Source organism: Oncorhynchus kisutch, linkage group LG29 (assembly GCF_002021735.2).
Source record: "Oncorhynchus kisutch isolate 150728-3 linkage group LG29, Okis_V2, whole genome shotgun sequence".
Classification (NCBI taxonomy): domain Eukaryota; kingdom Metazoa; phylum Chordata; class Actinopteri; order Salmoniformes; family Salmonidae; genus Oncorhynchus; species Oncorhynchus kisutch.
In genome coordinates this window covers 29,403,325-29,547,503 of record NC_034202.2, presented here as the reverse complement: position 1 = coordinate 29,547,503, position 144,179 = coordinate 29,403,325, and the positions used below count along the sequence as shown (strand labels likewise).

The window sequence follows — 144,179 nt, the reverse complement described above, 5'->3', positions numbered from 1 at the left end:
ATCGGTCATCCAAAAGCCAATCACTACATTACTTAGGTCTGTAGTTGTGTCAGACACAGCTACAGTTCATCTTGTTGTTGTTATTTCAGGACCTCTTCTAAAGACAATGCTTATAAGTCCAAAATTATGGGCGGCGTTAGAATGTTGGCTGTATTACAATGTATTACAATGTAAATGTACATTTAATCCCTCTGTGCATATTTCAAGACATGGTGTATGAGAGTGCAATGAGATACCAGATGGGTTGGACGATACTTTCCTCGTCAATCAGCTTGAAAAAACGTTTACCTAAAAACTGGAAATCAACCAATCCTCTATCGTTTACACAATGGGAAGGTCAAATGCTTTATTATCTGAATGTTGAAAGTGCGTGGGTGATGGAGAGAAACAAAATGGTGCAGTTTGAGGCCATGTGGCAGAGAGTGATGCAGGAGGTGGGGGTGTGAACAGGTGTTGTCTGGGCAGGGGTGATGTTGTGGATATTTGTGTGTGTCTGTATGTTGTAGTTTGTGTGTGGATGTTTTGTATTGTAAAGAAAATCTTAAAAAGAAAAGAAAAAATATAAAAGGAAAGACAATAACATATTAGTTCACCATGAGAATTTCATGATATGTTGGCAAGAGACTTTAAATAAATGTATATAGTCAATATTGGCAAGCAACAACAACCTAAGCAGATACAAATACTATATTCCAAACATACTGAGCTTGTGGATGTTATATTTTTTTCCACATAGATAACAGTGGAGGTTTGCAGGATGAGAAAACAGAATTAGGTACATATAGAAATGTGAAAACAATGCAGAATGGGCCCAAATTAACATGGACAAACACACACACACACACACACACACACACACACACACACACACACACACACACACACACACACACACACACACACACACACAGAGAATCCATCCACACTTGTTCCGCATGCACACACATTCACACACACACACACACACACACACACACACACACACACACACACACACACACACATGCACACATGCAAGGACACAGAAACAGATTAATCCCAAATCAGGCTGTGGCTCGAATTTCACCCGGGGTTCTCGTTAAGGCCTGACGCAGGCGGCTGAGGCTCAGGGGAAGTGTTATTACCAGGGTGATGGTTGATAAGGCGCTCGTTCCTCCACGGTGCGTCCCGCGGGACAGATGCATCGTGCAGCCATGGTAACCGTAAGGCTAGGTGTTATGCTATAATTGGGCCAGCGCTTTTAACAGCACAGCCGCACAGCCAGGTACGCCAGCGTCTTCAAATGAGAAATGATGGTGCAGCGAGGGGAGAGAGAAAGCCTTGGACCTTCACCTCCTTTCCTGTTCCTGGGTAATTTGTTATGTTCACTAACATACAGACAGACAGGTGTAGTATATCTGGAGGATTCTACTGAACAATATCAGAAATGTACTTTACACGTTAAAAGGTGAAAGGTTAATGTCTACCTGCTTCAAAATATGATACAGAGAGATAACAGTCATACATATCTGTATTTTAATAATAACACCTGTGAACATACATGAGTAATAGTCATTAAAACAGTAATAATACTAGTTGGTGTGAATAAGAAATTAAAATGGATACACATACAAACACAATCTTATAGAACTCACACACCTTTCCACATCACAAGGTTTCTCCGTTGTTTACATTTCCTTTCAAATCAAAAGAAACATACATACAGTGCACTCTTAGAAAAAAAGGTGCTATCTATAGAACCTAAGAGTTCGTTGCCTGTCCCCACCGGTGAACACCTTGAAGAACCCCTTTTGGTTCTAGGTAGAACCATGTTGGGTTTCATATAGAACCATTTCTACAGAGAGTTCTACATGGAACCCAAAATGGTTCTACGTGGTACCAAAAGGGGTTCTCCCAGGAAACAAAAGGGTTCTCTTATATGGGGACAGCTGAAGAACCCTTTTGGAACCCCTTTTTCTAAGAGTGTATGGAGAGACTGGTAGAAGATTGTCATGACATTGGCCTGGGGATAGGTTTATGACAGTCATAAATACCTCGTCCCCCCTTTTTCCTCTCTCTACCTTACTGATGTTACATTTGCAAACCCCTTGGTTAACATAGAGATTCTGGGAACATCAGAAGGTGGGGGGAAATTAACTATATTCTGGTAATCCGACCAATTGAACATATGCGGTGGTACTTAATGAATATGATGTCAGTTCGGTTATCATCTGAGACATTCTCATCAATGATAAGATGACATAAACTCTACAGTGGAAAGTCTACACATCAGAGTTATCGGATTCACATGGAATTGTTGTTCAATTTAAATGTTTGAATATGAAATTATTTGTGATGAGATGAAAAGGTGATTTTAGCTTCTAAAATGTGAGATTTGGGTTTCATAAGGTTAGGGCTCTGCTCAATCAGTGGCCCGCCCCTGTGAAGAGATATGGGTTATAAAACTTTTCAGACACACCCTTCTCACTCCACTATATAAAGCCTTGACGGCAATGTAACCTCCTGTTCCGAGGATGTGAGGACGACGGCCCGATGTCAGAATGGTTCAGATAATAACTACAGAACGAAGCCAACATCAGGGTGAGCTTTGGTTGCGAATGCTATGAACTTTGAACTCTTATTCACTACAGAAGTGATACCTCCTAGCCGTTGAGTTAGCAACAGCAGCTGTAAACGAGGGTTAGGAAAGAACAGACAGAGTATCCCGTCTACCACACAACGACGTTACTACAACGTATCCAATTACCAGCAAGGACATTCTTCAAAGGACAAAGGACTCGGTTGGGCAACACGGCCTTCCATCTACCACCAACCTACCGAAGCGCAGCTCAGAGTAAATATTTATTGCATTTTCCTTTTCCAAATGGGCGGTAATTTAGAATGCATAAGATACTGTATTTACGATAGCACAGCTTCGCCCTTTATTCCTCAGTCTTCCAGCTCTTTCACTCAACCCAGCCCCTTTTCCTTTGTGAAACAAGCTGTCATATCTGTTCCGCCCACTAGGGATGTTTTCCTTTATGACGTAATTTGTAATCAAGTTATGATTAATTATGTGTATGTGTAATTCTGTGTGATTAGTTAGGTATTTAGTAAATAAATAATTAAACCCAATTTTGTATTGCTGATTCAACTTGTTAGCCAGGGTTCGTCTCAACTTTCAGATGAGACTGAATTAAGGTGACGATTAATATTGACTGCTATTGATGTAAAATATTACTAGGTCTTTAAGAGTTTATTCGGAAGATAACAGCTCTATAAATCTTCTTTCGTGGTGCCCCGACTCTCTAGTTAATTAGTTAATTTACATGATTAGCTCAATCAGGTAATATTAATTACGGAGAAATTATTTTATAGAATAGCATGTCATATCACTTAATCCGGCATAGCCAAAGACACGACAAGATGGAGGAGGAGAGAAGGAGAGGAGGAGAGGAGGGGATTGAGAGTCGGTGACTGTGCTATGCTCACTCTCTGCAACTCGCTTGATTACGATCAATTTCCCTGGTATTGACTGCCTCCCTGGCCGTGAGCTAAACTCCCTCCTGCATTTTCCATGGTACGTGCTTTGTGTACCATGACATATCTCCCAGACCATCCACCACCACCAATCCCTCACCAGCCAGGCAGCCCTCAGCTCTCCCCGTGGGACCCCACCTGCAGTCCAGTCCCCATTCACTTTCTGGTCTGTGGAAAACAACATGGAGGAACCTGGATGGCTCACCAACAAGGTGCTCTTCTAATATACAGAGTGAGAGTTTGACTGGCCTTGCTCAGCTGCTCTCCTCTAGTTTATACGTGTTTTCTAATATACTTTGATACAGTATGTTTGGTAGAACAGTTTTTTCCCCCTAATATAGCTTTGGATACATTTCAGTGGTGTTGGTGTAGTGGTGTTGATGTAAGTTTCTCTATGTGTTTGTGTGTGTGTGTGTGTTTACTGTGCAGAGAGGCTTCTCTCCTAGGACTGCTGTGTGTAGATCAAATGTATTGAGCTTGCTCTGCTCTGCTCCTCAGACACTGGGAGACTGGGGGAGATGCAGGCCTGGAATTAGAGAGAGGGGGAGAAAGAGAGAGAGGCGTTTGTGATGTCGTGAACCAGAGGAGATGGGGAGTCTGGTTCTGTGTCTGTGAGACCATACTCCCTCCTGCATGTGTGAGGGTGCACCCCACATCCCTCTATCTCTGCACTCTTGGCAGGCTCTATCCGAATTAATTGCATCTCAGAGAGGGACTGAGGGAGAGGAAAAGAGAGAGATGACTGAGAGAAAGTGTGAGATAGAGAGGGAAAGGGGTAGAGAGAGGGAGAAAGAAAGAAAGAGAGAGAGGGGGGAGAGAGAGAAAGAGATAGGTTTAGTCCAACTGCTGGGCTGGGTTGGTCTTGCTACGGGGGGAATCATTTAAAATTCTGCCTCCCATGTGGTTCTTGGTTTCCAGTTTAATGACCCCTCTCCTCTCCTCTCCTCTCCTCTCCTCTCCTCTCCTCTCCTCTCCTCTCCTCTCCTCTCCTCTCCTCTCCTCTCCTCTCCTCTCCTCTCCTCTCCTCTCCTCTCCTCTCCTCTCCTCTCCTCTCCTCTCCTCTCCTCTCCTCTCCTCTCCTCCTCTCCTCTCCTCTCCTCTCCTCTCCTCTCCTCTCCTCTCCTCTCCTCTCCTCTCCTCTCCTCTCCTCTCCTCTCCTCTCCTCCTCTCCTCTCCTCTCCTCTCCTCTCCTCTCCTCTCCTCTCCTCTCCTCTCCTCTCCTCTCCTCTCCTCTCCTCTCCTCTCCTCTCCTCTCCTCTCCTCTCCTCCTCTCCTCTCCTCTCCTCTCCTCTCCTCTCCTCTCCTCTCCTCTCCTCTCCTCTCCTCTCCTCTCCTCTCCTCTCTTCTCTTCTCCTCTCCTCTCCGCTCCGCTCCTCTCCTCTCCTCTCCGCTCCGCTCCTCTCCTGTTCTCCTGTTCTCCTGTTCTTGGAGCTCAGAGCTCAATTTCCTTGTTCTCTTGTCCCCATATCTCCATTCTCTTCACAATAGCCCTAAAACACACACACACACACACACACACACACACACACACACACACACACACACACACACACACACACACACACACACACACACACACACACACACACACACACACACACACACACACCACCACCACCACCAGCGCTACAACTCTCTGCTGCAGTTCCACTGTTGAGAAAGCTCCTCTGTAATTCCACTAATGATTAATTCTGATAATAATAGTAATAATAATTATAATAACGGTGTGCTCGCCAATCATAGTAGTTTCAACATCTCCCCCGGGAACACGCTGCTGCCACGAGGCTTGCTGAACGATCTCCAAACTAAAACCTGTTACAGGGCCAGACACTGATATGGGTCATGAAGTATTTGTCAACACTAGATATGAATAAAAAAAACTATGGTCTGTCTTTGGTTTATTGTTTTTTCTACATTGAGTGTACAAAACATTAGGAACACCTGACAAACAACCAGGAGGATATGTTGCATTATGACACACACTGACCAGGTGAATCCAGGTGAACGCTATGATCCCTTATTGATGTCACTTGTTAAATCCACTTCAATCAGTGTAGTTGAAGGGGAGGAGACAGGTTAAAGAAGGATTTTTAAGCCTTGAGACATTTGAGACATGGATTGTGTATGTATGCCATTCAGAAGGTGAGACAAAATAATTAAATGCCGGGTGAACGGGTATGGCAGTAGGTGTCAGGCGCACCGGTTTGACAGTGTCAAGATCTGCAAAGCTGCTGGGTTTCCCCGCTCAACAGGTTCCCGGGTGTATAAATGATCCACCACCTAAAGGACATCCAGCCAACTTGACACAACTGTGGGAGGCATTGGAGTCAACATGGGCCAGCATCCCTGTGGAACGCTTTCAACACCTTGTAGAGTCCATGCCCCGATGAATTGAGGCTGTTTTGAGGGCAAAAGGGGTGCAGCTCAATATTAGTAAGGTGTTCTTAATGTTTTGTACACTCAGTGTCTGTCTTTCTGTTTCTTTACTCCATGGAAGGGAATACTAAGGGACTTGCTGCCTCATGACTCACATTATCCAGGGGTTTTAATGATCGAGTGCAGTGAGAGGGAGGGAGAGAGAGAGAGACACAGAAAGAGAAAGGAAAGAGAGAAATAGAGGTCCCTTACCCTGGGCTTGAGCTGGCCCACCTTGACAATGTGAGGGGTCTGGGACCATCTGGTCTGTGTGTGTTTGCCCGGTCCATGCCAGTTCTCCTGTCACCTGCACCATTGGACCTGGGATCAGGCTGAGCGGACAGACAGGAAGCTGAGTGTTCCCCTCGCTATGCTCTCTAACGTCCACGCCAAGCTGAGAGGGGGAAGGAGGAGGAGTTTTTAGATATGTTGTCTTTGGTAAACACAGTCTCTGACCTGTATTGGCAGTCATGAGATGTTTTAGTAATTAGTTTTGTGTCTTAGCCTGAGGGCACAAGAAACAGTTGAGGCAGCACGCAGCCCTGTGTTGAGAGCACTGCTGCAGTTCTAGTTATGACCTGTAAAACTGTCTGTAGTTGTGTAGAGGAGACAGGGCAGGGAGCCTCTCACCAGTGCATGATGGGATATGCCCTCGGAAACCTGCGAGGGAGCCGAGCCCTCCCGCCAGCTCTCTGTAGGACACACACACACAGACACACAGACACACACACACACACACACACACACACACACACACACACACACACACACACACACACACACACACACACACACACTCTGAGAGAACAATTGTAGGACAGCAACTGTCCACAAGGTCAGAGTAGGCAGCAATATATATGGTTGCTTTTCTCTCAGTGTCTCTCTCTTTCTCACTATCTCTCAGTGGGGTGGTTGGACGCAGTGTGTTTCCTGCCTCCCCAGGTCTCTCCATATCTGGTCAATAGGAGACTCAGCTTCTGACCATCAATGTGGGGTCAATACCTCTCAGACGCCTGCCTCTTTGTATTCTCACTGATTTAGCTACCTCCAACCAATGCCTCTTTAACCCCAGCCCTCTTTTTTTCACGTTTTTTTCTATTCTCTCCTTTTTATGACCCGCGCTCTTAAATACGTCAGCGCCCTGAAATTAGAGACTCAGTAGTAAATCTGGTACGCAGAGCGCACACTCTTTTCGCCAAACGCCATAAACCCCCTACAGCCCCTCATCAGGGAAGCACACAGCTGTAATTCCGCTGTCTCTGCTGAAATGAACCCCCCCCCCCCACACACACACACACAGCCACACACACACACACACGCGCGCGCGCGCACACACACACACAGCCACACACACACACAGCCACACACACGCGCGTACCCATGCGCGCACACACACACACACTCATAGGTAGTTGTGTAAACATGGTCCTGTTGTGAATGACTCTGCTCATTATTATCCCTTGGTACTTCCTCAGGAAGGAACCATTAATCACACTTCTACATGAATCAATGACAGGTAAATACATCCAGTGATGTTCTGGTCATTGCCTATGACGATAGAGACTGATGTTTTGGCTCTCACTTCCTTCACCTGTAGGTGGGGCTAGATTAAGGGTCTAAATCCAAGCCACAGATATACACTGAGTGTACAAAACATTAAGGATAGCTTCCTAATATTGAGTTGCACTTAAACATGTTGTCTTGCCCAATCACACTCTGAATGGCACACATACACAGTCCATGTGTCATCACCAAGGTGGCATAGCAGTTCAGACGTCTTTTGTCCTCGTCTTGTCGTGTCCTGTATATATATATATTTACAACTTTTTCACATACATTTTATTTTTATTTTCCATCAACTCATCTTCAAAACACTCTCCTGCAACCCGCCTCACCAATGTATATTTATAAAAAAGTATTATTTACCTCAGATCTGTAATCCTCCAAGAAGCTAGCCAGAAACTCCAAGAAGCTAGCCTGAAACTAGCCAGAAGCTAGTTCAGAAGCTAGTTAGCTCCTTTACTGGCAAATCGTTAGTATTCAGCTAACCACGGTTTGTGGTCATCAGCTATCCTTTAGCTCGAAAATCTATCGCCAGTTCTGTACGGCGCAGCGCGGCTCGGAACGGAACATACCGGACCAATTTTTCTCTCCATGTCCCTGGATTTCGACTGCTCTCTGGACATTCATACCCGGATCTCACAGCTAGCTAGCTGCTATCCGTGTGACTATCGGCCTTCGTCGATTCCGGAGCAAACATCAATTATTCCGGAGCTAGCAAGCTCCGTCAATCACTCCTGAGTTCCATCAATCACACCTGGGCTGCAGTCACCTATCCGGACCCGTTTTACTGCCTTCGCGGAGCCCCACCGGGCCTTCACAACTGGACTGCCGACGTTATCTACCCGAAGGAGTTATTCGGCTGGCTCCTCCGTCGCGACGTTACCTGAACGCCCATCTGCGGCCTGCTAACCGTTAGCTGTCTTACCGGCTGCTATCTGAATAGACAATCGGACAATTTTTTTGTATATATATTTATTTTTATTTTTTATTATTATTATTATGTTTTCTTCTTGGGCCTCTATAACTATATCTATTGTTTTTATTTTTGTTGTTGTTGTGTGATTTGGATTAATCCCCTCTACCACACGGAACCCCACTAATCTACTGACGGAACGCAAGAGGTAGCTAACAACAGACCTCCATCCTATGCTAGCTTGCTACCGATGCCCTGGCTAGCTGTCTAAATCACCAACCAACCTCTCCACTCACCGGACCCTTTTGATCACTCGACTAAGCATGCCTCTCCTTAATGTCAATATGTCTTGTCCATTTCTGTTCTGGTTAGTGTTTATTGGCTTATTTCACTGTAGAGCCTCTAGTCCTGCTCACTATACCTTATCCAACCTATTAGTTCCACCACCCACACATGCAATGACATCTCCTGGTTTCAACGATGTTTCTAGAGACAATATCTCTCTCTTCATCACTCAATACCTAGGTTTACCTCCACTGTATTCACATCCTACCATACATTTGTCTGTACATTATACCTTGATGCTATTTTATCGCCCCCAGAAACCTCCTTTTACTCTATGTTCCAGACGTTCTAGACGACCAATTCTCATAGCTTTTAGCCGTACCCTTATTCTACTCCTCCTATGTTCCTCTGGCGATGTAGAGGTGAATCCAGGCCCTGCAGTGCCTGGCTCCACTCCTATTCCCCAGGCGCTCTCTTTTGACGACTTCTGTAACCGTAATAGCCTTGGTTTCATGCATGTTAACATTAGAAGCCTCCTCCCTAAGTTTGTTCTATTCACTGCTTTAGCACACTCTGCCAACCCGGATGTTCTAGCTGTGTCTGAATCCTGGCTTAGGAAGACCACCAAAAACTCAGACATTTTAATTCCAAACTACAACATTTTCAGACAAGATAGAACTGCCAAAGGGGGCGGTGTTGCAATCTACTGCAAAGATAGCCTGCAGAGTTCTGTCCTACTATCCAGGTCTGTACCCAAACAATTTGAACTTCTACTTTTAAAAATCCACCTCTCTAAAAACAAGTCTCTCACCGTTGCCGCCTGCTATAGACCACCCTCTGCCCCCAGCTGTGCTCTGGACACCATATGTGAACTGATTGCCCCCCATCTATCTTCAGAGTTCGTGCTGCTAGGCGACCTAAACTGGAACATGCTTAACACCCCAGCCATCCTACAATCTAAACTTGATGCCCTCAATCTCACACAAATTATCAATGAACCTACCAGGTACCTCCCCAAAACCTTAAACACGGGCACCCTCATAGATATCATCCTAACCAACTTCCCCTCTAAATACACCTCGGCTGTCTTCAACCAAGATCTCAGCGATCACTGCCTCATTGCCTGCATCCGTAATGGGTCAGCGGTCAAACGACCTCCACTCATCACTGTAAAACGCTCCCTGAAACACTTCTGCGAGCAGGCCTTTCTAATCGACCTGGCCGGGGTATCCTGGAAGGATATTGATCTCATCCCGTCAGTAGAGGATGCCTGGATATTTTTTAAAAATGCCTTCCTAACCATCCTAAATAAACATGCCCCATTCAAGAAATTTAGAACCAGGAACAGATATAGCCCTTGGTTCTCCCCAGACCTGACTGCCCTTAACCAACACAAAAACATCCTATGGCGTTCTGCATTAGCATCGAACAGCCCCCGTGATATGCAGCTGTTCAGGGAAGCTAGAAATCATTATACACAGGCAGTTAGAAAAGCCAAGGCTAGCTTTTTCAAGCAGAAATTTGCTTCCTGCAACACTAACTCAAAAAAGTTCTGGGACACTGTAAAGTCCATGGAGAATAAGAACACCTCCTCCCAGCTGCCCACTGCACTGAAGATAGGAAACACTGTCACCACTGATAAATCCACCATAATTGAGAATTTCAATAAGCATTTTTCTACGGCTGGCCATGCTTTCCACCTGGCTACTCCTACCCCGGACAACAGCACTGCACCCCCAACAGCAACTCGCCCAAGCCTTCCCCATTTCTCCTTCTCCCAAATCCATTCAGCTGATGTTCTGAAAGAGCTGCAAAATCTGGACCCCTACAAATCAGCCGGGCTAGACAATCTGGACCCTTTCTTTCTAAAATTATCTGCCGAAATTGTTGCCACCCCTATTACTAGCCTGTTCAACCTCTCGTGTCGTCTGAGATTCCCAAAGATTGGAAAGCAGCTGCGGTCATCCCCCTCTTCAAAGGGGGGGACACTCTTGACCCAAACTGCTACAGACCTATATCTATCCTACCGTGCCTTTCTAAGGTCTTCGAAAGCCAAGTCAACAAACAGATTACTGACCATTTCGAATCTCACCATACCTTCTCTGCTATGCAATCTGGTTTCAGAGCTGGTCATGGGTGCACCTCAGCCACGCTCAAGGTCCTAAACGATATCTTAACCGCCATCGATAAGAAACATTACTGTGCAGCCGTATTCATTGATCTGGCCAAGGCTTTCGACTCTGTCAATCACCATATCCTCATCGGCAGACTCGACAGCCTTGGTTTCTCAAATGATTGCCTCGCCTGGTTCACCAACTACTTCTCTGATAGAGTTCAGTGTGTCAAATCGGAGGGTCTGCTGTCCGGACCTCTGGCAGTCTCTATGGGGGTGCCACAGGGTTCAATTCTTGGACCGACTCTCTTCTCTGTATACATCAATGAGGTCGCTCTTGCTGCTGGTGAGTCCCTGATCCACCTCTACGCAGACGACACCATTCTGTATACTTCCGGCCCTTCTTTGGACACTGTGTTAACAACCCTCCAGGCAAGCTTCAATGCCATACAACTCTCCTTCCGTGGCCTCCAATTGCTCTTAAATACAAGTAAAACTAAATGCATGCTCTTCAACCGATCGCTACCTGCACCTACCCGCCTGTCCAACATCACTACTCTGGACGGCTCTGACTTAGAATACGTGGACAACTACAAATACTTAGGTGTCTGGTTAGATTGTAAACTCTCCTTCCAGACCCATATCAAACATCTCCAATCCAAAGTTAAATCTAGAATTGGCTTCCTATTTCGCAACAAAGCATCCTTCACTCATGCTGCCAAACATACCCTTGTAAAACTGACCATCCTACCAATCCTCGACTTTGGCGATGTCATTTACAAAATAGCCTCCAATACCCTACTCAACAAATTGGATGCAGTCTATCACAGTGCAATCCGTTTTATCACCAAAGCCCCATATACTACCCACCATTGCGACCTGTACGCTCTCGTTGGCTGGCCCTCGCTTCATACTCGTCGTCAAACCCACTGGCTCCATGTCATCTACAAGACCCTGCTAGGTAAAGTCCCCCCTTATCTCAGCTCGCTGGTCACCATAGCATCTCCCACCTGTAGCACACGCTCCAGCAGGTATATCTCTCTAGTCACCCCCAAAACCAATTCTTTCTTTGGCCGCCTCTCCTTCCAGTTCTCTGCTGCCAATGACTGGAACGAACTACAAAAATCTCTGAAACTGGAAACACTTATCTCCCTCACTAGCTTTAAGCACCAACTGTCAGAGCAGCTCACAGATTACTGCACCTGTACATAGCCCACCTATAATTTAGCCCAAACAACTACCTCTTTCCCAACTGTATTTAATTTTTATTTATTTATTTATTTTGCTCCTTTGCACCCCATTATTTTTTATTTCTACTTTGCTCATTCTTCCATTGCTAAACTACCATTCCAGTATTTTACTTGCTATATTGTATTTACTTTGCCATCATGGCCTTTTTTGCCTTTACCTCCCTTCTCACCTCATTTGCTCACATTGTATATAGACTTGTTTATACTGCATTATTGACTGTATGTTTGTTTTTACTCCATGTGTAACTCTGTGTCGTTTTATCTGTCGAACTGCTTTGCTTTATCTTGGCCAGGTCGCAATTGTAAATGAGAACTTGTTCTCAACTTGCCTACCTGGTTAAATAAAGGTAAAATAAATAAATAAATAAAAATGTCTCAATTATCTCAAGGCTTAAAAATCCTCCTCTTCATCTACACTGATTGAGGTGGATTTAACAAGTGACATCAATAAGGGATCATAGCTTTCACCTGGATTCACCTGGTCAGTTTATGTCAATGAAAGGGGTTCTTAAAGTTGTATCCACTCAGTGTATGTAGGCCTATTGCTACTCAGCTGCATAATGCTATATATCCTCCTGGTTGTTTGTCAGGCTTCATTGATGAATTGCAGGCAACATAAAAAAGGTGATGAATTAAAAATCCTCAGATACATGTATCCACTCCCAGACAGACAAAGGAGAGGTTACAGAGACTTGTCACTCATATTATCATGTAATTACTGCTTCGTATTCATTCATTCAAGTTGCTGAGGGTGTATTGAAGGGAGGCATTTATATTGATTGATATTATATTTTGTAAGAGTAAGTGGCCAGAGGTTTTGTTTGGGCCGTTGTATTGTTCCTAGGGACGTGTGAACATGTCAGATCCAGAAGGTCTGGGTTAGATGATTGAGGGCATGCTAGCACGTTAACAGGTTAGGTATCAGAGTATTAGGGACTTGTTGCGCAGTATGGACGTATTGGGTTCTAAAGATATTGATTGAAGAGGGATGGAATGTAATTTTGGAGAGCGTCTTGGTAAGCTTTAGCAGCCCTGGGTTTCCTTTACTTAACCTGTCCTGTACAATGGCATAGTCAGCGACAGCTCCGGTCCCAGTCCGACTCATAACCAAACCAAAATGACAAGTCGTTGCTCCTCATCTCCAGTGCGGCGTCTGACAAATGTCCCCTCTCCCCCAAAGTGACATGTGATTGAGAGGCCCCTGTGGAGCCCAGTGACATTATGATAATTGTCATTACCGGGGCTGGAGTGCGTGTGTGACTGACGCCATTAGAGCGAGTGCAATTACAGTAGGCTTTGGCGACCTTGCTGACTGGAGGAGGTCAGGGCTTCTCATTAGAGTGTGGTTGAAGGCAGCCTAGTGTCTCCACTGTGCCAATCAATAAGAGCGCAGCTCGACCCGCACTAATCACGGCTGCCGTCACGATGCAGCCCAGCAGCCCGACCCATCACCACCCCTCACCGCCCCCACCACCCTCACTCTACACCCCTAGCCCCCATCACTACCCATTCCCACCCTCTCCCTCACACACACACACCTCCTCTGACTCACCTTTCCCACATTACCTCAGTAAGAACACCAGACTGTGTATTTTTGTATTTTCTAAAGATGTGACCAGAATCAACTACTTCTATTGGAAGTATTTGAAAATATTTGAAAATACTTTTCTATGAGTAGCCAGCCTACTACAACTGTGGGATCTTAATTTGATCACTCTTTTGATGATGATATTTTCATCCAGAGCAGGAAATGGAATCTCGTAGTGTATTTAAGGTTTAAAAATGCATCTAGTGCCTCCCGGGTGGCGCAGTGGTTAAGGGCGCTGTACTGCAGCGCCAGCTGGGTTCGCGCCCAGGCTCTGTCGTAACTGGCTGTGACCGGAAGGTCCGTGGGGCGACGCACAATTGGCCTAGCGTCGCCCGGGTTAGGGAGGGTTTGGTAGGTAGGGAAATCCTTGTCTCATCGCGCACCAGCGACTCCTGTGGCGGGCCGGGCGCAGTGCGTGCTAACTAAGGTTGCCAGGTGCACGGTGTTTCCTCCGACACATTGGTGCGGCTGACTTCCGGGTTGGATGTGCGCTGTGTTAAGAAGCAGTGCGGCTTGGTTGGGTTGTGAATCGGAGGACGCATGACTTTCAACCTTCGTCTCTCCCGAGCCCGTACGGGAGTTGTAGCGATGAGACAAGATAGTAGCTACTAAACAATTGGATACCACGAAAATTGGGGAGAAAAAGGGGGTAAAAATTCACACACACAAAAAATGCGTCTAAAGTCTGTAATTTCCACTTTAAAGAGATTCTCCGGTACTTTTGCATACTTTTTAGCCAGTAGTTCTGAAAGTGGTCCCCGAAAATTGCGTACTATTACTTATATCTGCACCATGTCATTGCTCTCTCTTTCTCTCTCTGCCGTGTCCACTGAGCCATTAAGCCCACCCTACAACCTCATTGGATAGCGCTGGGCAGGCCTCTTGCTAGCTGTCACTCAAATGTGAGGGGCTGAAGCTCATATGCTAGAACTCAAATTACTAGGGGGCTGGCCCATGTGGAGGGAAATGTATAGGGAAAATGGTACGGCACAGCTTCAAGAAAACAATAGTTTCAAACCAGGGATTTCGTGGCAAATTGAGTATAACAGTAATTCTGCTCATTGATTATGCATGTATGAACTACACATTGACATATCTAGCCCAAACGAGAGGTAAAAAAAAAATATACTTTCTTACTTTCTTTAAGTCGCCAAAGTACCGAAACATGTCTTTAACATTTCAGAATTGATTTTCCCTAACTTCAAATGTATCAACCCCTGGAAAATATTTCCAGTGTATTTCCATTGTATTTCCATTGTATTTCATGTGTATTTCCATTGTATTTCCAGTGTATTTCCATTCTATTTCCATTGTATTTCCTGTGTATTTCCATTGTATTTCATGTGTATTTCCATTGTATTTCCTTGTGTATTTCCATTCTATTTCCATTGTATTTCCAGTGTTTTTTCCATTCTATTTCTATTGTATTTCCAGCGTATTTCCATTGTATTCCTATGTATTTCCTGTGTATTTCCATTGTATTTCCATTGTATTTCCAGTGTAATTCCATTGTATTTCTATTGTATTTCCAGTGTATTTCAATTGTATTTCCACAATTTTCACCTTCTCCTCCCTCCTTAATTCTCCAGCCCTCCCCCTTCCTCATCCCTCGCTATAGACAACTTTGTCAACCTCTTTGAAAAGAAGGTTGATGACATCCAAACACCCAAGCCTATTGAGTCTACTGGTCCCAGTCACACAGAACAACGCTACACCTTTTTCTCCCTGGACAACACTTTATCATTCTCTGCAAACATCAAAGCAGTGACTCGCTTCTGCAGGTTCATGCTCAACAACATCTGCAGAGTACGACCTTACCTCACACAAGAAGTGGCGCAGGTCCTAATCCAGGCACTTGTCATCTCCTATCTGGAATACTGCAACTCACTGTTGAGTGGGCTCCCTGCTTGTGCCATCAAACCCCTGCAACTGATCCAGACTGCCTTGTGTTCAACCTTCTCCCATGTCACCCCGCTCCTCCGCACACTCTACTGGCTTCCGGTCGAATCTTGCATCCATTACAAGACCATGGTACTTGCCTAGGGAGCAGCAAGAGGAACTGCCTCTCCCTACCATCAGGTTATGCTCAAACCCTACATCCAACCCAAGTACTCCGTTCTGCCAACTCTGGTCTTGGCCCTCCCACCAGTAGGGGAGGGCAACTCCCGCTCAGCCCAGTTAAAGCTCTTCTCTGTCCTGGCACCCAAATTATGGAACCAGCTTCCCCCTGAAGCTAGGACAGCAGAATCCCTGTCCTTCTTCCCCAATCATCTGAAACCCTACTTCTTCAAATATACTGAACAAAAATATGAACGCAACATATAAAGTGTTGGTCCCATTTTTCATGAGCTGAAATAAAAGATCCCAGAAATGTTCCATATGCACAAAAAGCTTATGTCTCTCAAATTTTGTGCACAATTTTGATTACATCCCTATAAGTGAGCATTTATGCTTTGCCAAGATAATCCATCCACCTAACAGGTGTAGCATATCAATAATCTGATTAAACGGCATGATAATTACACAGGTGCACCTTGTGCTGGGGACATTAAAAGGCCACTCTAAAATGTGCAGTTTTGTCACACAACACAATGCCACAGATGTTGAGGGAGCGTGCAATTGACATGCTGACTGCAGGAATGTCCACCAGAGCTGTTGCCAGAGAATTGAATGTTCATTTCTTTACCATAAACTGCCTCCAATTTTGTTTTAGAGAATTTGTTACTTCATCCAACCTGCCTCACAACTGCAGATCATGTCTAACCACACCAGCCAAGGACCCCCACATCTGGCTTCTTCACCTGAAGGATCGTCTGAGACCAGACAGCGGATGTGGGTTTGCGCAACCAAAGAATTTGTGCACAAACTGTCAGAAACCATCTCAGGGAAGCTCATCTGCGTGCTCGTCATCCTCACCAGGGTCTTGACCTGACTGCAGTTCGGCATCGTAACTGACTTCAGTGCGAAAATGTTCACCTTCGATAGCCACTGGCACACTGGAGAAATGTGCTCTTCATGGATGAATCCTGGTTTCAACTGTACCAGGCAGATGGCATTGTATGGGCGAGCGGTTTGCTGATGTCAACGTTGTGAACAGAGTGCCCCATGGTGGCGGTTTCGGTTATTGTATGGGCAAGCTACGGACAATGAACACAAATGTATTTTATTAATGACAATTTGAATGCACAGAGATACCGTGACCAGATCCAGAGGCCATTTGTTGTGCCATTCATCCACCGCCATCACTTCAAATCAAATACAATTGCATTGGTCACATACACATGGTTAGCAGATATTAATGTGAGTATATCGAAGTGCTTGTGCTTCTACTTGTTAGTAATATCTAACAAGTAATCTAACAATTTCACAACAACTACCTTATACACACAAATGTAAAGGGTTGAATAAGAATATGTACATATAAATATATGGATGAGCGATGGCTGAACGGCATAGGCAAGATGCAGTAGATGGTATAGAATACAGTATATACATGTGCGATGAGTAATGTAGGATATGTAAACAAGTGGCATTATTTAAAGTGACTAGTGATACCTTTATTAAGTCAATTTATTTAAGTGGCCAGAGATTTGAGTCTGAATGTTGGCAGCAGCCTCTCTATATTAGTGATGGCTGTTTACCAGCCTGATGGCCTTGAGATAGAAGCTGTTTTTCAGTCTCTCGGTCCCAGCTTTGATACACCTGTACTGACCTCGCCTTCTGGATGATAGTGGGATGAACAGGCAGTGGTTCGGATGGTTCTTACTAGCACTGACTTTGCTGATAGCTACTTTATTGAGGAAAAATGTACTTCTATGACAGATACAAATCAAATCAAATCAAATTTTATTTGTCACATACACATGGTTAGCAGATGTTAATGCGAGTGTAGCGAAATGCTTGTGCTTCTAGTTCCGACAATGCAGTAATAACGAACAAGTAATCTAACTAACAATTCCAAAAAAACTACTGTCTTATACACAGTGTAAGGGGATAAGGAATATGTACATAAGGATATATGAATGAGTGATGGTACAAAGCAGCATAGGCAAGATACAGTAGATGATATCGAGTACAGTATAACATATGAGATGAGTATGTAAACAAAGTGGCATAGTTAAAGTGGCTAGTGATACATGTATTACATAAGGATGCAGTCGATGATATAGAGTACAGTATATACATATGCATATGAGATGAATAATGTAGGGTAAGTAACATTATATAAGGTAGCATTGTTTAAAGTGGCTAGTGATATATTTACATAATTTCCCATCAATTCCCATTATTAAAGTGGCTAGAGTTGAGTCAGTGTCATTGACAGTGTGTTGGCAGCAGCCACTCAATGTTAGTGGTGGCTGTTTAACAGTCTGATGGCCTTGAGATAGAAGCTGTTTTTCAGTCTCTCGGTCCCAGCTTTGATGCACCTGTACTGACCTCGCCTTCTGGATGACAGCGGGGTGAACAGGCAGTGGCTCGGGTGGTTGATGTCCTTGATGATCTTTATGGCCTTCCTGTAGCATCGGGTGGTGTAGGTGTCCTGGAGGGCAGGTAGTTTGCCCCCGGTGATGCGTTGTGCAGACCTCACTACCCTCTGGATAGCCTTACGGTTGAGGGCGGTGCAGTTGCCATACCAGGCGGTGATACACCCCGCCAGGATGCTCTCGATTGTGCATCTGTAGAAGTTTGTGAGTGCTTTTGGTGACAAGCCGAATTTCTTCAGCCTCCTGAGGTTGAAGAGGCGCTGCTGCGCCTTCTTCACGATGCTGTCTGTGTGAGTGGACCAATTCAGTTTGTCTGTGATGTGTATGCCAAGGAACTTAAAACGTGCTACCCTCTCCACTACTGTTCCATCGATGTGGATAGGGGGGTGTTCCCTCTGCTGTTTCCTGAAGTCCACAATCATCTCCTTAGTTTTGTTGACGTTGAGTGTGAGGTTATTTTCCTGACACCACACTCCGAGGGCCCTCACCTCCTCCCTGTAGGCCGTCTCGTCGTTGTTGGTAATCAAGCCTACCACTGTTGTGTCGTCCGCAAACTTGATGATTGAGTTGGAGGCGTGCGTGGCCACGCAGTCGTGGGTAAACAGGGAGTACAGGAGAGGGCTCAGAACGCACCCTTGTGGGGCCCCAGTGTTGAGGATCAGAGGGGTGGAGATGTTGTTGCCTACCCTCACCACCTGGGGGCGGCCCGTCAGGAAGTCCAGTACCCAGTTGCACAGGGCGGGGTCGAGACCCAGGGTCTCGAGCTTGATGACGAGCTTGGAGGGTACTATGGTGTTGAATGCCGAGCTGTAGTCGATGAACAGCATTCTCACATAGGTATTCCTCTTGTCCAGATGGGTTAGGGCAGTGTGCAGTGTGGTTGAGATTGCATCGTCTGTGGACCTATTTGGGCGGTAAGCAAATTGGAGTGGGTCTAGGGTGTCAGGTAGGGTGGAGGTGATATGGTCCTTGACTAGTCTCTCAAAGCACTTCATGATGACGGATGTGAGTGCTACGTGGCGGTAGTCGTTTAGCTCAGTTACCTTAGCTTTCTTGGGAACAGGAACAATGGTGGCCCTCTTGAAGCATGTGGGAACAGCAGACTGGTATAGGGATTGATTGAATATGTCCGTAAACACACCGGCCAGCTGGTCTGCGCATGCTCTGAGGGCGCGGCTGGGGATGCCGTCTGGGCCTGCAGCCTTGCGAGGGTTAACACGTTTAAATGTCTTACTCACCTCGGCTGCAGTGAAGGAGAGACCGCATGTTTTCGTTGCAGGCCGTGTCAGTGGCACAGTATTGTCCTCAAAGCGGGCAAAAAAGTTATTTAGTCTGCCTGGGAGCAAGACATCCTGGTCCGTGACTGGGCTGGATTTCTTCCTGTAGTCCGTGATTGACTGTAGACCCTGCCACATGCCTCTTGTGTCTGAGCCGTTGAATTGAGATTCTACTTTGTCTCTGTACTGGCGCTTAGCTTGTTTGATAGCCTTGCGGAGGGAATAGCTGCACTGTTTGTATTCGGTCATGTTACCAGACACCTTGCCCTGATTAAAAGCAGTGGTTCGCGCTTTCAGTTTCACACGAATGCTGCCATCAATCCACGGTTTCTGGTTAGGGAATGTTTTAATCGTTGCTATGGGAACGACATCTTCAACGCACGTTCTAATGAACTCGCACACCGAATCAGCGTAGTCGTCAATGTTGTTATCTGACGCAATACGAAACATCTCCCAGTCCACGTGATGGAAGCAGTCTTGGAGTGTGGAGTCAGCTTGGTCGGACCAGCGTTGGACAGACCTCAGCGTGGGAGCCTCTTGTTTTAGTTTCTGTCTGTAGGCAGGGATCAACAAAATGGAGTCGTGGTCAGCTTTTCCGAAAGGGGGGCGGGGCAGGGCCTTATATGCGTCGCGGAAGTTAGAGTAACAATGATCCAAGGTCTTTCCACCCCTGGTTGTGCAATCGATATGCTGATAAAATTTAGGGAGTCTTGTTTTCAGATTAGCCTTGTTAAAATCCCCAGCTACAATGAATGCAGCCTCCGGATAAATTGTTTCCAGTTTGCAGAGAGTTAAATAAAGTTCGTTCAGAGCCATCGATGTGTCTGCTTGGGGGGGGATATATACGGCTGTGATTATAATCGAAGAGAATTCTCTTGGCAGATAATGCGGTCTACATTTGATTGTGAGGAATTCTAAATCAGGTGAACAGAAGGATTTGAGTTCCTGTATGTTTCTTTCATCACACCATGTCACGTTGGCCATAAGGCATACGCCCCCACCCCTCTTCTTACCAGAAAGATGTTTGTTTCTGTCGGCGCGATGCGTGGAGAAACCCGTTGGCTGCACCACTTCGGATAGCGTCTCTCCGGTGAGCCACGTTTCCGTGAAGCAAAGAACATTACAGTCTCTGATGTCCCTCTGGAATGCTACCCTTGCTCGGATTTCATCAACCTTGTTGTCAAGAGACTGGACATTGGCAAGAAGAATGCTAGGGAGTGGTGCACGGTGTGCCCGTCTCCGGAGTCTGACCAGAAGACCGCCTCGTTTCCCTCTCTTTCGGAGTAGTTTTTTTGGGTCGCTGCATAGGATCCGCTCCGTTGTACTGTTTGTAAGGCAGAACACAGGATCCGCGTCGCGAAAAACATATTCTTGGTCGTACTGATGGTGAGTTGACGCTGATCTTATATTCAGTAGTTCTTCTCGACTGTATGTAATGAAACCTAAGATGACCTGGGGTACTAATGTAAGAAATAACACGTAAAAAAACAAAAAACTGCATAGTTTCCTAGGAACGCGAAGCGAGGCGGCCATCTCTGTCGGCGCCGGAACTATACATACAAAAGTATTTCAGCCACACCTGTTGCTGACAGGTTTATAAAATTGAGCACACAACCATGCAATCTCCATAGACAAACATTGGAAGTAGAATGCACCATACCATATCGTCATAGGATGCCACCTTTCCAACAAGTCAGTTTGTCAAATTTCTGCCCTGCTGGAGCTGTCCCGGTCAACTGTAAGTGCTGTTATTGTGAAGTGGGAACATCTAGGAGCAACAATGGCTCAGCTGCGAAGTGATAGGCCACACAAGCTCACAGAACGGTACCGCTGAGTGCTGAAAATCGTAAAAATCTTTGTCCTCAGTTGCAACACTCACTATGGAGTTCCAAACTGTATCTGGAAGCAAATTCAGCACAATAACTGTTTGTCGTGAGTCTCATGAAATGGGTTTCGATGGCCGAGCAGCCGCACACAAGCCTAAGATCACCATGCGCAATGCCAAGTGTCGGCTAGAGTGGTGTAAAGCTCGCCACCATTGGACTCTGGAGCAGTGGAAAACCTCTGGAGTGATGAATCACTCTTCACCATTTGGCAGTCTGACGGACAAATCTGGGTTTGGAGGATGCCCGGAGAACGCTACCTGCCAGAAAGCATAGTGCCAACTGTAAAGTTTGGGGGAGGAGGAATAATGTTCTGGGGATATTTTTATGGTTCGGGCTAGACCCCTTAGTTCAGGTGAAGGGAAATGTTAACGCTACAACATACAAAGACGTTCTACATAGATGATTCCGTGCATCCAACTTTGTGGAAACAGTTTGGGGAATGCCCTTTCCTGTTTCAGCATGACAGTGCCCCCATGCACAAAGTGAGGTCCATACAGAAATGGTTCGTCGATATCAGTGTGGAAGAACTTGACTGGCCTGCATAGAGTCCTGACCTCAACCCCATTGAACACCTTTGGGATGAATTGGAACTCTGACTGCGAGCCAGACCTAATCGCCCAACATCAATGCTCGACCTCACTAATGCTCTTGTGGCTGAATGGAAGCAAGTCCCCGCAGCAATGTTCCAACATCTAGTGGAAAGCCTTCCCAGAAGAGTAGAAGCTGTTAAAGGGGGGACCAACTCCATATTAATGCCCATGATTTTGGAATGAGACGTTCGACGAGCAGGTGTCCACATACTTTTGTAGTGTATTTTAAGATTAACCAGAAGTAAATGACTCAAATGTCAAATGTAAATGTAAAATGCATTCCAATATTCAACTACTTGTGTTTTAAAATAAAAAAATTATCCAAACACATACTTCCAAATGTCTTTTGAAAGTAATTGAAATACCCTAAATAGCATTTGAACACAGGTCTGAGGACCACCACAGCCCTCATCACTAAGGCACTATGTAACACCAAATATAGCAATGGGCATTTAGAAATAGAGCAAGTGTGCAGTATGTACTGGAACATGTGTGAAAACACACTGGACATTGGACATTGTAATACCTGGAATGGTATAAATGGAGTGGTAACAAACAGATCAGACATATGCAGACATACGTTTGACTCTATTCCATTTATTACATACTAGCGATTACAATGAGCTGTCCCCTTTTAGCTCCTCCCACCAGCCTCCTCTGTTCTGTAGTGCTGTTAGAATCACATTGTTGACAGTGATACAAGTGTATCAGTGTGTGTTATAAGTGTCTTGTATGCCTGTGTGCTACGGTATGTTAGTGTGTAGCATAGTATTGTTCTCTAGGGCAGTGAGGCATGCGTTGTGACTGTGTGTGATGGTGTGTAAGACTGCTCTCTGCCTGAGTATAGTGGTCTGTGCTGTGTCTCCAGGGCGGTGTGATGTGTGCCATGTGTGTATATCTGTAGTATACACTAGTTTGCTGTGCTGAAACCAACACTCACACTTGTCTTTTCTTACTAGCTCTGACTTACTTATTGAGGGATAATGTCTTTGCTTACTTTAGTCTAATTTATACCTAGTGCTAACAAGTGTTGTTTGTCCTGATCTTATCTACATTATGATTGTAGCCGCTGCGTCTACAAATGGTAGTAAAATTGGTCTTTTATCCATCCACTGTGTCCGCCTCTTGAACAGATTTCCTGGTGCCTCCATGTATGCAAATTACTTGACAGATATTCTTTCAAAATAGAATGTATTCATTTATTTTATTGATGCCATAAGTCAATGGTGCTACCTGTCAACATCTGCTATCTGGATCGCTGCAGCTGTACATAGTCTATCGGTAAATAGCCCACCCATTTTTACCTACCTCATCCCCATACTGTTTTTATTTATTTACTTTTCTGCTCTTTTGCATACCAATATCTCTACCTGTACATGACCATCTGACCATTTATCACTCCAGTGTTAATCTGCTAAATTGTAATTATTCGCCTACATCCTCATGCCTTTTGCACACAATGTATATAGACTCTCTTTTTATTTCTACTGTGTTATTTACTTGTTAATTGTTTACTCCATGTGTAACTCTGTGTTGTCTGTTCACACTGCTATGCTTTATCTTGGCCAGGTTGCAGTTGCAAATGAGAACTTGTTCTCAACTAGCCTACCTGGTTAAATAAAGGTGAAAAAAAAAAATGATGTTAGAGACTGGTATAATAATGATTTAAATGGTTTGACCATCCTGTTCTGTTTACACTTAATTCATATCCAGATACACTTGGTCCCTGACTACTTCCTGAGGTGGTCAGAAAGATCACAATGCGTCTTTTAATCATCTACACCTGTCTAAATGTGGGCACAATCAGAATGTAGCCAAATCAAGGCAAAGGACGCATGTTAGAACCAGGTATAAACGGGGCCTATGACTGTGATATGCAGTTGTCTCTCTTAGCTCTGAATGCACTAACTGTAAGTCGCTCTGGATAAGAGTGTTTGCTAAATGAATAAAATGTCAAATGTAAATGTCCAGGCCGGTGAGGTGTGAGGTATGTGTGTGACTGTGTAGTATAGTTTGCTATGGGAGGGTACGAGTGGCTATAAGTGTGTAGTTTAGTGTGCTGTCTGTGTGAGTGAGGGTTCAGTATAGTGTGCAGTGCTGTGGTGTATGTCCATGGCTTTGCGGTGTGAGGTATGCAGTGTGGCTCGGGGGCAGGCAGTCAGGCTGTGAGTCAGCTGTCCTCAGAGACTGAGGGTGGAGGGACGGCCGGCCGGGGGGCTCCAGGCTCGGACACATTTCCGTGCTGTTCGCACTCCAGAGGTTCAGTCACCAGCCGGGCCTATTAAATCAAGGGCCCCTTTCCACAAAGACTGCCAATTATGCCCGGCCGAAACGCCATCCTACCTCGTCTCTCACTCTCTCTCTCCCTCCCAGTGTTGATCCCTCCCCTGCTTTCTCTGCCTCTCTCTCTTTTTTCCGTCCTTCTCTCAATTCTCGCTCGGTCTGCCTCACTCTCCCGGGCTACTGTCCAACGGGAAAACCTGATCTCATCTCTGCCAATCCCCTGGTTGCTGTGCAACTCAAACAGCCGTGTTAGAAAAGGGGGGGAAAGCCCCTGACGTGGGCTGATCTTTGCGGTGGCTGTGGCGGCTGTGACTATGGCTGCGGCCTAACGCTGGTGCCCCATGGCTGTTCTGGCTGGCTGCCGTTGTCCCCCCACCCCCTCTTTCTCTGCAGCCTGGCTCTCTCTCCCTCGCTCTCTCTCTGTCCTCCCCCTTTCTGGCCTTCTCTCTGCCTCACATGTCCCCTTGCTACGATGGCGCTTAGTCAATTTGGGGACAGTGCTCTAGCATCAGGAGGGACATTTACAGGCAGGACATGACTTGTAGTTGTACTTCGTATCGTGTGGTGTATCCTGTGCTGGGAATTACACCTCAGTGTTTATAAGATGTGATCAGCCTCTGCCTTGTGTCATTTTCCTTACCTGCTCAGTACGTTGATAGAGAAAACCTTAGGATGGGTTTTTGAAAAGATGTAGCTTTTGTTTTTCCCAACATGATACGAGGGCAAATGACATGGAAATGACTCTAGTGATATTTGAATCACTCAGCCTCTGTGTATCCAGGTCCACTGCATCAAGCCAGATAAGTGGAATGGCAGTGGAATGGGGATTCTGGAATGAGGTAGCCACTGTCTGTCCGTCCGTCTGTATATTTACTGTGTGTGTGTGTGTGTGTGTGTGTGTGTGTGTGTGTGTGTGTGTGAGAGAGAGAGAGAGAGAGAGAGAGAGAGAGGGAGGGGGCGTGAGGGGGGGGGGGATTGGCTCTGACAGAGATGCCACAGGGAGGTGACCTCAAGCTGGGCGCCGCTGTGTTTCGTCAACACTCCTTCCTTCTGCAGAAGACATGAGTCCCCTTGAGACTGCCCCAAGCTTTTCTCCCCCAGCTTTCACTCTCTTACTCTCCCCCTCTCTCTGTCCCCTTTTCCAACCTCTCTCGGTTTTTCTATTCCTCCACAATAATCTTTGACAGAGAGCGAAAGGACAGAGAAGACATTTTCAGCTTTGCTTTGTAGGTTTCTTTTGAACATGATTGAAAGAGTTGTATGTGACCATGCCACTCAATTCAGTCCTGTGTCAGATGCTACATGCCGTTGTCTTGGATACAGGCATTTTCCAGAGGATGGGTCGCCAATAATATCTTCCAGTTTGACCAGTTACTGATGTGTTCATTTGATATCAATGTACTGTGAACCATAACAATGTCTCAGTGACAGAGATGGTGGGAAAGAAAGAGAGAGAAAGATTGAGCGCGGAATTAAGAGAGAGAGGGAGAAGGAAAGGAAGAAGGAGAGAGTGGGTAATAAGGAGCAGTGTCTGGGTGAGTGCCATCCTCCCCTCCCCTCCCCTCCCCTCCAATCTCCTCTCCTCTCCTCTCCTCTCCTCTCCTCTCCTCTCCTCTCCTCTCCTCTCCTCTCCTCTCCTCTCCTCTCCTCTCCTCTCCTCTCCTCTCCTCTCCTCTCCTCTCCTCTCCTCTCCTCTCCTCTCCTCTCCTGTTCTCTCCTAATCTCCTGCCCTCTCCCCTCCTCTCCGGTCCTCTCCTGTCCTCTCCTCTTCTCTCCTGTCCTCTCCTGTCCTCTCCCCTCCTCTCCTGTCCTCTTCTTTCCTGTCCACTCCTGTCCTCTCCCCTCCTCTCCTGTCCTCTCCTCTTCTCTCCTGTCCTCTTCTCTCCTGTCCTCTCCTGTCCTCTCCTCTCTTCCTCGGTGGGGGTGACAGATGCTTGTTTACCGGCCTAATTATGTCAGCGGAGGGCTGGCTGTCCTCAGAGGCTGTGGCAGGTCACGCAATGGCGCTATGTCCGTCCGCTCCCCTCGCTACCTCCATCCACTGAGACCCTGCTAACCTGACCACTCTGCCCAGACACACTGCCCTTAGGACACAGTGAAGGAGAAGGTCTGTCTGTACCATATAGTAACATAATATACAGTACCTGCATACTGTTAATACTCCCATAGATGGCAGATTCTATTGTGAACTTTGCAAACATATGTGATCAGCTGAGGGTTTTGCGTCTAAGTTACACTTCCGCTTCATGATCAGTGGTCCAAGAGCTGAACAAGGTGAGTAGTCTTAGTTGAGGTTTGCTTTAGTGGCAATGGGATGCAATGGCAGATCAGGGATTCTTGAAAGACAGGACATTGAACTTTTTTCCCCCAAAAAATGTTTCTTAATATTAACAACATTTGAAATATATTTGATAAACCAAAGTATCAGCTATCACACCATGTAAAGGAACAACAACCTCTTAAATCTTTATTTAAAAAAAAATTATCTGGATTTATGTCAAAAGATTTAAGTGCCTTTAAATGGGGTATGGTCAATGGTGCCAGGCAAACCGTGTTTGTGTCAAGGACTGCAACACTGCTGGGTTTTTCACACTCAACCTCCAATGAATTGAAGCTGTTTGTCAAGGATTATAGCTGTGTTTATGGGGTCTCTAAGTCTCTAATCCAGTTTGCACACCTGGATTGTACAATATTTGCCTATTATAATTTTTTCAAATTCCTCAAGCTCTGTCAAGTTGATTGTTGATCATTGCTAGACAGCCATTTTCAAGTCTTGCCATAGATCTTCAAGCTGATTTAAGTAAAAACTTTAATTAGGCCATTCAGGAACATTCACTCACTCTCCTTGGTAAGCAATTCCAGTATACATTTGGTCTCATGTTTTAGGTTACTGTCTTGCTGAAAGGTGAATTTATCTGCCAGTGTCTGCTGGAAAGCATACTGAACCAGGCTTTCCTCTAGGATTTAAATTAAGTTCATTTTTATCCTAAAGAACTTGCGCTACCCATAACATGATGCAGCCACAAAGCTACCCATAACATGATGCAGCCACCAAGAGACCCATAACATGATGCAGCCACAAAGAGACCCATAACATGATGCAGCCACAAAGCTACCCATAACATGATGCAGCCACCAAGAGACCCATAACATGATGCAGCCACAAAGAGACCCATAACATGATGCAGCCACCAAGAGACCCATAACATGATGCAGCCACCAAGATACCCATAACATGATGCAGCCACCAAGAGACCCATAACATGATGCAGCCACAAAGAGACCCATATCATGATGCAGCCACAAAGAGACCCATAACATGATGCAGCCACAAAGAGACCCATAACATGATGCAGCCACAAAGCTACCCATAACATGATGCAGCCACAAAGAGACCCATAACATGATGCAGCCACAAAGAGACCCATAACATGATGCAGCCACAAAGAGACCCATAACATGATGCAGCCACAAAGCTACCCATAACATGATGCAGCCACAAAGCTACCCATAACATGATGCAGCCACCAAGAGACCCATAACATGATGCAGCCACAAAGAGACCCATAACATGATGCAGCCACCAAGATACCCATAACATGATGCAGCCACCAAGAGACCCATAACATGATGCAGCCACAAAGAGACCCATAACATGATGCAGCCACCAAGAGACCCATAACATGATGCAGCCACAAAGAAACCCATAACATGATGCAGCCACAAAGAGACCCATAACATGATGCAGCCACAAAGAGACCCATAACATGATGCAGCCACAAAGCTACCCATAACATGATGCAGCCACAAAGAGACCCATAACATGATGCAGCCACAAAGAGACCCATAACATGATGCAGCCACAAAGAGACCCATAACATGATGCAGCCACAAAGAGACCCATAACATGATGCAGCCACAAAGAGACCCATAACATGATAAAGCCACAAAGAGACCCATAACATGATGCAGCCACAAAGCTACCCATAACATGATGCAGCCACAAAGAGACCCATAACATGATGCAGCCACAAAGAGACCCATAACATGATGCAGCCACAAAGAGACCCATAACATGATGCAGCCACCAAGATACCCATAACATGATGCAGCCACAAAGAGACCCATAACATGATGCAGCCACAAAGAGACCCATAACATGATGCAGCCACCAAGAGACCCATAACATGATGCAGCCACAAAGAGACCCATAACATGATGCAGCCACAAAGAGACCCATAACATGATGCAGCCACCAAGAGACCCATAACATGATGCAGCCACCAAGATACCCATAACATGATGCAGCCACAAAGAGACACATAACATGATGCAGCCACAAAGATACCCATAACATGACGCAGCCACAAAGAGACCCATAACATGATGCAGCCACAAAGAGACCCATAACATGATGCAGCCACAAAGCTACCCATAACATGATGCAGCCACAAAGAGACCCATAACATGATGCAGCCACAAAGAGACCCATAACATGATGCAGCCACAAAGCTACCCATAACATGATGCAGCCACAAAGCTACCCATAACATGATGCAGCCACCAAGAGACCCATAACATGATGCAGCCACAAAGAGACCCATAACATGATGCAGCCACCAAGATACCCATAACATGATGCAGCCACCAAGAGACCCATAACATGATGCAGCCACAAAGAGACCCATAACATGATGCAGCCACCAAGAGACCCATAACATGATGCAGCCACAAAGAGACCCATAACATGATGCAGCCACAAAGAGACCCATAACATGATGCAGCCACAAAGAGACCCATAACATGATGCAGCCACAAAGCTACCCATAACATGATGCAGCCACAAAGAGACCCATAACATGATGCAGCCACAAAGAGACCCATAACATGATGCAGCCACAAAGAGACCCATAACATGATGCAGCCACAAAGAGACCCATAACATGATGCAGCCACAAAGAGACCCATAACATGATAAAGCCACAAAGAGACCCATAACATGATGCAGCCACCAAGCTACCCATAACATGATGCAGCCACAAAGAGACCCATAACATGATGCAGCCACAAAGAGACCCATAACATGATGCAGCCACAAAGAGACCCATAACATGATGCAGCCACCAAGATACCCATAACATGATGCAGCCACAAAGAGACCCATAACATGATGCAGCCACAAAGAGACCCATAACATGATGCAGCCACAAAGAGACCCATAACATGATGCAGCCACCAAGAGACGATGAGACATGATGCACCATCCAAAGTGTAATTGATAACTTTACCTTGCTGTATTTTGAAAGTGATACATTTTGAAATCTTGACTGCTGACATGCAAAACATTTTGGGATGATATCAAGAATGGACTAATGAAACAAATACCAAATATTGAGTTTTCCTTTAAGGGGGTTAGCCAACACTGACAGAGTTGACAACAAATTTTCAAAACAGATATATTTTTGCCTCTAAAAATAGAAGTTCAATACAAAAAATTGTAAAATATAGAAAATGATTCATTTGAAAAAGCACAAAACTATTGCCATTTTATCAGATCTTTGAGCACTCTGACAGTTGAAATTAGACAACGATCTGAGTTCATGTTTTGACAAAATGTGAATTTTTCTTCTTCATTTAAGTGGTATACATCGCAGCAATTTTGATTTTCCTCAGTTGTTTTATGACTCTAAAACCTAATCAAAATAAACATATTTGAACCAAAAGTCATATTCTATCAGGGAGATGGAGAAGACAGTTCACGGTTGTGACCATGGTGATTCCAATACTGTTTGTTTAAATATATCAAAAGTAGAGAACTTTACAGACCATTAGTGGTCTTGTTGCACTACAAGTAATGAGGACCTGAATAAGGGGTCCTGATGGTATAGCTGTACCTTCTCATTCCTGATTCATTTAGGATTTTAGACAAATCTGACGTAGTTGACCAAATCTCCGGACAAATTTTTAGGAATCCCAGTTTTAAGATAAATATTACATGAAGTCAGAGAGGGCTATTGCAAGAAATGTCATACGATTATATTTCAGTTAATATTCATGCAATGTTTTGGACACTTTCTTGGGAGAGTTTGAAACTGGGATAATTTGAAAACAGGGTAAAAAATTACGCTTGTGGCCATTACCACCCGGAACACGCCTGTTCAAGGTCCGGCATGGTTAGTACTGGGACGGGAGACCACCTGGGAATACCAGGTGCCGTAAGATCGCTCCCAAAAAATGTCATAAGAAACTGGAATCATTTGCTGTGGACAAGGGTCTTTCCAAACTTAGAGCCGACAAGTTAATGAATCATTTTGAAAATATTTTGAAGTCTTCCCCCTTATAAAATTCCCCTGAATGATATGCTCAAATAATGCACATTTGTTCAACTATAAAAAATAAAGTTTTCCTGCTGCACAAGGATTGTCCTGAATTTCTAAAATCCCTGAGATACATTAATAAAGTGTCATTATGGACTCAATAAATAATTGTCTGTAATGATTCTTCAGAATGTATTTATCTAATAGTCATTGTTTGTATAGTGACTAAATATGTGTATAAATGACTGCAATTTGTGAGTATCTATATCAGCATGGCAGTGTCTATATAAGCATGGCAGTATCTATATAAGCATGGCAGTATCTATATAAGCATGGCAGTATCTATATAAGCATGGCAGTATCTATATAAGCATGGCAGTATCTATATGAGCATGGCAGTGTCTATATAAGCATGGCAGTATCTATATAAGCATGGCAGTATCTATATAAGCATGGCAGTATCTATATAAGCATGGCAGTATCTATATGAGCATGGCAGTGTCTATATAAGCATGGCAGTATCTATATAAGCATGGCAGTGTCTATATAAGCATGGCAGTATCTATATAAGCATGGCAGTGTCTATATAAGCATGGCAGTATCTATATAAGCATGGCAGTATCTATATAAGCATGGCAGTATCTATATAAGCATGGCAGTATCTATATAAGCATGGCAGTGTCTATATAAGCATGGCAGTATCTATATAAGCATGGCAGTATCTATATAAGCATGGCAGTGTCTATATAAGCATGGCAGTATCTATATAAGCATGGCAGTATCTATATAAGCATGGCAGTGTCTATATAAGCATGGCAGTATCTATATAAGCATGGCAGTGTCTATATAAGCATGGCAGTATCTATATAAGCATGGCAGTGTCTATATAAGCATGGCAGTATCTATATAAGCATGGCAGTGTCTATATAAGCATGGCAGTATCTATATAAGCATGGCAGTATCTATATAAGCATGGCAGTGTCTATATAAGCATGGCAGTATCTATATAAGCATGGCAGTATCTATATAAGCATGGCAGTATCTATATAAGCATGGCAGTGTCTATATAAGCATGGCAGTATCTATATAAGCATGGCAGTATCTATATAAGCATGGCAGTGTCTATATAAGCATGGCAGTATCTATATAAGCATGGCAGTATCTAAATGAGCATGGCAGTATCTATATGAGCATGGCAGTATCTATATGAGCATGGCAGTATCTATATAAGCATGGCAGTTTCTATATGAGCATGGCAGTATCTAAATGAGCATGGCAGTATCTATATTAGCATGGAAGTATCTATACATTTCCAACTATGCCTGTGTGTGTGTGTGTTCTCGTGCTCTCTGCAGTCCCCACATCTATAATCCCTTTTATTGAAATCCGTGTCACCTGCCGCCCGCGCAGTCCAGTGCCCTGAAGCGCCAGCCGGCTGGCATAGTGACGGGCACTGCGGCGAGAGAGGGAATGAGGGAGAGAGAGAGAGATGGAGAGGGAGAGAGAGAGAGAGAGAGAGAGAAAGGGATAACTGAATTATACTGCAAACTGGTCACCACACGTATATGGAGACTTAGATGTAAAATGTGATTCAATATTCAGAGACTGAAGTCTCTGTATGTGTGTATGCATAAACATGTGTATTTGACTGATGTTAATATGCACCAGACAGATAAGAGGTCACAGACAAGAGCATGGTTGGAGTTGGTCAAGTGTGGGGCATGTGACTATCAGTCAACCAACTGTCAAGTAAATACCTCACTCTAATTAGGTAACACATTTTCATCGTGTTTTTTTATTTTTACAAGTTTGATAAAATAGTCTATCCAGCGTGTATGATTAACTGTCTCTGTGCCTTGGTCCTATGTAAAGAAATCTGTGTGTTCACATTCCCATTTTATTGTTTTGGTAGATTCCAATAGGCCATGTACCATTGAGGCTGTCCATAACACTGTCCACTCTGTGTTCATCCTGGTCTAGTAGGGCTGTAGAGTCAGGGCGGCCATCTTGGATGTGATAAAAGGCAGAGCTTGTTGTCCATCTGGTCTCTCCCCCGTGTTTTTTTTACCTCTGTGTTTCTGCTCTCCTCTCCAATACACCTGGGAGCCAAGCTGACTATATATTCTGTAGAGGGAAGGAGAGAGAGATGGAGGGATGGAGAGATAGAGATAGAGAGGGGGAAAAGGGTGGGTGGGGGAAAGAGAGCGCCAGGCAATCCTGCAAACCCGCGACACATTAATTATTAACAAACTCCAGACTAAATGCGTAAACTTCCCTCTCTCTGGTTCATTCTCTCCCCTCTCTCCTCTCTCCTCTCTTCCTCACACTCTCCTTCTTCCTCTAATTTACCCTACTCCCCCTCTCCATGGAAAACATTAACTTTTTTCTCCCTCCTATACCCCCCACACACACACATACACACACACGCGCGCACACACACGCGCACACACACGCGCAACACACACCCGCACATACATACACCAACCCCCCCTCCTAGGCTAGCCTCACTTTCTTTTTTTGTGGAGTTTTTCTTCTTTCTTCCTGCTCCTAAATGAAGTGGAGCATGTCGGGGGGGGGGGGGGGGGGGGGGGGGGGGCAACAGTGTCAGGCACAAGGCCCCTAGAGAGAGGGAGACTGCAGGGAGAGGGAGGCAGGACAGAGTGAGGGACAGAGGGGGGAGGTAGAGGTGGAGAGAGTGGGAGAGATAGAAAGAGGAGGTAATAGAGCAAGAAAGGGGTGTGAGAGAGTAGGGAGGTAAAAAAAAGGGATATGTTGGAGGGAGGAGGCTGAGAGAGAGTAGGGAGGTAAAAAAAAAGGGATAGGTTGGAGGGAGGGAGGCTGAGAGAGAGTAGGGAGGTAAAAAAAAGGGATATGTTGGAGGGAGGGAGGCTGAGAGAGGGTAGGGAGGTAAAAAAAGGGATAGGTTGGAGGGAGGGAGGCTGAGAGAGAGTAGTAGGGAGATAAAAAAAAGGGATAGGTTGGAGGGAGGGAGGCTGAGAGAGGGTAGGGAGGTAAAAAAAGGATAGGTTGGAGGGAGGGAGGCTGAGAGAGGGTAGGGAGGTAAAAAAAAGGGATAGGTTGGAGGGAGGGAGGCTGAGAGAGAGTAGGGAGGTAAAAAAAAAAGGGATAGGTTGGAGGGAGGGAGGCTGAGAGAGGGTAGGGAGGTAAAAAAAGGGATAGGTTGGAGGGAGGGAGGCTGAGAGAGAGAAGTGGTAATGCCAGTCAGGGAGAGTGTCAGGTGTTGCGTCTCAGGTGTGGATCTGTTCATTAGGGGTGCAGGGAAACTGGCCTTTGCAGCTCAACACAGACCTCACCCAGTCCTAAACGCCCAAGACATCCACACTCAAACACACCAATATAAACAAATAAGATTCCTGTTTTGACCTCTTCAGAATTCAGACATAGTTAGAAAAAAGACAGATTCATTTAGCATAAAGAAAATGGACAAGTAATGCTCTCACATAATCCCTTCTCTGATATTTAGAACTGTTAAACCATTGGACAATAGTTCAATTTGGTTTGACACAATACATTAAATTAACTCAACAAATTCCACACATTTCAGTTAGGTTTAACTGCTTGTTGCTAATCATTAACGGTAGTGAATCAAAACTGAATCTAGAATCAGTGGATGGTGTATGTGTGTGTGTGTTTTCATGAATGTGTGTATATGTGTGTGTTTCCTGTGGCAGGCACTGCCTGAGCGGTCACTCTGCCCCTCAGGCTATGGTGTGTGTTTGGCAGTGAAAGGATTCTCCCCCAGGAGGAGGAGGAGAAGGAGGAGGAGGAGGAGGAGGAGGAGGAGGAGGGATGTGACCCTCCAACACCGTGAATACAGACAGGCCTCTACTAACACGCCAGATCTGCATTCTCAACAGTTACACTGCTATGTTTAGCTAGCAGTAATCATCAGGTGCTGAATTAGGCACTATGATTAGTTATTTACCTGAAGATGGAAAGGATGAACACTCCATATTTGGAGGGGTTCTGCAACAAATGAGTATGAAACAATGAATTCACCAAAGCAATGGCCCTCAGTGGAGCGGACAGGTGAGGATTGTTGTCAATGTAATGTAATGTAACATAATATAATATAATGTAATATAATATAATATATCATAATAATATAATATATCATAATGTAATATAATATAACCCTAACGCAGGGTAGGTTGCCCAGGGTAGACTTATTATCTTACCCTTTCCCCTCAAATGTACAAATATGTGCTCCCTGGTGATGTCATAGCCTTTGTAATGTCTATCGTGTGTACACCCCCCCAGTACACTGTCACACATATAAGCTGCTCCTTCCATCCACAGCCTGTCACACATGGGCAACCATAATAGACACTTTGTACTTTGACACAGTGGGATACGGGTGTTGTCTCCATGGACACTATCTCCATGGACACTGTCTCCATGAACATGGTCTCCGTGAACAACAATGGCTCTGCGTTGCTGTTTCAGTGGGATGGGGCAGGAGCCTCCCCAAACACACACTGTTTGCTCTCCACCAGATATCCTTCCTCTGTCATTGGGCGGCCAGGGGCTTTTTGTGACAGGCAAAGTAAAGGACACGCACAAAGACCCCCACTCCCTTCTTCCTGTCGAGAGCAGAGAGGCCCAGCTCCACTCCTGCCACTGGGATAGGAAGTATGGGAGAGCAGGGACAAGGTCGTCCTACAGTCCCCTATGGTCATATGAGATCGATTGGCTGTATGGAGGGTTGAAGGACAGGACAGTGACACACCCCTCAGGACAGCTGGACTAGAACCTCAGGGCTGATGGGCATAGAGGACATGATATGTTATCATGTACACATGAGATGAAGCTACAGTAAACAAGGTGTGAGAGAATTCTCATCTTTATTTGTACTGATAATATCAGCTATTAATTAGATTGAGTGCAGCATTTAGATTTGTATATAAAGTGTGGATATGGTCCTGGGTGTGGGCATGAAGCTATTATTAGGGTTAAGGTTAGGGTTAGGGTTATGGCTAGGTTTAGGGTTGAGCCGCGGTGAGGACATGAACTTAGGGTTTGGGTTAAGGTTAGGTTTAGGGTTGAGCCGCGGTGAGGACATGAACTTAGGGTTAGGGTTATGGCTAGGTTTAGGGTTGAGCCGCGGTGAGGACATGAACTTAGGGTTTGGGTTAGGTTTAGGGTTGAGCCGCGGTGAGGACATGAACTTAGGGTTTGGGTTAAGGTTAGGTTTAGGGTTGAGCCGCGGTGAGGACATGAACTTAGGGTTTGGGTTAAGGTTAGGTTTAGGGTTGACTGGGGTGAGGACATGAACTTAGGGTTTGGGTTAAGGTTAGGTTTAGGGTTGAGCCGCGGTGAGGACATGAACTTAGGGTTTGGGTTAAGGTTAGGTTTAGGGTTGAGCCGCGGTGAGGACATGAACTTAGGGTTTGGGTTAGGTTTAGGGTTGAGCCGCGGTGAGGACATGAACTTAGGGTTTGGGTTAGGTTTAGGGTTGAGCCACGGTGAGGACATGAACTTAGGGTTTGGGTTAAGGTTAGGTTTAGGGTTGAGCCGCGGTGAGGACATGAACTTAGGGTTTGGGTTAAGGTTAGGTTTAGGGTTGAGCCGCGGTGAGGACATGAACTTAGGGTTTGGGTTAAGGTTAGGTTTAGGGTTGACTGGGGTGAGGACATGAACTTAGGGTTTGGGTTAAGGTTAGGTTTAGGGTTGACTGGGGTGAGGACATGAACTTAGGGTTTGGGGTAAGGTTAGGTTTAGGGTTGACTGGGGTGAGGAAATTAACTTAGGGTTTGGGTTAAGGTTAGGTTTAGGGTTGACTGGGGTGAGGAAATTAACTTAGGGTTTGGGTTAGGGTTAGGTTTAGGGTTGTTAGGTTTAGGGTTGTTCGGTTTAGGGTTGAGCCAGGGTGAGGAAATGAACTTAGGGTTTGGGTTAGGGTTAGGGATAACCAGGGGACTTTGGATTGGCCTCTATCTGTTTGTACGTTATTCACACACGATATCTCAGACAGCCCTGGTCAGATTCTGACGAAACTTGGGTGAATGATGCGTCTTTCTATAGAGATCCAACATTTACAAAATAAAACAGATTGATCTGAGGCGGGAGCTATAGTAATAAACTGAAATGTGTGAATCACACCAGAGAGGAAGAGGCGAAGTTAGAGGGATGTCTTGCTTCCCTTGTCTTCTCCACCATTTTTTCATTTATTTCCCCCTTACCAAGCAAGGAATTTTGTATGAAGGTGAGAGCGTAGTGAATTTGGTCAACAACAAAATGTAATGGCTTATTTGCTATGTGTGGCTTATCTGAGCAAATAAAAACGTGGTAATGATTAGGTTGTTACAAGTGCACTGATAAGTAGGACATGTTACATCCTGGACATTTGAAGAAAAAAACACTTTATATGAGAGGTGTGCCAGTTGTTCAAACACATATCTGCCCTCTAATTGGCCAGAATGGTCCTACCTGATCTTGCCTCAATGTAAATTGTACCGCTAGCAGAGCAAACAGTCTATAACTTGGGTGACTGGAGTCAGTATAACGGATAATCTATGCGGTCACACACGATAACTGACATTTGTTAGTCACACGCGATATCTCAATTGGCCAAGGGGGGGCGCTGCGTCATTCGTGGGGACGACATGTTTACTGTTGCCTTGTTTGCAATGGCTCCATACTTCAAGCACAATTATTGTCTTATTTTATTACGGATTTATAATGATAGGTTTAGTAGTAATTAAAAGTCTATAAATGGCTAATAAACCCCTTGCCCTTAACAAAGAGAGAGAGAGAGGGGGGGGGGGGAGAGAGAGTGAGAGGAGCGAGAGACAGAGAGGGGGAGAAGGAGAGAGAAAGAGAGAGAGAGAGAGAGAGAAGGAGAGAGAGGGCTGTTGTACCGTTGTGGAGAGTATTGTATGTATTATGCTAAAGACGCTTAGTGACACACTTAGTACTTAGTGACACACACTCACACGTTGATGATACATGTTGCAGGGACAGCTGCAGTGGGCCAGGGTCTCTCTGGCCCTGACAGTCTGCCTCACCATGGCAACATTTCCCACTGCGCAGGCCCTGCAGCTGTATCAGCCGCCTGCGCACTGCATGTTAACCAGGCCTGGAGCCACTCTCTCTCCCTCTCTCTTTCACACACACACACACACACACACACACACACACACACACACACACACACACACACACACACACACACACACACACACACACACACACACACACACACACACACACACACACACACACACACACACACACACACACACACACACACACACACACACACACACACACACACACACACTCTCCAGGAACTTACAGTAAGTTTGGTATGATGAGAATGCTGCAGAGCTCACACACTATCTACAGAGATACACCTTGTATCTTCCAGTAGGTCCTATACTCATACATGTAGACATTAGCTTGACGTTAGCATGATGAGTTGTACTCTGTGTGTGTTGGTGAACATGCTCGGTGTAAAGAGGAGAGAAGGGTAAAGCAGGTGCATAAATTGACTCAAAGATTCTTGGCCTGCTGTGGCGTGTATTCATGGAAGCCAAGGGAAGTCAGGCTTCCCCAGAAAAAAAACATATCAATCATGTATCTTCCATCTCTCTGTGTTTCAATTCTCAAGAGGCGGAATGTATCTTGCTCTGTCTCAGTATGTGTAGCCCATCTATCTGATGCTGTCTGGTCAAAAAAGAGTATGACATTGTTTGCCACCCATAGCATTGAATGCAAGGGAAGCAAGCAAGCATTTGTGTGCCAAGCTGTGACTTGTCCTGGCACACCCCAAAACAAAGTGTCAAGAGAAGCCAGTTTGGGTTTGGCTTCACTCCTATCATATCACATTGAGATAAATACATAATTGACAGAAACAACTTGAATTGTTGCATCTCATTGTGTTGTTATCCTCCGGTGGATAGCTAGCTAGCTAAAATCATCCCTAAATGAGCCATGGATGGAGACCGGGAGTTGGAATTGTGGTTTTACTTAATTCTCCGTATTGGTCAAAGATTTTAACGGTGATTCTGATCCAACCATAAAATGATTGTGCACCTGGCCTGAGAGGATGGAAGTTTAATATGTAGCCCATGAAAGGAAGTTAGGCAAGCATTTTAGCCAGGTAGCCTAGGACAACAAAACTAAAAGCGTGTACTGTATGACAGTGTCATAGACCATTTCGCCAACATGAAAGAAAGGAGGATGGCATTGGTGTTTCTCTACAAGTAGGATGAGTTAACGTGTTTTTTGTACTTGCACAGACAGACAGACAGACAGACAGACAGACAGACAGACAGACAGACAGACAGACAGACAGACAGACAGACAGACAGACAGACAGACAGACAGACAGACAGACAGACAGACAGACAGACAGACAGACAGACAGACAGACAGACAGACACAGACAGACAGACAGAAAGCAGTACCATGGACATCCACATAATTTTTAGCTGATAATTATTGGACTAAATAGTTTTTGGTATCTTTTAGTTGCTACTGTATTAGACTAGGTGTAGGTGTTTTAATGATGTTGAAATGTTGAAGTTGAAATGTTGCTGGAATAGTGGAGGGAGGCAGCTCCTGTCTTCTTTGCGACTTGTGGTAACTCTCTGTGGTTCTACATCAATAGTTGTTTAGTCGAGGTTGTTCTCTGGTTTTGTGATGAAACAAAGGTGTGGTCGAATTTATTCTGCTAAGTTTCCATCCAATTGGCAACAGATCTTGATGCGAATACACTAAATACACTAAGTATAACTTAAGTTTTCATGTACCGAGTTAAAATCTAAAGTTCATTGTGTTTCCATTGCATTTTCAACTCTACCGCGTTATAAAGCAAATGTGCCTACTTTGGTCTTGTCATGTGTACTCTAGCCAACAGCTTGCAGATACAGTCCGGGTAGGCTGTCGGGGTAGGCTGTCCGGGTTATATCAATATTTGCGCATAATTAATTTTACCGACACAAAAAGATCCCACCATGTCGAATGAGCAAATGATCTATCGGCATTTCTAAAATTGTTTCCAACACAACTGTTGTGATTTTTCTTTATATGGTATGACTTACTCGCATAAAAAGTGTGTATGGAAACGTGGTTGGTGTCTTCTTATTGTCTCGGCCTTAGGCCTTTATATCACAGTGGCAAGGCTTATGGACTAACAGGTTATAGAGCAATGCAATTATTACAACACATAGGTTGTAATATGGCTTTTTATTCTGGCTTGGCTTCCCCCAGCGACTGTTGGTATGTTGTTTTTTACCCATCAGTAAAATCTTTCCTTATCTTTTGGCACCTTTGTTAAGGTCACTATCAGAACATCTCATGGCTTTTCCAATTACAGTTTTTCTCAATCGCTTACAAGCAATTATTGGAAAAATGTTGTTGATGTAAAAACAGAGTCCAGAAGACACAGAACTCTGATCTTTTGCAAAACAGTAAATGTGTTTTCAGAATGTGGCTGGCTTCTCAAAACATAAAAACATTCATCAAAACTATGTTATACCTTAAAAATTGCAAAAGCATTCATCAAAAGAGCATGACTGCTGGCAACAAGATTAACGCAACCATACTTATCTCTTGAGTCCAAGCAGATAAAACAGAACGTTAGTAGATCCCAGTAGATCAATACATTATCTTTGCAGTCACTAAATGAAGAAGATCATCTAAGACCTCAGCCACCAGTCCCACAGTCTGTTGCCTCTGCTACCTTCTAGTAGACAAAGACGGCACAGGTGTATCAAAGCCGGGGCTGAGAGACTGAAACACAGCTTCTATATCCAGGCCATCAGACTGTTGAACAGCCATCACTATTGCATTCATTGTCTGTATATTAAGTTTATAAACTATCATTTCAAGTTAATCAAAGTTTCATATATTCAACTTCTCAGTTGCTTTCAGATTCAATTTTCAAATTCAGTTCTCTAAATTCAGATTCAAAACCAGAGACAACATCCTGGCACTTTTGCAGTCAGGAAAGGTAGAAGACAACAGATGTGCAAATGTGGCGTGTTTAATATATTTTCCAATGAAATTCATTCTTCCAATGAATTTGGCTGTAGCAATTGAACCGTTTTGGCTATGAGCTATTATGACCCCATTCCTAAAAGCTACGACTTTCTATGATGATCTCAGGCTGTTTTAGAAGGGAGTGTCACAAAAACACTTTGTCCCCCCATAAGAATATAGTTGAAAAGCCCTGTCATAGCCCTACTAAGGATAGCCTTTCCACTCCCTATTTAATCTTGCTCTTGTGACTGACTGTGTTCAAAACAAGTATTGCGCATGGCACAAGACCGTGTTAGCCCACTTAAAATGTGTTTCAGATTATTTTGTGCCCAATAGAAATGAATGGTAAATAATGTATTTTGTCATTTTGGAGTCATTTTTATTGAAAATAAGAATACAATATGTTTTAAACACTTCTACGTGAATGTGGTTGCTACCATGATTAAATATAATATTGAATGAATCCTGAATAATGATGAGTGAGAAAGTTACAGAGGCATAAATATAATACCCCCCCAAAAAACACAAACCTCCCCTATTATTGTAATGGTGAAAGGTTAGCATGTCTCGGGGGTATGATATTTGTGTGTCTAACTTTCTCACTCATAATAGCTGATAGCCAAAACAGTTCAAATATTAGAGACAAATTCATAGGAAGAAAATGTATTCAACATGCCACAATGGTTTCAGAAACAATGATTCAATCTGTTCGCCTTTTCTTTTCCTGGCTGGAAAAGTACCAGGATGTTGTCTCTGGTTTTGAATGTAAATTTAGAGAACTGAATTTGAAAGCATCTGAGAAGTCGAATACATGAAACTTTGATTAACTTGAAATTATAGTTTGTAGGCCTACTGCACCATCTAATTGCAGGACGAGAGTTCATTTAAATTCACCATGAGGTCCCTCAGGGGTGCGTGGTTATTCCCCTCCTGTACTCCCTGTTCACTCACGACTGCATGGCCATGCACGATTCCAACACCATCATTGCGGTGGTTGGCCTGATCACCAACAACGATGAGACAGCCTACAGGTAGGAGGTCAGAGACCTGGCAGTGTGATGCCAGAACAACAACCTCTCCCCAATGACAGCAAGACAAAGGAGCTGATAGTGGACTACAGGACACAGAGAGCCGAGCACGCCTCCATCCACATTGACGGAGCTGTAGTGGAGCGAGTCGAGAGCTTCAAGTTCCTTGGTGTCCACATCACTTTTTTTAACCTTTATTTAACTAGGCAAGTCAGTTAAGAACAAATTCTTATTTTCAATGACGGCCTAGGAACAGTGGGTTAACTGCCTATTCAGGGGCAGAACGACAGATTTGTACCTTGTTAGCTCAGGGATTTGAACTTGCAACCTTCTGGTTACTAGCCCAACACTCTAACCACTAGGCTACCCTGGTCCACTAAGGAATTATCATTGTCCACACACCAACACAGTTGTAAAGAAGGCACGACAACCCCTCTTTCTGCGTATTGAAGGTCCCCTAGAACACAGTGGCCTCCATTATTCTTAAATGGAAGAAGTTTGGAACCACCAAGACTCTTCCGAGAGCTGGTCACTCTGATAGAGCTCCAGAGTTCCTCTGTGGAGATGGGAGACCTTCCAGAAAGACAACCATCTCTGCAGCACTCCACCAATCAGGCCTTTATGGTAAAGTGGCCACTCGGAAACCACTCCTCAGTAAAGGCACATGACAGCCCGCTTGGAGTTTGCCGAAAGGCACCTAAAGGACTCTCAGACCATGAGAAACAAGATTCTCTGGTTTGATGAAACCAAGATTGAACTCTTCGGCCTGAATGTCAAGCATCACGTCTGGAGGAAACATGGCACCATCCCTACTGTGAAGCATGGTGGCGGCAGCATCATGCTGTGGTGATGTTTTTCCGGTGCAGGGACTGTGAGACTAGTCAGGAACGAGGGAAAGATGAATGGAGCAAAGTATAGAGAGATCCTTGATGAAAACCTGCTCCAGAGCACTCAGGACCTCAGACTGGGGCGAAGGTTCACCTTCCAACAGGACGATGACCCTAAGCACACAGCCAAGACAACGCAGAAGTGGCTTCGGGACAAGTCTCTGAATGTCCATGAGTGGCCCAGCCAGAGCCCGGACTTGAACCCAATATACCATCTCTGGAGAGACCTGAAAACAGCTGTGCAGCAACGCTCCCCATCCAACCTGACAGAGCTTGAGAGGATCTGCAAGAGAATAATAGGAGAAACTCCCCAAATACAGGTGTGGCAAGCTTGGAATGTCATACCCAAGAAGAGTCAATGCTGTAATCACTACCAAAGGTGCTTCAACAAAGTACTGAGTAAAGGGTCTGAATACTTATGTAAATGTGCTATTTCCGTTTTCTAATTTTTATACATTTGCACAAATATTTTAAAAATGGTTTTGCTTTGTCATTATGGGGTATTGTGTGTAGATTGATGAGGGAAAACATTAATTTAATCAATTTTAGAATAAGGCTGTAAAGTAACAAAATGTGGAAAAAGTGAAGGGGCTGAATACTTTCCGAATGCACTGTATATTGCCAGGTTATCGTTACTCTTTGTGTATTTATTCCTCATGTTATCTTTCTATTATTTTTCTCTCTGCATTGTTGGGAAGGGCCCGTAAGTAAGCATTTCACTATTAGTCTCTGCATTGTTGGGAAGGGCCCGTAAGTAAGCATTTCACTATTAGTCTCTGCATTGTTGGGAAGGGCCCGTAAGTAAGCATTTCAATATTAGTCTCTGCATTGTTGGGAAGGGCCCGTAAGTAAGCATTTCACTATTAGTCTCTGCATTGTTGGGAAGGGCCCGTAAGTAAGCATTTCACTATTAGTCTCTGCATTGTTGGGAAGGGCCCGTAAGTAAGCATTTCACTATTAGTCTCTGCATTGTTGGGAAGGGCCCGTAAGTAAACATTTCACTATTAGTTGTCTCTCTGCATTGTTGGGAAGGGCCCGTAAGTAAACATTTCACTATTAGTCTCTGCATTGTTGGGAAGGGCCCGTAAGTAAGCATTTCACTATTAGTCTCTGCATTGTTGGGAAGGGCCCGTAAGTAAGCATTTCACTATTAGTCTCTGCATTGTTGGGAAGGGCCCGTAAGTAAGCATTTCACTATTAGTCTCTGCATTGTTGGGAAGGGCCCGTAAGTAAACATTTCACTATTAGTTGTCTCTCTGCATTGTTGGGAAGGGCCCGTAAGTAAACATTTCACTATTAGTCTCTGCATTGTTGGGAAGGGTCCGTAAGTAAACATTTCACTATTAGTTTTCTCTCTGCATTGTTGGGAAGGGCCCGTAAGTAAACATTTCACTATTAGTTTTCTCTCTGCATTGTTGGGAAGGGCCCGTAAGTAAACATTTCACTATTAGTCTCTGCATTGTTGGGAAGGACCCGTAAGTAAACATTTCACTATTAGTCTCTGCATTGTTGGGAAGGGCCCGTAAGTAAACATTTCACTATTAGTCTCTGCATTGTTGGGAAGGACCCGTAAGTAAACATTTCACTATTAGTCTCTGCATTGTTGGGAAGGGCCCGTAAGTAAACATTTCACTATTAGTCTCTGCATTGTTGGGAAGGGCCCGTAAGTAAACATTTCCCTATTAGTCTCTGCATTGTTGGGAAGGGCTATTAGTCTCTGCATTGTTGGGAAGGACCCGTAAGTAAACATTTCACTATTAGTCTCTGCATTGTTGGGAAGGGCCCGTAAGTAAACATTTCACTATTAGTTTTCTCTCTGCATTGTTGGGAAGGACCCGTAAGTAAACATTTCACTATTAGTCTCTGCATTGTTGGGAAGGGCCCGTAAGTAAACATTTCACTATTAGTCTCTGAATTGTTGGGAAGGGCCCGTAAGTAAACATTTCACTATTAGTCTCTGCATTGTTGGGAAGGGCCCGTAAGTAAACATTTCACTATTAGTTTTCTCTCTGCATTGTTGGGAAGGACCCGTAAGTAAACATTTCACTATTAGTCTCTTCATTGTTGGGAAGGGCCCGTAAGTAAACATTTCACTATTAGTCTCTGCATTGTTGGGAAGGGCCCGTAAGTAAACATTTCACTATTAGTCTCTGCATTGTTGGGAAGGGCCCGTAAGTAAACATTTCACTATTAGTCTCTGCATTGTTGGGAAGGGCCCGTAAGTAAACATTTCACTATTAGTCTCTGCATTGTTGGGAAGGGCCCGTAAGTAAACATTTCACTATTAGTCTCTGCATTGTTGGGAAGGGCCCGTAAGTAAACATGTGACAAATACAATTGTATTTGATTTTGTTCAGCTTATCTTAATGGTTAAGTAATATATGAATAATGTTTACATACTGCTATATTCATCTCATATGTATATAATGTATTCTGTCCTACTGTATTTTAGTCAATGCCACTCAGACATTGCTCAATCTAATATATATATATTTCTTAATTCCATTCTCCTACTTTTAAATGTGTGTGTATTGTGTGTATTGTTGTGTATTGTTAGATACTACTGCACTGTTGGAGCTAGGAACACAAGCATTTCGCTACACCCACAATAACATCTGCTAAATATGTGCATGTGACCAATAACATTTTATTTTATTTTATTTATCCGTAGTTTGCTTGATGAAATGATAAAGTTGCGACAATGAAAGAATGAACCAGTCATGTGGACATTTTAGATGGATGTAGAGTAGATGGCTGGAATTAGAAGGTGCCAATCTCTCCCAGTCATTTGGGATGAAAACCTACCGAGTTCTCCTATTACATGTAACAGGATCTATAAACAGGTGGAGTGGAATTTGGCTTGACTATGGCACTTTCGAGGTACATGCATACGACTGTCAAACTTGGATTTGGGGGTGGACTATTCCTCTAAAACCCTCACCACTTCCACTGTCTCTATGAATACTGTAGTGGTAGTACTAATACCATAATTTCTACTCCTGCAAAAGCTGTTAGTAATGTGGTGACGTACTGTACTAGCACCACCATTTATTCTACCAATCATAACAGAGCATATAATGAATATACAGTACCAGCGATATAGATTTACTTTCAAATTAACACACGCACGCACGCACACACACACACACACACACACACACACACACACACACACACACACACACACACACACACACACACACACACACACACACACACACACACACACACACACACACACACACACACACACTGGGTCCCCTGGTTTGTCCCCCTGCCCACTTCCTCTGCAGCCTGTGGTGTTTCCGTTGGGGTGAGAGAGTGCCAGTCCCCCCCCCCCACCCCCCTCTGCTCCCTGGTGGGGTCCTGCCTCCCGGCATCTGTCAGGGCAGCTGTCTCCCTGCTCCGCTCTGCACCGCACCACACCGTGCCTCCACCGGCCTCCACGCAGCACCGTGCTCACACACATTGCGCACATACATACACGCATGAACACACACGGGCATGCCAGACACACATACACACACACACACACACATACCTGCCACACACACATACACAGACACACATGCCTGCCACCTGCACACACACACACACAAACACACACACAAATAAATGCATTATCCACCGCCCCAACCACCAACACTCATTCACTCACAGGTAACAACATTATTGCTCAGGAAAATGAAAATGGAGAATGAGAACTTGGTGAAATAAGAGCACCAACATCCAGGCACTCAGGGGACCACAGAGTAGAAGCGAAGGAAAAGTCGAGAGGAGAGATCAAAGGGGGTGGGGTAGCCTGAGTCCAGGTGTGGTAGGAGCTACGGGGGAGTAAACATAGAGGTGCTGAGCTATACAGGTGATCCTGTGCCCGGGGAGATAGAGAATCCCAGCAGGGAGCGAGAGAGGCAGGCTGATCCATCCTGGAACATAGAGAGGTCTCTGGAAGAGGAGGAGAGCAGCGGGCCAGAGGCCGCCCATGATTGTAGTTCTGACTGTGAGTCTGGAGTCAACCCAGCACTGACAACCCCCACCCCCTTCACACTCTCTCTTCCCCTCTCTCTTGCTCTTATCCTCTCTTCCCCTCTCCCTCTCTCTGTCTCTCTCCCTCGATCTCATACAAACACACCAACACACGCACATGCACATACACACCACACACACACATGCACATACACACCAAAACATACTCTCACCTCCGCACTCTTTCTTCTCTGACACCCCTCACACATGTACACATCAGCCCTGGCCCCCACCCCACCCCCGTCCTGGAGGTAGGGGTCCATCCAGAACGGATGCAGCTCTGATTAATTGGGCGCGACACAGGGAAGTGGGTCTGGAAACTACCTGGCAATTTCCTGCAGCCTGTCCCCCCACCCCATCCTACCCCCTCCGCTTTCAGCACGCAAGTCGGCAGGTGGGCTGCTGGGAGGAGGAGTGGCTGGCTTGCGGGCAGCGTTGATATTCTGCCTGCGTCCAGCTTGCCGGGCGCCCTACATTGCACTTGCTCCCTCTGGCAGTGCCTGGCTTCAGCTTGGCTTTGGGCTGAGCGCTGGAAACACTGAGGCTCTGACAGGATCCATGGACACACAATGGATCGGACTGCTGTCCACCACCGCAACACACACACACACACACACACACACACACACACACACAGATATTTCAGTGTGCAGTAATGATGCAGAGGAAGAAGCATGTACAGCTGGCTACTCTCACCTCTCTCTGCTCTGGCCCCTGCACTGTGAGAGGGAGAAAGAGAGATAAGGAGTGGAGGAGGAAGAGACCCAGAAGGAGAGACCAGGAAGAAAGAGAGACCAGGAGGAAAGAGAGACCAGGAGGAAAGAGAGACCAGGAAGAAAGAGAGACCAGGAGGAAAGAGAGACCAGGAGGAAAGAGAGACCAGGAGGAAAGAGAGACCAGGAGGAAAGAGAGACCAGGAGGAAAGAGAGACCAGGAGGAAAGAGGGAAGTGAGGGAGGAAAGAGAGACCAGGAGGAAAGAGAGACCAGGAGGAAAGAGAGACCAGGAGGAAAGAGAGACCAGGAGGAAAGAGAGACCAGGAGGAAAGAGAGACCCGGAGGAAAGAGAGACCAGGAGGATAGAGAGAAGTGAGGGAGGGGGCCAGAGGCGGACCCGGGAACGAAGTGAGATATACAGATATAGAGGGAGAAGGCTTTATTTTAAACTGGCTGGATTACCCAGAAGAGTGGGAGGGAGGCAGTTTTAATGAAAGCATAGGAAGGGGCCAGCAGCTGGTGGCGTGCGTTTGCCCTGGGAGGATAAGACCCTCTTGCTGGACTAGCCAGTCCCCCCCCAACACCCCCTGTATAGACTGAGTTCCATTGTCCACTCTGCTGCCACCCGTCCTGGAGCGGGACCGAAGCCGCGGGGGCCTGCCGGTGAGCCAGCACCAGAACCGGAGCATAACCAAGTTCCTCTCTCACAGTGCTAGCTGGAGCCTGTCTCTCTGGAGCCATGGAGCGGAGATGCCTGCCTGGCGCCAAACACCCTGTGCTTCTGTTGGGCGCTGTTCATTGTGTTGGATGGGGAAAAGAGAAACGAGGAACAAATAAAAGAGAGACGTCAACAGAATCGTTGGACAATACGAATGAGAGAGATAGAGAGAGAGAGAAAAACAGAGAGGGACAGGGCCAAAGCTACGGCAGAGAAAGGGGACCCGGCGTTCTCACAGAAAATGGCAGCCATTTTAAGAGGACAATGTGTAACCATACACATTCACAATATAAAATAAAGTCCAATACAAAATAATTAGACTTTAATAAGTCATCATTTCTAGCTGCACACCTCAAAATATGTTTTAGAACATCTGAATTATGGCGTTCAAACCAAATCAGAGAAACATCCAAGAAAAATGCATGATCCACATAGAGTGCATGCTGAACAGCAATATGAAGGGTGTGTTTAGAATTGTTTCCCAATCTTTGGGTCGATAACCTCCGGGTTGTGGGTAAAGACTGGATCCTGAAGTGTTGAGCAAAACAAAACTAAACGTTGGAGGAATCACAGGTTTGGCAACGGAGCCAGTTTTGTGTAACCTGGGTTCTCTCTGCCAACATAGAGGAGGCTCTTATAAAACCTTGACTCAAAAACCCCTGCTCAGGTAACTCATCCTATTCCCACCATTTCACAGCGTTATCATCGTACTGCTACAGTAATAATCTTTTGACATAAAGTTGAATTCCACTGTTAGCTCTATTACTGTTGGCCCAATAGTGAAGCCCACTGTGGTAAGCTTGCCCTGTGCTATTATTTCAAATATCACAAATATGGATACCCTTGCTGTCTTTAAATCATGAGGGCTTGGGCTGTTACATATCAACGAACAAAGTTTGATGTCAAATATGGACCATCTTGATATATGGGTGCATGACACAAGCCCCTCATTTGCATGCACTGTATATAGACTTTTTTTTTCTCTACTGTGCTATTGACTGTATGTTTGTTTATTCCATGTGTAACTCTGTGTTGTTGACTGTGTTGCACTGCTTTGCTTTATCTTGGCCAGGTCGTAGTTGTAAATGAGAACTTGCTCTCAACTGGCCTACCTGGCTTACCTACCTTTATGTGTGAAATCAACTCTTGTTGCATGATGTTCTCTAAATATCACTCCCCCCTCCCCCCCAACTGGTTTACCCATGGCCTCAGACCATTTTAAGAATATTTATCTAGACTTTAACCTGACCCAACTAATGCAAAACCCACATTGATTAATGTACTCCCTGATCCTCCCTAATTCTAACAAATAGCCCCCACAAGTCCAGTGGTATCTTTGCTAATGATCTTAGTGATCACTGTTCTATTGCCTGTATTAGAGCAGGGGTCTCCAACCTTTTCTAGCATGAGAACTACTTTTAAATTATGAAGCACATCGCAAGCTACTCATAATTTTTTTCCTAGCTTTTAAATAGACAACTTTTTGTATTTTCAACCAGTTAGCTAGTCGAAAATGTCAGAGTTTAGAGATTAGCACGTGGCAATACGTGGGCAATATTGCTGGAAATGAATTGGCTAATAATGCATTATGTTGGCCTTTTAACCTCTACATGCAGTGGTTCCCAGCCTTTTCATAGTCCCGTACCCCTTCAAACATTCAACCTCCAGCTGCGTACCCCCTCTAGCACCAGGGTCAGCGTACTCTCAAATGATGTTTTTTTGCCATCATTGTAAGCCTGCCACATTATACATTACACATTACACACTATACGATACATTTATTAAACATTAGATTGAATGTGAGTTTTTGTCACAAACCGGCTCGTGGGTAGTGACAAAGAGCTCTTGTAGGACCAGGAAACAAATAATATTATAATAATAATCAATAATTGTGCTCTTTATTTAACCATCTTACATATAAAACCGTATTTATCACCACAGGTTAATGAGAAGGATGTGCTTGAAAGGATGCACATAACTCTGCAGTGTTGGGTTGTATTGGAGAGAGTCTCAGTGTTAAATCATTTTCCACACACAGTCTGTGCCTGTATTTAGTTTTCATGCTAGTGAGGGCCGACAATTCACTCTCACATAGGTATGTGGTTGCAAAGGGCATCAGTGTCTTAACAGTGCCATTTTCCAAGGCAGGATACTCTGAGCGCAGCCCAATCCAGAAATCTGGCAGTGGCATCTGATTAAATTAAATTTTCACAGAACCGCTTGTTGCAATTCCGATGAGGCTCTCTTGTTCAGATATCGGTAAGTGGACTGGAGGCAGGGCATGAAAGGGATAACGAATCCAGTTGTTAGTATCATCCATTTCAGGAAAGTACCTGCGTAATTGCACACCCAACTCACTCAGGTACTTCACTATATCACATTTGACATTGTCCGTAAGCTTGAGTTCATTTGCACACAAAAAATCATACAATGATGGAAAGACCTGTGCGTTGTCCTTGATAATGCAGACAGAGAAGAGCTCCAACTTCTTAATCATAGCCTCAATTTTGTCCCTCACATTGAATATAGTTACAGAGAGTCCCTCTAATCCTAGATTCAGATCATTCAGGCGAGAAAAAACATCACCCAGATAGACCAGTCGTGTGAGAAACTGGTCATCATGCAAGCGGTCAGACAAGTGAAAATTATGGTCAGTAAAGAAAACTTTAAGCTTGTCTCTCAATTCAAAAAACCACATCAATACTTTGCCCCTTGATAACCAGCGCACTTCTGTATGTTGTAAATGCGTTACATGATCGCATAATGCAGAAAATACACGAGAGATCAGGGGCCCTGCTTTAACGTTTAAAGTTAACCATTTTCACTGTAGTGTCCAAAATATCTTTCAAGCTGTCAGGCATTCCCTTGGCAGTGAGAGCCTCTCGGTGGATGCTGCAGTGTACCCAAGTGGCATCGGGAGCAACTGCTTACATGCGCGTTACCTCTCCACTATGTCTCCCTGTCATGGCTTTTCAGTACAGATACCAACATGAGCAGCAGCTACGTTTGGCTCCATACGGACCGTTAGTGGAAGTCCCACAAGAGTAACGGTTAATGTGATTGGATGTTAATTATTTGACTGGGAAACCTCTATTTGACATTGTGTTGTTATTTTGCGGAACACTAAATGGTTTAATTTTATTTTTGGCAGTGAAACGAGGCTACTCAAGCGAGAAAAAAAAACTCACCCAAATGTATAGCCCCGTTGGAAAATATAAATGGGATTGTTTGAAAATGTGAAGAGATGTTTTTTTTAAATGCGAATCACATTTTTATTTGGCGTACCCCCGACGGCATTGCGTACCCCAGTTTGGGAATACCTGCCTTAGATTAAAAATTGAACAAATAATTGATTCTCTAAAGAACTCTCAGATCTTATGATGAGAAATCAGGCCTGGGCCAAGACTAGAAAAACTGACTGGCATAATTTCAGGCAATTGAGTAATAGATGCACATCCTCAACAAAGCTCAACCAACCAAGATCTATCTCAGACTGTTGGTGATACGTCTACATTTTGGAGAAACAATGAATGCACTGAAGCGTGGACATTCCTCTCCTTCCCTGCCTAAGCAAGTTGTGTCAGACTGGCATCATTACTGAGAAATATATATTATTATTATTATTACTTAGAATTATCATTGTTGGACATACAATAATATAGAAACACCAGGAAATCAGCTTCAGGTGATTTTAATTTAGGAAATCTGTTCCCAAGTATTCCCAAGCATAGTAGAGACACGTGATTGTATACCCATCCAAGGTTTGAAATGATTATGTAATGATTATGTTTATATATATATATATATATATATATATATATATATATATATATATAAAAACATAATCACACAGATATAATATATATATATATATATATATATATAAATATTATATCTGTTTGGGCTTTGAAAATGATTTAAAGGACAGAACACTGTATATTTACTGATCTTGTTAAATCAGGTTTTCTGGACAAAACAAAGGGTGTCCCACAGGGATGGGTTCTTGGTCGGGTTATTTTAACAATTTACATGAACAATATTAGTTTATCTGTAAAAAAAATAAAAAAATATCACCTGTATGCAGATGACATTATGGCGTATGCTTTTGCCCAGACAGCTGACCAGGCTCTGTCAGAGCTTCAATCTGTATTTTTTGCCCTGTAGACAGCCTTTGTTGAACTGAAATTGGTACAGGGTCCTTTCCTGCAGTCAAATGAACTAGTGGCCTCAAGGTTGGAAAGTTATTGCTATTTTTGTTAATTTCATAATTAAAAGATTATTATTAGTACCAAAACATTTCTGCAGCATTGAAGGTCCTAAAGAAAACAGTGGCCTCGAACATTCTTAAAAGAAAGAAGTTTGGAACCACCAAGACTCTTCCTAGAGCTGGCCGCCGGGCCAAACTGAGCAGTCAGGGGAGAAGGGCCTTGGCCAGGGAGGGGACCAAGAACCCAATGGTCACACTGACAGAGCTCTAAAGTTCCTCTGAGGAAACAGGAGAACCTTCCAGAAGGACAACCATGCCTGCAGCACTCCACCAATCAGGCCTTTATGATAGAGTGGCCAGACGGAGCCACTCCTCAGTTAAAGGCACATGATAGCCTGCTTGGAGTTTGCCGAAAGGCACCTAAAGACTCAGACCATGAGAAACAAGATTCTCATGTTTGATGAAACCAAGATTGAACTCTTTGGCCTGAATATCAAGCGTCTTGTTTGGAGTAAACCTGGCACCATCCCTACGGTGAAGCATGGTGGTGGCAGCATCATGCGTGGGGATGTTATTCAGAAGCAGGGACTGGGAGTTTAGTCAGGATTGAGATGAACGGAGCAAAGTACAGAGAGATCCTGGATGAAAACCTGTTCCACAGCGCTCAGGACCTCAAACTGGGGCGAAGGTTCACCTTCGAACAGGACCCTAAGCAGACAGTCAAAACAATGTAGGAGTGGCTTCAGGAGAAGTCTCCGAATGTCCTTGAGTGGACCAGCCAGAGCCCGGACTTGAACCTAATCGAATATCTCTGGAGAGACCTGAAAATAGCTGTGCAGCAACACTCCCCATCCAACCCGACAGACCTTGAGAGGATCTGCAGAGAAGAATGGGAGAAACTCCCCAAATACAGCTGTGCAAAGTTGTAGAGTCCTACCCAAGACGACTCAATGCTGTTATCGCTGCCAAAGGTGCTACAACAACGTACTGTGTACTCACAGTTGAAGTCGGAGTTTACATACACCTTAGCCAAATACATTTAAACTCAGTTTTTCAAAATTCCTGACATTTCATCCTAGTAAAAATTCCCTGTCATAGGTCAGTTAGGATCACCACTTTATTTTAAGAATGTGAAATGTAGAGAGAGTGATTTATTTCAGCTTTTATTTCTTTCACATTCCCAGTAGGTCAGAGGTTTACATACACTCAATTAGTATTTGGTAGCATTGCCTTTATATTGTTTATCTTGGGTCAAACTTTTTGGGTAGCCTTCCACAAGCTTCCCACAATAAGTTTTGTGGGCCCATTCCCCCTGACAGAGCTGGTGTAACTGAGTCAGGTTTGTAGGCCTCCTTGCTCGCACACGCTTCTTCAGTTCTGCCCACGCATTTTCTATAGGATTGAGGTCAGGGCTTTGTGATGGCCACTCCAATACCTTGACTTTGTTGTCCTTAAGCCATTTTGCCACAACTTTGGAAGTATGCTTGGGGTAATTGTCCATTGGAAAGACCCTTTTGCGACCAAGCTTTAGCTTTCTGACCGATGTCTTGAGATGTTGCTTCAATATTTCCACATCATTTTCCTGCCTCATGATGCCACCTATTTTCTCAAGTGCACCAGCCCCTCCTGCAGCAAAGCACCCCCACACCATGATGCTGCCACCCCCACAACATGATGCTGCCACCCCCGTGCTTCACGGTTAGGATGGTGTTCTTCGGCTTGCAAGCGTCCCCCCTTTTCCTCCAAACATAACGATGGTCATTATGGCCAAAGAGTTCTATTTTTGTTTCATCAGACCAGAGGACATTTCTCCAAAAAGTACAATCTTTGTCCCCATGTGCAGTTACAAACTGTAGTCGGCTTTTTTATGGTGGTTTTGGAGCAGTGGCTTCTTCCTTGCTGAGCGGCCTTTCAGGTTATGTCGATATAGGACTCGTTTTACTCTGGATATAGATACTTTGTACCTGTTTCCTCCAGCATTTTCACAAGGTTTTTTTTCGCACCAAAGTATGTTCATCTCTAGGAGACAGAACGCATCTCCTTCCTGAGCGGTATGTCTGCTGCTGGGTCCCACGGTATTTTTACTTGCGTATTATTGTTTATACAGATGAACGTGGTACATTCAGGTGTTGGGAAATCGCTCCCAAGGATGAACCAGACTTGTGGAGGTCTATATTTTTGGGGGGGGTCTTGGCTGATTTCTTTTGATTTTCCCATGATGTCAAGCAAAGAGTTTGAAGGTAGGCCTTGAAATACATCCACAGGTACACCTCCAATTGACTCAAATGATGTAAATTAGCCTATCAGAATCTTCTAAAGCCATGACATAATTTTCTGGATTCTTTTCAAGCTCATTAAAGGCACAGTCAATTTGGTGTATGTAAACTTCTGACCCACTGGAATTGTGATACAGTGAATTATAAGTGAAATAACCTGTCTGTAAACAATTTTTTGAAAAATTACTTGTGTCATGCACAAAGTAGATGTCCTAACCGACTTGTCAAATCTATAGTTTGTTAACAAGAAATTTGTGTGGTTGAAAAACAAGTTTCAATGAATCAAACGTTAGTGTATGAAAACTTCCAACTTCAACTGTTGATATCTGGGCATATGGATTGACGAAAAGCTATCTTTCAAAAAACATTTTGATGAGTTTGTTAACAAATTAAGAATTAAAATATGCTTCTTCTATAGGAACAGGTCCGGTCTTTCGTTAAATAGCAAATCATTGTCAACATTCAGTTATTGACTATGGCGATATCCTCTATGCAGTTGCCACTATATTGAAGCCATTGGGAACAGGTTATCATCATAGCACATTGCACTTTATTACGGCGAAAGGTTCAGTACACATCTTTGCATTTTGTATCAGAAAGTAGGTTGGCCTTTCTTGAAGTCTCGTAGTTTGATGCGTTTCAATGTTTCTGTCTATAAAGCCCTCTTGCATAAACTACTGCCATACTTGACCTCATTGTTAACCTTCAGACGTATAAATGACCATACCCGGACTCAGGGATGACTAACCCTGGGAGTCTCTTCATGCGCCACCGTGTTATGTAAATCTGTTTTTAGGTTTTTCTGCGCCTCTCATGTGGAATGATCTCCAAAAGTCTTTAAAGTTGGTGGAGTTGGTGCCTCTAGGGCATTCAAGAGGGCCTTTTGACTGAAAAATGTGTTTTCTTCAAATGATTGTGTTTTGCTTTTCATGTATTGTGTATTTGATGTATATATAGATATGTATTGTGTATTTGATGTATACAGTGCCTTGCGAAAGTATTCGGCCCCCTTGAACTTTGAGACCTTTTGCCACATTTCAGGCTTCAAACATAAAGATATAAAACTGTATTTTTTTGTGAAGAATCAACCACAAGTGGGACACAATCATGAAGTGGAACGACATTTATTGGATATTTCAAACTTTTTTAACAAATCAAAAACTGAAAAATTGGGCGTGCAAAATTATTCAGCCCCCTTAATTTAATACTTTGTAGCGCCACCTTTTGCTGCGATTACAGCTGTAAGTCGCTTGGGGTATGTCTCTATCAGTTTTGCACATCGAGAGACTGACATTTTTTCCCATTCCTCCTTGCAAAACAGCTCAGTGAGGTTGGATGGAGAGCATTTGTGAACAGCAGTTTTCAGTTCTTTCCACAGATTCTCGATTGGATTCAGGTCTGGACTTTGACTTGGCCATTCTAACACCTGGATATGTTTTATTTTTGAACCATTCCATTGTAGATTTTGCTTTATGTTTTGGATCATTGTCTTGTTGGAAGACAAATCTCCGTCCCAGTCTCAGGTCTTTTGCAGACTCCATCAGGTTTTCTTCCAGAATGGTCCTGTATTTGGCTCCATCCATCTTCCCATCATTTTTAACCATCTTCCCTGTCCCTGCTGAAGAAAAGCAGGCCCAAACCATGATGCTGCCACCACCATGTTTGACAGTGGGGATAGTGTGTTCAGGGTGATGAGCTGTGTTGCTTTTACGCCAAACATAACGTTTTGCATTGTTGCCAAAAAGTTCAATTTTGGTTTCATCTGACCAGAGCACCTTCTTCCACATGTTTGGTGTGTCTCCCAGGTGGCTTGTGGCAAACTTTAAACAACACTTTTTATGGATATCTTTAAGAAATGGCTTTCTTCTTGTCACTCTTCCATAAAGGCCAGATTTGTGCAATATACGACTGATTGTTGTCCTATGGACAGAGTCTCCCACCTCAGCTGTAGATCTCTGCAGTTCATCCAGAGTGATCATGGGCCTCTTGGCTGCATCTCTGATCAGTCTTCTCCTTGTATGAGCTGAAGGTTTAGAGGGACGGCCAGGTCTTGGTAGATTTGCAGTGGTCTGATACTCCTTCCATTTCAATATTATCGCTTGCACAGTGCTCCTTGGGATGTTTAAAGCTTGGGAAATCTTTTTGTATCCAAATCCGGCTTTAAACTTCTTCACAACAGTATCTCGGACCTGCCTGGTGTGTTCCTTGTTCTTCATGATGCTCTCTGCGCTTTTAACGGACCTCTGAGACTATCACAGTGCAGGTGCATTTATACGGAGACTTGATTACACACAGGTGGATTGTATTTATCATCATTAGTCATTTAGGTCAACATTGGATCCTTCAGAGATCCTCACTGAACTTCTGGAGAGAGTTTGCTGCACTGAAAGTAAAGGGGCTGAATAATTTTGCACGCCCAATTTTTCAGTTTTTGATTTGTTAAAAAAGTTTGAAATATCCAATAAATGTCGTTCCACTTCATGATTGTGTCCCACTTGTTGTTGATTCTTCACAAAAAAATACAGTTTTATATCTTTATGTTTGAAGCCTGAAATGTGGCAAAAGGTCGCAAAGTTCAAGGGGGCCGAATACTTTCGCAAGGCACTGTATATAGATATATATTGTATAATTTTTGTTTATTGATGTGTTCATGCAAGGCTCATTTGTAGAAGAGACCGTGATCTCAGTATGACTCCCTGCCTTCAATAAAGGTACAACAAATATATATAACTATAAATTATATTTCTCAAATTCGTTTTCAACTAAATAGTCTCCGGTTACGTTTTAAGTTAAACCTAATAAAGTACCCCTAAAGCTAGGAATAAGCATGACACAAACACATTTCCAATGATGATGCGGATCAAAGCAAATAAGGAAAACACTGATGCACAAAATTAGTTAGAGGGTGTTAATACTGAACTCATGATGCACAACCCCTCAGATATATTGTGTGTGTGATGTGATTGGTGTGGTGTTACATATGAAGGGGTTGTGTGTAGGGAGGAGGAGGAATAGGAGGAGGAAGGGGAGGAGGAGGAATAGGAGGAGGAGGGAACAGAGGAGGAGGAGGAGGATGGAGGGGAGGGGGAGGAGGAGGAGGAAACAGAGGAAGAGGAGGAGGAGGAGGAAGGGGAGGAGGAGGAAACAGAGGAGGAGGAGGAGGAGGGGGAGGAGGAGGAGGAGGGGTGGGTTAGGGTCTTGGGGGCACCAGGGTGGAGCAGATCCAATTACTGAAGAACACACAGGCCTTTGTGTCTGTACCTCCTGATAACCAGAGCCCCAAGCCTCCTATCTGCTCTGGCTTCTTAAGACTAGACACATAACTCACTAGACACACAGCTCAACTCCACTAGACTCACAGCTCAACTCCACTAGACACACAGCTCAACTCCACTAGACACACAGCTCAACTCCACTAGACACACAGCTCAACTCCACTAGACTCACAGCTCAACTCCACTAGACACAAAGCTCAACTCCACTAGACACACAGTTCAACTCCACTAGACACACAGCTCAACTCCACTAGACACACAGCTCAACTCCACTAGACTCACAGCTCAACTCCACTAGACACACAGCTCAACTCTACTAGACACACAGCTCAACTCCACTAGACACACAGCTCAACTCCACTAGACACACAGCTCAACTCCACTAGACTCACAGCTCAACTCCACTAGACACACAGCTCAACTCCACTAGACACACAGCTCAACTCCACTAGACTCACAGCTCAACTCCACTAGACTCACAGCTCAACTCCACTAGACACAATACACATACATCTACACTAAAGGAATGGAATTAAGAATATATAAATATTTGGACAAGAAATGTCGGAGTGGCATAAACTAAAATACAGTAGAATAGAATACAATCTATACAGTATGAGATGAGTAATGCAAAATATGTAAACATTATTAAAGTGACCAGTGTTCCATTAGTGGAGACTTTTATCTCCCTCACCAACTTCAAACATCTGCTATCTGAGCAGCTATCCGATCGCTGCAGCTGTACATAGTCTATCGGTAAATAGCCCACCCATTTTTACCTACCTCATCCCCATACTGTTTTTATTTATTTACTTTTCTGCTCTTTTGCACACCAATATCTCTACCTGTACATAACCATCTGATCATTTATCACTCCAGTGTTAATCTGCAAAATGTTAATTATTCTCCTACCTCCTCATGCCTTTTGCACACAATGTATATAGACTCCCCTTTTTTTCTACTGTGTTATTGACTTGTTAATTGTTTACTCCATGTGTAACTCTGTGTTGTCTGTTCACACTGCTATGCTTTATCTTGGCCAGGTCGCAGTTGCAAATGAGAACTTGTTCTCAACTAGCCTACCTGGTTAAATAAAGTTGAAATATATATTTTTTTAAAGTGCCCAGTGATTTCAAGTCTACGTACAGTATGTAGGACAGCAGCCTCTAAGATGCTAAACACCATAGCAGACGTACAGCTCAACTCCACTAGACACACAACAACACTAGCACACCCCATCAACACCAAGTAGATACCCCAACCCCAACATGTCCCACAATGAGTGGAGGCTCCTCGGAGGAGGAAGTGGAGGACCATCCTCCTCAATGAATTTCATACAAATAAAAATAGTGAAACATTAAAAAAGTTGTACGTTTTTGTCACGTTCTGACCTTAGTTCCTTTGTTTTGTCTTTGTTTTAGTATGGTCAGGGCGTGAGATGGGGTGGGTGATTGTCTATGTATTAGTTGCCTGTGTCTGCACTTATTCTATATAGCTTCATGTTCGTTTTGTTGTAAGTTTGTAAGTTTGTAAGTTTGTTGAAGTGTTCTTCGTTTCTTTAAAATAGAAGATGTATTTACATCACATTGTGCCTTGGTCTCATTGCTATAACGAACGTGACAGTATCACCGACAGAAAAAGGACCAAGCAGCGTGGTATCGGGCAGCAGCAGAAATCTCTGGACTCATGGACATGGGAGGAGATTCTGGACGGAGAAGGACCCTGGGCACAGGCTGGGGAATATCGCCACCCCAAGGCAGAGCTGGAGGCAGCGAAAGCTGAGCGGCGGTGGTATGAGGAGGCAGCACGGCAGCGCGGCTGGGACGAGAGGCAGCCCCAAAAATGTATTGGGGGGGACACACAGGAGTGTGGCTAAGTCAGGTAGGAGACCTGAGCCAACTCCCCGTGCTTACCGTGGAGAGAGGTGGACCGGGCAGGCACCGTGTTATGCCGTGAGGCGCACGGTGTCCCCGGTGCGCAGGCATAGCCAAGTGAGTTACATCGCAGCGCCTCGTATCGGCCGGGCTAGAGTGGGCATCGAGCCAGGTGCCATGATGCCGGCTCAGCGCATCTGGTCTCCAGTGCATCTCCTCGGTCCGGGGTACATGGCACCAGCCCTACGCACGGTGGCCCCGGTTCACCAGCACAACCCAGTGCGGTCTGTTCCACCTCGCGGCACTGGCCTGGCTACGGGGAGTATCCAGGCAGGTAGGGTTGTGCAGGCTCGTACGTCCAGTGCGTCTCCACGGTCCGGTCTATCCGGTGCCTCCTCCACACACCAGGCCTCTGGTGGAAGCCCCACGCACCAGGCTGTCTCTCCGTCTCTTTCCTCCAGGTGCTCCCGCTTGTCCACAGCTGCCAGAGTCGCCCGTCTGTCCTGAGCTGCCAGAGTCACCCGTCTGTCCTGAGCTGCCAGAGTCGCCCGTCTGTCCTGAACTGCCAGAGTCTCCCGTCTGTCCTGAGCTGCCAGAGTCGCCCGTCTGTCCTGAGCTGCCAGAGTTGCCCGTCTGTCCTGAGCTGCCAGAGCCGCCGGGCAGTCAGGAGCTGCCAGAGAAGTCCGTTACTCCGGTGCTGCCGGAATCGCCCTTCACTCCGGAGCTGCCGGAATCGCCCGTCACTCCGGCGCTGCCGGAATCGCCCTTCACTCCGGAGCTGCCGGAGTCTCCCGCCTGTCCGGTGCTGCCGGACAGGCGTATTGTTTTGCAATGTATGTCTACAGTAGCCTCAACAGCTAGGTTAGCACCATGGTGTAGCCGGAGGAGAACTAGTTTCTGTCTTTCTCTGCATACATTGCTTTCAATACAGAACTTGAGGCTCATGGTTCTCACACTCTTCCATAGACTTGCACAGTAATTATGAGGTCCTCCAACCTATCAGAGCTCTTGCAGCATGAACTGCAATCAAAGGATCAGAGAACAAATCTAGTACTGAAAGCATAAGCTACAGCTAGCTAGCGCTGCAGTGCATAAAATGTGGTGAGTAGTTAACTCAAAGAGAGAGAAAGACAACAGTTCAAACGTTTTGAACAAATTCATTTCTTTAAAAAGGAAGAAGACGCGAGAGAGAGAGCTAGCTATATTTTGTTACATTTTTTCTCACTTTCACTAAGCTAGCGAATGCAGCTAGATAGTTCAGCCTACTCAAACACCCAGCTCAAACAGATTGAGGCATGTTATGTTAACTAGCTGGCTATGACTATCGAACACTGGACCTCTTCCAAGTCAAGGTAAGCTTTTGGTTTTATAAATGTATTGCAACCGGGGCCTGTTGGTGTAACTGCTAAACAGCTTGCTGATTGTACACTGCACTGCATGATTGTAGTGGGTTTACTAATGCGTTAGTTCTAGTAATTATGTGGACTATGACATTAGCTAATATGGTGACAACTATGTAGGCTGTGTGTAGAGGTTAGCGGTTATGAAATTAAGATTTGGCTTGGAACGTTTTCTTTGCCTGATCACAGACAGCTGATGTGTTGTGCACTGAAGTCCAGAAGCAAAGGGAAAAGGTGAGAGGAGGAGAGAGCGTAGATGGAAGAAGGAATTCTACTGTGAGCAAAATTATCATGCTATTTGTATGTGGCAACTGTGTTTGCTTGTGATCAGGGGTGTATTCATTCTGCCGATTCGGTTGAATAACGTTTCTTAAACGGAAGCAAATGGAACAAAATTGGGATGAACATAGCTGAATTTGTCCAATAGAAACTCTTGTTTGTAACTGTTGGACTAATGATTACACCCTAGATTAGCTAGATGCAGTCAAGAGTGTGCAAAGCGGTACCGAATGGTTCACTGTCTGTCACCTTGATTACTCAAAGTTTTTCTCTCGATCTGTGCACCTATGTTGTAAACTTTCATTCATAGGCTAGGTTGTAACAACCTCATGATGGTTACACAGAAAATTAGAGTATCATATAGTAGCCTAAATGTTACATTGAACTGGGTGAATGTGTCACGTGTGCTCCCTCTCCGGCCTCTAGGTCACCAGGCTGCTCGTGCACCTGCGTGTTGTCAGACTCACCTGGACTCCATTACTTCCCTGATTACCTTCCCTATATGTGTCACTCCCTGATTACCTTCCCTATATGTGTCACTCCTTGATTACCTTCCCTATATGTGTCACTCCCTGATTACCTTCCCTATATGTGTCACTCCCTGATTACCTTCCATATATATGTCACTCCCTAATTACCTTCCCTATATATGTCACTCCCTGATTACCTTCCCTATATGTGGTACTCCCTGATTACCTTCCCTATATGTGTCACTCCCTGATTACCTTCCCTATATATGTCACTCCCTGATTACCTTCCCTACATGTGTCACTCCCTGATTACGTTCCCTATATGTGTCACTCCCTGATTACCTTCCCTATATGTGTCACTCCCTGATTACCTTCCCTATATGTGTCACTCTCTGATTACCTTCCCTATATGTGTCACTCCCTGATTACCTTCCCTATATGTGTCACTCCCTGATTACCTTCCCTATATGTGGTACTCTCTGATTACCTTCCCTATATGTGTCACTCTCTGAATACCTTCCCTATATGTGTCACTCCCTGATTACCTTCCATATATATGTCACTCCCTAATTACCTTCCCTATATATGTCACTCCCTGATTACCTTCCCTATATGTGGTACTCCCTGATTACCTTCCCTATATGTGTCACTCCCTGATTACCTTCCCTATATATGTCACTCCCTGATTACCTTCCCTACATGTGTCACTCCCTGATTACGTTCCCTATATGTGTCACTCCCTGATTACCTTCCCTATATGTGTCACTCCCTGATTACCTTCCCTATATGTGTCACTCTCTGATTACCTTCCCTATATGTGTCACTCCCTGATTACCTTCCCTATATGTGTCACTCCCTGATTACCTTCCCTATATGTGGTACTCTCTGATTACCTTCCCTATATGTGTCACTCTCTGAATACCTTCCCTATATGTGTCACTCCCTGATTACCTTCCCTATATGTGGTACTCTCTGATTACCTTCCCTATATGTGTCACTCTCTGATTACCTTCCCTATATGTGTCACTCCCTGATTACCTTCCCTATACGTGTCACTCCCTGATTACCTTCCCTATATGTGTCACTCCCTGATTACCTTCCCTATACGTGTCACTCCCTGATTACCTTCCCTATATGTGTCACTCCCTGATTACCTTCCCTATATGTGTCACTCTCTGATTACCTTCCCTATATGTGTCACTCCCTGATTATCTTTCCTACATGTGTCACTCCCTGATTACCTTCCTTATATGTGTCACTTCCTGATTACCTTCCCTATATATGTCACTCCCTGATTACCTGACCTATATATGTCACTCCCTGACGACCTTCCCTATATGTGTCATTCCCTGATTACCTTCCCTATATATGTCACTCCCTGATTACCTTCCCTATATGTGTCACTCCCTGTTTACTTTCCCTATATGTTTCACTCCCTGATTACCTTCCCTATATATGTCACTCCCTGATTACCTTACCTATATATGTCACTCCCTGATTACCTTCCCTATATGTGTCACTCCCTGATTACCTTCCCTATAAATGTCACTCCCTGATTACCTTCCCTATATATGTCACTCCCTGATTACCTTCCCTATATGTGGTACTCCCTGATTACCTTCCCTATATGTGTCACTCCCTGATTACCTTCCCTATATGTGTCACTCCCTGATTACCTTCCCTATATGTGGTACTCCCTGATTACCTTCCCTATATAAGTCACTCCCTGATTACCTTCCCTATATGTGTAACTCCCTGATTACCTTCCCTATATATGTCACTCCCTGATTACCTTCCCTATATGTGTCACTCCCTGATTACCTTCCCTATATATGTCACTCCCTGATTACCTTCCCTATATGTGTCACTCCCTGATTACCTTCCCTATATGTGTCACTCCCTGATTACCTTCCCTATATGTGTCACTCACTGATTACCTTCCCTATATAGACCAGACAGACACCCCAACACTACCAGACAGACACTCCAACACTACCAGACAGATACCCCAAAACTACCAGACAGACACCCCAACACTATCAGACAGACACCCCAACACTATCAGACAGACACCCCAATACTATCAGACAGACACCCCAACACTATCAGACAGACACCCCAACACTATCAGACATCCCAACACTACCAGACAGATACCCCAACACTACCAGACAGATACCCCAACACTATCAGACAGACACCCCAACACTATCAGACAGACACCCCAATACTATCAGACAGATACCCCAACACTGCCAGACAGACACCCCAACACTACCAGACAGATAACCCAACACTATCAGACAGACACCCCAACACTATCAGACAGACACCCCAACACTACCAGAAAGACACCCCATCACTACCAGACAGACACCCCAACACTATCAGACACCCCAACACTACCAGTAGGTACCCCAACACTACCAGACAGATACCCCAACACTATCAGACAGACACCCCAACACTATCAGACAGACACCCCAACACTATCAGACAGATACCCCAACACTACCAGAGACACCCCAACACTACCAGACAGACACCCCAACACTACCAGACAGACACCCCAACACTACCAGACAGACACCACAACACTACCAGACAGACACCCCAACACTACCAGACAGATACCCCAACACTACCAGACAGATACCCCAACACTACCAGACAGACACCCCAACACGACCAGACAGACACCCCAGCACTACCAGACAGACACGCCAACACTTTCAGACACCCCAACACTACCAGACAGACACCCCAACACTACCAGGCAGACACCCCAACACTACCAGACAGACACCACTACCAGACAGACACCCCAACACTACCAGACAGATACCCCAACACTACCAGACAGATACCCCAACACTACCAGACAGATACCCCAACACTACCAGACAGACACCCCAACACGACCAGACAGACACCCCAGCACTACCAGACAGACACGCCAACACTATCAGACAGACACCCCAACACGACCAGACAGATGGTTGGTATGTCCCTTAGTTGCCCTGGATGGTTGGAGCTGTCTGGCTGGTGTTGGTGAGCAAGAATAGGCAAGGAGAGGCAGGAAGCAGAATATCCAGTGCATGGTGTTTACTTCATGTCTCTCGAAACAAGTGCTAGTATTTACAAAATGTACAAATAATCCAACAAGATACTGGACAAGGCTCAAGGTAAATTATTGAACTGTTAAAAACTATTCAAATTAATATTAAGACTGAAGATCAGTCTGACTAGCCCCTAGGACTCACAACAAATGTAATTAACCCTTGAAGGGACAGGCGGTCATTTTAAATCTCAACCTACCATAAACCTAAATTCCTAAGCATTTATACCCTCCAGCCACTGGCAGAGAGCAGATGACCGGAAACAAGAAATAGTCTTACAATTGAAAGCACTTTGTCAAATCAAAGGCAAAACAAGAGGATCTCCACTGCCCAAAATCTGTCCACGTGAGATAAGCCCTTTTTTGTATGGGACACTATGAGAGAGTGTCGAAATACATCAGGTTTATTTGATCGAATAGAAGTTTTGCAATGTTTAGGCTGTTACAAATGTACTGATAGAAGTGGATGCACGTGGCATTCCGGCAACTTTGAGAAGAAATACTAAGTTGTGCCTGTTGTTCACAAGTTTATCTGCCCTCTCATTGTCTAGAATGGTCCCACCTGATATCGCATGCCTTCAATCATTGAGGACATGTATTTCCATTGTTAGAGCGGTCACTCGGCTATCTTGTCAAAATAATGGATCATCTTTGGTCAAACTAAGGAATCTGTCATTATTACAACATTCCGATTTTAAACTGGTTTACTGTAATTTGCATACAAGTTTGATATTAATAAGGTACATGACAGTTCATATGTTCGTGAAGGCATTTCTGCCAAAATACACCTTTTTATATCAAAAATATTTTGTTCCCGTTCAAACAGCTCTCCTGTGAAGTCGTGACTTGCGACATACGCCTAGTTTCCTGAATCGGGTCACATTTGAAAATGATTTCATTATCGTATGTCTAAACTGAAAGACACATCTTGGAGAATCTCTGTGTGTGTGTATTGTGCATGCATGTTTGTACAGTATGTATCATTGTGTGCTCAGTGTAGTCTGAATGGCTAATGGACTCTGTGTGTAGGCGTGTGTGTCAGAAGAGGAAGGTGGGAGGAGCATGTACTGCTCTAGGGGAGATCTGCATGGAGGAATGGGCCAAAATACCAGCGACAGTGTGTGAAAACCTTGTGAAGACTTACAGAAAACGTTTGACCTCTGTCATTGCCAACAAAGGGTATATAACAAAGTATTGAGAAACTTTTGTTATTAACCAAATACTTATTTTCCACCATAATTTGCAAATAAATTCAATAAAAATCCTACAATGTGATTTTCTGGATTTTTTTTCTCATTTTGTCATAGTTGAAGTGTACCTATGATGAAAATTACAGGCCTCTCTCATCTTTTTTGCACAATTGGTGGCTGACTAAAGACTTTTTTGCCCCACTGTATGTGTACATGTGTGTGTACTGTACATGTGTGTGCATGTGTGATCTGGTTGTGTGTGGTCTTTGTTCCCAGGATACAGATAAATGTCTTCCGGCTGTGTCCTCTTCCATAAAGAGGATAGAATGGCCTGCACTGGTGTGGCCGGGCTCTCTCTCTGTCGCCTGGGGATGGGCCACAGTTACACAAACCCTCTGAGTTCCTCACATATTTCACTGTTCCCTGTCAGTCAACCTCACTGTAACCTGAGCCAGCGTTGGTGAGGACTGAAATCAGCACAACCCTGACCTGAGCTCCATGCTCTGGACTGACATGCCTAATGAACTTGATTGGCAATCTACACTCGCTCTCACTCACTCTAACAACCTAACACGCAGCCATCACTGGCAGAGCTCATTTCCTAGCAACATGGACACTCTCTCTTACTCCACCTCTTCCCCCTCCCCCCCTGTAACTGTGACCATCCCAGAACGCCATACCGACCACCCCACAGGCAATAACAGCCATCATGTGCTTGCAACATCTACGGTATCCTGGCAACCACAATGATTGGAGTGGTCACAGCTCACAGAGGCCATGTTGGCTGAGCCAGCCAATTGACGCAGCCGCAGGTGTTGCTGGTGCTGATGGTGCCCCCTAGAGACACTACACCCTCCAACACTGTCTGGGAAACCACCCATATATCTTGAGCTGCTTGTTTTCCTGTCACATGGGCTCCTAGACAGTGTGTAGTAGAGTCCCATCCCTGTTCCACATTAGACCCTCAGCATGGCAACACTAGCCCCAATGCCTGTCTCCTAGCAACGATGATCGCGTCCCCTGGCTGCGTCCCCTGCCCCAGGAGGAATCTGGTGGTCTGTACACTACCGCTCACATGGTGCAGTTCTTGGAGGGCAAGTCAAACCCTCACCCCCTGTCACCCTCACCCCCCCTCCCCTTCTCTCACCCCCCTCTCTCTCCATGACTCTTTCTCTCTGCTACTCTCTCTCCCCCTCTCCCTCACGCTAGTCTACTCCAACTGGCTCCCACGCCAGGATTTGGAAGGACTCTCTCACACAGTCCTCTGCATGAAAATAACAAGGCCAAAACAATGTCCCTCCCTGCCTCACAGAGCCTCACAGGGCCTCACAGAGCCTCACAGAGCCTCAGAGGGCCTCACAGAGCCTCACAGAGTCTTCTTCTGGTTGGACATGCAGTAATGATGATGCACCGTCTCTCCAACACAGTTGGTCTCTCAGGATCACTGGATAATGACCCTCCCAGATGACTCTGCTGAGAATCACAATATCAGTTTAGTCTTCCAATTTTCAATCCTATATTAGATCACAATGAGGAAGAATATTATTTCACCCCGATTCAGGACTGTTTTGTCTTCCTTTTCATTTCTGCTGTGTTTTGTACCCATGCTTGGTAAAGAGTGCCAGGATTGGTATCCTTCCATGGGTACATTAAGGTCTGTGTTCATTATTTATAAGGTGATTTTGAGGGTTTGATAATGTAAAAAGAGAAAATGTGTTCCTTGACCCTGCCTGACTCTTTGTTGTTCTTATATTTGGGTGAAAAGGAGAGTGAAAAACAAAGCCAAACAGATAAACTCCAGCGAGCCCCCCATGGAACAGGGGCTAGCTCATTAAAGCTGTCTCCACACCTCTCTCCATGCGTGTGAGTCTACCCCCCCCACCACCAAATCGCTATTCCCAGAGAATTCCCTGGACTCTTGGCTGCTCCCCCCCTCTTCCCTCTGAGGGCCCAGCTTTCCCACTAGGCAGAAGGGCTGCCTGCGTTGGCGAGCCGCTCAAGCCCACCTTCTGCACATCTGAGAACCTCTGTGAAATCCTAATCCCCAGAGCGGGGTGAAGCGCAGGCCCAGCTTGCCTGACCTCTCCGGTTGCCATGGATACAGCGCACTATAAATAAAACCAATTTTTTTTCCTCTAGCAGTTTGGCAGGGCTGTACGGCCTGCTCGCTGGTGGGGCTTATTTTCTCTCTCCCCCCCTCTCCACCTCTCTCTGTCTACTCTCTCCCTCCCTCTCCACCTCTCTCTGTCTACTCTCTCCCTCCCTCTCCACCTCTCTCTGTCTACTCTCTCCCCCCTCTCCACCTCTCTCTGTCTACTCTCTCCCTTCCTCTCCACCTCTCTCTGTCTACTCTCTCCCTCCCTCTCCACCTCTCTCTGTCTACTGTCTCCCTCCCTCTCCACCTCTCTCTGTCTACTCTCTCCCCCCTCTCCACCTCTCTCTGTCTACTCTCTCCCCCCCTCTCCACCTCTCTCTGTCTACTCTCTCCCCCCCTCTCCACCTCTCTCTGATTACTCTCTCCCTCCCTCTCCACCTCTCTCTGTCTACTCTCTCCCTCCCTCTCCACCTCTCTCTGTCTACTCTCTCCCTCCCTCTCCACCTCTCTCTGTCTACTCTCTCCCTCCTCTCCACCTCTCTCTGTCTACTCTCTCCCTCCCTCTCCACCTCTCTCTGTCTACTCTCTCCCTCCCTCTCCACCTCTCTCTGTCTACTCTCTCCCTCCCTCTCCACCTCTCTCTGTCTACTCTCTCCCCCCCTCTCTGTCTACTCTCTCCCCCCCTCTCCACCTCTCTCTGTCTACTCTCTCCCTCCCTCTCCACCTCTCTCTGTCTACTCTCTTCCTCCCTCTCCACCTCTCTCTGTCTACTCTCTCCCTCCCTCTCCCACTCTCTCTGTCTACTCTCTCCCTCCCTCCCTCTCCACCTCTCTCTGTCTACTCTCTCCCTCCCTCTCCACCTCTCTCTGTCTACTCTCTCCCTCCCTCTCCACCTCTCTCTGTCTACTCTCTCCCCCCCTCTCCACCTATCTCTGTCTACTCTCTCCCTCCCTCTCCACCCCTCTCTGTCTACTCTCTCCCTCCCTCTCCACCTCTCTCTGTCTACTCTCCCCCCCCCCTTCTCTCCTCTTGATCATGAGGTGTCCATCAGTTTCCCTTATTCTCCCTTCTGCACTTGACTCTCCTCTTACACTTTTTAGACCGAGACACTAACCGTGAGACTACCAACTTTTTGACACAACATTCTAAAAATCATGGTAACCTAAAACACGGTGTGAGAGAGTGAGAGAAAAAGTGAGAGGGGAGCGAGAGTATGGACCTTGTGAGAGGGGAGTTGTTTTGTGTGGAGGCCCTTTATAAAAAATAAATAAAAAAGGACGCCTATTTTCTTCAAAGTGGCGGCAGAGAGGCGTTGTCAGAAGAGGGAGGCTGCGTGCTTGTGCACTGAATCAGGACTGTGCTGAAGATTTTTGTCTGGCGAGGCGAATCTCGGGAGGCTAGAAAATAATTTGGTCACGGCTGTGGGAGGTTGCTGGGGGCAGGCGGGCAGGGTGTGGGGGTGAGGTTGGTGGAGGGACGGCTGGGAGGAGGCGGGGTTTAGACCGTCTCACTGCGGTGAGAACACGCTTGACACTTCATTCCTTTCCAGTTAATGCGGAGCGGACTGCAGGATGTTAACCCTATCCCTGCCTGCCTCCCTGCCTGCCTCCCTGCCTGGCTGGCTGGCTGCCTCCCTGCCTGGCTGGCTGGCTGCCTCCCTGCCTGCCTGCCTCCCTGCCTGCCTCCCTGCCTGCCTCCCTGCCTGGCTGGCTGGCTGCCTGGTCACTGGCCTCGTGCTGTGTTAAGCACCTCAACCAACCTGAAGACACCTTAACACCAGGGCTGGAAATCACTATAATGAACCAGTGGCCAAATATAGGACACTGTATGTAAGAATGTGATTATTTGTATTGTGTGCGTATTGTGTTTGTATCGTGTGTATGTGTGTATGTGTCAGGTCAAGTTGGTGAATATCTGAGTCACTTTTTAAGACAACATTATGTTGCCTCGGTGCTGGGTTTCTGTCATCGGGATTTGACCATGACATAACTGGAGCCCCCTGTCTGAGAGATAAGGAGCAGTATGACACATCTCTCTGTCTGCCTCAGGTGAATTAGATAGAAAAACACCCTCACGAGGAGATGATGGTCACAGAGCTGGAGGCCAATCACATGGTCCCTCTGAGGTTCCTATCCACGTCATAGTATCAGTATATAGTCATATCCAGCCCATAGATAGACTTTCATTAGCTTCTTTATTCTCTTCTTAATTCTATTCTTTATTCTCCCAGGCATGTCTAAGGCCATGCGGCGGAGCCTATTCTGTAGGTAGAAACAACAGTACCAGTGTCATTGGATATTCTGTATGTTGCGCCGTGAATGACTTTGGAGTACAGTAGGACATCCGAGTTGCTGAATGTGAGACTCTATACAGGTGAATCCACCTACAGTAGTCTCCAACTATACTCCGAGGTGTGAGATCCTGTGATTGTTTAGGTGCACATCTCCGCGTCTGTGCCAGTGTGTGCTGTGTGCTGTGTGCTAGTGTGAGTGAGTGTGAAGACATGGTTAACAGGGAGTTAACCAGTCAGGCAGGGCTCTGGCAGTCCTCCTGCCCCTCAGACAGATTAATCATGCAAGAGAGACATAGCAGGCCCCTGCTCGCTCTGCCTGGGGGTGAAGCCGTATCACATGGCCCCGGACCCCCACTCTTTCCTTGCTATGCTCCACTCCTCAGGGCTGGGGTGCTGGGAATGGGGCTGGTGGGGGAAGAGAGGGTGGTTGAGGGGGAGATGGTGTGTGTGGGGGGGTGATGGTGGGGGAGACGGGCTGGTAGAGGGGGTGGTGGATGGGCTGGTAGGGGAAGAGGGGGGTGGTGGAGGGGCTGGTAGGGGAAGAGTGGGGTGGTAGAGGGGCTGGTAGAGGAAGAGAGGTGGTGGTGGAGGGGCTGGTAGGGGAAGAGGGGGGTGGTGGAGGGGCTGGTAGGGGAAGAGTGGGGTGGTAGAGGGGCTGGTAGAGGAAGAGAGGTGGTGGTGGAGGGGCTGGTAGAGGAAGAGAGGTGGTGGTGGAGGGGCTGGTAGGGGAAGAGGGAGGTGGTAGAGGGGCTGGTAGAGGAAGAGAGGTGGTGGTGGAGGGGCTGGTAGGGGAAGAGGGGGGTGGTGGAGGGGCTGGTAGAGGAAGAGAGGTGGTGGTGGAGGGGCTGGTAGGGGAAGAGGGGGGTGGTGGAGGGGCTGGTAGGGGAAGAGGGGGGTGGTAGAGGGGCTGGTAGGGGAAGAGGGGGGTGGTAGAGGGGCTGGTAGGGGAAGAGGGGGGTGGTGGAGGGGCTGGTAGAGGAAGAGAGGTGGTGGTGGAGGGGCTGGTAGGGGAAGAGGGGGGTGGTGGAGGGGCTGGTAGGGGAAGAGGGGGGTGGTAGAGGGGCTGGTAGGGGAAGAGGGGGGTGGTAGAGGGGCTGGTAGGGGAAGAGGGGGGTGGTAGAGGGGCTGGTAGGGTAAGAGAGGGGTGGTAGAGGGGCTGGTAGGGGAAGAGAGGGGTGGTAGAGGGGCTGGTAGAGGAAGAGAGGTGGTGGTGGAGGGGCTGGTAGAGGAAGAGAGGTGGTGGTGGAGGGGCTGGTAGGGGAAGAGGGGGGTGGTGGAGGGGCTGGTAGGGGAAGAGGGGGGTGGTAGAGGGGCTGGTAGGGGAAGAGGGGGGTGGTAGAGGGGCTGGTAGGGGAAGAGGGGGGTGGTAGAGGGGCTGGTAGGGGAAGAGGGGGGTGGTAGAGGGGCTGGTAGGGGAAGAGGGGGTGGTAGAGGGGCTGGTAGGGGAAGAGGGAGGTAGAGGTCAGTGGAACGCCTCATAACGCAGTGCTTTTCTTCCTCGCCTTTTAATCTTGAACTTCTCATTCTGTGGGCATCAGGAGATAGAGGCAGAGGAGGAGGAAAACAGAGGCGTCCATCTCTCCTGTCAACAACAACAGTCCCTTTTTTTATCTCTCATCGAGGGCCCTGATGGTGGGGGGTGGGATGAGAATTGTGTGTGTGAGGGGGGGGGGGGGGGGCCTCCTGCACTCGCCTGGAAATTGCTCAGCGACGTCTCTGTGCGTCAGAGAACAGCCATTGTTGCGCTCACAGGGAGAGCGATCTAGTTAGGCGCCGTCTCATAGTTGTGTGTCTCTCTGTGTGTGAGTGTCTGCATGCATGGCTGTGTCAGTATGTGTGTGTGTGTGTGTGTGTGTTTCAGTGTGAGTGTCCGTGTGTGCACAAGCGTGTTTTGCTATGTGAATGTGTGTGCGTGGGATGTGTGAACATTCTCCACAAGGCTGATGTGTGGACTTCCAAAGAGTCTCATCCCCCTGACTGTGTCGAGATAAAACCTTGCGTGACATCACAAGGCCGTGCTGCCTCCTCGTAAAAATTGACATCACTCCTCCTCATCCTCCCTAACAATAGAACTACCTCCACTCTGTCTGGATGAGTAATCAAACACGTGGGTCTGAAGAAGAAGGACCACACTGAGGTTACAGGCTCATTTACCACACTGAGGTTACAGGCTCATTTACCACGCTGAGGTTACAGGCTCATTTACCACACTGAGGTTACAGGCTCATTTACCACACTGAGGTTACAGGCTCATTTACCACACTGAGGTTACAGGCTCATTTACCACACTGAGGTTACAGGCTCATTTACCACACTGAGGTTACAGGCTCATTTACCACACTGAGGTTACAGGCTCATTTACCACGCTGAGGTTACAGGCTCATTTACCACACTGAGGTTACAGGCTCATTTACCACACTGAGGTTACAGGCTCATTTACCACACTGAGGTTACAGGCTCATTTACCACACTGAGGTTACAGGCTCATTTACCACACTGAGGTTACAGGCTCATTGACCACACTGAGGTTACAGGCTCATTTACCACACTGAGGTTACAGGCTCATTTACCACACTGAGGTTACAGGCTCATTGACAACACTGAGGTTACAGGCTCATTGACCACACTGAGGTTACAGGCTCATTGACCACACTGAGGTTACAGGCTCATTTACCACACTGAGGTTACAGGCTCATTTACTCTCCCCCTCTCTCCCCGTGTCCCTCTCAGTTCATGTCCCTCTCCTCTTCTCGGTCCGTGTCCCTCTCCTCCTCTCTGTCCGTGTCCCTCTCCTCCACTCTGTCCGTGTCCCTCTCCTCCACTCTGTCCGTGTCCCTCTCCTCCTCTCTGTCCTAAAGCTGCTCTCCTTTGCTCTGTCCTAAAGCTACTCTCCTCCTCTCTGTCCTAAAGCTACTCTCCTCCTCTCTGTCCTAAAGCTACTCTCCTCCTCTCTGTCCGTGTCCCTCTCCTCTATGTCCATGTCCATATTCTCCTCTCTGCCCGTGTCCCTCTCCTCCTCTCTGTCCTAAAGCTACTCTCCTCCTCTCTGTCCTAAAGCTACTCTCCTCCTCTCTGTCCGTGTCCCTCTCCTCTATGTCCATATTCTCCTCTCTGCCCGTGTCCCTCTCCTCCTCTCTGTCCTAAAGCTACTATCCTCCTCTCTGTCCTAAAGCTACTATCCTCCTCTCTGTCCTAAAGCTACTATCCTCCTCTCTGTCCTAAAGCTACTCTCCTCCTCTCTGTCCTAAAGCTACTATCCTCCTCTCTGTCCTAAAGCTACTATCCTCCTCTCTGTCCTAAAGCTACTCTCCTCCTCTCTGTCCTAAAGCTACTCTCCTCCTCTCTGTCCTAAAGGTACTTTCCTCCTCTCTGGCGGGCACTGCGTCTCCTCAGAGGTATAATGCTTTGCTTTGACTGGCAAGCAGGGGGCAGCCAAGAGAGGTTAAATGAGGCAAGTGATGTTTTATATTAACTACCAAAATAGGGAGCTGTGAGAGAAAGCCTATAGGGAGTTTCTCCTCTACTCTGGCTCTGAATTTCACTTTTGGAATCTAAAAGGAACAAAAGTTTACTGGGTGGATATTTCCTATATATTTCTGTGCCACAAAAAAATGGTGGTTATAAAGTGGATGAAGAGAGAGAATTCTGTAGTACACACACACACACACACACATTTTCTGAGAAAACATACATCACCAGCGCCTGGATGAGTCAAATTATTTTTATTGTTCCACTGTGATTGTGCCACACAGGCCTGAGATCACACACAAAGTGCAGCACACACCTTGTAGGACAACACTCATCACACAAGACAACATAGATCATCCCCATAAACACAGTAAAAAAGAACAAAGAGTGCAACCAATCACAAAACTGAGAGAATAATAACAAAGATCTGAGGAGTATTATTTGGCATGGACCGTGTGGCTTGCCAGAACTGAGGAGTATTATTTGGCATGGACCGTGTGGCTTGCCAGAGCTGAGTATTATTTGGCATGGACCGTGTGGCTTGCCAGAGCTGAGTATTATTTAGCATGGACCGTGTGGCTTGCCAGAGCTGAGTATTATTTGGCATGGCCCGTGTGGCTTGCCAGAGCTGAGTATTATTTAGCATGGCCCGTGTGGCTTGCCAGAACTGAGGAGTATTATTTGGCATGGCCCGTGTGGCTTGCCAGAGCTGAGTATTATTTAGCATGGACCGTGTGGCTTGCCAGAGCTGAGTATTATTTGGCATGGCCCGTGTGGCTTGCCAGAGCTGAGTATTATTTGGCATGGCCCGTGTGGCTTGCCAGAGCTGAGTATTATTTAGCATGGCCCGTGTGGCTTGCCAGAACTGAGGAGTATTATTTGGCATGGCCCGTGTGGCTTGCCAGAGCTGAGTATTATTTAGCATGGCCCGTGTGGCTTGCCAGAACTGAGGAGTATTATTTGGCATGGCCCGTGTGGCTTGCCAGAGCTGAGTATTATTTAGCATGGACCGTGTGGCTTGCCAGAGCTGAGTATTATTTGGCATGGCCCGTGTGGCTTGCCAGAGCTGAGTATTATTTGGCATGGCCCGTGTGGCTTGCCAGAGCTGAGTATTATTTAGCATGGCCCGTGTGGCTTGCCAGAACTGAGGAGTATTATTTGGCATGGCCCGTGTGGCTTGCCAGTGTTTGGTCCACTGGGACACAGAGAGGAGGCATTTGACACAGTCATTGTTCCATCTCAGGTAGGTAAGTCGCACACCGTGCTGCTTTGGCCAGGTTAAAGTCATGGGAGATGTGGCAGTAAACAAGCAGAGAGTGCTGTGTGCTGTTCCCAGGGATCAAGGAGGAACCACCTCACTGATCCTGTTCTACCGGTCTGTCCATACTGTAATCCACCCAGCTCCTTGGTCATGACAGCTATGTATGAACTATTTGGCCCTGTCAACATTAGCACAGTTTCTCTCTATATAGTAGCCAACACCTCATAATGACAAAACACATATTACTGCATGTACTATGTCATTCAAGTTTACATTTGTCATACCATTTGGGGATCACAAGTACAGGTTGAGACCTTGATAGCATTGTACAGGCTTTGTGAATGTATTGTATGATAAGTGTATCAATGAAGTAGGATTTGTACATGATAATATTTCAGGAACGATATAAACAGGTGAATACATGGTATGATGTGGTCAATGATAGGGTTGTTCCATGAAATAAGGGATATTTGAAGGAATTGTGCACAAATAATTAACTTTCAAAGCCGGTTATATTAAATGAAGTGCCTTTTAATATAGACCACATGGACAATTCAATAAATCCAATATGAATAAAGACTTGCTAAATTGCTCTCTGCATTCTGCATTTTGTCATGTCTCTCTGTGCACCCTCTAGCCACTGTGCTTCTACGCCTGCACTGCTTGCTTTGATTGATTGGAACTTCTAGACTGTAACCCACCTAACCTAGATGTATCCACAAGCCCTAGTTATTTTGTTGCTTTGATGAAGTCATTTCTAAAGATGATTATTTATTTCATGTGATTAGTTATTCATTTTAAAAAGGTTTTATAAAAACTGCCCATTTTAAGGTCAAGTCTGTTACATGAACAGAAATCTCATTTTAATATGTTAAAACTATTCATTTTAAAAACAATGTTTTGAAGAAACATTGAACATCTAATAGTCATTGGCCATTTTCTGGTGTTTTGTGGTGGAGAACTGAACAGGTCGAGCATCAACCCTGTTACCTATAGACAGACAGGCTGGTGCAGTCCAAAACGTGATGTTATTTATATTTCTACACTTTGAGGTTGGAATAATACTGTGAAACTGTGAAAAAGATGATAATGCCATTTTAGTGTAAGAAATGTTTGAAGAGAAAAAAAAAGACCTGAAATATCTGCCTGTTTTGGTTGAATGGCATTCTGGCCTGCCTGGTGACATCACCGGTAAATTTGTTAATAGACCAATAAGAAAGAGAGTTCCAAACCTCTCTGCAGCTAGGTTTACATTCTCCCCAGCCTACTCAGACCACTCCCAGACAGTCCTAGCAAAATTCTTGCTTGAGAAATTGTTCTTTGCTAAGAAGCTATTTTTGTTTTCTTGTTGACCATTTCAATTGAAAACTATCACATTAAGCTACTTCACTGTTACCCAGAAATGATTTGATATTGAGATTAAAAACAGCTGCATTGGACGGTAACAAAAATATCAAATTGTGAAGCTTGCATTCAATTGCCCGTCCCTGTTGCACACAAAAAGCTTCCATTCCCTCTGTCACAAGGGGAGTTATGGCTGATTTAAGATGAAGTCGTCAACCCTGTTACTTTATTCAGCACTTAATAGGACTTACTATAGTCATTTTCTTTTACCTCTTGAGATGGGAAAACATGTTTTTTATTAAGTTGAACATTGACCGAATGTTAAAATGAGGTGAAATAAAATTCTAAAAGGCATCTAATTAGTGGAACCACCCAATACCTTTGAATATAAAAAGGCATCTAATTAGTGGAACCACCCAATACCTTTGAATATAAAAAGGCATCTAATTAGTGGAACCACCCAATACCTTTGTGAATATAAAAAGGCATCTAATTAGTGGAACCACCCAATACCTTTGTGAATATAAAAAGGCAAAAGCAGGATACAAAGGAAGATGCTGTTTACGATCAACGCTATTGGTTCGCCTTTCCCACAGAGAGAATTTACAGTACTGTACAATTTAAAATAAAACATGGTAAACATTTTTAAAAAGTAAACAAAAGTAAACATTTTAAAATCTCTATACCATTGCATTGCTTTTGGAGTAGTAGCAATCGAGTCAAACGTTTGGTTGTGTTCCTGAGAGACTCATGTGGCCTGCATGCCTGTCCCCAGTGGCTGAGGCCCCAGGCTGGATGTCCAGCAATGTCCAGTGGGGCCTGGAATGGGGGACAGGGGGTGGGCCTGGTTGTCTGGTCCTGTCCTGTGGATTACCTGAGTGAGGGGCTGGCAACGAGACGCAGGTGGCTGGGCTTGGTGGGGATGGAGGGCTTGTTGCCGTGGGGGAGAGGGGTCTGTGTGGAGGGGGTGGGGCATGTCACACTGAAGGTCTTCATGAGCTGAGCCACCCGGCCACGCCCTGTACAGGTGTCCCCGCCCCCATCAGACACCACATCCTCAGACATGGTCCTGCGAGAGGCTGCGATCACACGGATATCTGGGAGAGGTAGACAGAGACAGAAAGAGAGAGGAAGAAAAAATTAAAAATAAAGAAAGAGAGAGAAATTGACAGAAAGAAAGAGACAGAAAGAAAGAGAGAAACACAGACAGACAGACAGACAGACAGACAGGGGGGGAGACAGACAGACAGACAGTGGGGGGAGACAGACAGACAAAGAGAAAAACAGAAAAAGAGAGAGAAACAGATGAACGGTTAGAGGTGTCTTGCATCAACTAATAGAGCTGAAGCGGACTATGGTTACTACGTCTTGGTGTGTTGGTTACTACGTCTTGGTGTGTTGGTTACTACGTCTTGGTGTGCTGGTTACTACGTCTTGGTGTGCTGGTTACTACGTCTTGGTGTGTTGGTTACTACGTCTTGGTGTGTTGGTTACTACGTCTTGGTGTGTTGGTTACTACGTCTTGGTGTGTTGGTTACTACGTCTTGGTGTGTTGGTTACTACGTCTTGGTGTGTTGGTTACTACGTCTTGGTGTGTTATTTACTACGTCTTGGTGTGTTAGTTACTATGTCTGGGTGTGTTAGTTACTATGTCTTGGTGTGTTAGTTACTATGTCTTGGTTACTATGTCTTGGTGTGTTAGTTACTATGTCTTGGTCAGTTGCAAAGCCTCCCTGTTACTGGGAAGTCTGATTATTCATGGTAAATTCTCCCTGATTCTATCTCCTCACCTATTTTTTACAGAATATTGTCCCTGATTCCATCTCGTCACCTATTATTCACAGAATATTCTCCCTGATTCCATCTCCTCACCAATTTTTCACAGAATATTCTCCCGATTCCATTTCCTCACCTATTATTCACAGAATATTCTCAAAGGATTCCATCTCCACCTATTTTTCACATAATATTGTCCCTGATTCCATCTCCTCACCTATTTTTCACAGAATATTCTCCCTGATTCCATCTCCTCACCTATTATTCGCAGAATATTCTTCCTGATTCCATCTCCTCACCTATTTTTCACAGAATATTGGCCCTGATTCCATCTCCTCACCTATTATTCACAGAACATTGGCCCTGATTCCATCTCCTCACCTATTATTCATGGGATATTCTCCCTGATTCCATCTCCTCACCTATTATTCATGGGATATTCTCCCTGATTCCATCTCCTCACCTATTATTCATGGGATATTCTCCCTGATTCCATCTCCTCACCTATTATTCATGGGATATTCTCCCTGATTCCATCTCCACCTATTATTCATGGGATATTCTCCCTGATTCCATCTCCACCTATTATTCATGGGATATTCTCCCTGATTCCATCTCCTCACCTATTATTCATGGGATATTCTCCCTGATTCCATCTCCACCTATTATTCATGGGATATTCTCCCTGATTCCATCTCCACCTATTATTCATGGGATATTCTCCCTGTTTCCATCTCCACCTATTATTCATGGGATATTCTCCCTGATTCCATCTCCACCTATTATTCATGGGATATTCTCCCTGATTCCATCTCCACCTATTATTCATGGGATATTCTCCCTGATTCCATCTCCACCTATTATTCATGGGATATTCTCCCTGATTCCATCTCCACCTATTATTCATGGGATATTCTCCCTGATTCCATCTCCACCTATTATTCATGGGATATTCTCCCTGATTCCATCTCCACCTATTATTCATGGGATATTCTCCCTGATTCCATCTCCTCACCTATTATTCATGGGATATTCTCCCTGATTCCATCTCCACCTATTATTCATGGGATATTCTCCCTGATTCCATCTCCACCTATTATTCATGGTATATTCTCCCTGATTCCATCTCCACCTATTATTCATGGGATATTCTCCCTGATTCCATCTCCACCTATTTCTGTGCTCTCCCTTTCTCCCGTTCTCTCTACGCCTCTTCCTCCCTCTTTTCCTGCTCTCCCTTTCTCCCGTTCTCTCTACCCCTCTTCCTCCCTCTTTTCCTGCTCTCCCTTTCTCCCGTTCTCTCTACCCCTCTTCCTCCCTCTTTTCCTGCTCTCCCTTTCTCCTGTTCTCTCTACCCCTCTTCCTCCCTCTTGTCCTGCTCTCCCTTTCTCTCCAATTCGTTCTTTCTGGGATGTGGTCTGCCAGACTGGAGGCCATCCTCAGAGGAAGTGGAGCAGGGACGCAGCTGGGTGTAGTGTGTGCGTTTGTGAGAGAGAGGCCACAGTGTTTGTGAGGGGGTGTAATTGAGGGATGGCGGGATGGGCGCTGAGGAGCAGAGGAGAGGAGGAGGGCTGCAGGGACAACGATGGAGAGCAGACAGACACCACAAGGCTTGAGGAGCAGAGGAGGGCTGCAGGGACAACGATGGAGAGCAGACAGACACCACAAGGCTTGAGGAGCAGAGGAGAGGAGGAGGGCTGCAGGGACAACGATGGAGAGCAGACAGACACCACAAGGCTTGAGGAGCAGAGGAGAGGAGGAGGGCTGCAGGGACAACGATGGAGAGCAGACAGACACCACAAGGCTTGAGGAGCAGAGGAGAGGAGGAGGGCTGCAGGGACAACGATGGAGAGCAGACAGACACCACAAGGCTTGAGGAGCAGAGGAGAGGAGGAGGGCTGCAGGGACAACGATGGAGAGCAGACAGACACCACAAGGCTTGAGGAGCAGAGTATTTTTAGAGCCGTCCCCGGGGAACACAGATGTGTACACACATACACACTCACACATATACACTCACACATACACACTCACACATATACACACACATACACACTCACACATATACACACACACACACATACACACTCACACATATACACTCACACATATACACTCACACATATACACTCACACACTCACACATACACACTCACGCATATACACACACACACGTTCATTTTACAACACATATAGATTGGTCAGACACATGGTCGCTCACACCACATTCTCTCCAACACACGCATAACCACACACACACACAGACTCAGTCACGCATGCGCCCATCTCTGACTAACCCCACCTCATAAAAGTCAGACAAACGTGTAGAAGTTCTGTATGCAGCCCAGGACAGCCAGTCAGTTCTATGGCCAAAGAAGATTTGAAGTGAACACTTGATAGCGGTGTGGCATGAAAGAGAGAGGCCTAAACTAGCTTTAAAGGTTTTCCTTTTCGTTTGTTGTTTTTTCTACTTTCCTTCGCTTGCCCTCTCTCGCCCCCCCCCCCCTCAGCCTTCCTCTGCCGCCCTCCCTTCCTCTCCATCTCTCCCCCTCTCCCTCAGCCCCCTGACCCGCGGTTCCTGTGTTAATGTCCTCTCGCCGCGCTGCGTGGGCCTGCTTCTGATTGTCTCGCTGTGTTGTGTGGTCGCCACGGAAACCCTGGATAGGCTCCAGCAATTGAGGCGGACACACATACACGCACGCACACACAAACATGCTCGCATACACACACAGGCACAGGGTAACACACACATTCATGGTCAGAGGCTTTTTTGAGCTTGGGGTTTTGGTACTGGTTCTGAGTGGAAAGCTTAATGCAAGGAGTACATGTACAGTATATGTGTGTGTGTGTGTGTGTGTAAGCGCGCTTGCACGTGTTTGAGAGTGCCAGTGTTCAATGTGTTGAAATGTTTTATTTTTTCATTTATATTTTCATCCCTCTGTGTTTATATCCATGTGAGGAAGGTCAACCTGATACCTCTCTGGAGGTAGAAATTAGACACCAGACTAACCTGTCTTAACAAACCAAAAACTGCCCCAACCCAGGCCGAATATTCTGCCTGAAACCCAAAACCAAACATCAAGCCGATGAACTCTCAGCTCTGTCAATGCAAACGGAGCGGACGAAAGCAGTCCGCTCCGCGGGTTAACTAACTGTGCAGCCATTTGTAGAAAACCTTGGCAACACCTGATCACAGTTGCATGACTTTCCTTCTGCTCTCAAGCCACTGGTCAATACAACGGTGACTGTGTCTGTCTCACTGTGACCACTGAGACAGGTCGCTGCCACTCTTCACACCCCAGCACACCCCAAACAATACAAAGAGTAGGAGGAGAAGAGGGGCTGCGTTGTCACCCATCAGCACCAAAATATAAGCATCTGAAGATAGCTAGGTGGGACAACCACGTATCACAGTCATAGTAAGTACAACCCCAAATAAACACAGCATGTACACAGAGATTAAACCATAGCTGTCTCTTTAAATACCTCCTCCTTTCTGGCAGGGAGGGACGGGGCAAAAGTGGGGCACAGGGTAGAATTCCGGAGTGGCTCGTCTGTGCAATGAGCCAGGCCACGGCGGGGGGGGGGGGGGTCAGGGTCAGGAGGAGGAGGAGGAGGAGGAGGGGGGATGGTGGGGGGGAGGAGGGTGTACGGCATGGCGCTGTGTGGAGGCTGGGGGCCCCATAACTTATCAGCTCCGGCCGAACGTCACCCAAGCCCAGTCGCCCAGGGCCAGAATCGGGAAGTAGCACTGGAATGTGTGTCCTTCCCTCTGAAGGTGAAGAGAGGAGAGGAAAGCCGAGGGAGAAGAGCACAAAAAGCCACACTCCACGAGCCAGCAGCTGCAGGAGACTGATACACTAGCATGCACACGTATAAACAATACTCACTACCCCAACCCCCCACCATTGACAGGCATGACTCTAGGTCAATATACTCATTAACACACTCATATCTTATACATCAACACATATTAAACCCACAAATAAAACCTGTGGAAACACATATAGTAGAATCCCATACATAAAATATGGGCACCTACATGTACAGAATTTTACATTTTAGTAATTTAGCAGACGCTCTTATCAAGACTGACTTACAATTAGTGCATTCATCTGAAGATAGCTAGGTGGGACAACCACGTATCACAGTCATAGTAAGTACAACCCCAAATAAACACAGCATGTACACAGAGATTAAACCATAGCTGTCTCTCTCTGTTTGCCCAGCTCTCATTGGAGAACAGTTGAATATATGCTTTTTTGGTTACTACATGATTCCATATGTGTTATTTCATAGTTTTGACATTGTCACTATTATTCTACAATGTAGTGAAGACATCATAACTATGAAATAACACATGGAATCATGTAGTAACCCCCCAAAAATGTTAAAATCAACATATTTTAAAATTTCAGATTCTTCAAAGTAGCCACCCTTTGCCTTAATGTCAGCTTTGCACACGCTTGGCATTCTCTCAACCAGCTTCATAAGGTAGTCACCTGGAATGCATTTCAATTAGCAGGTGTGCCTTGTTAAAGTTAATTTGTGGAATTTCTTTCCTTCTTAATGCGTTTGAGCTAATCAGTTGTGTCAAGGTAGGGGTGGAATACAGAAGATAGCCCTATTTGGTAAAAGACCAAGTCCATAGTATGGACAGAACAGCTCAAATAAGCAAAGAGAAAGGACAGTCCATCATTACTTTAAGATATGAAGGTCAGTCAATCTGGACAATTTCAAGAACTTTGAACGTTTCTTCAAGTGCAGTCGCAAAAACCATCAAGCACTATGATGAAACTGGCTCTCATGAGGACCACCACAGGAAAGGAAGTCCCCAAGTTACCTCTGCTACAGTTGATAAATGAATAAATGCTTCACAGAGTTCAAGTAACAGACACATCTCAACATCAACTGTTCAGAAGAGACTGCGTGAATCAGGCCTTCATGATCGAATTGCTGCAAAGGAACCACTACTAAAGGACACCAATAATAAGAAGAGACTTGCTTGGGCCAGAAAACACGAGAAATGGACATTAGACCAGTGGAAATCTGTCCTTTGGTCTGATGAGTCCAAATCTGAGATTTTTGGTTCCAACCGCCGTGTTTTTGTGAATTGCAGAGTAGATGAACGGATGATCTCCGCATGAGTTGTTCCCACCATGAAGCATGAAGGAGGAGGTGTGATGGTGCTTTGCTGGTGACACCGTCAGTGATTTATTTAGAATTCAAGGCATACTTAACCAGCAGGGCTACCACAGCATTCTGCAGCGATACGCCATTACATCTGGTCTGCTCTTAGTGGGACTATCATTTGTTTTTCAACGGGACAATGACCCAACACACCTCCAGGCTGTGTAAGGACTATTTTACCAAGACGGAGAGTGATGGATTGCTGCATCAGATGACCTGGCCTCCACAATCACTTGACTTCAAGCCAATTGAGATGGTTTGGGATGAGTTGGACCGCAGAGTGAAGGAAAAGCAGCCAACAAGTGCTCAGCATATGTGGGAACTCTGTGGAAGACTGTGACTACCTCATGAAGCTGGTTTGAGAGAATGTGCAAAGCTGTCATCAAGGCAAAGGGTGGCTACTTTGAAGAATCTCAAATATAAAATTTATTTTTATTTGTTTAACACTTTTGTGGTTACTATTTGATTCCATGTGTGTTATTTCATAGGTTATGTCTTCACTATTAATCTACAATATAGAAAATAGTACAAATTAAGAAAAGTGAAAACAGGATTAGACATTTTTGCAAATATATTGAAAATAATTAACAAGTATTTAAAAGTATTCATAAGTATTTAAAAGTAATAACTACTTAAAAGTATTCAGACCCTTTGCTATGAGACTTGAAATTGAGCTCAGGTGCATCTTGTTTCCATTGATCATTGAGTTGTTTCTACAACTTGATTGGAGTCCACCTGTGGTAAATTCAAATGATTGGACATGACTTGGTAAGGCACACCTGTCTATATAAGGTCCCACAGTTGACAGTAAATGTCAGAGCAAACACCAAGCCCTGAGGTCGAAGGAATTGTCCGTAGCGCTCCGAAGACATGATTGTGTCGAGTCACAGATGTGGGGAAGGGTACACTGAAGGGAAGCATTGAAGGTCCCCAAGAACACAGTGGCCTCCATCATTCTTAAATGTAAGAAGTGTAGAACCACCAAGACTCTTCCTAGAGCTGGCCACCTGACCAAACTGAGCATTCAGGGGAGAAGGGCCTTGGTCAGGGAGGTGACAAAGAACCCAATGATCACTCTGATAGAGCTCTAGAGTTCCTCTGTGGCAATGGGAGAACCTTCCAGAAGGACAACCATGTCTGCAGCACTCCACCAATGGCCAGACGAAAGCCACTCCTCAGTAAAGGCACATGACAGCCCGCTTGGAGTTTGCCGAAAGGCACCTAAAGGACTCTCAGACCTTGAGAAACAAGATTCTCTGGTCTGATGAAACCAAGATTGAACTCTTGGGCCTGAATACCAAGCGTCATGTCTGGAGGAATCCTGGCACCATCACTACGGTGAAGCATGGTGGTGGCAGCATCATGCTGTGGGGATGATTCTCAGGGGCAGGGACTGTGAGACTAGTCAGAATCGATAGAAAGATGATTGGAGCAAAGTATAGAGAGATCCTTGATGAAAACCTGCTCCAGAGTGTTCAGGACCTCAGACTGGGGCGAAGGTTCACCTTCGAACAGGACAATGAACCTAAGCACACAGCCAACACAATGCAGGAGTGGCATCTGGACAAGTCTCTGAATTTCCTTGAGTGGCCCAGCCAGAGAAGGCCCCTAAAATGACATACCCAAATTGAAATGCCTGTAGCTCAGGCCCTGAAGCAAGGATATGCATATTCGTGGTACCATTTGAAAGGAAACACTTTGACGTTTGTGGAAATGTGAAGGGAATGTAGGAGAATATAACACAATAGATCTGGTAAAAGATAATACAAAAGAAGAAAAAAACAACGTTCTTTTGTCAAATTTTTTGTACCATCATCTTTGAAATGCAAGAGAAATGCCATATTGTATTATTCCAGCCCAGGTGCAATTTAGATGTACAAAGTAGTGTCTGTGCAAAGTTTTAGACTGTTCCAATTAACCATTGCATTTCTGTTCAAAATGTTGTATCAAGACTGCCCAAATGTGCCTATTTTGTTTATGAATAACTCTTCATGTTTAAAATTGTGCACTCTCCTCAAACAATAGCATGGTATTATTTCACAAAAATAGCTACTGTAAATTGGACAGTGCAGGGAGATTAACAAGAATTTAAGATTTCTGCCCATATCAGATATGTCTATGTCCTGGGAAATGTTCTTGTTACTTACAACCACATGCTAATCTCATTGGTCTTTGTTAGCTCAACAGTCCCGTGGAAGGGATAACGATCCCGAAGATGTTTTAACCAGATCCAACATCTCTGGAGAGACCTGAAAATAGCTGTGCAGCGACGCTCCCCATCCAACCTGACAGAGCTTGAGAGGATCTACAGAGAAGAATGGGAGAAACTCCCCAAATACAGGTGTGCCAAGCTTGTAGCGTCATACCCAAGAAGGCTCGATGCTGTAACTGCTGCCAAAGATGCCTCAAAGTACTGAATAAAGGGTCTGAATACTTTTGTAAATGTGGTTTTAAAGTTAAGAAAAACCTGTTTTTACTTCATCATTATGGGGTATTGTGTGTAGATTGATGAGGGAAAAAAATATTTAGTCCATTTTAGAATAAGGCTGTAATGTAACAAAATGGAGAAAGTCAAGGGGTCTTTCTAAATGCATTGTTGATGTACTGTACTTAGCGCAGGCCAAAAAATGTTTCAGCATCTCTGCTTCGGCAGGAAAAGTAGTTGTATAATGAATTAGAAAAAATTAAATAACAACACCGAAGACATCACTTCACTGTGAAAGAGGCTTTATCTATGTTGGTTGGTGATACGGATTCACACACGAGTGAAATAAGTAAACAACAGATATATGTTTGTTGTTGTCAATGTTTGATGCTGTAACACTTGGGGAATAGCTCACAGATTAGCAAGTCCTGTCATGATTACTTGCTTGTTACAGGCAAGCACATCAGTGGTGGAATTAGTATGATTGTTCTCTGTCTCAGGGAAATAGTTGTAGTGTTTAGCTGTATATATGCAGCTAACTGGTTGGTTGTTTAGTCTTGTTTATACTGATGTCATTCCTATGGAAATGGCCCAGGCTGCTTGCTATAGCTAGTTAGTTAACTAGTCAGTCTGTTAGGCAAGAAAAAGTTGTGTTTAGCAGCAAATTTGGCGAGAGCTCGTGTTTTCTTCTTGTTTGACAGCTTAGCTGTCGTGTTAGGGTAGTAGAGGCCCGTGCAATGTAGCTCATATGATGAGTTGGATATTTGTTTACATAGCCAGCTAACAAGTTACTTGTTTTGTCCTGTTTCTACCGATGCAATTAATCTGTCCCAGCTTCGTAACTAATCAGCTTACATTGGCAAACTCTTTAGTTAGTCTGTCAGGCAAGAAAGCAAGAGTTTATTGGAGGAGAGAGAGAGAGTGTGAGTGTGTGCGTGTGTGTAATTGGGAGGCGTGTAACTATCACACAATTTATTATGGAAACCACTCATTAGGAAGAGAGTATGTGTATGGTTGAGAAAAAGAAAGAGAGGAAGGAAGAGAGACAGTGGGAGAGAGACAGTGAGAGGGAGAGACGGTGAGAGAGACAGTGAGAGAGAGAATGTTCCTGACTACAATTGTATCCTGTGTTTTTCCTCTCCTCTCCCTCTGTTACTCTAGGTCAGTGAAAGAAAAGGAAGTGATGTGGAGAATCAGGGCTCAGCAGCAAAAGGCAGAGAGGAAAAGGAGTTAGAGATGATTGGAGGGAAAGAGATGTGGAGTGGAGAGAGGAGACAGGAGGGAGAGAGAAAGAGGAGGGAGAATAGAGAGAGAGCAGAAAGCAGAGGGAGAGGAGGAAGAGAAGAGGGAGAGCCCACCCGACAGGGGAGCCTATATTTGTGCATCTGGAGTGGACGCAGGGAAAGGGTGGGAGATGTGTAGAAACCTCCTTTGGGTGCTCAGACATGTTCTGTGCCACTTTTCAAGATGGGGCCGTGTTTCTAGAAGTTCCATGACATGTTGTAGGCTAAATTCAAACACTAAAGGAATTTGTCTTACAATTATTATTTAAAAAAAATAGTCTCTGAATATTTGTTTGCATTTTTACAGAAGTAAGAATCGTTGTTCGTCAAATAGCTTACCTTGAGTGGGACTTGAAATACTTTCTGAATATTGTCTTCTGGTCACACTTTGGATAATTGTATTTATATGTAAATAATAATATGTTATACTTCGTACATTTTAAGTGAGTAATTTAGTGAAATTTACTACAATTTAAATACTTTTAGTTGAGTTTTAATAGTTTTTCTCAGTGTCTTCACACAACGGAAGACACAATGAGGGTTATTCCTGTTGACATGGATGTGGTGTCATATTAAAGAAGAGATTGTGCTCTTTAAAACTATGTTAGCTCAAGAACAAATTACTATTGCAAGTTATTTGGGGTTTGAAATGTGTGAGAAAATGTGCTTTATATTTGAAAATGCTCAGTTATATACAGCAGCATTCTACAATTCTATTGGGTTCTAAAGGGTTAAGAACACTATCTGGCAGGATTCAATAGCTGGAATTGTTAGAGTTACGCTGTTCCTTTTCTCTGTGATTGTCATTCTAATGGATTCCAGAAAGAACAAAACCCTGTCCTCAAATATTTACATCAAAAGATGCAAAGTTATGGGCAAAGACAAGCCAACATCAAATTCAATATTTTTCTTGAACAAATAACATGGAAAACAACCACTTTCTGTGCAGTATTAATTTACCATCCTTACAAACCACTTAGTGCCTTGCAAAAGTATTCACCCCCTTGGCATTTTTCCTATTTTGTGTGCATATGTATTCAACCCCTAAATGAGAGCCTTTTTATGTCTCTATTTGGTTTGGTCAGGGTGTGATTTGGGGTGGGCATTCTATGTTTTGTTTTATATGATTTTGTGTTTCTATGTTTTGTCCGGTTATGGTTATGAATCAGGGACAGCTGTCTATCGTTATCTCTGATTGGGAACCATACGTAGGTAGCCCTTTTCCCTCCTTTCTGTGTGGGAAGTTGTATTTGTTTGTGGCACATAGCCCTTAAGCTTCACGGTTGTTTTGTATTGTTTATTGTTTTGTCGGCGTCATTTAAAAAAAAGGAATATGTACCCTCACCACGCTGCGCTTTGGTCCAGTTCTTTTGACGGCTGTGACACTAAATAAGATCTGGTGCAACCAATTACTTTCAGAAGTCACATAATTAGTTAAATAAAGTCCACCTGAGTGCAATTTAAGTGTCACATGATCTCAGTATATATACACACACCTGTTCTGAAAGGCCCCAGATTCTGCAACACCTCTAAGCAAGGGGCACCACCAAGCAAGTGGCACCATGAAGACCAAGGAGCTCTCCAAACAGGTCAGGGACAAAGATATGGAGAAGTACAGATCAGGGTTGGGTTATAAAAAAATATCGGAAACTTTGAACAGCACCCGGAGCACCATTAAATCCATTATTAAAAAATGGAAAGAATATGGTACCACAACAAACCTGCCAAGAGAGGGCCACCCACCAAAACTCACAGACCAGGCAAGGAGGGCATTAATCAGAGAGGCAACAAAGAGACCAAAGATAACCCTGAAGGAGCTGTAAAGCTCCACAGTGGAGATTGGAGTATCTGTCCATAGGACCACTTTAAGCCGTACACTCCACAGAGCTGGGCTTTACGGAAGAGTGGCCAGAAAAAACGTTTGGTGTTCCCCAAAAGGCATGTGGGAGACTCCCCAAACATGTGGAAGAAGGTACTCTGGTCAGATGAGACTATAATGTAGCTATTTGGCCATCAAGGTAAATGCTATGTCTGGCGCAAACCCAACACCGCTCATCACTCTGAGAACACCATCCCCACAGTGAAGCATGGTGGTGGCAGCATCATGCAGTGGGGATGTTTCTCCATCAGCAGGGACTGGGAAACTGGTCAGAGTTGAAGGAATGATGGATGGCGCTAAATACAGGGAAAATCCTTGAGGGAAACCTGTTTCACCTTCCAGCAGGACAATGACCCTAAGCATACTGCTAAAGCAACACTTGAGTGTTTTAAGGGGAAACATTTAAATGTCTTGGAAAGGTGGCTCTACAAAGTTTTGACTTTGGGGGGTTTGAATAGTTATGCATGCTCAAGTTCTGTTTTTTTGTCTAATTTCTTGTTTGCAAAACAACCTCCAAAATGAAGGATTCTCACTGGCTGCTTAACAGCATCGCCACTCTGCAGAGACACAAACCCGTTTGAAACAAAGGATTCATCTGATCTAAAATCTTGTTTAGGAGATACATTGCTCCCAACCAGAGACTTAATGGGCTGGAGTGCCCCCACAAGAAGAAACTGCTTTTTCTCTCTCATTTTTTGGCTTCAACTCAGGACACAGAGACAATGTGTCCTTTCTCATGGTTGTAATGACTAACTGGAGGATACGAAAACCCAGTTCTCTGCCGATCTTTATCTTTGGGCGCTGTAGAAATGGACTGAAACCTCGCAGTAGGAGGTGACTTCTCTGGATTGGTTTGTGCGTAAGGATCACTACTGGATGTGTTGTATGTGAAGGTAGTTTGAACACTAACTAATCTGCAACAACTGCAGCTTTCTCAAGAGTGAGATCCTTGTGCTCATAAATGTAGGTTGCACCCTTTTGTGAAGGGAATTTCTTAACTGCTTGAGAATTATGAGTGTCTTTAAATCCTCAAGGTCCATGACCTCTTGAGAACCACACCACCGATCAAAAAGCCATGCTTGTTCCCTTCAAATTCAACATGCTCTGTGATTGTCTTTTGTGTTTTACAGAACTGTTGTCTGAATGCCTCTGGGACCAACTCATAAGCCTGAAGGATAGGCTGAAGGATAGGCTGAAGGATAGCCTGAAGGATAGGCTGAAGGATAGGCTGAAGGATAGCCTGAAGGATAGGCTGAAGGATAGGCTGAAGGATAGCCTGAAGGATAGGCTGAAGGATAGGCTGAAGGATAGCCTGAAGGATAGCCTGAAGGATAGCCTGAAGGATAGGCTGAAGGATAGCCTGAAGGATAGCCTGAAGGATAGCCTGAAGGATAGGCTGAAGGATAGGCTGAAGGATAGGCTGAAGGATAGCCTGAAGGATAGGCTGAAGGATAGGCTGAAGGATAGGCTGAAGGATAGGCTGAAGGATAGCCTGAAGGATAGCCTGAAGGATAGGCTGAAGGATAGGCTGAAGGATAGCCTGAAGGATAGCCTGAAGGATAGGCTGAAGGATAGGCTGAAGGATAGGCTGAAGTATAGCCTGAAGGATAGGCTGAAGGATAGCCTGAAGGATAGCCTGAAGGATAGGCTGAAGGATAGCCTGAAGGATAGCCTGAAGGATAGGCTGAAGGATAGCCTGAAGGATAGCCTGAAGGATAGGCTGAAGGATAGGCTGAAGGATAGGCTGAAGTATAGCCTGAAGGATAGGCTGAAGGATAGGCTGAAGGATAGCCTGAAGGATAGCCTGAAGGATAGGCTGAAGGATAGGCTGAAGGATAGCCTGAAGGATAGGCTGAAGGATAGGCTGAAGGATAGCCTGAAGGATAGCCTGAAGGATAGCCTGAAGGATAGGCTGAAGGATAGGCTGAAGGATAGGCTGAAGGATAGCCTGAAGAATAGGCTGAAGGATCGGCTGAAGGATAGGCTGAAGGATCGGCTGAAGGATAGGCTGAAGGATAGGCTGAAGGATAGCCTGACGGATAGGCTGAAGGATAGGCTGAAGGATAAGCTGAAGGATAGCCTGAAGGATAGGCTGAAGGATAGGCTGAAGGATAGCCTGAAGGTTAGGCTGAAGGTTAGGCTGAAGGTTAGGCTGAAGGATAGGCTGAAGGATAGGCTGAAGGATAGGCTGAAGGATAGCCTGAAGGATAGCCTGAAGGATAGGCTGAAGGATAGCCTGAAGGATAGCCTGAAGGATAGGCTGAAGGATAGCCTGAAGGATAGGCTGAAGGATAGGCTGAAGGATAGCTTGAAGGATAGCCTGAAGGATAGCCTGAAGGATAGGCTGAAGGATAGGCTGAAGGATAGGCTGAAGGATAGGCTGAAGGATAGCCTGAAGGATAGGCTGAAGGATCGGCTGAAGGATAGGCTGAAGGATCGGCTGAAGGATAGGCTGAAGGATAGCCTGAAGGATAGCCTGAAGGATAGGCTGAAGGATAGGCTGAAGGATAGGCTGAAGGATAAGCTGAAGGATAGCCTGAAGGATAGGCTGAAGGATAGGCTGAAGGATAGCCTGAAGGTTAGGCTGAAGGTTAGGCTGAAGGTTAGGCTGAAGGATAGGCTGAAGGATAGGCTGAAGGATAGCCTGAAGGATAGGCTGAAGGATAGCCTGAAGGATAGCCTGAAGGATAGGCTGAAGGATAGCCTGAAGGATAGGCTGAAGGATAGCCTGAAGGATAGCAGCTTTAACAGTGTCATAATCGGAACTTTGGTCAAGAGATAAAGCACCGCACACTTTCTGAACCTTTCTCAAAAATAACACTTCAGAGGAGCAGTGACCAACTATCTCACAGATATTTTAGGCATGTGGCAATTCGCTCAGAGTAAAATATACATCCACCTCTTTTTCATTGAAAGGCGGTACAAGCCGTCTGTTCCGACCAAGATCAAACTCTGTTACGGGTGCAGGATGGCCTGACTGTGATTTGGAGTGTTTCCAGATCTACAGTGCATTCGGGAAGTGTTCAGACCCCTTGACTGTTTCCACATTTTGCTACGTTACAGCCTTGTTCTAAAATTGATAAAAACAATGATGATAATCTAGCGTCATACACAAGACTCAAGGCTGTAATTGCTGCCAAAGGTGTTTCAGCAAAGTACATAGTACAGGGTCTTAAATTCTTGAATTTCTGTTTTATATTTTTTATAAATTAGCAAACATTTCTAAATTTGCATTTGCTTTGTCATTATGTGGTATTGTGTGTAGATTGATGAGGGGGAAAGTAATTTAATCAGTTTTATAATAAGGCTGTAACAAAATGTATAAAAGTCAAGGGGTCTGAATACTTTCCGAATCCACTGTATCGCTTGTAGGCGAATGGCATGCTCACGTTCCTGATGTTTTTCCCTGTGCTCAAGCTAATTTATTTTGCTTAAATGTTGCCTTTAGTTCTACCTCTCTCAGTTGCACGTCTATGGGGTGTACTCCACCCCCCGTAGGACCCCGTCCATCAACCTCCCTCTCCGGAAGGGTCTCCTCCTCCACCAAAGCAGTACCAATCAACTCTGACTACTGCATTTGGATCGCCAGGTGCCACCTTGATATCATAATGCTTTGAAATGACATGCAGATTCGCCTTTGTACTTTTAGCTAGCATCTCCCATGTAGGGTTTTCCACAAATGCTTCCAACTTAAAGTCCATGGCTTTAATTTTAAGCCTGTGTGTTCAAGCAGCTTGCAAAAGGATTTGACCAATCATATAACCCATTTGGGTGGATGTCAGTAACAGAAACTCTACCACAAAAGTGTATTTTGAACACAAATATCTGGGCACAGCAGAGCTTCATAGTAGGTGATTAGAGTGACTACCATACTCAAGGGTAACTATATCTGACAGTTGTGGCTGCTTTGCGTGATGTTTTGTTGTTTCTACCATCTTGCCTGTGTGCTGTCGTCTGTGCCCAATATTGTTTGTACCATGTTTTGTGCTGCTAACATCTTGTGCTGCAGCCATGTTGTGTTGCTACCATGTTGTTGTCATGTGTTGTTGTTGTCTTAGGTCTCTCTTTATGTAGTGTTGTGGTCTCTCTCTGGTCGTGATGCGTGTTCGTCCAATATATTTATTTATAATCCCAGCCCCTGTTCCTGCAGGAGGCCTTTTGCCTTCTGGCTGCTGTTGGAAAAACATGTGTTATGGCTTTACACCCCCTGCTATACTGTGGATAAAGAGTTACCCATCTACCAGAACACAGAGGGTGTTATGGCTTTACACCCCCTGCTATACTGTGGATAAAGAGTTACCCATCTACCAGAACACAGAGGGTGTTATGGCTTTACACCCCCTGCTATACTGTGGATAAAGAGTTACCCATCTACCAGAACACAGAGGGTGTTCTTAAAATGGAAGACTCTCCAACATAATCCAGGTAGAATCAGGAATTCCCCAGGGCAGCTGTCTAGGCCCCTTACTTTTTTCAATCTTTACTAACGACATGCCACTGTCTTTGAGTAAAGCCAGTGTGTCTATGTACGCGGATGACTCAACACTATACACGTCAGCTACCACAGTGACTGAAATGACTGCAACACTTAACAAAGAGCTGCAGTTAGCACACAGCTCAGACACCCATGCATACCACACAAGCCATGCCACCAGAGGGCCCTTAACAGTCTCCAAATCCAGAACAGACTATGGGAGGTGCACAGTACTACATAGAGCCATGACTACATGGAACTCTATTCCACATCAAGTAACTGATGGCAGCAGTAGAATCAGATTTAAAAAACAACACCTCATGGAACAGTGGGGACTGTGAAGCAACACAAACATTAGCACAGACACACACACACACATGTAACATATATGTAACATATGTAACACATACGTACATATGGATTTTATGTGTAAGAGTTATGTGGTAGTGGAGTAGGGGCCTGAGGGCACACAGTGTGTTGTGAAATCTGTTATACAATCTAAAAAACATTACAATACATTTATAACTGCCTTACTTTGTCCGGACTCCAGGAAGAGTAGCTGGTGCCTTGGCAGCAGTTAATGGCGATCCATAATAAATACAACATACATAGAAATAAGTTGCATTTGCCAAGTATTTCATGAAACTGTAAAACATATCAAGTAAGTATTTTTATATTCCACAAGTATGAACTGTTTTGTACAGATAATGATCAAATCCAATTTTTATAGTCACTTACGCCGAGTACTATATGTGTAGACCTTACAGTGAAATCTTACTTACGAGCCCCTAACCAACAGTGCAGTTTCAAGAAAATGCGGATAAGAATACGAGATGAAAGTAACAAGTAATTAAAGAGCAGCAGTGGAAAAATAATTGCGATATATACAGGGGGGTGCCGGTACAGAGTCAATGTGCACCGGTTGGTTGAGGTAATATGTACAGTTGAAGTCGGAAGTTTACATACACTTAGGTTGGAGTCATTAATACTTGTTTTTCAACCAGTCCACAAATTTCTTGTTAACAAACTATAGTTTTGGCAAGTCAGTTAGGACATCTACTGTGTGCATGACACAAGTAATGTTTCCAACAATTGTTTACAGACAGATTATTTCACTTCATCACAATTCCAGTGGGTCAGAAGTTTACATACGCTAAATTGACTGTGCCTTTAAACAGCTTGGAAAATTCCAGAAAATTATGTCATGGCTTTAGAAGCTTCTGATAGGCTAATTGACATCATTTTAGTCAATTCAATTGGAGGTGTACCTGTGGATGTATTTCAAGGCCTACCTTCAAACTCAGTGCCTCTTTGCTTGACATCATGTGAAAATCAAAAGAAATCAGCCTAGACCTCAGAATTTTTTTTTGTAGATTCTGATTCATCCTTGGGAGCAATTTCCAAATGCTTGAAGGGACCATGTTCATCTGTACAAACAATAGTATGCAAGTATAATCACCATGGGACAAACAGCCGTCAAACCACTCAGGAAGGAGACGTGTTCTGTCTCCTAGAGATGAACATACTTTGGTGTGAAAACTGAAAATCAATCCCAGAACAACAGCAAAGGACCTTGTGAAGATTCTGGAGGAAACAGGTAGAAAATGATCTATATCCACACTAAAACGAGTCCTATATCAACAGAACCTGAAAGGCAAGGAAGAAGCCACTGCTCCAAAACCGCCATAAAAAAGCCAGACTACGGTTTGCAACTGCACATGGGGACAAAGATCGTACTTTTTGGAGAAATGACCTCTGGTCTGATGAAACAAAAATATAACTTTTTGGCTATCATGACCATCGTTATGTTTGGAGGAAAAAGGGTGAGGCTTGCAAGCCAAAGAACACCCTCCCAACCATGAAGCACGGGGGTGGCAGCATCATGTTGTGGGGGTGTGGGGGTGTTTTGCCGCAGGAGTGACTGGTGCACTTCAGAAAATAGATGGCATCATGAGGCAGGAAAATGATGTGGAAATATTGAAGCAACATCTCAAGACATCGGTCAGAAAGCTAAAGCTTGGTCGCAAAAGGGTCTTTCCAATGGACAATGACCCCAAGCATACTTCCAAAGTTGTTGCAAAATGGCTTAAGGTCAACAAAGTCAAGGTATTGGAGTGGCCATGATAAAGCCCTGACCTCAATCCTATAGAAAATGTGTGGTCAGAACTGAGAAGGTGTGTGCGAGCAAGGAGGCCTACAAACCTGACTCAGTTACACCAGCACTGTCAGGAGGAGTGGGCCAAAATTCACCAAACTTATTGTGGGAAGCTTGTGGAAGGCTACCTGAAATGTTTGACCCAAGTTAAACAATTTAAAGGCAATGCACCCAAATACTAATTGAGTATATGTAAACTTCTAACTCACTGGGAATGTGATGGAAGAAATAAAAGCTGAAGTATATGTTGTCAGGAAGTTCAGGATCCAGTTGCAGAGGGAGGTGTTTAGTCCCAGGGTCCTTAGTTTATTGATGAGCTTTGAGGGCACTATGGTATTGAACGCTGAGCTGTAGTCAATTAATAGCATTCTCACATAAGTGTTCCTTTTGTCCAGGTGTGAAAGGGCAGTGTGGAGTGCAATAGAGATTGCATAATTTGTGGATCTGTTGGGGCGGTATGCAGATTGGAGTGGGTCTAAGGTTTCTGGGATAATGGTGTTGATTTGAGCCATGACCAGCCTTTCAAAGCACTTCATGGCGAGCCATTCTCAAGTTACAAATGCTGGTAAGTACTGAATTACCTGAATTACAGGTACCTCAGCCAAGACAAATAAACACAATCATTCACTTCGTTGTAAGGTTAGTATATATCCAGCCCGGGGAGACTATAGATGCTGACTTTTTTTCCCTACTATGTCCGGTGGAGGACTGGCTGCAGTGTGATCAGTCTTCCACTGGGTGGTGCTGGTCTAGCTCCCCTGTCTGTCGGTCTGGTTTGTGAACTGGGCCAGGGATGCGGGCAGCTTATCAAAACTACGAGCCATTTCCTGATCAGATGAACTCATTTCTTGCAACAAGAAACATAGTTAAGCTACAAGGGCAAAGCCATGAAAACTATATGTGAGGGTCAGAGACATTAGATATCTTATCACAATCATACACTGATACAAGTCATGTTATAGGGACTGTGGAAAACTAGACAAGGGGAGGGGGAGAGAGAGAGAGAGAGAGATATGTTGGAGAGGGAGGGAGAGACAGAGAGAGATGTTGGAGAGGGAGAAAGATGAGGGGATGTGTGACCATGACACAATCACACTGGTTTCCTCCCCCTAAGGCTGGCCTGCTTTTAGTTTGCCAGTTCATAAAGACTCCAGTGGGCTGAGGCAATGGTTGGCTAGGACACTGGGCTGGGAAATAAACCCACCTCACTAACCACAGTAAGAACCTACATTGAAAGGGTCTGCAGCCGAACCGTGAACTGTCCATTATGCAACACACCAGGTGAAAGTGCTTCAAAGACAGATAATCATTCTCACATAGCCCCCAGGTGGCAGGGAAGAGAACTGCCTGTCATGACTTCATTAACATTGTGTGAAAGTGTGAAGTAAAACTGTGCAGGTGCCCTGGTGTCTACATGCTTCCGGATTCTGAGGCCAGAATCTGTTTCTCCCACCATAATCATTCACAACAATCTCAATATATTCAGCTCAGTGTTGTAATGTGAGGGGACTCAATCACCCATGCTGCTCTACTATCTTACCTCTGCTGCTGGGCGTCTCCTGGGGGTGGAGTCTGGTTGAAGCGGACAGCGGTGTGACAGTGGTCTTCTCTGGAGCATGTGTTTTGGTGGTGCTCTTCTTTAGAGCTTCTCTTATGGCCGTGCTGCTAGCCACAGGGGATGGAGTGACGGTCCTGTGGAAAGGGGATGGTGTATAGATGCTAGGGACAGGGGACCGAGTGGTACTGGGGACAGGGGACCGAGTGGTACTGGGGACAGGGGGGAACCGAGTGGTACTGGGGACAGGGGGGGACCGAGTGGTACTGGGGACAGGGGGGGACCGAGTGGTACTGGGGACAGGGGACCGAGTGGTACTGGGGACAGGGGACCAAGTGGTACTGGGGACAGGGGACCAAGTGGTACTGGGGACAGGGGAGGTTGAGACACTGGGGACAGGAGATGTTTTGACACTGCTTGGGACAGAGGACAGTGTGATGGGGCTAGGGACAGGGGACAGTGTGATGGGACTAGGGACAGGGGACAGTGTGATGGGACTAGGGACAGGGGACAGTGTGATGGGACTAGGGACAGGGGACAGTGTGACGGTCTTCTCTGAAGCGTGTGATTTGGCAGTGCTCTTTTCTAGAGCAGCTCTGATGGCATTACTGCTGGGGACAGGAGACGGTATGACACTGCTGCTGGGGGCAGGAGATGGTGTAACACTGCTGCTGGGGACAGGAGATGGTATGACACTGCTGCTGGGGACAGGAGACGGTGTGACACTGCTGCTGGGGACAGGAGATGGTATGACATTGTTGGTTACAGGGGATGGTGTTATGATGCTAGGGAAAGCAGGCGGTGTGATGGTTTTGGGGACAGAAAACGGTGTGATGGTAGGGACAGGGGTTACGGTCTTGGGGACATGAGACGGTGTGTCAGTGGGGACAGGGGATGGAGTGGAGCTTGGTACAGAGGACGGTGTGATGGTCTTGGGGATAGAGGACAGTCTGGTACCCAGCCTCAGGTTGGAAGGGCCAGCTCTGGGGTGAGGTCTGTAGGACAGGAGGACTGGATCCTGTGGACCACCTACTTCTACATCCTGCTCCAACTCAGCCTCCTGGGGGAACAGGAAAGAACAGTCAGATTCATATGCATCATTTTATATATAACACTTCTTCTACCTGAACCAAATGTCTTTATGTTACTGGAAGGTTTGATGGGATGCTTCCAGGACATATACAGTGACATCAACACCCCCCCCCCCCCCCCCAAATACAACTACATCAGCAGTACCTAATCAGTCCCCTCTCCTGATCTCACAAACAAATATCAACCACAAATAACCACTGCCAGACGTCTGAGTCACTGAGCTATTAGTACGGTTAAGATTGACAAAACCTGAATTCTACAAAACAAATCATCTGTTAAAACATAGAATCTCTGTCTCTTGGTCCAACCAGATGAAATAAAAGTGTGGGGTTGTGCATTGGGACATTGACATGGGTTGGGCAGAGACGTGCAGTGGCATGTTTGCGATGAGTCTTGGGTAAGGATGAAGTGATAGAGGGAGAGTTTTGTCCTGCGGTTCAGCTTGGCTGCATTAGGAGAAGAGAGGAAAGGAGAGCTCCCCTGCCCAAACCTCAGGAGACAATCCCACAATCCCATCCATCTGTGACTGACGCACTCCTCGTCTCTGGTGTTTCAGTTCCCTGATCAAGTTTAATAACCATCTGCTCCAGGGGAGTGTGTGTAAGTTCCTCTTACACACACACACACACACACACAAAAAATAACCCCTTTCCCCAGTCACACCCCAGTCTGTGGTAGAGAGTGATGACGGACATACTGGAGGGCCGCTACAGTTCAGCTGCTCCCCCAAACAGACAAAGAAAGAGGGATGAGACGGCAAGGCCAGGCACGGCTTGAACAGAGACACAGGAGAGAGAGGTTAGAGAGACAGGAGAGAGAGGTTAGAGAGACAGGAGAGAGAGGTTAGAGAGACAGGAGAGAGAGGTTAGAGAGACAGGAGAGAGAGGTTAGAGAGACAGGAGAGAGAGGTTAGAGAGACAGGAGAGAGAGGTTAGAGAGACAGGAGAGAGAGGTTAGAGAGACAGGAGAGAGAGGTTAGAGAGACAGGAGAGAGTGGTTAGAGAGACAGGAGAGAGTGGTTAGAGAGACAGGAGAGAGTGGTTAGAGTGACAGGAGAGAGAGGTTAGAGAGACAGGAGAGAGAGGTTAGCGAGACAGGAGAGAGGGGTTAGAGAGGTTAGAGAGACAGGAGAGAGAGGTTAGAGAGACAGGTTAGAGAGACAGGAGAGAGAGAGGTTAGAGAGACAGGTTAGAGAGACAGGAGAGAGGGGTTAGAGAGGTTAGAGAGACAGGAGAGAGAGGTTAGAGAGACAGGAGAGAGGGGTTAGAGAGACAGGAGAGAGGGGTTAGAGAGACAGGAGAGAGGGGTTAGAGAGACAGGAGAGAGGGGTTAGAGAGGTTAGAGAGACAGGAGAGAGATTAGAGAGACAGGTTAGAGAGACAGGAGAGAGGGGTTAGAGAGACATGTTAGAGAGACAGGAGAGAGAGGTTAGAGAGAGGCAGTACAAAAGGCAGAGAGAGGTTAGAGAGAGGCAGTACAAAAGGCAGAGAGAGTCAGTACAAAAGACAGAGAGAGGTTAGAGAGAGGCAGTGACAGGTTAGAGAGAGGCAGTACAAAAGGCAGAGAGAGGTTAGAGAGAGGCAGTACAAAAGGCAGAGAGAGGTTAGAGAGAGGCAGTACAAAAGGCAGAGAGAGGTTAGAGAGAGGCAGTACAAAAGGCAGAGAGAGGTTAGAGAGAGGCAGTACAAAAGGCAGAGAGAGGTTAGAGAGAGGCAGTACAAAAGGCAGAGAGAGGTTAGAGAGAGGCAGTACAAAAGGCAGAGAGAGGTAGTGAGAGGTTAGAGAGAGGCAGAGAGAGGTTAGAGAGAGGCAGTGCAAAAGGCAGAGAGAGGTTAGAGAGAGGTTAGAGAGAGGCAGTAGAAAAGGCAGAGAGAGGTTAGAGAGAGGCAGTACAAAAGGCAGAGAGAGGTTAGAGAGAGGTTAGAGAGAGGCAGTAGAAAAGGCAGAGAGAGGCAATACAAAAGGCAGAGAGAGGTAGTGAGAGGTTAGAGAGAGGCAGAGAGAGGTTAGAGAGAGGCAGTGCAAAAGGCAGAGAGAGGTTAGAGAGAGGCAGTACAAAAGGCAGAGAGAGGTAGTGAGAGGTTAGAGAGAGGCAGTGAGAAGTTAGAGAGAGGCTATACAAAAGGCAGAGAGAGGTTAGAGAGAGGCAGTACAAAAGGCAGAGAGAGGTTAGAGAGAGGCAGTACAAAAGGCAGAGAGAGGTTAGAGGCAGTACAAAAGGCAGAGAGATGTTAGAGAGAGGCAGTACAAAAGGCAGAGAGAGGTTGGAGAGAGGCTATACAAAAGGCAGAGAGAGGTTAGAGAGAGGCTATACAAAAGGCAGTGAGAGGTTAGAGAGAGGCAGTGAGAGGTTAGAGAGAGGCAGTACAAAAGGCAGAGAGAGGTTGGAGATAGGCAGTACAAAAGGCAGAGAGAGGTTAGAGAGAGGCTATACAAAAGGCAGAGAGAGGTTAGAGAGAGGCTATACAAAAGGCAGAGAGAGGTTAGAGAGAGGCAGTACAAAAGGCAGAGAGAGGTTGGAGAGAGGCAGTACAAAAGGCAGAGAGAGAGCGGGTGCCACTGTCCAGAAGCAAAGCCTGATTGCCACTACTTTTTATTTGTCGTCACATACTGTTCAAGTGCAGTTTTACAGGGTCGGCCATAGCAGTACCTCACCCCTGGAGCAAATTACATTAAAGTGCCTTGCTCAAGGGCACTTCAACAGATGTTTCACCTTGTCGGCTTGGGGAATTGAACCAGCAACCTTTTGGTTACTGGCCCAATGCTCTAACCACTAGGCTACCTGTAGCCCGTTATGTGTTACATTCTCAACCCCATATCTGGCCAGAAATACTAGGAGTTTAACATTGTGCTTTCCTGTTTACATGACAATTGATCGTATGCCACAGATGATATGATTATCACTGTTCAGGAAGTGACAATAAAATACCTTTCCAGGCACTAACTGAACCTTACTCAGAAACTGTGCATAGCGTAATACCTTAAAGGGGAAATCTGCAGTTGCAACATACATTTTTGGACTTGAATGAATTCTAAATGAATGATATTCTTGAAGAATATAACATATACAGTGGGGCAAAAAAGTATTTAGTCAGCCACCAATTGTGTTCTCCCACTTAAAAAGATGAGAGGCCTGTAATTTTCATCATAGGTACACTTCAACTATGACAGACAAAATGAGGGGAAAAAAATCCAGAAAATCACATTGTATAATTTTTTATGAATTATTTGCAAATTATGGTGGAAAATAATTATTTGGTCACCTACAAACAAGCAAGATTTCTGGCTCTCACAGACCTGTAACTTCTTCTTTAAGAGGCTCCTCTGTCCTCCACTCGTAACCTGTATTAATGGCACCTGTTTGAACTTGTTATCAGTATAAAAGACACCTGTCCACAACCTCACCTCACACAGTCACACTCCAAACTCCACTATGGTCAAGACCAAAGAGCTGTCAAAGGACACCAGAAACAAAATTGTAGACCTGCACCAGGCTGGGAAGACTGAATCTGCAATAGGTAAGCAGCTTGGTTTGAAGAAATCAACTGTGGGAGCAATTATTAGGAAATGGAAGACATACAAGACCACTGATAATCTCCCTCGATCTGGGGCTCCACGCAAGATCTCACCCCGTGGGGTCAAAATGATCACAAGAACGGTGAGCAAAAATCCCAGAACCACACGGGGGAACCTAGTGAATGACCTGCAGAGAGCTGGGACCAAAGTAACAAAGCCTACCATCAGTAACACACTACGCCGCCAGGGACTCAAATCCTGCAGTGCCAGACGTGTCCCCCTGCTTATGCCAGTACATGTCCAGGCCCGTCTGAAGTTTGCTAGAGAACATTTGGATGATCCAGAAGAAGATTGGGAGAATGTCATATGGTCAGATGAAACCAAAATAGAACTTTTTGGTAAAAACTCAACTCGTCGTGTTTGGAGGACAAAGAATGCTGAGTTGCATCCAAAGAACACCATACCTACTGTGAAGCATGGGGGTGGAAACATCATGCTTTGGGGCTGTTTTTCTGCAAAGGGATCAGGACGACTGATCCATGTAAAGGAAAGAATGAATGTGGCTGCAACGGCATTGAAGATGAAACGTGGCTGGGTCTTTCAGCATGACAATGATCCCAAACACACCGCCCGGGCAACGAAGGAGTGGCTTCGTAAGAAGCATTTCAAGGTCCTGGAGTGGCCTAGCCAGTCTCCAGATCTCAACCCTATAGAAAATCTTTGGAGGGAGTTGAAAGTCTGTGTTGCCCAGCAACAGCCCCAAAACATCACTGCTCTAGAGGAGATCTGCATGGAGGAATGGGCCAAAATACCAGCAATAGTGTGTGAAAACCTTGTGAAGACTTACAGAAAACATTTGCCAACAAAGGGTATATAACAAAGTACTGAGATGCACTTTTGTTATTGACCAAATACTTATTTTCCACCATAATTTGCAAATTAATTCATTAAAAATCCTACAATGTGATTTTCTGGATTTTTTTCTCATTTTGTCTGTCATAGTTGAAGTGTACCTATGATGAAAATTACAGGCCTCTCTCATATTTATAAGTGGGAGAACTGGCTGACCCTGTAAAAACAACACATTTCACTGCACCTATCCGGTGTGTGACAATAAAAACATTTTTTTTAAACTGTCGGAACCCAAAATATAAGCTTATTTTACTCCAATGTTTGTAAACAAGGTAAATCTATTGTAAACAAACACTTTATAGACTCAAAACATGACTAAAACTATAATTTTGATATCATGGATGGTCAGTCCTTCTATCCATAGCTCTGTCTATGAATTTGTGGTTATATATATATATATATATCACTCAGCTGTTTACTAAAACAAGTCCTGGAATGACCACCTTGTTATTGAAGTCCGGATAGGCCCTTTAACTCTGTGTTAAATGAATGTAGCATGTATGTTTATGCAATCAACATAAGAGGTACCACACTAGTAAATCTAACTTTTAAAAGAAAGTGAACCATAAAAACAAATGCCCTCATAATGTAATAGTATAAGACAAACCCTTTACAGAACCCAAACTCAAAAATCCGTTATAATACTTACTTTTTCCACTGCTGCGGGTGGCTGCTGATCTCTCACTGCCCCCTGTGGGTTGAACACACAAACACAGGCATTACAGAGAGAGCCAAGACACAGACAGTAACGTGCAGTACACAAACATACCTGTAGAGGGGGCAATGTCCTCACTTCCTCACTGTTCTCCTGTTGGAAAAGCAGGAACATGTCAGTTGAGCTGCAAGATTCAAAACACACTTTACATTTTCTGACAAGAACCTGCTAGGTGTTTGACATTTTTTTAATCAGTATTCTTACTTAGAAAAATGTAAGCACGCTGAAGACCACATAAGAAATTAATCTAAATTAAATATGCCTATGTGCTTATTCAGACTATTCTACACAGAACAGAAATACGTATATACGCAACATGTAAAGTGTTGGTCCCATGTTTCACTGTAATAACAGATCCCAGAAATTGTACGTATGCACCAATGTGCACAAATTTGTTTACATCCCTGTCAGCGAGCATTTCTCCTTTGCCAGAATAATCATTAAAACAGCATGATCATTACACAAGTGCACCTTGTGCTGTGACAATAAAAGGCCATTAAAAAATGTTCAGTTTTGTCACACAACACAATGCCACAGATGTCTCAAGTTTTGAGGGAGTGTGCAGTTGGCATACTGACTGCAGGAATGTCCACCAGAGCTGGTGCCATAGAATATAAATGTTATTTCTCTACCATAAGCCACCTCCAACATCGTTTTTGAGAATTTTTCAGGACATCCAACCAGCCTCACAACCGCAGACCATGTGTATGGCGTCTTGTGGGCGAGTGGTTTGTTGGTGTCAACGTTGTGAACAGAGTGCCCCATGGTGGAGGTGGGGTTATGGTATGGGCAGGCACAAAATATGGACAACGAACACAATTGCATTTTTTCGACGGCAATTTGAATGCACAGACATACTGTGACAAGATCCTGAGGCCCATTGCCGTGCCATTCATCCGCAACCATCACCTCATGTTTCAGCATGATAATACACGTACCGATGTCGCAAGGACCTGTAGACAATTCCTGGAAGCTGAAAATGTCCCAGTTCCTCCATTTCCTGTATACTCACCAGACATGTCACCCATTGAGCATGTTTGGGATGCTATGGATCGACGTGCATGATCTCGTGCTCCAGTTTCCGCCAATATCCAGCAACTTCTCACAGCCATTGAAGAGGAGTGGGACAACCTTCCACAGGCCAGACTCAACAGCCTGATCAACTTTATGAGAAGGAGATGTGTCGCGCTGCATGAGTGATATGGTGGTCAACCAGATACTGACTGGTTTCCTGATCCATGCAACTAGCTTCTTCTCTTTTCCTTTATATATCTGTGACCAACAGATGTACATCTGTATTCCCAGATTAGAGACTAATAAATGTATTTAAATTGACTGATTTCTTTATATGAACTGTAATCAGTTAAATCTTTGAAATTGTTGCATGTTGCGTTTATATTTTTGTTCAGTATATAAACATTTGTGAACTTATGTTTGAAGGATCAGCCGTGGGTGTCTGGAAGGAGCCACATCTGAGTGGTCAATGCTGTGCTCAGAGTGGAGGATCATGGTCAATACTGTGCTCTACAGAGTGGAGGATCAGGGTCAATGCTGTGCTCAGAGTGGAGGATCATGGTCAATACTGTGCTATACAGAGTGGAGGATCATGGTCAATACTGTGCTATACAGAGTGGAGGATCATGGTCAATACTGTGCTATACAGAGTGGAGGATCAGGGGCAGGTGAGACAGTGTCCACCCTGGCTTGCACTTGCTATGTGCACAGGGTTGCCATGACAATGCAGAAAATCTTCTCCCTCTTTTTAAGATAGTGTGAAAATGGAGTTAACCCCCCCACATCCACAACAACAAACCCTCCTTCACAGACACTTATGCACAAAACATGTGACAACCACACTTCTCAATTTAAAATATGCAGGGTTCACTATAACACAAAATGAACTAAATCACTCTACCTCCTACACACTTAATTAAAACAACTCATTTATACATATAAATTGGCACATACACACATTTAAGACAGACAGACAGACAGACAGACAGACAGACAGGCAGACAGGCAGACAAGAACACACACAGACAGAGCGTGACAGAGCGAGAGAGAGATTAACTGGAATTGGACCAAAAAAGTGGAGAGAATGGAAAGGACGGGATAGAGGTAGAGAAGAGAGGAGGGTGTGATTGAAAGGATGGGATAGAGGTAGAGAAGAGAGGAGGATGATTGAAAGGACAGAGGGAGAGAAGAGAGGAGGGTGTGATTGAAAGGACGGGATATAGGTAGAGAAGAGAGGAGGATGTGATTGAAAAGACGGAATAGAGGGAGAGAAGAGAGGAGGGTGTGATTGAAAGGACGGGATAGACGGAGGGAAGTGAGGAGGGTGTGATTGAAAGGACAGGATAGAGGTAGAGAAGAGAGGAGAATGATTGAAAAGACGGGATAGAGGTAGAGAAGAGAGGAGGGTGTGATTGAAAGGATGGGATAGAGGTAGAGAAGAGAGGAGAATGATTGAAAGGACAGAGGGAGAGAAGAGAGGAGGGTGTGATTGAAAGGACGGGATAGACAGAGGGAAGAGAGGAGGGTGTGATTGAAAGGACAGAGGGAGAGAAGAGAGGAGGGTGTGATTGAAAGGACAGAGGGAGAGAAGAGAGGAGGGTGTGATTGAAAGGACGGGACAGAGGTAGAGAAGAGAGGAGGGTGTGATTGAAAGGACGGGAGAGAGGGAGAGAAGAGAGGATGGTGTGATTGAAAGGACAGAGGGAGAGAAGAGAGGAGGGTGTGATTGAAAGGACAGAGGGAGAGAAGAGAGGAGGGTGTGATTGAAAGGATGGGATAGAGGGAGAGAAGAGAGGAGGATGGGATAGAGGGAGGGAAGAGAGGAGGGTGTAATTGAAAGGATGGGATAGAGGGAGGGAAGAGAGGAGGGTGTGATTGAAAGGACAGGATAGAGGGAGGGAAGAGAGGAGAATATGATTGAAAGGACAGGATAGAGGGAGAGAAGAGAGGAGAATATGATTGAAAGGACGGGATAGACGGAGGGAAGAGAGGAGAATATGATTGAAAGGACGGGATAGAGGGAGAGAAGAGAGGAGAATATGATTGAAAGGACAGAGGGAGAGAAGAGAGGAGGGTGTGATTGAAAGGACGGGATGGACGGAGGGAAGAGAGGAGGGTGTGATTGAAAGGACAGAGGGAGAGAAGAGAGGAGGGTGTGATTGAAAGGACGGGATAGACGGAGGGAAGAGAGGAGGGTGTGATTGAAAGGACGGGATAGACGGAGGGAAGAGAGGAGGGAGTGATTGAAAGGACAGAGGGAGAGAAGAGAGGAGGGTGTGATTGAAAAGACGGGATAGAGGGAGAGGAGGATGTGATCGAAAGGACAGGATAGAGGGAGAGAAGAGAGGAGGATGTGATTGAAAGGACGGGATAGAGTATAAAAACAATATAAAACCTTTCATCTGGCACTAAGGTTTAACAGATACCATTTTAAAGGGCTGAGGACGCATAAATAAAATAAAAACATTGAGAGCAGGAGCAACCGACTAGGGAGAACATTCAATTGATCACTTGCAAGATATCTACATGTTTACACCTGAGAAGAGAGGAGGGTGTGATTGAAAGGATGGATAGGATGTGGTTGAGTTAGAAAGAGAAGATCAAGGGAGAGGGTCTTTGCTGTGGTTGAAAGGCAATAAGGAAGAGTAAAAGGAAAAAGAGATGAAGGGATATCAGAGTCCGGAGAGGGAGAGCTAGGTGTGATTTATTTGGCCACTGAGCGATGACTCTCCCTGGAGAACGTGCATCTCACTGGCCCTTGCCTGTGCCAGAGATTAATGACAGCAACAGGAAGGTCACCTCCACACACACACACACACACACACACACACACACACACACACACACACACACACACACACACACACACACACACACACACACACACACACACACACACACACACACACACACACTCTCTCACCTTTAAATTGAGTTGTATCCCTGACTGTGTTTTGGGAGGCAGATCCTCTCTCCGAGGTCTGACAGGTTCTGAGGCTGGTCTGTTTACCAGGTTGCTCATCAGGGAAGTTGTCTGGTGGCTTCAGAGACAGACAGGACCAGGCAGGACCAGACAGGAAAAACAAAAAGGAATGATCGAAAATGTCAAACTCAAAAACTAACCTCTCACTCAATTTGATACCATTATCACAGCTCCACAGAATTGTAGGTAAAATCCCTGCTTGTGGTGCTGAGGTGTCCGTACAGTGTGTTATTGTGCAGGCTTGGTGGTGCTCTTCTTTCCGCAGGCCCAGTGCAGATGAGTTTGGAGGTCTTCAGCTCGTCCACCTCTCCAATCGCCATGACCGCCACATCTCCGTCCCTGCCCAGCAACCAGCTCACTTTCTTACTGTTGGCTACAGGAGACGAAAACACACTGGAGTTACAGTGGGGCAAAAAAGTATTTAGTCAGCCACCAATTGTGAAAGTTCTCCCACTTAAAAAGATGAGAGGCCTGTAATTTTCATCATAGGTACACTTCAACTATGACAGACAAAATGAGGGAAAAAAATCTAGAAAATCACATTGTAGGATTTTTATTGAATTTATTGTGGAAATTATGGTGGAAAATAAGTATTTGGTCAATAACAAAAGTGCATCTCAATACTTTGTTATATACCCTTTGTTGGCAATGACAGAGGTCAAACATTTTCTGTAAGTCTTCACAAGGTTGTCACACACTGTTGCTGGTATTTTGGCCCATTCCTTCATGCAGATCTCCTCTAGAGCAGTGATGTTTTGGGGCTGTTGCTGGGCAACACGGACTTTCAACTCCCAGGGTTGAGATCTGGAGACTGGCTAGGCCACTCCAGGACCTTGAAATGCTTCTTACGAAGCCACTCCTTCGTTGCCCGGGTGGTGTGTTTGGGATCATTGTCATGCTGAAAGACCCAGCCACGTCTCATCTTCAATGCTCTTGCTGATGGAAGGAGGTTTTCACTCCAAATCTCACGATACATGGCCCCATTCATTCTTTCCTTTACACGGATCAGTCGTCCTGGTCCCTTTACAGAAAAACAGCCCCAAAGCATGATGTTTCCACCCCCATGCTTCACAGTAGGTATGGTGTTCTTTGGATGTAACTCAGCATTCTTTGTCCTCCAAACATGTCGAGTTGAGTTTTTACCAAAAAGTTATATTTTGGTTTCATCTGACCATATGACATTCTCCCAATCTTCTTCTGGATCATCCAAATGCTCTCTAGCAAACTTCAGACGGGCCTGGGCATGTACTGGCTTAAGCAGGGGGACACGTCTGGCACTGCAGGATTTGAGTCCCTGGCGACGTAGTGTGTTACTGATGGTAGGCTTTGTTACTTTGGTCCCAGCTCTCAGCAGGTCATTCACTAGGTCCCCCCCGTGTGGTTCTGGGATTTTTGCTCACCGTTCTTGTGATCATTTTGACCCCACGGGGTGAGATATTGCGTGGAGCCCCAGATCGAGGGAGATTATTAGTGGTCTTGTATGTCTTCCATTTCCTAATAATTGCTCCCACAGTTGATTTCTTCAAACCAAGTTGCTAACCTATTGCAGATTCAGTCTTCCCAGCCTGGTGCAGGTCTACAATTTTGTTTCTGGTGTCCTTTGACAGATCTTTGGTCTTGGCCATAGTGGAGTTTGGAGTGTGACTGTTTGAGGTTGTGGACGGGTGTCTTTTATACTGACAACAAGTGCCATTAATACAGGTAACGAGTGGAGGACAGAGGAGCCTCTTAAAGAAGAAGTTACAGGTCTGTAAGCGCCAGAAATCTTGCTTGTTTGTAGGTGACCAAATACTTATTTTCCACCAGAATTTGCAAATAAATTCATAAAAAATCCTACTATGTGATTTTCTGGATTTTTTTCCTCATTTTGTCTGTCATCGTTGAAGTGTACCTATGATGAAAATTACAGGCCTCTCATCTTTTTAAGTGGGAGAACTTGCACAATTGGTGGCTGACTAAATACTTTTCTGCCCCACTGTACATTACTGGAAGCAACAGAGAAGAGACATTCTTGCCAAACTAGTAAAATCAATGATTTGTAATATTTATGTTTCTGTGGTAAACAGTCAATGCTGGGCTCCTTTTATGGACAGCAGTGGAAGAGATGGGAAAAAAATAGAAAAGTCACCACATCCTTAAATAGCATGACATGGCAACATTTTGGGTAAAGGCTGAGAAATGTTCCTTCATGGGAATAAAGCAACAGACACACACACACACACACACACACGAGGACCAGTAGAGGCACTTATTCAGCCTACTTGACTGTAAATACCCTTCGCTGTTCTCACTTTGTTTATAAAGATGTGTTTTTCGTATGTACTGTATGTATTGTGTTTTTCGTATGTACTGTATGTATTGTGATTGCTGCAAAAATGTATTGGCTCATTGACAAACGTTTTCTGAATCTGAACTGAGGGTTTGGGTTGAAAACAAGGAGAGGCACCCTTCCAGAGCAGACCAGTTAACTGGTTCTGCCAGCCCATCCTGTGGCAACGGCACCACATTCCACCTGGGGCAAACCCAGACGACAAGCCCTGAACTACATGTACATATTACTTCAATGACCTCTACTTCCTCGTACCCCTGCACATTGACTCAGTACCCGTACTCCTTGTATATAGTCCCATTATTTTATTGTTTTACCATTTCATTTAACATTTCTTGTTCATGCTTCTTAACTCAGCATTGTTGGGAAGGGGCTCTTAAGTATTTCACAGTAAAGTCTACACTTGTTGTATTCGGTGCATGTGACAAATACCATTACATTTTATTTAATTGTATTTTATTTGAAACCAGACAATTTTCTCAACTCTCAAGAAATGTACATGAATGGCATGTGGGACTTGGGATATGACTTCACACTTGTCAAACTGGTAAGAGGTGTGTCCCTCTTGAAACCATGTCCTTGTCACAATACTCCTGCTACTTCACCCCTTGATTCTGACCACACCCCTCTCTAAAGACCCTCATAAACGCCAGGCCTCAATCATATTCCTCCACATATTGAACAGATTGAAAAGCGAACAGTGCCATTTCCGATGTAGTACATACAGTACAGTAACCGGTATACTGTGGCACCTTCATGGAAGGACAGGTTTAGTTACTGTGGCCATAAGGTGGCCGACCTGCACTACATTCTATCTGCCATTAGCAAATGTCACCAGTCTGTCACGTTCTGTGCTCGGAATGGACAACACATACAGGAACACATAGTGGCGAACACATAGGGGTACTAACACACCAAAACATGTACTGCAAAGCTGTCATACCAGTTGTAAAAGCCTACATGTTACAAATGACGCATGTACACATGCAACAGAAATGTAGGGACAAACATTCAGCAACACACTAACTACATCCACCCCAAACTAAATGACCTAAATATAACTAAACAGATGAATAACACTAAACCATTAACACACATGGACTTATGCCTCCTGCGGGCTTCCTTCTCTGCTCACACTTCATTGTTGGAAGGCATGGACCAGTGGGCCTGGAGTCACTTCCTGCTTTGCACAGACACCTGGGTCCTGCGCTTTAACAGGCCCATATTTTCTTCTGCTTCACACCAATAACAACCAAACTAGGTCTGCAACAACTGTTGCAGACCTCCATGTCTCTAACCCTATGGTCCAGTGGTGTGTGTAACACTGCACTGTGTATCAGGGTGTGTGTGTGTGTTTACACAGCAGTGATCAAACTATATTTCAAAAATATTATGATGCAGGAATGCTAATCTTATCTGTTTCTATAGAAATGATTTCAGAACATTCTGAGATGGTAACATGGAACGACCCAGTGTGTATCGGGGGACCATTGACTTGTCGGAATAGCTGCCCTGGTTGTTAGCCGATATAGAGGCCTCTGTTCTCCCTCCTCCCTGTCTGACATTCAGACGCTCGATAATCAGTGCTTTGTTGTCAAATGTCTATTGCCGCCAAAACCAGACTTCCCCTGATCCTATTCACACGTCAAGCAGAATTAATGCAAAAACTGACATGTGCTACAGTGACCTACAGCCAGCCATCATGGACTCATTTTCCTCCACTGTTACGTGTCTCTCTCTCTCTCAATCTTCTCATGATAAGCTTTGTCTTGTGATCTCAGATTCCTTCTGTGGAATGTCAAGGTAAAGCACATTGTGAACCGAGTCATCATTACCACACAAATTCCCCACTCAGGGACTGGCTACTTGCAACTGAGAAAATGCAGACAGGCAAGATTTTGCCTTACACCAAACCAGTTTCAGGGTAGAATATCAGCCTGCCTACGTTTGTAGCGGTGTTCGTAATGACCCTTTCATTGCAGCTGATATACACAATAGAAGAACAGTTGAGTTCCTCTCTAACATAGAAAATAACAGTCTACTCTCTGTGAAACACTAGCTGCCACTATTTCTGTCTATCGCATGTTCCTCTGTTCTGTTATCTTTCTTTTCCCGACACACACACATTCCAGACATCAGGCCTCTCCCTTCACTGGGAACAAAATAATCTAAAGCAAAGCCCTGTACACACACACACACACACACACGCACACATACATATTCTGATTAGACATTCTGCTCTGTTGTTGTTGTTGTTGTTGTTGAGTATCAGATCTGCATGGCACCTGTTTCGGATGTTTGTTTTCTTACACTAAGACGGGCTTTGTGTACACTGATAAGGCCCCTTTAAAAACAATTGATTATTGAACCAATGATTCAATCAATTGTGGACGAGTCAGCTGTAAGTATGTAATTTCCTCAAACGAGATAGCAGGGCCACATCCTGATCTGGCAGTAGGACTACTCTTTCAGAAATAGTTACTGGAAATGACTAGAAACCCAGAGTTGAAGACCTCCTCCTTTCTCTCACCCCGGTGATGCTACACAAGGCAGGGCTACTTCCTCATAGCCTCCAGTGTTCCTATTATGACAGTAAATGGTAACCCTGGTAACTGCAGGTAGTCATTTGACAAAAGACACAAGTAGCCTTTTTAGCCATTACCTACTCTCAGGCCTGCTTAGCATAATATAAGCAGGTAATGCCATCTGATTTAAACAAAGTGCATAACCTTGCAGGCAGACACCCACACAGAGGGCCTGCAAAAAGCAACAGTTGATACTGACAACGTTTTCAGTAGACGCATCATCACAGGATGTCTGTCAGAGGTAAACCACATGCTTGCAGCTCACAGCAGAAAATACACCAACATACAGTGGGGGGAACAAGTATTTGATACACTGCCGATTTAGCAGGTTTTCCCACCTACAAAGCATGTAGAGGTCTGTCATTTTTATCATAAGTACACTTCAACTGTGAGAGACGGAATCTAAAACAAAAATCCAGAAAATCACATTGTAGGATTTTTAAGTAATTTCATTTTATTGCATGACATAAATATTTGATACATCAGAAAAGCAGAACTTAATATTTGGTACAGAAACCTTTGTTTGCAATTACAGAGATCATACGTTTCCTGTAGTTTTTGACCAGGTTTGCACACACTACAGCAGGGATTTTGGCCCACTCCTCCATACAGACCTTCTCCAGATCCTTCAGGTTTCGGGGCTGTCGCTGGGCTATACAGACTTTCAGCTCCCTCCAAAGATTTCTATCGGGTTCAGGTCTGGAGACTGGTTAGGCCACTCCAGGACCTTGAGATGCTTCTTACGGAGCCACTCCTTAGTTGCCCTGGCTGTGTGTTTCGGGTCGTTGTCATGCTGGAAGACCCAGCCACAACCCATCTTCAATGCTCTTACTGAGGGAAGGAGTTGTTGGCTAAGATCTCGCAATACATGGCCCCATCCATCCTCCCCTCAATACGGTGCAGTCGTCCTGTCCCCTTTGCAGAAAAGCATCCCCAAAGAATGATGTTTCCACCTCCATGCTTCACGGTTGGGATGGTGTTCTTGGGGTTGTACTCACCCTTCTTCTTCCTCCAAACACGGCGAGTGGAGTTTAGACCAAAAAGCTCTATTTTTGTCTCATCAGACCACATGACCTTCTCCCATTCCTCCTCTGGATCATCCAGATGGTCATCGGCAAACTTCAGACGGGCCTGGACGTGCGCTGTCTTGAGCAGGGGGACCTTGCAAGCCCCAGACCAAGGGTGATTGACCATCATCTTGAACTTCTTCCATTTTCTAATAATTGCGCCAACAGTTGCCTGCTCACCAAGCTGCTTGCCTATTGTCCCGTAGCCCATCCCAGCCTTGTGCAGGTCTGTAATTTTATCCCTGATGTCCTTACACAGCTCTCTGGTCTTGGCCATTGTGGAGAGGTTGGTGTCTGTTTGATTGTGTTTGTGGATAGCTGTCTTTTATACAGGTAATGAGTTCAAACAGGTAATGAGTGGAGAACAGGAGGGCTTCTTAAAGAAAAACTAACAGGTCTGTGAGAGCCGGAATTCTTACTGGTTGGTAGGTGATCAAATACTTATGTCATGCAATAAAATGCAAATTAATTACTTAAAAATCATACAATGTAATTTTCTGGATTTTTGTTTTAGATTCCGTCTCTCACAGTTGAAGTGTACCTATGGTAAAAATTACAGACCTCTACATGCTTTGTAAGTAGAAAAACCTGCAAAATCGGCAGTGTATCAAATACTTGTTCTCCCCACTGTATCTAAGACTTGTCTAATGTACTTGGCTTCAGAAAGACCAGGTGGGTAGGTTTCAATGGAACATGTTTGTAGGCTTATTTCATAAGCAGGTAATGATACTTCCTGGCACATAGGTACTATGACTCCTGTCAGCCCCAGTACGTGAAGATGTAGTAGAAAAGGTAGAGAGGAGTGAGTGAGAGGAGTTGGTACCTGTCTTTGACTTTGGCCTATGGTCCGCTTCTTTCTCCTCACGTTCTGTCCAGCGCCGCACCTGCTCCTCTCTCATCTTCAGGAACAGGGTCTTTTTCTGGTCCTCATTTAGGGCCTCCAACACATCTGGGTCAATGTACATGTCCTTTAAGATCTGCTGCAGCATGGTGGCGGCGGTGGTGGGCTGGAGGGGTACTGTCCTGACTCCTTAAGCCAACAGTTTCCTGAAGATGAGTTGGTTTCTAAATGAGCCTCATGAGGAGAAGAAGAAGATCGGGGCTCGTCTGTCACAAACACACACACACACACACACACACACACAAGCTGAAGACTGCTTCCTCTGTCGTCCTCTGAGCTGACACTTCCTCCTCCCTCGACACACACACGTCATTCGTCGTCAGCCCTCGTCAGGAAGCCATCACTGGGAGACTCTGCTTCAGGGAAAATGCTACATCACATCTGTCTGCACTGCAGATGATTGGCACTGCCTAGTCCCTACTGTATGCTAATCCTACTGCTATCTTTAGTTATCCTAGACAGTTTTTCTTGCCTTGGTTTTCTTTATCTGTTCTCCTCTTAAGATGTCACTACTTACTGTCTTCTTTTTCATTTCTTAGTAATCCCAGTAATCTATTTTCCCCTCCATCAAACCCTGGTTTCCTCACTCAAGCCATGTCAGGGCTCTGAGAGTGTGTCTGACTCTGGATGGGAACCGATTCCAAAGGAATGGGTGGGTTTTTTCCTCCTCCTTCACACACATCCCTTTCCAACCCCCCTTCCTTTTTTTGAAACTCCCAAGAGACAGCTGCTCCATTTCAACATGGCCGTTATTGGGCTGTAACCAAACTACAGGGTCACATCCCAGGACAGCATGAGCAGAACGCTGTTGTAGCAGAGGGGCTGAATGTACTTCACTAGGCATAGTGGTCATATTAACAATGGAAACAGCATAAGCAACATTTGGAGGGAGACAAAGGTAGCCAGAGACTGAGAACTGTCACTGCTGGCAAACACATTGGTTTCTTTCTACTCAACGCTTAGTGGGGGGAAAAAAGGACAGAAAAGGAGAGGCATTCTGTAATAGACAATTCAGCAGAATGTGTGAGAGAACGGATATGTTATTTAAGTAGGATGTACTCACAGTGGGGGTGCAGATGCTCCACAGCAGAGTAACTATTCGAGCGAGTGTGCTTGTGTGTCCTCCTCCTTGCCTTTGTGTATGACTGAGCTGATGACATCACAGCATTCCATGAACTGTCTCTCACTCTCTCTCCGTAACACACACACACACACACACACACACACCACACACTAATTATCTTGGTGAAAAAAAAGAAAGTCAGGAAACAGAGCTCAGTTACCCTAGCTGTAAATGTAGTAACAGCATCCTGTTAGGCAGAGAGAAATGAAAACAAGCTGCTGTTTGAAAACCATGTTTCTATTGCCCAACCAATTGTAAAGTTATTAAAAATATAGATTTAAAAAAAAATGTTTGCACATTGTGATTTTACTCCTCACATTTCTCCTCCTCAAACTCAGCCTTTTTTCTATTTCCCCTAAAGCTCTACCACTCCTCTTCCCCTGACTACACAGTTCCTCCCCCGACTACACAGCTCCTCCTCCCATAAAACTATAGTCCTCAGACCATTGGTCCGCTTCATCCGCCTCCACTCCACTAATCCTGTATAACCTCTCTATCGCTTTCTAAAAACCAAACTAACCAACAAAAAACACTTGACTCCAAAACACAACAACACATAGAATAAGATAAGTCTACAGTTGTCTTCAGAAATGCCAATATCAATACAATACCCCACTTCCAAATCTAAGTAAATAGCACACTCTGGTGGACAAACACCTAGGCCTGTAAATTAAGCATTTTTTTTCATCATATTTGCAATTGATCTGATTTAGTCAAATCAGATTAGAAAAATGATATCAATAGGTTAAGCCCAAAAATTATTCAATTTAAAAAACAATGGTACATTTGAAATACAAACCATGGACTATTGTGCAGTAGGATTATTCAGTCTTCTGTATGTGGTAAAGCTTTCCTGTACTTACTTTGGTGGGAAACTCTGATAGCAAGTAGGCACCTGCTGTTTCCCAAATATACACTGTACTGAAATCAGCGGAAGCAGCTTTATGGAGGCATCACTCCTCAAGGTCCCTTACGTCGCAGCGTAACAAATTGCTTTAACCAATTGCACCATCTGCTGGTTGGATTTGAAAAAAATTACAGGGAGGATTTTATTTTATTTTTCCAGGTTATCAAATCAAATTAGGGCTTGTTTAAAAACAAAAGGTTTTCAGGAGCTCTGTTTAATGCGACCACTCACACAGCCATCTTGTACCGTCCCCCAAATGGTTTTCGGGTGTAGCATCATCATCGTTAAACTAACCTGGTCCCCTAATTAGAAAATGTTATATGGACACTCGTGACCTGCAAACCGATATTTCATTTCAGAATTGTATAAAATTAGGTTAGGGTCCCATTTTAGGCTATTTAGCAGACGTGCTTATCCAGAGCGGCTTACAGTAAGGGCCTTACTCAAGGGCACATCAACATATTATTATTTTCAACTAGGGCTCTTAACCGCTAGGCTACCTGCCACGGGTTAGGAGCTTGGTTAAGGTTTGGCTAAAGCTCGATGTTGGTTAGTTGTTTTGCAGGTCGGCAGTGTCCTTAAAGTCTCTTCCCGCCTAATCCAATAGTGTGTGATTGTGGCCTGCAATTCGGGGCATTCCTGCATGCGGTGATTCCTGTTGGTCAAAAGATTCAATAAAAGTATTATCAGACTTTTTCACCCCCACCTCCCATGTACCGGTGTCCTCAACAGGGACAGCACAGTGTCCTTCGCTCCCCTCTGTCGAATACCTGCCCTCTCCGTCAAATAAAATAACATTTGATCCAATTTTCTTCGTCATATGCTTTGTAAAAACAGGTGTGGACTAACAGTGAAATGCTTACTTATGGTCCGTTCCCAACAACGCAGAGAGAGATAATATACAAGCAATAAGACGTAATAATGACAAGGATTAATAGATACACCATGTGTAACGATAACTTAGCTGTATACAAAGGGTACCAGTCCGAGATGATGAGCACATACGAGGTAATTGATACACTGCATTCGGAAAGGATTCAGACCACTTGACTCTTTCCACATTTTGTTACGCAACAGCCTTACTCTAATGTATTAAATCCCTCATCAATCTACACACATACATTTTTGCTAATTTAAAATATATACAAAACTGAAATATCACATTTACATAAATATTCAGACCCTTAACTCAGGACTTTGTTGAAGCACCTTTGGCAGCAATTACAGCCTGGAGTCATCTTGGGTATGACACTACATGCTTGGCACACATGTATTTGGGGAGTTTCTCCCATTCTTCTCTGCAGATCCTCTCAAGCTCTGTCAGGTTGGATGGGGAGTGTCGCTGTACAGTTATTTTCAGGTCTCTCCAGAGATGTTCGATCAGGTTCAAGTCTGGTCTCTGGCTGGGCCACTCAAGCACATTCAGAGACTTGTCTCAAAGCCACTCCTGCGTTGTCTTGGCTGAGTGCTTAGGGTTGTTATCCTCACCCCAGTCTGAGGTCCTGAGCCCTCTGGAGAAGGTTTTCCTCAAGGATCTCTGTTGCACTTAGCTCCAATCATCTTTCCCACGATCCTGACTGGTCTACCAGTCTCTGCCACTGGAAAACATTCCCACATGCTGTTACCACCATGCTTCACCGTAGGGATGGTGCCAGGTTTCCTCCAGACATGACAATTGGCATTCAGGCCAAAGAGTTAAAACCTTGGTTTCATCAAACCAGAGAATCTTGTTTTAAATGGTCTGAGAGTCTTCATGGGCCTTTTGGCAAACTCCAAGCAGGCTGTCATGTGCCTTTTACTGTAAAGGCCTGATTGGTGGAGTGCTGCAGAGATGGTTGTCCTTCTGACAGGTTCTCCCATCTCCACAGAGGAACTCTAGAGCTTTGTTAGAGTGACCATCGGGTTCTTGGTCACCTCCCTGATCAAGGCCCTTCTCGCCTGACTGCTCAGTTTGGCCGGGCGGCCAGCTCTAGGAAGAGTCTTGGTGGTTCCAAACCACTTACATTTAAGAATGATGGAGGTCACTGTGTTTTTGGGGACATTCAATACTGCAGAAATCTTTGTGTACCCTTCTCCAGATCTGTGCCTCAACACAATCCTGTCTTGGAGCTCTACGGACAATTCCTTCGACCTCATGGCTTGGTTTTTGCTCTGACTAGCACTGTCAACTGTGGGACCTTATATAGACACATTTGTGCCTTTCGAAATCATGCCCAATCAATTGAATTTACGACAGGTGGACTCCAAGTTGTTGAAACATCAAGCATGATCAATGGAAACAGGATGCACCTGAGCTCAATTTCGATCTCATAGCAAAAGGTCTGAATACTTATTTATATAAGGTATTTCTGTATTTTCTAAAAACAGGCTTTCGCAGTGTCATTTTGGGGTATTGTGTGTAGATTGACGAGGAATAAGTCTTTAGAATGAGGCTGTAACGTAACAAAATATGAAAAAGTCAAGGGTCCTGAATACTTTCAGAATGCACAGTATTAGTAACAGAGAGTAAACAGTAGCAGCAGCGTACGTGATGAGTAAAAGAAGTTCGTTCAAAAAGGGTCAATGCAAATAAACTCAGCAAAAAAAGAAACATCCTCTCACTGTCAACTGCGTTTATTTTCAGCAAACTTAACATGTGTAAATATTTGTATGAACATAAGATTCAACAACTGAGACAAACAGAACAAGTTCCACAGACATGTGACTAACAGAAATTGAATAATGTGTCCCTGAACAAAGGGGGGGTCAAAATGAAAAGTAACAGTCAGTGTGGCCACCAGCTACATTAAGTACTCCTCGTGGATTGCACCAGATTTATCAGTTCTTGCTGCGAGATGTTACCCCACTCTTCCAACAAGGCACCTGCAAGTTCCCAGACATTTCTGGGGGGAATGGCCCTAGCCCTCACCCTCCGATCCAACAGGTTCCAGATGGGCTCAATGGGATTGAGATCCGGGCTCTTCACTGGCCATGGCACGACACTGACATTCCTGTCTTGCAGGAAATCACGCACAGAACAAGCAGTATGGATGGTGGCATTGTCATGCTGGAGGGTTATGTCAGGATGAGCCTGCAGGAAGGGTACCACATGAGGGAGGAGGATGTCTTCCCTGTAACGCACAGTGTTGAGATTGCCTGCAATGACAACAAGCTCAGTCCGATGATGCTGTGACACACTGCCCCAGACCATGACGGACCCTCCACCTCCAAATCGATCTCGCTCCAGAGTACAGGCCTTAGTGTAATGTTCATTCCTTCGATGATAAACGCGAATCCGACCATCACCCCATGTAAGTCAAAACCACGACTCGTCAGTGAAGAGCACTTTTTGCCAGTCCTGTCTGATCCAGCGACGGTGGGTATGAGCCCATAGGCGACATGGTTGCCGGTGAGGTCTGGTGGGGACCTGCCCTACAACAGGCCTACAAGCCCTCAGTCCAGCCTCTCTCAGACTATTGTGGACAGTCTGTGCACTGATGGAGGGATTGTGCATTCATGGTGTAACTCGGGAAGTTGTTGTTGCCATCCTGTACCTGTCCCGCAGGTGTGATGGTCACTGCGGGGACTTATTAATAAGCCGATGACTGATGTGATAAACTCCTCAATGCCATCAAGTGAGTCCCCGAATATATTCCAGTCTGTGCTAGCAAAATGGTCCTGTAGCTTTGGCTTCATCTCATCACTTCCGTATTGACCGCTGGTACTCCATGTATGAGTTTTGCTTGTAAGCAGCAATCAGAAAGATAGAGTTATCGTCATATTTGCCAAATGAAGGGTGAGGGAGAGCTTTTTATGCATTTCTGTGTGTGGCGAAAAGGTGATATGGAGTTTTTTCACCTCTAGTTGCACATGGCATGCTGGTAGAAATGAGGTAAGACTGATTTCGCGGTTCCTGCATTAAATTCACCGGCCACTAGGAGCGCCGCCTCTGGATGAGCATTGTCTTGTTTGTTTATGGTCCTAAACAGCTCATTGAGTGCGATCTTAGTGCCAGCATCTTTTTTGATGGTACATAAACAGCTACAAAAATATGGATGACATCTCTCTTTGTAAATAGTATGGTTACAGCTTATCATAAGGTACTCTAACGCAGCGAGCAGAACCTCGAGACTTCCTTAATATTAGAGATTGCGCACCAGCTGTTCCAAAGAGACACACACCTCCACCCTTGAGCTTACCTGACGCTGCCGTTCAGTCTTTCTGATGCATAGAAAAATCAGCTAGAATAATATCCATGTCCTTGTTCAGGATATTGTGGTTCTTCAGGTCCCATTGATAGGACATTCTCAAAAGGAGCAATTGTATCTCTTGACTTCTGATTTCTGAACGAGACATACTGAGACAACTACCCTCCACACTCCTCGTGCTGAATAAATCCACCTCCTAACCGAAGTGGATGAATAGCAACAGTGGTGCTATACGTTTTTTGTTGTTGTCTAGAACCGTTCTCTTCACTAAATCAGTAAATCATAGTACAAACTTCTAGTAGGAGAATCAGATACTGAGTGATTGGATAAGCCTCTGGAGAAATTGTGAGTGGAAGAACATACTCTTTGGGGACCAACCAGGTCAACCTGCGCTAAGGTAATTAACCACTTGTTGTAATACATAGTAGTAAGTGTTTTGATGATGTTTGATGTTATAGATTAAGGACAAAGAAAAACTGTAATAACATGTACAACTGTGTGACTTGCAAACATTGAATAAAAAGTAGAAACTAGACCAAAACCCTAGGGGAGAAAACGCCTCTGACACTCCCGTTCTAAGGGAACAAGTCTAGTTTCTACACAAAAGACAATTTAAAGGATTGGACAGCCAACTCATTTATATTGTAAAAAGCAAAGTTACTCTGTATTAATATTCAAGCAGTATTAACCGACGGGTTTAGGCATTAAATCATAAATCGTTTGTCTAGATACTAGAGTGATTGGGAACCCTATAAGAGCAACGGCGAATTAAAGAGCCTACTCTATAAAGGGTAAATAGACATTAAATCGTAAATCGTTTGTCTAGATACAAGAGTCTTATAGGGAATCCTATAGAACAATGGCGAGTTGAAGAGTCTACTCTCTGTCAACAGCTACTCTTCCCGGGGTCCAGCAACATAAGACAGTTAAATACAGTTTAAAATACTACTTGCATTACATGCCATAACACCTTATCCAGCACATTCAGTGTGTTCCCTCAGACCACCACATATTTACAATACAACATCCATGTGTACGTGTGTGTAGAGTATGTGTCTTATCATTTGCATGTGTGTCTGTGCCTGTGGGTGTCTCTTCACAGTCCCTGCTGTTCCAGAAGGCGTCTTTTTATATATGTTTTAAAAGAAATCTGATTCCACTGCTTGCATCAGTTACCTTATGTGGAATAGAGTTCCATATAGCCATGGCTCTATGTAGTACTGTGAGCCTCCAATAGTCTGTTCTTGACCTCTGGTAGCATGTCTTGTGGGGTATGCATGGGTGTCCGAGCTGTGTGCTATTAGCACTAAAAGTTTACTAAGGGTTGGTAACAGGCTGACTGGTTGGCTATTTGAGCCTGTAAAGGGGGCTATACTATTATTGGGTAGCGGAATTACTTTAGCTTCCCTCCAAGTCTGAGTGCACACACTTTCTAGTAGGCTTAGATTGAAGATATGGCAAATAGGAGTAGCAATATTGTCCACTATTATCTTCAGTAATTTTTTCATCCAAGTTGTCAGACCCTGGTGGCTTGTCATTGTTGAAAGAAACAATAAACCGTTTCTTGAGGATTTACCAGCTAAACCTGACGTGATATGTCTCCAGGACACATGGCTTAAACCTACTCTAGATTTTGTATTACAAGGTTACGTTGCAGTCCGTAGAGATAGGGTGGCAGTGGGAGCAGTGTTACCTTTTGTCACGATCGTTATAATGAGTGGACCAAGATGCAGCGTGGTATGATTCCATCCTCTTTATCTTGAAGTGAACCTCATTGAAAACAAATGCAAAACGAAACGTGAAGCTGCTGTAGTGCTCACAGGCAACTATACATAGTTAAGATCCCACAAAGCACAATGGGGAAATGGCTGTCTAAATATGATCCCCAATCAGAGACAACGATAAACAGCTGCCTCTGATTGGGATCCAAACCAGGCCATCATAGATCATTAATCACCTAGATAACCCACCTAGTCACTGTCACGCCCTAACAAACATAGAGAATAAACAGCTCTCTATGGTCAGGGCGTGACAGTACCCCCCCCCCCCCCAAAGGTGCGGACTCCGACGGCAAAACCTGACTCAATAGGGGAGGGTCCAGGTGTGCATCTCCCGTCGGGGGCAGCTCTGGTGCGGGGCGAAGTACCCACTCCGCTCGCAGATACATCAACTTCCATGGCGGCTCTGGCGCGGGGATTGTCTCCGGAAGCTCCGGACCGTGGCTCGTCGCCGGAGGAACCGGACCGTGGGTCGTCGCCAGAGGAACCGGATCGTAGATCGTCGCTGGGGACTCCAGACCGTGGATCGTCGTAGGAGGCACTGGACCGTTGATTGTCGCCGGAGGCTCCGGACTGTGGATCGTCACCGGAGGAACCGGGCCGTAGATCATCACCGGAGGTTCCGGACTGGGAACCCTCGCAGGAGGCTCTGGACTGGGAACCTCATCCCTGAAGGCTCTGGACCGCAGACTGTCGCTGGTGGTTCCGGACCGTGGACCGTCGCTGGTGGTTCCGGACCGTGGACCGTCGCTGGTGGGTCCGGACCATGGACCGTCTCAGGAGGTTCCGCCGGACCGTGGACCGTCTCAGGAGGTTCCGCCGGACCGTGGACCGTCTCAGGAGGTTCCGGACTGTGGGCCGTCTCAGGAGGTTCCGGACTGTGGGCCGTCTCAGGAGGTTCCGGACTGTGGGCCGTCTCAGGAGGTTCCAGACCGTGGACAGTCTCAGGAGGTTCCGGACGTGGACCGTCTCAGGAGGTTCCGGACGTGGACCATCGTAGGAGGTTCAGGACTGTGGACCATCGGAGGTTTCTGGACTGTGCACGCACCACTTTTCCGTATTAAAAAAAAAAAAAGTTTTTAAACAAGATTTATTTTTTCATTTAACTTCACCAATTTGGACTATTTTGTGTATGTCCACTACATGAAATCCAAATAAAAATCAATTTATATTACAGGTTGTAATGCAACAAAATAGGAAAAACGCCAAGGGAGATTAACACTTTTGCAAGGCACTGTAGTTGGGAGGTATGGGAGGAATCTACTGGTAGGGATCACTAACCAATCATGTTGTCACGCCCTGACCATAGAGAGCCCTCGGTTCTCTATGGTGTTTAGGTCAGAGCGTGACTAGGGGGTGTTCTAGTCATTGATTTTCTATGTGGCTGGGTTGTATGGTTCCTAATTAGAGGCAGCTGGTAATCGCTGCCTCTAATTGGGGATCATATTTAGGAAGCCCTTTCTCTCACCTGCTTTGTGGGATATTGTGTTTGTGTTTGTGCTCGTTGCACCACTGATGTCACGTATTCGTTGTTGGTTTATTGTTTGAAGTTTGAAGTTTTCACCTTACAACAGTTACAACAACCTTACAACGTTCACAACAGTCCGGTGCCACCTGTTCTGACTCCACTCCCCAGGCCTCCAGTGCGCCTCCTCAGTCCCGCTCCTAGGCCGGAGCCTTCCTCTGCGCCGGTGCCCAGTCCAGGCACGGTGTCCAGTCCCGCTCCAAGGCCGGAGCCTTCCTCTGCGCCGGTGCCCAATCCAGGCATTGTGTCCAGTCCCGCTCCAAGGCAGGAGCCTTCCTCTGTGCCGATGCCCAGTCCAGGCACGGCGTCCAGTCCAGCTCCAAGGCCGGAGCCTTCCTCGGCGCCGGTGCCAAGTCCAGGCACGGCGTCCAACCCAGCTCCCGCACCGGAGCCGCCACCGATACTAGTCACACCCCCCCCCATTTGGTTTCAGGTTTTGAGTCCACACCTTTGGGGGGGGGGGGGGGGTACTGTCACGTATGGTTCCCATTTAGAGACAGCTGGTAATCGTTGCCTCTAATTGGGGATCATATTTAGGAAGCCCTTTCTCCCACCTGCTTTGTGGGATATTGTGTTTGTGTTTGTGCTTGTTGCACCACTGATGTCACGTTGTTCATTGATTGTTTTTTGTTTGAAGTTTTCACCGTAATAAAGATGTGGATTTCTACACACGCTGCGCCTTGGTCCGTCCATTATCAAGAACGTGACACATGTGAACTGTAGCAATGAGGGTGGAAGATACAACAGGAAATGGGATGAGGAGATGGATTTTTGGGAAAGCGGAATGGGGTCAGTTTCAGGAGTTGAGTGAACAGGAGCTACTGCAGGTGGATCTAAGTGCAGATATAGAAACAGTGAATGATGCAATAAGAAGCGATAGTAGGGGCTGCAAGGCTGCAAGATGATACCCATGGGTACAGGGGGGAGAAGGAGGAAGGCAGGTGATACCCATGGGTACAGGGGGAGGAGGAGGAAGGCAGTTCCCTAGTGGACTGAAGTGCAGAGAAGCTGTGAAGAGTAGGAACAGGGCTTTCAAGATGTTGAAACGGTCCCATAGCTACCAGCAAATGATACAGTATAAGAAAGCTCAAGTAGAATTAAGGAGAACCATTAGGACAGCTAAGAGGGAGTATTGGTGTCGGTTCTGTGGAAACAGGCAGGATTACTCTTGTGGGAGAGGTATGGGGGATGATTGAGAGGATGAGTGGGGTCAGACGAGATTGGGATATCCCTGTGCTGAAAGGTGCGGAGACCGTTGCAGTGAGAGACATGGAGAAGGCAAAGACGTTACCCCAGGCATTTGTGAAGATGGACAGCTCAAATAATCTGCCAGAGTGACAGTGTGCACAAGAGAGTGTCAGAGGGGAGCGTCCAGGGATTCTGGTTCAGAGATAGGTGGTGGAGGATGCATTCAATGCCCCTTTTACACTGGATCAGATGAAGAAAGTGATAGCTAAAGCTGGGGTAACATTTACTGGAAAGGATTAGATGTGTTACATCATGATGGCTCATCTCAGTGACACCGCAATGACAAAAGTATTAGGCTTTTACAATAGGGTGTGGCAGGAAGGGAAGCTGCCTGACAGTTGGAAGCATACAGTAGGGGTGGCGAAACGGAAACCTGGGAATAATCCTACTAATCCATCAAGTTATAGGCCAATAGCATTGACACCTCATGTCTGTAAACTTATGGAAAGGATGATAACAGAAAGGCTGACATACTTCCTGGAGAGCAGAGGCCTAATGTCACCAAATCAAATGGGTTCAGGAACGATAGATCCTGGGCAGGGAAACGACAGCTCCTGGGCAGGGAAACGACAGCTCCTGGGCAGGGAAACGACAGCTCCTGGGCAGGGAAACGACAGCTCCTGGGCAGGGAAACGACAGCTCCTGGGCAGGGAAACGACAGATCCTGGGCAGGGAAACGACAGATCCTGGGCAGGGAAACGACAGATCCTGTACTCTAGTCAGTTACATGGGAGGCACAGGCAAATAAGGAGGTGGTGGTAGCCATTTTCTTTGATGTAGAGAAGGCCTATGATATGTGGAAAGAGGGCCTGCATATCAAACTGGAAAGCATGGGGGTTGGAGGAAGTTTTTCTTTTTTACTGGATGAAGGACTTTTTGGACAATAAATACAAGTGAGGAGCTCCATGTCAAAACGTTACGAGGTAGAGGATGGTACCCTCCAGGGAAGTGTAATTAGGCCTTTGTTATTCTCTATTATGACAGACCAGATATTGGGAGGTCATTGTTTTTGGATGAAGGGGCGCTGTGAAAGAGAGCGAGAAATATTCACCATACAGCCGGGAGAGTTTAAGAAGCGATCAGATACGTTTTTTACTAAAAGGTAGGTTTGGGGAGGAAATATGCCTGAAGCTGTACGGGAGGAATCTGGAGAGGGTGTGAGTGTTTAGGTTCTGGGGGTTCTGGTTTGACACTCAAATTACATAGACAGAACATATTAACAAAGTAGTTATCAAAGGACAGACCATATTGAATTACCTGCATTACCTGTCAGGAATGGAGTGGCGGGAAGAATGGAGTGGCGGGAAGAATGGAGTGGCGGGGAGAATGGAGTGGTGGGGAGAATGGAGTGGCGGGGAGAATGGAGTGGCGGGGAGAATGGAGTGGCGGGGAGAATGGAGTGGCGGGGAGAATGGAGTGGCGGGGAGAATGGAGTGGCGGGAAGAATGCCATTGAAAGCGTTATATAGCGCTATCAAGGTCATCACTGAACTATGGAAGTGTAGCATATGGATCAGCAGCTCCGACATCTTTAAAAAAAGCTAGATGTAATCCAGGCTCAAGCTCTAAGAATATGTAGTCGAACAGTCAGGACCTTCCCAGTGGCAACGCTGCATGCTTGACAGGGTAAGAGCTGGTGAAGAAGGAGTAGATACAATATTTACTGTAAGTAAACATTTAAGAACTCAGTACTATGCTGTCTGGAATATATTCACCGATGGATCCAAGAACCCTAAAACAGGGAGGACAGGTGCAGCTTTTAGTGTTCCTGAGTTTAAGGTGGCAGTAACAACAAGAGCAACGAATCATTTATCTGTTTACAAAATGGAGTTGCTGGCCATACTCTTTTTTGCAGAGTAGGTGGAGGATGTGAGGCCAGACATCTGCTCTGACTCCTGTGCAGAACTGATGAGCTTAAATTAATTTGTGTATCGGAGCGGACAGGATGTTTTGTATGAGATTTTGCAGTGCTTGTAGGGTGAGACAGATGGGGGTATTTGTCATGTTCCTCTGTGTACCAGCTCATGTGGGAGTAGAGGGGAATGAGGAGGTGGATGTTATCGCCAAGCAGGTTCTTAAACATCCTAATGTTGAAATGGAAATGTCAATCAGAAAAGCAGAAGCCAAGAGGTTGATAAAAACTGTGCTTAAAAACAAATAGCAACAGTTGTGCAACAGGGAGAGAAAGGGAAGACACCTGTATAAGATCCAGGAAAAAGTGGGGGCAGGGAGGTCATCAGGTCGAGACAGAAGGGAGGAATGTGTGATTACAAGGCTGAGGGCCTCCCGAGTGGCGCAGTGGTCTAAGGCCAATAGAGATTCTGAGTTCGAGTCCAGGTTCTGTCGCAGCCGGCCGCAACCGGGAGACCCACGGGGCGGCGCACAATTGGCACAGCATTGTCCGGGTTAGGGGAGGGTTTGGCCGGCAGGCATGTCCTCATCCCATCGCGCACTAGCGACTCCTGTGGCGGGCCGGGCGCAGTGCATGCTGACACGGTTGCCGGGTGTACGGTGTTTCCTCCGACACATTGGTGCGGCTGGCTTCCGGGTTAAGTGGGCCTTGTGTCAAGAAGCAGTGCAGCTTGGTTGGGTTGTGTTGTGTTTCGGAGGACGCAAGGCTCTCGACCTTCGCCTCTCCTGAGTCCGTACGGGAGTTGCAGCAATGAGACAAGACTGTAACTACCAATTGGATACCATGAAATTGGGGAGAAAAGGGTAAAAAAAAAATGTAAAAATTACAAGGCTGAGACACACAAGGCTCAACAGTACATTGAAATTGGTAGGAAAACATCTGACTGGGAGGTGTGATCACTGTCAGGAGGAGATGAAGACAGTGGAAGACGTGCTATTTCAGTGCCAGGAATATGGGAGATAAAGGGAGAGATTGTTATCAGATATATGGAGTAATTGAGGAGCCAAGCATAAGTTAACTGCTGGGGAAATCTTCAGGGGATGTAGTATTTAATTATGTATTTTGTTTCCTTAAGAAGACAAGAATAATGAATTCCATGTCTCTGGTCCACACTCCAGTCCAGTAGGTGGCGGTAATGCACCTTAAAGTTGGTTGCCAGCCACCTTATAAAATCCACAGCAGCAATCACATTTCTCACAAGTAACGATGATATAATTACTTCTAGGTGACATATATTTCCAAAGGATGAATGCACTAACTGTAAGACGCTCTGGATACGAGTGTCTGCTAAATGACTCCAATAAAATATATTTACCATATACGCCTATTTAAAATAATTGCAAAAGGTTACAATATCAGGCATCTAAGAAGTTTAAGCTTAGTCTAATTGACAATGGCGCTGCAAATTTCATAACTCAGCCAACTATGCTTTGTGGGAGCAGGGTAGGTCAGGGCATCTTGGTAACTTGGTTTATTTGTTACCAAGCCTGCTGTTAGAATCATATAATTAAGAATTAGAATAGATAGTAATTTAATAGGATATCTATGGTTAGAATCAGTGTTTAATTTACTTTCAACAAGCGGGGTTGTCAGGTAAAAAGGAAGAAAGATACATTCCAAAGCTAGAGCCATGCTGTCCTTTACAAATAGGAAGAAAGATACATTCCAAAGCTAGAGCCATGCTGTCCTTTACAAATAGGAAGAAAGATACATTCCAAAGCTAGAGCCATGCTGTCCTTTACAAATAGGAAGAAAGATACATTCCAAAGCTAGAGCCATGCTGTCCTTTACAAATAGGAAGAAAGATACATTCCAAAGCTAGAGCCATGCTGTCCTTTACAAATAGGAAGAAAGATACATTCCAAAGCTAGAGCCATGCTGTCCTTTACAAATAGGAAGAAAGATGCATTCCAAAGCTAGAGCCATGCTGTCCTTTACAAATAGGAAGAAAGATACATTCCAAAGCCAGAGCCATGCTGTCCTTTACAAATAGGAAGAAAGATACATTCCAAAGCCAGAGCCATGCTGTCCTTTACAAATAGCAAGTTCTACAACTCCGGTAGGTCTACAGGTATGGAAGCTTTTGATAAAGGTATTACAACTGCTTACTGTTTATCTTCTGGTGTCATTAAAGTGAGAGGTATGCACCTGCAGTAGGCTATCACTTAGGTTGTGGCGTGGTCACATGGCTGCTTTAGACAGGCAGCCCAATTCTGATAGTTTTTTTTCACTAATTGGTCTTCTGACCAATCAGATCAGCATCAGATCAGATCTGCTGTGAATGGTCAAAAGACCAATTAGTGGAAAAAAATATTTGAATTGGGCTGCCTGTGTGAATGCAGCCTAGTCTCTAGTCTCTTCAGTTTATCCATAGGTAAAATCTACTCAAATTTGCCCAAAGTCAGTTACTTTATGACTTTGGTTTTGCAATGCATCTACCAGTTGGGTTAAATGTGGAAGACACTTGTATTGATTGTGGACCGGTGGAAATCTGTCCTTTGGTCTGATGAGTCCAAATTTAAGATTTTTGGTTCCAACTGCTGTGTCTTTGTGAGACGCAGAGTAGGTGAACGGATGATCTCTGCATGTGTGGTTCCCACCGTGAAGCATGGAGGAGGTGGTGTGATGGTGCTTTGCTGGTGACTCTGTCAGTGATTTATTTAGAATTCAGGGCACACTTAACCAGCATGGCTACCACAGCATCCTGCAGCGATGCGCCATCCCATCTGGTTGGCGTTTAGTGGGACTATCATTTGTTTTTCAGCAGGACAATGACCCAACACACCTCCAGGCTGTGTAAAGGCTATTTGACCAAGAAGGAGAGTGATGAAGTGCTGCATCAGATGACCTGGCCTCCACAATCCCCTGACCTCAATCCAATTGAGATGGATTGGGATGAGTTGGACCGCAGAGTGAAGAAAAAGCAGCCAACAAGTGTTCAGCATATGTGGGAACTCATTTAAGACTGTTGAAAAAGCATTCCATGTGACTACCTCACGAAGCTGGTTGAGAGAATGCCAAGATGGTGCAAAAGCTGTCATCAAGGCAAAGAGTGGCTGCTTTGAAGAATCTCAAATATATTTGTTACACTTTTTTGGATACTAAAAGGATTCCATACATGTCATTTCATTGTGTATGTCTTCACTATTATTCTACAATGTAGAACAAAGTAACAAAGAAAAACCCTTGAATTATTAGGCGTGTCCAAGCATTTGACTGGTCTGAATACTTGCCTTTTGTAAATTATTAAGACCCCTAGACTTCTCACATTGATACATTACAGGCTTATTTTAAATTGCATTAAATTAAAAAAATACTCCGCAATCTACACACAATATTCCATCATGATGAAGATAAAATTTGAGCAAATGTATTAACAATTGAACACATAAATACCTTATTTACATAAGTATTTAGACACTTTGCTTGTTTCTACAACTTGATTGGAGTCCACCTGTGGTAAATTCAATTGATTGGACATCATTGGGAAAGACACACACCTGTCTATATAACGTCCCACAGATGACAGTGCATGTCAGAGCCAAGCCATGAGGTTGAAGGAATTGTCTGTAGTGCGCCGAGACAGGATTGTGTTGAGGCACAGATCTGGGGAAGGGTACCAAAACATTTCTGCAGCATTGAAGGTCCCCAAGAACACAGTGGCCTCCATCATTCTTAAATGGAAGAAGTTGCAACCACCAAAACTTGTCCTAGACCTGGCTGCCCGGCCAAACTGAGCAATCGGGCGAGAAGGGCATTGGTCAGGGAGGTGACCAAGAACTCAATGGTCACTCTGACAGAGCTCCACTGTGGAAATGGGAGAACCTTTCAGAAGGACAAACATCTCTGCAGCACCCCACCAATCAGGCCAGCCGGAAGACACTCCTCAGAAAAAGGCACATGACAGCCCGCTTAGAGTTTGTCAAAAGGCACCTAAAGACTCTCAGACCATGAGAAACAAGATTCTCTGCTCTGATGAAACCAAGATTGAACTCTTTGGCCTGAATGCCAACCGTCACATTTGGAGGAAACCTGGCACCATCCCTACGGTGAAGCATGGTGGCGGCAGCATCATGCTGTGGGGATGTTTTTCAGCTGCAGGGACTGGGAGACTAGTCAGGATTGAGGGAAAGATGAATGTAGCAAAGTACAGAGAGATCCTTGATGAAAACCTGCTCCAGAGTGCTCACGACCTCAGACTGGTGCAAAGGTTCACCTTCCAACAGGACAACGACTCTAAGCACACAGCCAAGACAACGCAGGAGTGGCTTCGGGACAATTCTCTGAATGTTCTTGAGGGGCCCAGAAACTCCCCAAATAAAGTTGTGCCAAGCTTGTAGCATCATACCCAAGAAGACTCCAGGCTGTAATTGCTGCCAAAGGTGCTTCAACAAAGTAATGAGTAAAGGGTCTGAATACTTATGTAAATGTTCTGTTTTTTTTGTTGTTGATATAATTAATTTTTTTTAAACAGTTTTTGCTTTGTCAGTACAGGCTATAGTGTGTAGATTGATTTTAAAAAACTATTTGATACATTTTTGTATCAGGCTGTAACATAAAATGTGGTAAAAGTCTGAATACTTTCCGAATGCACTGTACACACACACACACACACACACACACACACTTTTAAACTCATCATATGCAGCTGCTACTCTCCTTTATTTTTCAGATTATTATCTATCCTGATGCCACTTTTACTCTGCATCATTGAGAAGGGCTCGTAAGCAAGAATTTCACATTTAAATCTACACCCGTTGTATTCGGCGTATGTGACAAATAAAAAGGGATTCTATTTTGACACTTCCCATGGTCTCCTTGCACGCCACCCCACTTAAAAGTGAGTCACCAGACATCCATGTTACTATGAAGATTGTGGATTGGTTAGATAAAAGCATAAGATGACTAGTGCCAGCACAACATGAAACATGCGTCACTGTAGCATGCAGCAGCAGACTTGAATGAATGTTTACGTTAATGTGATCATTACATATATCATGACCGGTGTGATCATGAGAATGATAAATATTGCCAGCGTAGCAGTACTGAGTTTCCCCACGTGGCCATTTTGGGTGCATGAACAATACATTTGACTAAACATATACGGGGCAGGATATATAAATACATACCTTTTACATTTCTTTGCAATGTTTACATAGCCTTCACGTCACAAACAGCAGGTCTCATTCTAACACCAGCCAGAAAGGAATTTAGTTGACCTTCACACGTGGGTGTCCATGGGTAGCCTAGGACAAATGTGAATCTACACAAGCAGTGAAGGTCTTGAACAGAAGTCTTTCACACTGGAGATTGTAAAAGAGTCATCATGACTATGTGATGCCTCTTCTTCAGAGGTATTGTTTTTATAATACATATCACTGTCCATCCTAAAGCTCCTGTTAACCCTACAAATCATGTTTTAGTCTCTACTGGCAGTGCAGCTGCTGGTTCTCTAGTAGTTCAGCAGTGACAATAATATTCTAACATCTATAGATTCCAGCACACCAAATATGTCCCCCCTCCTGACTTAAAAATGGCCCATTGATGTCAATGGGAGATCTGCACACACAAGTTGTCATTTTAGGATTTGCACATATGTGGAGGTTAACAATGGTAAATCAGTGGTATGGAACCCTAGAACCAATTAGCTGCTACACATGATGGTGGTAGAACATTGAGCTGTGAGCGTTAGTTTACAAGTTTCTGGAGATTATTGCTTGGCAAAACAAAAGATAATCCTAGGATAAAATACAAAGCGCATATCACAAATCACTGCAAACCATATCCATTATAACATAGTAAAATAAAGCAATCACAAACATGTAATGGGCGACATGATGCTCTAGTATCTGATAGATTAGCTGAAGTGTTTCTGTAGCATAGCAATATTCATAACTGAAAATGGACACGGAGCAGAAACCCTACCCAGTTTGGTGATCTCACGTGGCCATTTCTTTCAGAAGAGAACCACATGAGAAAAAAAGCACATACATATTGAAGATTCATTTATGTCAGATGTGGGTAAATTACATTTATTTTTTTTACAATTTGTAAAATGCACATAAATTATATTAGATGCATCAACACCGAATGAGTTAATCCATTATCCTCTTTGTAAAGGGTCGCAACATAAGAGAGAAAAAATACATTCCTTGTTGAGATCATTTCAAACTAATATTGGTCTGACATTTCATCCACCTGGGAAAGCAATATGCTACAAACATCAACCACTGAAGACAGGAAGGAGAACAACATACACCTTCATAAATATCGTACCAAATAAAGAAACAAGGCTGTAACCTGCTTTTCCTTTGCAGCAAAACTCAACATATTTTCATTCCCTACAATCATCCAATCCCTTTACTCTTCCCAAGCCATAGGGAGAGATAATAGAGGCCTAGGAGACAGACTTCCCAAGCCATAGGGAGAGATAATAGAGGCCTAGGAGACAGACTTCCCAAGCCATAGGGAGAGGTAATAGAGGCCTAGGAGACAGACTTCCCAAGCCATAGGGAGAGGTAATAGAGGCCTAGGAGACAGACTTCCCAAGCCATAGGGAGAGGTAAGAGGCCTAGGAGACAGACTTCCCAAGCCATAGAGAGGTAATAGAGGCCAAGGAGACAGACTTCCCAAGCCATAGGGAGAGATAATAGAGGCCTAGGAGACAGACTTCCCAAGCCATAGGGAGAGGTAATAGAGGCCTAGGAGACAGACTTCCCAAGCCATAGGGAGAGGTAATAGAGGCCTAGGAGACAGACTTCCCAAGCCATAGGGAGAGATAATAGAGGCCTAGGAGACAGACTTCCCAAGCCATAGGGAGAGGTAATAGAGGCCTAGGAGACAGACTTCCCAAGCCATAGGGAGAGGTAATAGAGGCCTAGGGAACAGACGACACTAATCCTCAGCATGTTAGTTATTGTGAATGTTAGGGTGTTGGGTGTGTCCTCATCAGGAAGGATGAAGCTTGCTTTGTTAGATTGACTTTGTCTCCCTGGTTGGACTTCTGTTTAAGTGCAGATAAAGGCATTTAAAACCTTGAAGAGAAATAAACATGGAATTCAGCCACATGCGTTCAAATATTAATCATATATTTAATTGATATACATATTGCCATGAATCGGCACATAGGATATTGCACACAGTAATGAAATGTTGCACTGAAAAGAAAATATCCTTTGTGAGCAAAAAAACAAACATTCAAAATGACAAACGATGTGGAATAACGCTGAAAAGTTGAAACTAAAAAACTAAAAACTAAAACAAAATACGACATGCTTACTACTCCCCCTAATTGAGGTCTTTAGCAACTTACAAATGACACATTACTGCCAAAGCCATAGAACTACACACAGAGAGCGTCACAAGGGGGCCTCCAACAAGCCTCAATCCAGTCCACAGTGATGTTACCAGTCAGCAACTGCTCTCTGCTCCACCTCGCCAGGCTGGGCCTGTGAAGAGCAGCCTCCTATGCATTGTCTTCTAGGTGACCACCCCCTTCCACATTTACATGTAGGCCGATACCTGGATGGCTTGGGGATGAGAGTGAGATTGGGAAAGGGGGAAAGGTGGCAGAAAAAGCTTTGTAATCTGCCCCTTTTCCTTCCGGATGGGTCCTTAAAGAACCCCTTGGCACCACAAGTTGTGCTGCGGCACACGGAAAAGCAATATGGGAAAAAAACTAAAACCCCAAACTGTGATCCAAAGCATCAGGCCAACATGTAATCATGCGGAGTGTTTAAGGCACCAGGTTGTTTATATGCCGAGGACTCTCCCATCCATGTACCATTTACACCAGTGGCTTTAACCAGAGGGGCTCAAGGACAGTTAGGCCTGCTGCTTCATATTCCATCCAATATGCCAGGCCATCTTTTCACTAAATACTGGGACAAATCTGACATGATCTGTTGTTTCCAGCTTCTTTGGAAACAACAGCTATTCAATCTGAAGATCAGTTGAGCATTTACAGGGATGACAAGCTGCTTGGAGAGGTGTCCTTGAGCCACAATGTGTGAAAACCAATATCAGGCTTTGTACAGGTAAACATGCAGCAACAGCACTCATTGGTACATTGGCATCTTATTGGTTGGCTGATATTTGCTGGTCCTTTGTGTGTCAAATTGCCCAACAGAAAACCTCTTATTCATAAGCGCTGATGTTGACATACATTTCAGATTCTCAAAACCATGCTTGACTTTTTTTTATTTTTATCAGCACTATCAATAGACCATGATGCCAATTAGGTGGTGCTAGCAGGGTTGAGTGGTCTATATGACAAATATGCTGTTCTCAACCACTTCTCATGTCATTTGCTGCATGTTGTCACTGCACTTCCTTAATCTAAGACCGTACCTTTAAAAAAAAAAAAACATTGCATGACGAGACAAAGATAGTCTATAGTATAACGATCTGCATGACGAGACACAAAGATAGTCTATAGTATAACGATCTGCATGACGAGACACAAAGATAGTCTATAGTATAACGATCTGCATGACGAGACACAAAGATCGTTATACTATAGACGATCTGCATGACGAGACACAAAGATAGTCTATAGTATAACGATCTGCATGACGAGACACAAAGATAGTCTATAGTATAACGATCTGCATGACGAGACACAAAGATCGTTATACTATAGACGATCTGCATGACGAGACACAAAGATCGTTATACTATAGACTATCTGCATGACGAGACACAAAGATCGTTATACTATAGACGATCTGCATGACGAGACAAAGATCGTTATACTATAGACGATCTGCATGACGAGACACAAAGATCGTTATACTATAGACGATCTGCATGACGAGACACAAAGATCGTTATACTATAGTATATCTGCATGACGAGACACAAAGATCGTTATACTATAGTATATCTGCATGACGAGACACAAAGATCGTTATACTATAGTATATCTGCATGACGAGACACAAAGATCGTTATACTATAGTATATCTGCATGACGAGACACAAAGATCGTTATACTATAGTATATCTGCATGACGAGACACAAAGATCTTTATACTATAGACGATCTGCATGACGAGACACAAAGATAGTTATACTATAGACTATCTGCATGACGAGACACAAAGATAGTTATACTATAGACTATCTGCATGACGAGACACAAAGATAGTTATACTATAGACTATCTGCATGACGAGACACAAAGATAGTTATACTATAGACTATCTGCATGACGAGACACAAAGATCGTTATACTATAGACTATCTGCATGACGAGACACAAAGATAGTTATACTATAGACTATCTGCATGACGAGACACAAAGATAGTTATACTATAGACTATCTGCATGACGAGACACAAAGATCGTTATACTATAGACGATCTGCATGACGAGACACAAAGATCGTTATACTATAGACTATCTGCATGACGAGACACAAAGATCGTTATACTATAGACTATCTGCATGACGAGACACAAAGATAGTTATACTATAGACTATCTGCATGACGAGACACAAAGATCGTTATACTATAGACTATCTGCATGACGAGACTTTCAATTGAAACAAAAGTTACAACAGTAAATATTCCTTTTGAAAGTTTTCATGTCGAGTTCCATTGACCAGTTCAATGTGTTCCGAGTTCAATGCATATTGCACGAGAGAGAGAGAGAGAGCACTTATTTCGTTGCGTGACATTGAAAAAAGTACATAGGCAGACTGCATGACATCTAAACTAAATTCCAAAGCAGGCCTAGCCCTCATATGATTTATGTGTAAACAAATCTCTACTCACAGGTACAAGTAAATAGGGTGGCAAGTAGACCTACACTATGTCAACCTCTTAAAAAGGTTTTACATTTTGGTTAAAAAAAACTAAAATATCTGATTTTGTGCTGAAGTCAAATGAAAAGGACTTGTTTCTCATAACTCGGCAATAATTCCATTTGAACATTGCAAACACTAATAATATCTTTAACGTGTACAAAAGTTATTGGTTAATAAGAGAAATAAACACTCAGTTCTTTATCATCAAGTAGGAAACACGGTTCATATATAATGTTATTACTTTGTTTAGCAGCCGCTTACTGTATTAATGGTGGGTAAAGTGGGTAACATCCAGCGATGGGTGACAACATGTCATAACTGTCAGTTTGTGGAGGTTTATTTTTTTGTGGGTGGTGCTCCCTTGGAGTTAAACAGTTACAGTTAAATCTTTAGATTTCTTTCTTTTTACAGTAAAGTTATTATAATTTCTCTTTTTGTTATTTCGATTATTTTCTTGCATGTTTATGCTCTATATATCAATCCTCGTCTGCATCATCAGCATGCATCTCCTCTTGTTGCTGCATTTCACATGCCCTTTTCTCCCGCTGTTTCTCCTGGATCTTCTTCATCTCCTCCGCGTATTTACAGAACGTATTTCCAAATTTGGACCACACTTTGTAGGGCACCGTGATAGAGTTGCGGTATGTTGGCTTCACCTCGCTTATCCTCATGAACACTCCGTACTTATTGGAGCCCACGTCGAAGAAAAAGCGTTTGTTGTCCACTGTCAAGGAGGTCCCCTCTGGCAACTCGGCAGGTTCGTCATCTACTCCGTAGTCGTCAATGAGTTTTGCCAAAGCGTCACGAAACTCAATAAGTCCCTGTGCAGGCAGAGCAATTGTCTGGCCTTGCGTGGATCCCAAACCGGGCCCCCGGTTCACGGTCTGTCGAATCCTCAGAAACCGGCCTCTCTGGTTCTCTTTCAGATCCATGTAGTACTTCCGATTCTCCCGGACCAAGAATTCGCTTTTAAGTGCTCGCCTCGGCTCATCCTGTGCGATGTCCGGATTGCTAGGACCTAATTGGGCATAATGTTCGATGAAGTCCCCTAAGTAGTCACGGAACTCGACTGCCACTGACATGGAGAGAGTGAGGCGGCTCTTGTTTCCCCCGGCCCCGACTTCAGCTATCTTTAAGAAGCGGCCTTTTGCGTTCTGCTTCACGTCCAGATAGAAACGTTTATTTTGAATGTCAACTCGTTTCGACGCCAGCTCTTGCGTCTCGTGTTGCAGCCCGGAAGCCGAGCCCGCCCCTCCTGTCACTGGGTGCATGGAACCGACGCCCGGGCCCGTGGCTGCTCCTCCCTGCTCACTTCCACTGTCTCTGTCCGCCATGATGCTGCCTGCCTTCTCCCTCTGTCTACTGCAACCACACAGCCAGCCACGCCACCACTCTCGCGAGATCTACACAGAGGGAAATACAAGAAGAACATCTATTGAGGGGGCCTCAAAGTGGAAATTCTATAATATAATTTAGGCCTACATACAATCGTGGCGCATTCATACATCAATTGCCGTTTTTCCTCGGCGTCTAAATTCTCAGGTTATTCTGATTCAATCTTACCACTTCAAAGCTTAAATTGAAGTTATATTTTTTTACTGTCAAATTGGATTACGAGCAATTCTGAAGTGCAATAATCGTGGCATTTTACTTGGATCGTGTATATAAAACCTTAGTTCGTAAAATCGTAGGTCTATGCCTAAAAAGGGCTTAATTCCTCTAACGGGGGTTATTACTAGGTTATTGCACTGTTGGTTATGGTCTGTTATGTTTGCGAATCTGTTGTGTGTAAGCCTATGTTTTAATGATGATAAATAATGCAATGGGAAAAGAGGTGAAATAAAAATTAAGAACTCCATGTTTCCAATAAGCCATATGCATAGAATGAGTGACAGCTTTTGGTGGCCGCAAAACATTGCAGAGCATCACCTTCAAGGAAACATGTGACATTAGGCTACATACGTTAGGGTTGCCCTTGCGTGAAAATACTATGCAGGCCTACCATCTATTACTACTTTGGTAGTAGGCTAAGTATTAAACCCAAATGGATAGCTAGGCCAAAAGGTACATTTTACGCATATTTATACACTGTTAGTCTATCCAATGTAGGCCTACCAATTAACCGCCACTGTTACCAAATCAATCTGAAAGCCTTGATTCGTGACATTTGGAAACTGTTCTGTCTCTATATTAAGTATTGTAAGTGACACCCCTATTCGGAAACAACTGGAAGGTCTGCTACCAGGTTTAATAAGAAAGTCTGTTTATTTAAGTGTCTCTGTTTAGCTTATTTTTTAAAATCGTTTACAGACAGTTGCTGTACCAACCTTTCCTGTTTCGACCTTGGGATGATATGACACAATTTATGCCCAGACAGACATGCTATCATGGTGAAAGGGTGAGTATTTTTTCAATCCCCTGTCAATGTGGTCTACTTAAAAGAACCGTTACCATTCGTTTTGTTAGGTCTACCAAAAAGAGAGTAGCCTTAGGCCTACCAAATAGAGTATGGCTAGGCTTACTAGAATAGACCGTAGGCAAACATTTCATAATTGCACTTTTGTGATACCTACTCGTTTCTCAGATTTTAGGCCTACGTTGATCGGATGTTTATTTGTATTTTTATGAAAGCCAAGTCTTTTGATATGAATCTGAAACTAGTAGGCCTAGTGATACAGTCATATGCAACCTGTTCTCACGAGTTACAAACTGCGCAAATAACCTCAAGACAAATGCACAACATTCAACTTAAATTTTACATATTTAAAATATGATAATTGACATAACTAACACATTGTTTTATTTGAAATAGAAGATGTTCAACTGTAAGCCAAGAACTAGATATGTATAGTCTATTAATCATGAGTCATACAATTCCGTTGTATCAAAGTCCATCCGTTCGACTGGATAGCTTTCAGAATTATGTTTCGTACGGTATGTTATCTAAACAGTGCTTCTATTACTATTGTCTTATGGCTTTTGTGAATTAAAGAAGTAGCAATTATTTTTGTATTTTATTTAACCTTTATTTAACAAGGCAAGTCAGTTAAGAACAAATTCTTATTTACAATGACGGCCTACCCCAGCCAAACCCTAATCCGGACGAGGCTGGGCCAATTTTGCGCTGCCATAAAGGACTCCCAATCACAGCCGGTTGTGATACAGCCTGGAAACGAACCAGGGTCTGTAGTGACACCTCTAGTACTGAGATGCAGGCTATAGTCCATCGTTAGAATTGTAACTTTTGTTCAATAATACATTATCTCGTGTGTAATCGACTATAACGCATTTTTTATCTTACGTATTTATATTTGCTGAAATTTCTTTAAAAAAATTGTATTTAAACTTAATTTAAGTCATTTTACGTTCCTTTTTAATTGATTTAACATTGGTGAAAAATAGCACAGGCTATTGCCATTATCAGGATGTAAAGGACGTGTTAGAAACTGTGTATTTGATCGAAAATGCTAAAGTACCAACGATTTAAGCGTTGCAATAAAAAAACATTAGATTTTTTCTTAGAAGAGAAGAACACGCAGGTAACTATACAAATAAGTGTCTACTTGTGTTACAAAAACAAGTAGACCAAATTAAATGCATCTAATATTTCGATTATTAGATGCTGATTTGATTAAGTTCCTTGTTATTCAGATGTACTTGAATAAGCTAATATATGATATGTCCAATAATGTTTGACCACAGACATCTTCGTTTGATATGCATGATGTTGATGTTCACTTGAGGAAGGAAGAAATTGCAAATATGGTGCATCACGCGCTGGTTTATTAATTATTTCAGGACTAAGAACTAATATCTATCAATAAACAAAACAGATGCATTACTTCCATTCTCTAGTCTAGCCCACATGCACGCCATCGAATGATATACATTGTTTTGTTCTGGAAATATTCATTTAGGCTATGTATACCTGAATGCCAATGGGACTTTGTTGACCTGTAGCCTACTCTGACACTGAAACGTGGGTGCCTGTGCTTTGTAGGCATATTGTCAACTTAATGAAATAAACTATTGTATTTATTTAAATTTTGAAAGTGACGTTGACACCAGCGGCAGATGCACCTATATCTATCATATTTGTTATTGTTTATATAGCAAAAATGATTGCAGTTGATTTTTATGTATCTGGTCTTATCACAGCTAAATTAATATTATTGCTGAATAGACTTTGTTTTAAGTGTTTTTCATTTGGCTTCATACATCTCAACTAGCAAATGTTGCTTATTTCCACATCGCTGGTCACATTTTGTGTAACGTCTAATTTCTTTATGACAATAATACATTTGAAAAAATACATTTCTCGATCCCTCAAGGTGGAAAAGGGGCGGCGTATATAAGGGCCTAATAAATGAAAATACATTTCGCAGTTCTCGAGCAAAGTAATAGTGAATGAAGGGACATTTGTTGAAAGATATTTTACAAAAAGTTCTCATCGCCTACAAATTGTTTACAAATGTCTTTAATCAAAATGGAAATATCGAAAATAGACCCTCACTAAGAATAAACTGCAAGGTTAGGCTACAAATAGACTAAGAATCAACCTGTAAGTCAAATGAGATATTGTATACGTCAATGTTTCAGAAATAGACCGAAGGAAAACTTTTATCGAAGAGGAAACTGTTATGATGCTGCTGACCCATAAAACGTCAGACAACAGATTTACCTATAGGCAATCATTTGATTTAACAACGACAATAGAATTTGATGGATATATGATAGTATTTAGCTTGTTTTTCCCTCTCATCCATCAGTGCAGAGGCCTCAAAATGTATGTTGTCTTGTAGCGTATGTGATAATATATCTTTTGATTATGATTATATATCTCACTAAAATATCTCACTGCATCGTTTTGGATTCACACATCAGACTATATTGTAAGGTAAGATACATTTTCACAATTGTATAGCTGATTTTTTACAGTCATAGTAAAAAAAGGTTTAAGAACGCTTATTTAATTTCCCCTTAAGTGACTATTTTGTGCACCCTCCTTTGGCATGGCAGCTTTTGATAAGACCCCCCCCCCCACACACACACACACACTTATTGAAATATTAGTGTTATAGAACTTCTCAGAGCGCAGATGTGGCCATTTATCAGTTGTATAGGCTGGTGTTCGCTTCCATTTATCATAATAATGTTCTCGTCTTCTTCATGAGTCCAAGAATTGGGAACTGTAATGGATAAGAACATTGGTTCAATGGTCCCTTGATGTCATTATTTGGATTCATACTTTTGATCATCCCCACAACAGGTCGACTTATCCCCACAACAGGTCGACTTATCCCCACAACAGGTCGACTCATCCCCACAACAGGTCGACTCATCCCCACAACAGGTCGACTCATCCCCACAACAGGTCGACTCATCCCCACAACAGGTCGACTCATCCCCACAACAGGTCGACTCATCCCCACAACAGGTCGACTCATCCCCACAACAGGTCGACTCATCCCCACAACAGGTCGACTCATCCCCACAACAGGTCGACTCATCCCCACAACAGGTCGACTCATCCCCACAACAGGTCGACTTATCTCCACAACAGGTCGACTTATCTTCATGGCACAAGGGTCAAAGAAGCAGAATAATACAAAGAAAACTAATCCACCTCTGAAAATGGGGGGATATTCGGCATGTTTTCACTCAGTTGCAAATATTACGCTAATTAAGTCTGTATGCTATATACATGACCGTTTAATTATGTAAAATCTCGAAAATGCACATTTGTCCCACCTTCCTCTGGAGTTACAGTTGCATTTTCAGACGCTGTCTGCTGGATTTTTATTTTGTGTGTTCGTCTTGGATCATAGCTCAATATTATACGTTATAATAGACGTTCTTTGATCTTTTGGCTCATTTGGCCCAGGATGCTTGGTCCAAAACACTGCAATATGAAAGTCATTAAAAGCAAAGGTCAAACACTCAAGAAATCCAGCAATCTCATAAATGACTTCAAGAGGTGTCATGTCAGTAAAGTGGTTGACAAAGGAGGATGCAAAAAAGAAAAACACCGATTGGGGCTGTGAATGCATGTGACAACATTGTCATTGTGTGAAAAGTATATTTCTTGACTTAAAAACGCCTACGATTTGTGTTGAGGTATGCTATGAATAAAACCAGAGGGCGCGATGTAGGTTGTCAGTCTCCATAGGCTTTTGCAGACATGTCTTATATGGCTCCTGTCGATTCACTGCAGTGCCACTTGTCAACATTGCTTGACTGGCAACTACTTTCGATATTACCGGAAATCTCGTCTATCACGTCAAGGCTGTCTGCCTACTGTCCACTACTGAGTGAAATCGCTTGCATACCAGAGCACCGATTAAGTGAGAAAGAGGTTTGCAGTGATTAACCCAATGACATGTAAATAAACCCGTCGTCCTCTTCCCAAAGTCACAGACCTATTACAACAAGGATAGGCATATCTTACCCCGCTTAGTTTACAGGCAGAGCGCCTGAACAGCCTCGGTGTAGTCTCGTCGCAGACAGACACTAAAAAGACAAAGGTGAATAACTCCTTGTAGGCCTACTGTCAGTGATTCGCCGCTTCACAAGATGGAACGAAACAGCGAGTCGTGGCATGGAGAGGGACGCACGTAGCCTACAAGTTCAACGCCGCACGCGTGTCCTCTGATGTCAGCACGCTCAGTTACTGGGTGAACTGCAAAACGCGTGCGCCTCGCACTGTTGCTCTTTAGAAATTGCAGCTTGAGGAGAATTTCTCAACCCACTAGTACTTTCTGGATATTTTTTTTGAAGAGAACCAAAACCTGTGCTGTTGCTTCTTACTAAATCTATCCCTCCACTTCAATCTATTCAGGCATCTTGTCTTACTTTAATTTATTCGGAGAATTGAATACTTATTTGATACGTGCACTGTCTCAATGTTCAGCCGAAGGGTAACTAACCCATGCGCCCGTTGTAATGTCTTAATTCAATGAGCACACCTTTTTAATTAATTTAACACATTTTTATTTATTGAAAACCCTTTCTAGTAGATGTGAAATTTGCTCTCCTGGGGTAAAATAAAAGATTCATTCCGCATAGCCCAATCCTGTACAGTAGGCGGCAGGCCTAGTCATGTAGCGTAGGTGAGGTTGTATGTAGGTTCTCTCTTTATTTGGTGGCTATATATGGCCAACCTGTTTATCCTGAAAGCCAGAGACGTATTATAGTCCTTATCCACAGAAGATGTATCAAATGACGAGATAATTAGACTAAATGTGCGGTTTAATCTAGACCTATTGTGGCTGGTGGCTAAATTGAAATGTCATTAACAAATGTCTTCTCATGGATATACAGATTTTCTATTAGCACTTACAGAATATAATACAACAGTTGAGTAGACCACTTGAAATAGTCGCACGAGAGAAGGCGCAAGTTGCTTCTCCAGTTGGGCGTGATG

General features: G+C 44.7%; 2 protein-coding genes across 6 annotated transcripts; both read right to left on the bottom strand.

Annotated features, from left to right (window-relative positions):
* Positions 1-74,047: 74,047 nt before the first annotated feature.
* zgc:100829 (mucin-2) lies at positions 74,048-129,108 on the bottom strand. Of its 5 annotated transcripts, none has more exons than XM_031808872.1 (8): positions 129,055-129,108; positions 114,189-115,458; positions 107,607-107,757; positions 107,325-107,442; positions 103,442-103,480; positions 103,322-103,363; positions 97,138-98,212; positions 74,048-77,512 (listed from the first exon to the last, which is right to left on the bottom strand). In XM_031808872.1, the coding sequence occupies exons 2-8, from the start codon at positions 114,352-114,354 to the stop codon at positions 77,286-77,288; spliced, it is 1,818 nt and encodes a 605-aa protein (XP_031664732.1). In that variant the 5' UTR covers positions 114,355-115,458; positions 129,055-129,108; the 3' UTR covers positions 74,048-77,285. The 5 variants fall into 5 exon arrangements, with proteins under 5 accessions (XP_031664732.1, XP_031664733.1, XP_031664734.1 ...); XM_031808873.1 differs by lacking the exon at positions 129,055-129,108 and having other exon boundaries at positions 114,189-114,619; positions 115,330-115,556; XM_031808874.1 differs by lacking the exon at positions 129,055-129,108 and having other exon boundaries at positions 114,189-114,472; positions 115,330-115,556.
* Positions 129,109-132,961: 3,853 nt separating this feature from the next.
* On the bottom strand, positions 132,962-143,398 carry puraa (purine-rich element binding protein Aa). The gene is made up of 2 exons (XM_020466112.2): positions 143,205-143,398; positions 132,962-138,159 (listed from the first exon to the last, which is right to left on the bottom strand). The coding sequence occupies exon 2, from the start codon at positions 138,088-138,090 to the stop codon at positions 137,233-137,235; it is 858 nt and encodes a 285-aa protein (XP_020321701.1). The 5' UTR covers positions 138,091-138,159; positions 143,205-143,398; the 3' UTR covers positions 132,962-137,232.
* Positions 143,399-144,179: the final 781 nt, after the last annotated feature.

Coding starts and splice junctions, on each gene's coding strand:
- zgc:100829 (XM_031808872.1), bottom strand. CDS start 114,354: ATGCTGCAGCAGATCTTAAAGGACATGTACATTGACCCAGATGTGTTG. Junction 103,364..103,441: donor GGACATTGCCCCCTCTACAG/GTATGTTTGTGT, acceptor TTCAACCCACAG/GGGGCAGTGAGAGATCAGCA. Junction 98,213..103,321: donor CACCCGCAGCAGTGGAAAAA/GTAAGTATTATA, acceptor CTGTTCCCCCAG/GAGGCTGAGTTGGAGCAGGA.
- puraa (XM_020466112.2), bottom strand. CDS start 138,090: ATGGCGGACAGAGACAGTGGAAGTGAGCAGGGAGGAGCAGCCACGGGC.